The sequence below is a fragment of the Patagioenas fasciata genome, chromosome 1, assembly GCF_037038585.1.
Source record: "Patagioenas fasciata isolate bPatFas1 chromosome 1, bPatFas1.hap1, whole genome shotgun sequence".
Lineage (NCBI taxonomy): Eukaryota > Metazoa > Chordata > Aves > Columbiformes > Columbidae > Patagioenas > Patagioenas fasciata.
The window spans coordinates 76,987,203-77,101,832 of record NC_092520.1 but is presented as its reverse complement, the minus strand read 5'-3'; the positions used below and the strand labels follow the sequence as shown (position 1 = coordinate 77,101,832).

The 114,630-nt window shown below is 45.1% G+C and overlaps 2 protein-coding genes across 6 annotated transcripts; one reads left to right on the top strand and one right to left on the bottom strand.

The window, feature by feature from the left end:
* Positions 1-12,050: 12,050 nt before the first annotated feature.
* On the top strand, positions 12,051-73,481 carry ARHGAP31 (Rho GTPase activating protein 31). Of its 2 annotated transcripts, XM_065829226.2 has the most exons (12): positions 12,051-13,010; positions 48,859-48,961; positions 49,438-49,582; positions 54,197-54,279; positions 54,915-55,022; positions 56,758-56,903; positions 58,841-59,039; positions 60,811-60,935; positions 63,317-63,376; positions 64,032-64,655; positions 64,972-65,285; positions 66,175-73,481. In XM_065829226.2, exons 1-12 carry the CDS (start codon positions 12,911-12,913, stop codon positions 68,617-68,619), a joined length of 4,452 nt encoding a protein of 1,483 aa, XP_065685298.1. In that variant the 5' UTR covers positions 12,051-12,910; the 3' UTR covers positions 68,620-73,481. The 2 variants fall into 2 exon arrangements, with proteins under 2 accessions (XP_065685298.1, XP_071665424.1); XM_071809323.1 differs by lacking the exons at positions 12,051-13,010; positions 54,197-54,279; positions 54,915-55,022 and having other exon boundaries at positions 48,860-48,961.
* Positions 73,482-78,969: 5,488 nt separating this feature from the next.
* UPK1B (uroplakin 1B) lies at positions 78,970-91,004 on the bottom strand. 4 transcript variants are annotated; one of them, XM_065850558.2, is made up of 9 exons: positions 90,850-91,004; positions 86,499-86,553; positions 85,407-85,494; positions 84,684-84,884; positions 83,129-83,203; positions 82,311-82,433; positions 81,842-82,021; positions 80,915-80,998; positions 78,970-80,272 (listed from the first exon to the last, which is right to left on the bottom strand). In XM_065850558.2, the coding sequence occupies exons 3-9, from the start codon at positions 85,473-85,475 to the stop codon at positions 80,222-80,224; spliced, it is 783 nt and encodes a 260-aa protein (XP_065706630.1). In that variant the 5' UTR covers positions 85,476-85,494; positions 86,499-86,553; positions 90,850-91,004; the 3' UTR covers positions 78,970-80,221. The 4 variants fall into 4 exon arrangements, with proteins under 4 accessions (XP_065706630.1, XP_071665413.1, XP_065706621.1 ...); XM_071809312.1 differs by having other exon boundaries at positions 90,893-90,936; XM_065850549.2 differs by lacking the exon at positions 86,499-86,553 and having other exon boundaries at positions 90,850-91,003.
* Between the last annotated feature and the right edge of the window lie 23,626 nt (positions 91,005-114,630).

Here is a 114,630-nt window from a genome sequence, read left to right as displayed (position 1 = left end):
CTGAAGTACGGGAAGCATTGTACCAGGAAAGGGCAGAGCGAGAGGACTGATAGGGGTGACACAGACTCCAAGGTCTTTTGGAAACATCATGCCCAACAACCCCTGATGAAAGAGCTGTGCTCAGATGTGGTGGTACATCAAAGCTTAGGCAGCAAGTCTGAAACGTTTTTATAAGCCTCAGGTATTGGGTGACTGTGTGGCTTCACATGCCAGTGGGTAGTGTTAGACTGTAGTGAACAGAAAAGCTGTTGTTGTGTTATCTTTTTTTCTGCTGTTTGGAGGCTGCTAAGCACATACTAAGAGTTGGGAGTCTCCGCTGTGATCCCCTTCTGCTGTGGCCTTAAAGAATGAGCAAAACCAGCAAACACACGAGGAAATGTATTACTTTTTGCAAAAGTTAACTCAAAAAGCGGAGATGATCCAGCTCAAACTCATTTGTGGGTAGCCCACTTAGTTTAAAAGGGAGACAGTTGTGAGTTGGCATGGACTGGGATATCTTTGAAAAGCATTTGTAAAGTTTCCATAAGATTGGTGTGTGATAATGTCTGTTTAAGATGGTGTGATTTAAAAATATCAGATAGCAAAAAGGATGATTGGAGCAATCTATTTTAATTATGCTTCATATTTGTAGTTATTTCCAAAACCCCATAAAAATTATCAGAAAACAAAACTAAACTAAACTGAAAGGTTGCTTCCTGTTAGCTGGTAATTAAAACATCCTGATTTGAAATTAAATATAGCCCTTGCACTAAATTTGGTGACTTTTTGCTAGCCTGGGCTGTTTGCACATGTAAATAGAACAATCTAATCGCTCACATTTATTCAGATCCATAATTTGCATTTACTTATGTTAGAAAATAGTGAATGGCTTTACTTATTTACATGATAATTATTTTTTTACTTTGAGTTGTGTCAAGCTATTTTTGGATGAGAACTGGAATTCAATTAAGATGCAGAAATCCAGCATTTTAATTCTGCTTTTTATTAGATAATGAAACTACACAGTAGCTATGCAGGATGTACACGACAAGTTGATCAAAACTGATTAAGCAAGGAAAGGACATATTATCTCTAGGTGGTGAATTGAGTTGTTTCTTTTTGGTCAATGCATCTTACAAGGTTTTAGAGCTAATAGTTCTCAGCCTTTAAAATCTCATTTATACCGAGACCAAAAAACAAAATGCAGTCTTCCTTGTTTTTCCAACTTGCTGTGAATTTCTTAATGCTGATCAGAACATTAGCTATTGAATCTAAAAAAATAATAATAATAAATACATGCAATAAAACCTTGTAGAGCTTCCAGAAAAGGCTGAAAATTGTAGGGAAAGCTGCTTTTTGACTTAGCAAACTTCTCTTAGACTTTGCACTGGTGATTTGCCCCAGTTCTGTGGTGTGAGATTAGGCCTTTAATAGGCTGCATCAAAATTTCACATTCATTTTTCAGACAACTTCACTTTCTAAAAGGAAGATTCAGTTCTTTTAAAGGCTAAAAACACACTTAAAAAAAAAAAAAGGCAGCTATGATTCCTTCTCCAGCAGTTCGCCTAATCCATTTTGCATCTAAGCAAAGGCTTCTGCAAGAGGCTTCACGCAGAACAGTGTCCTGCATGCAGCCACCCAATGCAGGTTTTTCCCACTCATTCCTCAGAGAATTAGCACCACCTCAGCAGCCATTTTCTTGCCATCTCTGAGCTTCTCTGAGTGTCCTTAATCCAGCTTCTTCCCCCAGTCTTCTCCGCTGGTCAGCTTTGCTGTCTCCCATTAAGCTGGAGTTCAGGACATTCTCCGCCTGGCTGTGCTGCCACAACAGGTCACAAAAGGAGCCCAAGTGTAAAATCTCCTTGGCTGTTCATGCAGTCACCCAGTGGCTTCTGTATAGGTAAGGAGCTGCAGTGCTATCTTGGGGAGAGCCAGAAGAGGGAAGTGGCTGCAGGCCAAGCCCTCTCACATCTCCTAAGCAACCACTAAAATAGATGAACAAGTCTTTTCATAACAGCATCATGATAAAGTGATTTGGCAAAATGAGAATATAATTTCCTGTTGACTATTAAAGCTCCACAATTGATCTTTAGTCACTGAGCACAGTGGATCTGTGTTCTGCAATAAACAACAAGTAGGAAATAACCCCCTTTATTATTGCAACATGAACTAAGAGGATCCCCAATTTCACGACCAGTCTGTGTGCACCAAATCAGGAGCTGCTATGGAGACAAGCCTTTGTTTTCTAGGCCACCATCCAAATTTTCTGAGCTTTTAGGGTTTGTGTCTTTAAAATTTTCCTGTACATTAATGGAGGCTGTAGTTTTTTCAGTAGTTACTGGTTTATAATGAAAGCTGAGATTCTTACAAGAAATCTCCTGACTCCAGGAGCTAGGTCTTTAGGATATTTGTAACGTATGACAATATTACAATCCAGAGAACATGACACATATGAAACCACCTTACATCCTATGACAAGGACCATGACAAATTGACTCCTCCATTTTTATTAATGACATGTGAGGTATTCAAGTTGTCTTCTGTATTATGCTGAAGTGCAATGGCACAGAATCCTGCTTACTGTATCCTATAGACCCTGTATGCTAGGGGTCAATCTGAAATGCAGAATTTCCTTGCTGCATTAATTTCTCCCTTTTACCTGACTCACCTGCTATAACACTTGAATTGCTCCCTGTACCCTCCACTCATCTACACAGTTTTTGCCTGTGATTGTTGTCCTACAGTGCCTGTGAATCAGTGCTGTGTGCCCATGGTGTCAAAATATTATCTTCTTATTTCTCCTGCAGCTGCGTTTTTGCTGCCAGCATGTGTTCTCCTAAGCTGCTCCTAAAAGTTGGTTCCATTTTCAAGTTGCACATACTTGGTATTGTTACAGAAAAGATGCTATGTAACTGTAACTCACACCATTGGATTCGTCCCAGCACCTTTTCAGTTTGCCAGAGAACAGTGCATATGTGGTGATGAGTGGAGTGAGAGCATGACATTCTGGCACTCTCTGGCACTGAGGGCACATGCGCTCGTCTTGCTCCACACAGATTTACAAGCCTCTTCTCAGGGAGGACCAGCAGATGTCTGCATGATTTTGGGCAGATACCTTTGTATCTAATCTTGCCCTAAATTTTGCTAGGATTCTGGTACTCATCATCTTTCTTTCCCTGATGGAAATATTGGTATAATTTTTTTTTTTTTTTTTTTTTTTTTTTTCCCAAGCTCTGACCTCTCTAATGTTTATGGACCTAAAGGAAAACCCAAACCAGATCCAACTGAGGGATGTTCCTGGAATCTCCCTGAGGGATACACATGCCCTTTTCTGGCTAGAGAGGGTTTGGCTGAGTAGGCCAAAAGAAGCAATAAAGTTGGAACCTAAGATAATGGAACAGAATCCGTTTTGGATGCAAATCTGCAAATTTCAGGCTCTTGTCATTTAGGCTGCTATGAATCAGGGAGAACTCTCAGTCTTACAGAAATCTCTGTTCATTCTCTCTTCTCCCTGTCTGGCTTTTCTTTTTTCTCTCCTCCTTTGTTTTCTCCTTTGGTTCCATATTTTTAAATCAAGCAAAAGTAATCTTAATGTGGTTCCTGCTCTGCACACCAGTAGAGCTGGGGCTGCTTTTTCTCTCCCTCTACAGAGCTGAGGTTGTAGAAAGTGGTAGCCAAACACCACAAAAGCATAGAAAAGAAACACAGGGTGACTGAGAAGGACATCTGACCACACCTGTAACCCTATATGTACATGAGCAGCTTCCACTACAATCAGGCCAGATAGCAAAGGCTTTCCAGGAACAACTTGCTGCTAAAACACGCTCTGGCAGGAACACAGGATTAGAGGTGAGGGAGAACAGAGAGCAGATCTTACATTGCTCCTTGCCACCCTGATTTGTTGCCCTTCGGTATTCCCCCCACCATGTCTGACACCTCCTTAAAGACAGTCCCTGGGTCAGGGCCACACCACAGAGCTCTTAGCGTGAGGAAAAAGCCCATGCTGGAGGTTGCAGCAAGAAGGACAATCATTTCCCATTTCCCAGTACAGTACGTTACAAAGGACTGTTGCAAAGGTTGGCCGCCTGACAGTTTCGTTTGCAAGAGCACTGGCCCCTTTCCAAGCAATTCTTTCAGGTCTCATTGTTTGGTAGGAAACAAACAAGGGGAACAGCACTGGGTGGGCACACCAGAAGAGGGTCTAAATATAGCAGAGCAGCTTTAGGGAGACAGACTTCTTAGACAAAGCTTGCTCTAAAGGTAACAGAACCCCTCTGCTAGTCTACAGAAAAGACACCAGTTCTGCTATAGGCACCCCAGCTACACAGAGAGGGCTCCCTAGAGGTCCCAATCGCATTGGCCAGCTACAATGATGCTACACTATCCATAAAAGTTGAAAGCAGCCTTTTAAGCTGTATAAGTAATTGCAAAGCACAGGCAGAATATTATTGATTCCAGCCTGAAGTCTTCAGAGTACTTTCTGCTGTAATTCACACCCAGTATACCTTCAGCATGAGTCAGGAAGTAATCTGAACTATAGATTTAGGAAATGAGGTGTCAGAGTGAAGGCAAGCCAAGCCCTTTGGCCTATGATGGAAAGAAGATAACTTTGTGTCACCTTTGCCTGGAGGTGTTGATACTGAGTAGGATTCAAACTAAATGATGTTGCTGACAGCACGGCAGGGCTGGTGTCATTTCTGAAAGCAGAGGAAAAGAGAAGGCAAGTGTGCCAAAAAAGTTTAAAAACATCCTCCATAACCTGGCACATCCCCACAGAAAACACTGCTAGAACAACCAGGTAAGGAAATGGTAAAGGAGAAACGTGGCTTCCTTGAGCGGAGTATATGCAGAGCTTTAATATTATACATCCTGAGGGAGGCAGCACTCAAATCTCAGGCAGAAGGAATCTCCCCACATAGCTGGTTTCCATTCTCGGTACCTTCAGCATGTGAGAGCACCGTAGAAAGGCAAGTAGTTTTTCCACTTAAACTAGGCACATGCCTAACTGTGAAGAGGGATATGATGCAAGGCAGGAAGGGAAAGCCTAGAAGGGAGAGGGGATATGGTCAGCCTTGCAGAGAAGACAATAGGAGATCATTTGTGCAGACCCACCAGTGCTTTCCCCACGGGGACTTAGCTCAGCAAGTAGAAATAAGAAACAACAAATGCGTTGGAGCCTGCCACTTGCAAGAACACCTGGCCTTGCCTGCCACAGCTGCTAGCACTCTACCCATCACAGCTGACAGCTCTTGAGGTGTTTGCGAGGGGGACATGTGGCTTTTTCAAAATTACATTTCCTCTCTTCCCCCTTCCTGCCACTAAGTCATATTTTGCTTTGTTAGAGACAGAGAGAAGGGCTGAAGTAGCAGCCTGTCCTAGCTGGAGACCATCACCATAACTGGTAATTCTTCATAGGAACCCTTATTTGTTGTGCTGGAGATTCAGACGCAATAAAAGTAGTCTTAGTTGAAAGCTTGTGCTAAAGCGACGCATAACTCTCCCATAGAAAAGATGATTCTCAGAAGTGATCAAGAGAAGATCCCAGAATAAAAGAAATTGTATTTTAAGTGACTTGTAAAAATAGGACATAACAGACTAGCTTTTATCCTTAAAATAATGTACAGCCCCTAAGCTATTTTTTTTAAACAAATAATGTTACGACAAAGCAGCCCTTATCTTCTACAGAAAGTGATCAAAATAGATTATTGCTTGAGTGAACACCGAAGCTCATTCATTTCCTCCCTTCCAGCTTAGTCCTTATAATATTTCCTTTCTCCATCCTTACCCTTGCATCACCATTAAAATAATGCAAGTGCATTGGACTGCTGTTTTCATGCAGACAGGTTAACCCACAACTTCCTTCTGCCATGGCAACGTGATTAGCAGAATGGATGATAAAAAAGGGACATCTGAAGGTGGAAATACAGGCAGTGACTGAGCAAAGGGCATCTGAAGTGATAGATGGATCTCCTCGGGATTCTCTTTCCTGATTTAGTTTTCTCAGCTCCTAGAGATCTTGGCTGTGCTTGAGAATCTGGTTATTGCTTGTGTTCACAGGCTGGTAAGACATGAGAAGCAATGGTCTCAGGGCTAAGGCATTTCCCAAGTTCATAGGTCCTCTTGATTTAGCTTGTTGCTTTGCTATAGAGTCACAAAGCAGTTTTAAGCAAGCTGTTTAACTTCCATAGATCTGTTTGGTTACCTGATCAGGGGAAAGAAGGAGGCAAAAATTTTTTCTGGTTTGGTGGGAATCCTTATTGTTGTTATTTGCAGTGGGGCAATGTGTTGACGAAACCACCACTCTGTGACATGCTATCTTGCTTGTACTCAGCACCAGGCTGCCAGTTGCCTTTTCCATATTATCCAAAAAGCTGCTGGCAGGATGTTCTTGAAAAGGCCTGTGTGTGTTTGGAATGGCTCCATGGTGTGATGTTTGTGGCCTTCCTGCTTCACCAAATGGGTCATCTGGTTGGTAAGATGCTTGAAGAAGGTTCAGAACGTGCCTCTGAGATGAATGCAGCTTTTGCTAGCTCTGAGGCTTGTCTGGTAGGCTTTTTATCTGAATGCTTGTTTTATTATATCTTATATATTTTATCTATTAAATCTTATTGAGCTATCAATAAAGTTTTACATCGGGAGACATAAAGCCTTTCTATACTGGTCTTTATGTTGTTTAAGTAAAGAACAATTGGAGTTCTCAGTCAAGAATTAGAGTTCCTCTGTGCTAGATGCTATACAAACACAGGATTAAGCAACTGTCACTCTTCAGAGAAGTTTGTGGTCCAAGTAAGGGGAGGTATGTTCCTAATCTGTTTTTCTGCAAAACACCTCTGAAGTGACTATGAAGAGTGGGGAAGGGCAGTCTGGCTAGAAACATAGCTGCATGTTTTGTAGTCACCATGTGTATAGTCAAGAACTGAATATCATGTGATATTAGGCTACTCATATACTTCAGACTTCACGGCACTTGGGACAATATTCAAGGAGGAGGAAAGGGCAGGCATATATGTCTGGTCCTAATATGTCAGCGATTACACCTGATCCTCCAGCCATAGATCCTTGTCCTGTGTCCTAATCAGCAAAGTGGGAGCAAAGTACCTTCCTGGTAGAAGGGGTGTTTCATTTGCTCTCTTCTGGTTGCCCTCTATGACCTCACTGAGTTGACATCATGTCATCATGCAGGCTCACAACTAGAGCCTTCTGGGTGTATGTCTGCAGTGCCTCCTGGTTACACCATCGTGTCACTTTGTGGGGAGGCAGCCAGCAGTAAGGAGGGTTGGTAGTGTGCCTGTGAGGTGCTTCCATCATTTGTAGGTGAAGTGCTGGGGTCTGCAAAGCAACAAAAAAAAAGCTTGTATGGGGCAGACAGACACAAAGGAGAAGGTATGGGATGACATGGGGCCAGAGGGTCCCCTGGAAGGCGGGAAGGGAGGTGAGAGCTGGGAGAGTCAGGGCTTCTGGCTGTAAACAGGGTGAAATTCGGAACTGAGAGTGGTGGGTGACCTGTGACAAAGGAGGCTGAAGAGTAGCCCCATATTCTGCTGTCCAACGTGTACTCAGAAACAAAAGCTGCCACGCCAGGCTTCAGACTTCACAATACACTCCAGCCTTGGCCACGGAGATGGGAGTAGGCAGGAAACTTTGCGGGAGTGGGGCAGGAGAGGAAAGAGAATATGTTGAGGGGTGGGGAGGCAGGGTGCACCAGCGTGTCAGGGTCTAACAATGAACTGTCTGTGTCAGGAAAAGAGTCGTACTTGGCAGAGCTATTTTTAGGGGTTCAGACTCCCTCCCCTTCCCTGGGTCTTCCACTCCCTGGCCCCACCAGCTCTTTTGTGTTGAGTGGCGCCTGGCAGATTGGTGGAGATTTTAAAGCCACGGATAGAAAAGAGCTCAAACACAATGAAGGAAATGCAGCAGAGAGGGGGGAGATGGTTGCCCAGAAATAGCTGGTGTGACGCCTCTGCTGCAGCCCCCAGCTCTTTGAAAGGGAAGAAACACTTAGACCTCATGGCCAAAGCTGTTCCCCAGGCCCTCTGACTGCATCTGGGGTCACTGATACCTCATCTGTGAGAAAAGAGAGGGCTGTAAAGTCACTATCCATCCTATGTTCATTCACACACAAACACTGGCATGCCATATCCGCTCTCAAGCTGAAGGGCGAGGCATGGAAGATCAGCAGCAAAGTGGGATGGGAAGGTTCTACACCTTCTTGCATGAACCTGCGTCCCTCTCCAACAGGGAAACCTTTGTGACTAACTTCAAATCCTGACCTATTTTTACAGGTTCAAAGGGAAGGAATTAAAGTAAGTGTCGTGGGCTGTGACTTCCTGATTTGGGCTGCGGTACTGTGGGGCAGCTGGCCAGCACAGTGTTTTTATGATGGCAGGGGACTAGGAAGTAATCTCTACAGAGAGATTGCTTCTGTGAGAGCTCTGGCTTGGCTAGGTGTTGTTCTTATTCTGCAAACTCTTGTTTTTATTTTATCTTTTTTTTTTTTTTTTTAGGAGGAAGAGAAATTCCCCCTTCTTTTCCAACTGTTTCAGCTCTGAACTTCTTTTTGTTTCCCATACTTCTGGCCAGAGCTCTTTTCTGCTCCGGCTTTGCCTGTTCTTGTCTGTGAAAGCTTTTCCAGGAGGGACGCTGGCTGACTCCTTAGCCCTGCTGCTCACCCTAACTATTGCAGAGACCTCCCCTGCCTGTCAGTCTTCTCAAATCCAGATTTCTTATTTTTTTCCTCTGTGGAGGAGAACATCGGCCCTTTCCCTCAGAAAAATCCTCTGGCTCAGCACTGATTTCAGACTCTGATATGAAGCACTTTGTTTGTAAAGCCTCCCTTATTTGGTTCCTGCTCACCTTGCCTGACCTCCTCCTCCTCTTGGCCCTGGGTTCCCTGGGCAATCCTGCAGCGACCTGCCCTCTGTCCTCTTGCTGAACCTTGTCTTGGCATGGGGAAAGCCATCTCTGTAGCCCAGCCTGCCTGGCAAGAGCTCTCCTGGAGCTCCTCATGCCATAATTTGCTTGCCACAGGACATGACCCTTTCACCACGCTTGCCATGCCATCTTCTTTCTCAGGTTCCCTCTTCCCTTCATGAGGTATCCAGCCTGAGGCAGCAGGACAGCGAAGTGCAATGCCTGGAAGAGCCTTTATGAATAAAGTGAGAATCTTCCCTGTTTTGTTTCTAGTTTCTTTTCCTTGGATTTGTGCTGCAAATGTGTTTTTTTCTCGGCAGGGGGATGGCAGCCTCTTCCTGCCCTGTGGTGGCATCCCAGTGGCAACGGATGATGGTGGTTCTGTGGCCTGGCCCTGGGCAGCCGTTAGCCGCCTGCAGCCCAGCCGGGGTCATGGCAACACAGTACAGCCCCTAGATAACCAAAACCAGATGGCAATGCTTAATTTCTTCTGTGTTCATTGGCCAGCATGACCTACCACCATGGCTCCTAGAGATGGTACCTCCCTCAGCAGCTGCAGGGAACCACCAGCACTGACTCCATGAAATGATGCTTTCAACTGAAAATACCTACCAGCCTGTGAGAAATGCCAAGGGGCAACAGTGTTGGGCTGTCCCATGGGCCACTGAGGCCCCTCAGAGCAGGGCTGCACAAGGGAGGCAACGGGGCCTATGCTGCATGGTGGCCATGCCAGGGTGCTCTGCACCCTGCCTGAGGCCACAACTCCCTTGCTGGTGATATGAGGAAGCCATATGCATGCAGGGGTTGATTTTATTTAATGATTTATTTTTTAAAGAAGTCATCCTCTATTGAAACATCCTGTTTGGGTAGGCTTGCAACGGAGGAGAGGGGAAACTATCTAAGATGAGGGAAGGTATAGAGGTGAGTGCAAGAGTGTGGTGTGGTGGGTCACCAGGCAGAGGGGACAGTTGAGGGCTGTGAACACAGACCCTGTTAGTGATACTGTCTGGTGTAGGATGATGGAGGAGATCAGCACGACTGGTTCTGCTTGGTTCACGAAGGGACGGAGATGTCTACAGAGATGAGTTCAGGACTTTGCAGAAGATGATGTGGTTACCCACAGTGGTGAAGTGAGTCCCTCCTTGCTGGTCTGGAGGGGGCTGACATATGTGGAGGACATGCCTCCCCTCTGAGGGGGCAGGGAGAAGGCTTTCTCTTCCTACAGAAGGCAGCCAGCCACTCAGACAGTGAGAGGATGGCCTGGTGAGACATCAAGGTCTGAGCATCCTGGTGTCTGTCAGCCACGTTTGAAGTCTGCCCTTTGGCAGGCAGGCAGGATGCGCTGTGGCACGCGATGGGTTTGGCGGCATGCCGGTACAGGGAGGTATCCCGTGCGCTGACTCAACATCAAGGTGCTATGGGAAGCCCAGAATAAATTCAAGGAAGTGTAGAGTATTCTGTGAGCAGTGAAGGTCCCTGAGAACAACCATCCGTCTGGTGACAGGAGCTCAGTATTCCCCCTTAGACTGGGAGCAGGAAGCTGGTCGCCGACAGGCCGCACATCTCTCTAGTACCCTTCTGCAAATCATTTTCCCTTCAACCCTTCAGCCAGCAAGCTGTAAAACAGGGATAATGATGATAATTATGGTGATAAACTGCACAATAGGAGTTATAATTGCTCAAGGTCCTTCACTAGAGCTTTTGGTGATAACATGCAACAGTTTTGAGGACAAAAAAAAGAAGTCCTCACCATACCAACAGACAGAATCTGAATTGCTTTTGGCAGTGGTTGGATCAGTCAGAGGCTTGATTTCTCTGAAAAATGACTCTATCAAAATGAAGGGGTGAGGTGGTGAGTTTGTAGAGGTCTGTGGGAGGAGATGGGGTTTCTCTGCCATGTGAGGGTGGGGAGCCCGGAGTTAAGGAGGGAGGCAGTGCACTAGTTTCCCAGCCAGATTTCCTCCAAATCAAAACTACCCTCCTCTTCTTTGGCCTGATTTTTGGTGAAAAGCTGCAATTTCCTGTGTGGGTTTTTTTTTTTGTTGGTTTTTTTTTTTTTTTTTTTTCTAATTTGTTTGTTTGTTTGTTTTTCACAGAATCATAGAATGTTAGAGATTGGAAGGGACCTCAAAAGATCATCTAGTCCAATCCCCCTGCTGGAGCAGGAACACCTAGATGAGGTTACACGGGAACGTGTCCAGGCGGGTTTTGAATGTCTCCAGAGAAGGAGACTCCACAACCTCCCTGGGCAGCCTGTTCCAGTGCTCTGTCACTCTCACTGTGAAGAAGTTTCTTCTCATATTTAAGTGCAACCTCCTGTGTTCCAGTTTGTACCCACTGCCTCTTGTCCTATCATTGGTTGTCACTGAGAAGAGCCTGGCTCTCCATCCTTCTGACCCAGATGCGTACAGTTATATTTGGTAGGAAGCAAGAGGGGGCAGTGAAGCCTTAGCAGTTAAGTTTGTCTCCATAGGTGAAGCATGCAGCCTGCCTCTGTAAGGAGGTCTGAATTTCTGGGATAAAAAATGTGGGGAAAGTGCAAGTGCCTGCTCTTACGAGCAGAGATATGCATGTACTGAAGGTTAGACTAGAAAAATGTTGGGCGGGGGGAGCAAGACTCAGGGCCTGAGGCTAGACCCGTCCCATTTCCCTTTTTGCTGCTACTGGATGATTTCTGTTCCTTATCTATAAACCCCTTGGTGGTCAAGGGGAGCCTTTTTTGGTAGCTGACTCAAAAGTACATGAACTTGGATGCCCAGATGGCATCTGCTTCTGCTTGCCGGGGAGCTGGGGAGGAGGTAGCTGAAGGTTTCCCTCCTCCCCCCTCTCTTTAGTTTCCCAACTTTCTGCCCCCTTCTTGTACTTTGTGAGCTCCAGCCTGCGCCTCTGTGGAGGAAGGCAAATCCTGAAGTGATGGAGTCATGTTTGAGGGCAGGAAGGTGCCTTGCAATGAAGGACTCGATGAAGAGAGCCTGAGATTCACTGGAGAGGCTCCTGGTCTCTCTCCTCCTGGCTGGCCCCTCCTTGGGCCTTTTCAGAGCCAAGCGTTGGTAACGCAGGAAGCGTCTGTCCGCGACGTGGGCTGCGGCTGGGCTCGTCTGGGCTGGCAGTGATTTCCTCTCAGGCAGTCCGTTATCTGTCGACTGTCAGGACAGGCTTGCCCTCTTCCTCCCCTCGGCCCCAGCCCCATTCCCCAACTCCTCTCCCCGCCTTCCCTCAGCCTCTTGCACACACACGCGCGCGCACACACACGCATACACACACATACACACACACACACACACACGCACTTTACTGCCAAAAACCGTCCTCCGCCTCCCTCCTCAGCTAACTTCCTTTCAGCATTTTTTTTGAGCTGGATAATCCTAGGATTTGTAAAACGGGGGAAAGGAGAGAGCGAGCGAGCAGGAGTCAGGACAGGAAGCTGGTTTCTCATTCCTCTAACTGTCCGAAGGCAGGAGGAGGGGAAGGGGGGGAGCCAAAGAGAAGCCTTGTGCAGACTCTTCCCTGGTCCCTTTTCATTAGTCCGTTTGAACTTCCAGTCTCCTCCGAAAGCTAAGAGAAGGAAGACCAGACTGGGACAGTTTCTGCTGGAAGTGGCGACAGCGTGGCTGACAAAACCCAGAAGGTGGCTGTGGAGGGTCCCGGGACCGTGCTGAGGAAAAGACGTTTCTCCCCACCATCGCCTGACCCCCAACTTGCCAGCTCCAATGTGGGCACCCGTCCACCACCCACTTCCCTCTGATGAGAACCCTTCCGGGCTCAGGCTATGATCGCTGCTGCTGCCAGCTGGGGAGTCTCCTCTCAACCTGACCTTCTTCTGCCACAGGAGCAGCTCAGCATCTGGTGGGAATTAATGTTTACTTCTCCAGCTGGACGCTGTACAGGACCCCCGATGTCACCCCCCGGGAGCGGGACACGGGCGGTGGTCTGAGAAGAGCAAGATTTTTTGTTGCCTGGCGTGAGGCTGGGGGGAGGGGGGCAAGCAGGAGGGGAGCGAACCTCTTTTGGGACTAACCTCATGAAGAACAAGGGAGCCAAGCAGAAGCTCAAGAGGAAGGGAGCCGCGAGCGCATTCGGCTGTGACCTGACGGAGTATCTGGAGAGCTCTGGGCAGGATGGTAAATGCCTCTTTATTCTCACTCTGGTAGCGAAGGAGCAGAGCGCGCGTCTCCCTTTTTTTTTTTACTGGTAGGACTGCAAACTGGACCTTCCCAAGGCTGAGGGCTAGACAACCTGGAGCTGATTTATCCCCGGGAAGTGGAGTCACTGCCTGGTTACTCACAATGAATGAACAATCAGAAGATTGCTTTGTTGATGTGCCTGCATGACCCTTGCATGAGTAGAGCTGCATGTGGGGAAAAGACTGGGCTAGGGCTCTCAGGCTGCCTAAGCGTGGATGGAGGTGACCAGCTGTACATCATGGTGCTCTCTCCTATCTACCTGGCTGTGGAAGGGGATAGGCTTTTAGGGAGCTAGGTTCAGAAATTAGAACTGAACTTTGTGTTTGCCTCCTCCCAGACTTGGAAATCTTTCTGAAGTCCACAAGACTAGAGTGCTACAGGGCTGTAAGGAGGAACTGGGAGTGTTCCATCTGCCCCTTCTGGACTCCAGTACAGTTCCTATATTGTCCTTTTGCTGCTGGATGGAGGCAGAACAGACACTGGGGCGTGGGGTGGAGTACGGATGAGTGTGCAGTGTAGGGGGCAGCTGAGCTAATATTTTCACTACCTTACCTGTTATCTTTATCTCCTCTCCTCCTCCCCCTGACCTCCATGCCCCCAGATATCGGATGAGAACATGGTAGCTCAGACAAGAGGTAACTGCAATAAGATCAAAGGGTCCTGAGCTTGAAATGGTTAGTTCTGGATGAGAGAAGCAGCAGAATGATTTTTCTTAAAGAGGCTTGAATGACGAGAGAAGCAGTGGAGAGTTTGGCATACAGAAAGACCTGCAGTTTAGCAAAAGGAAAAACAAATAAATGCCTGTTACCATCCCTGATGCGAGAACAATGTTCCAGGTTTAGCATTATGTTCCAGTTTGAATTAACTAACTTTTAGCAATGTCAGGCTACTCTGAGCAAAAAAAGCTTCTAGTGGCAATGTCAGCTTTGTATGGGGAGGGCTGTGCAATCAGGTCTTCCATTTGCTGATGAGCTTGGCTGATGAAGTACGGTGTGGAACTGCACTGGCAGGCAGATAGACTATATAACAGTAGAACTTTCCGTTGCACAGTGAAGAGGGCAGTACATATATAATTAAGATAAAAATGTTATATATGTGGATTTATTTAGGCATGGGGGAAAACCAGACATTCAGTTTCATAGTGAGTTGCCCCTAACAATTACTGTATCTTTTAACTTACATAGCCCTTAATGGCAATTGAATTGAAATAGCAAAAATAACAGACTTAATGACTGCTACCGGTTTGTGAGCATGAGGTACAAACAGATAAATTCCATTCAGTGCTAATATGAGCTGCTGTGGTGGAGGAAAAAATTACAGCTGTTTACAGGAACACTGAAAAACAACACAGGGAAGGCAGTCACAGACAATATATTCAGTTGAAGCAGGAAGGCAGATTTTACAGGAAGAAAGATAGTTACTGCAGCTGAAATTAGGCCCGAACAGCAAAAGTATTAGCAGAAACCCCATGATTTTTTTTTAATAGTTTTTTGAGCTCCGGAAAGGAGGACATTGTCTCAAGTCTCATTTGTGGGATGGTTCACAGTTTCAACCCACTTATCCCTCCATGCTAAGAAACAGTGGGGGAGAGTATGAAGTTCCTTTCTCTTCATGCAGTAATGCTATTTGGTGAATGGCACATCGTGGGATCCAGAACTGAAAGACTCAATTGTTACAGGTTTATTGGAAAGGGTATAAGTTAGATTGGTACAATTCAATTCATCGGGACAGGGAGAGAAGAAGTGAGACTATTAGAGTTATGAGTTTTGTTGCTAGTAGGGCTCTCAGGATCAACAAGAATGTGACCAGGTATGCCAAAATGACATCTTGGAAGGAAACAAAGGTTTGGATGTCACCAGGACACCACAAACTTGCAACCTGTAACCATGAAACAAAATTAGAAGAGCATTTAGGGTATGAGACATGGTTGATTTTGTGACAGTTGTGTTGTCACACTAAGAGTTATTTCCAGTGCAAGCCAATGCTCCTGCAAGCAGGGGCTTTGGTACAGGCATAAAGAAATAATTTCATTTCTGCTTTAGGTAGTACTATGTGTTTAACTGGTGAGATGCAGGCTCCGATTGTTCCCTGCTTGGAAGCCATGAAGATGTAAGACTCTTTGTGGTATCTGGGAGTGATGAGGAGGGGGAGAACGCTTCGGCTGCTAACCACAAAACATTTTGCTGTGGGCCTTTGTGAAAGCGAGTTTTAAAATGCACCTAGAAGGGTTAACTGGAAAAGAAGAAGAGGCTATAGGAGTGGCAGGACACAAGTCAGATAGTTGTGCTTTCATGCTCAGATCTGCTTTACTGTGTCCTGTGCTGCTGTTTTGTGTGACGGGTCCTGCACAATTGCATAGGCGATGAGGAGCAGAGACCTGCTTTGCTGGTGCTGGGGATGGCAAAGGGAGCGCAGGAAATGGCCGAGGTAAGTGTAGGCAATTCAGTTTGGCTTTTTCCCTCGGGATTAGTACACAGCGATTACGGTTAGGGGGTGTTGCACTGCTTGTGTGATGCCTTGTGGAGGAGATGCACATCTTGAGTCTCTACATGCTTGTGGTTGTTGAAGAGTAGCTTGTGCTTTCAGCAGGGACCTTAGTCCCTGTGTCCTTGCCAAATTCCAGTGGAGAGAAAGATATTCTGCTTAAGGTATCAGCATTTCCTCTCTTGTCATTTAACTGTTTAATAACATGACAAGGTCTGCTTCAGAGATGGCTGCATTTCATTGAAGGGTGAAAAGATCCTGCTGTCTCCCTTACCAGACAGATGTACCTAAGTCTCTATTATAAAGAGCTTTATGTTAATACAATAAAAGCTGTGGCAGATCTACAAAGTATTTAAGAGAGGTGTGGATGGAAAGACTTTAGCAAGTACAATGGGGTAGCTCAGTAGACAAAAATGTGATACAAAAGCCTTTAACCCTAATTTGATTCTTCAGATTCTGACCCAGGTCAGTGGTGATTGACAGATGTTGCTGTCTGGTGGCTTGTTTGAAGCTCAGATGTGTCGAATTTGTTGTTATTCAAGTCAGTTCCTGTCAGTACCACATTTGATCCTGCTTGGCCTTTTCCTGCTGGCAGTCTCTACACAGAGACTGGTCATCCTCCTTATGGGGGCAGACTGCTATCAGCACTCCTAAGCATTTAAAATTATGACTCAGGCCACAAAAATAATGAGATAAATTCTGTTTTCTGAAACTTCAGTTTGCATCTGAATCATGTTTTCAAGTCTTTCAATGGGGAAGGGGGCTAGAAACTCAGGGAAGAATCAGTTTTTCTTCCTTCCCAATAAAATCCTCAAGCAATGACTTTAATAGCAGTAGATTTGAGGAAAAGCTCACATAAGACATAAAAGAATGATGACTGGCAATACCAATGAGTAAAAGTCATCTGATTTCACATACTGCCTCTTCTGCTGCTGCCAGCACTGAATCCACACATGGAGGTAAATGATCTTTTGAAGTGTCAGAGCTTCACTGGAAAGCAGTGTCAGGCTTTGGGCATGGATAGGCACCCATGCAGGAGAAGGTTAGTGCTTATTTCCTCTACTAAAACATTTTTCTGTGTCAAACTTTATTCAGGTGTTGTACGGGTGCAATGAAGCTAACAGATATTAGACCTGAGGATTAATATTAGGGCCATGTTTTGGCCTCTCGAGAACCAGCCTGGTTTCCAGAAGAGAAAAGCCCATAGTGCCTCTACTGAAGGCAGTGGGAGCTGCATGTCAGGCCCTCAGGTTCTGTAATAACACCAGTATAGTTTTCTAGTGACAAATGGGCTACAGAGAAGACAAGACTCAAGGTTGTGCACAAACCTTAGTTGGGGCAGGATAGTCTGAACTGCCTACAAAAAGTCACAAAGAGTAATCTTGCTTCTGGTTATATCACAGAAGTGTTCTAACAGAGGGCTGAAAAAGTCAAAGCTGTTGAAGTGAGCGGGACTAAGTAAAAATGGAGTTTAATATTCTCAGTACTTCTAACTGTGGGAGATTCAGGCTGGCATTTCAGGTACATAACCAGGTATGTACCCTTTCCATTTTTAAAAATGGAAAGCATCTATAAAAATTGGATTGTGCTGGTAAAAGATAATCCAGCCTTTTGCATAGGAACTGCTGCTGATTCAGACCTACCTTTGCTTCATTTGCTTAGAGACAGGTAGGACTTAGAGAAAGGTTGAATTGTTTCCCTCATATTTAGTATGATGGTGTCTAGATATTGGGATAGGAGGTGCTAACAGGACTGCAAAAAGTCAAATCTCAGATAAGATGCCTTGTTCTCAGATGCAGGTCAGCTCTGCATGTCCTAGCTTCCCCTATTGCTGGAGAGTTAATGCTGTTGGTGGTGTATGCTGCTGTGGTTTCTTGCACATCTGTTTCCTGCCTGGTGTTGTCTCGTTGGGATGCAATGAGCTCACTTTTTCCCCTTAGCCCCCTCCCCCACTCCTCACTGCTCCCTCAATGCCTCTCATCCTCAGTCTGTGGCACCCAAACAGCTTTCTGTCTCTGTTTAATGCTGGTTACTGGCTTTGTTTGTCATTTGCTGTAGAAATAGAGTTGCTTTGCTTGAGGAGCTTTGGAGCCACCAACCTGCTCATGCTTTCTGCTTGAGGCTCCTTGCCAGCAGAACTCCCTGAGGCTGGGGGGGTGGAAAGGGAGCTGTTGTCTGCAAATGTAGCATAGGAGGACAGGTGAGGAAACCCTTACATGCCCCTGGACTGTAATATGGGGGAGGAGACAACAATATGGGTAGCCCATATGATGTTCTTCTATGTGGTGTGGCTGCGCAGTGACTGGTTTCTGCCTTGTCACTACTACATTTGAATGAAAGAGTAAGGAAAGTTTTCATTTAGTGCTAGTGGTCTCCTAAAAACATGGTAGTTCTGGCTTGCACTGGCTCCTCAAGCAGGATCTTGACCACTTTTGAGAGCTGCAGTAGGTCAAGACCTTACTGTAGGTTAGGGAAGTATTTCTGAGGGAAAACAGCAATAGTAATTCAGCGGCGATACACTTTGTACAAAGAAAAGCTGGTCTTGGATACTCTTTGGCTGTTTTGGGAACAGTCCATTAGCATGCTGTCTGCTGCCTGATTTTGATGCTGTGTGTTTCATTGTGAAGCTGCCTCATCTGTGCCCAGGTGGATGAGGAGGCCTGTTACTCAGGAAGAAAGCAGTTTGCTTTGAGAGCAGTCTCTCTTTGGAGCCAATTGTTAAACCCCCTACTCAGATATGAAGCAGCTTTTCTGGATCATGTGGTTTCACTTTCTCACACGTGCAGCTGCATGCAGTGTGCAGGGATGTGCGTGAGGGTGCATGCAAGTCTGTAGTATATGTGTGTGCCACACAAAGATGCATTTGTGTCCACTTAGTACATTCTTCAAGCTGTTTTTCCTGTGTTGATGTTTCGAGGCGAATGCATGCCCATGCTTTTGGGTAGATGTTTTTGGTTAGTGATGCCTGCAGGAAGTCCTGGGAAAACTGCTGAAGGATCATTAATGGCAATATGGAGGAAAAAGACAAGGCCATTTTTTTTCTGAAGTCCCCTTGGAAAAATGAAAATGCCACAGGCCCATTTAATCTGCTGCAGAAGAATGAAGAGCTGCATTCATCTCACTCTCAAAATTAGAAACTGAGGCACTAGGGATTTCTGTCTCAAGAATGGATTGAGCTGAAAAGAAACCTTTTTCTGTCTTTGTGGCCAGGTTGCTTTCAATCCAGATCTCTTCCCTGACCTACCTCACTCTGGGGCTATGCAAACACTTGTCTTCCTGTAAGGAAGGAAGCAGCAGGAACCTCGAGAAGAAGGGGACAAGAACAGATTCCTGGCCTGGCTTGAAATGCATTAGTCCTTTTTTTTTTTTTTTTTCTTAATTTTAATCTGATGTTCTGCTGCAATCTGCTCTACGTTTTCACACTGCTGACATACTAAGAAGCCCCATGACCTGTGCTCTTTGGGAGTCTGTTCCTGGCTGTAGTCACGCAGCCTGTGTGGATAATTAAGGCTACATTCTCTCACCTTTGTGATGGGAGCAAAAGGGACAGTTGGGCTCTGAAGTCTGGGGGCAAAAGAAGCGGGAGAAGTGGGACTGTATTATTGTACAGCAGAAGAGAGCTGTGGCAAAACGGCCCTGAGGGCTGAGTACATGAATTGGCAGGTGGAAGAGCTGGGCTGGAGTTGGGGCAAAACAGCTCCTTGACCTTTTCAGAGTATGTCAAGGCATGTCCATGGGACAGAGGAGTGAGGAACTCTGCTGCCAATGTGTGTGTGGGGAAATTATTAATAATGTAAGAGTTGCTTTTTCTCCACCTACTTCAACAGGTGGAACATTGCATTGTAAGTCCCAGATATCAGCCTCTATGGCAACAAAATGAGAGCAAAAAGACACTTGGAACAACAGGAGCAAAAGCCATCTGTCTGCTTCTGTTACTTCAGTGTTCTTCCTTGTTTTGGACGATGTTTGTGTTACTTCCTCCATCTGTTTCTGGTTCCTGGGAGCTGGATTTTTGTGTCTCTGTGGCATAGTATTACTGCAGTTAAACAGCCATGTTGCGAGCTCAGCTCCTTGTTTTGTATTGACTTTCCATTGCAAGGGCTGTGTGATGAGTAAAGAGCCCTTCCATGCTGCCTTCTGCTTTACATTTCTCTTACCAAGCACTGCAGGAGGCACTCGTGTCGTTTGCATGCTATAAGCCCCACTTTGATCCTGCCTACTCCCCACCCCCGACAACAGCAGGAATTACATGTTTTACCTACAGATTAGAGATTAGAGAAGGTATTTTGATTCAGTAAATGTTTTCTCTTTGTTGGTGACGGCTGCTTTCATCTGGTCTTGGGAAATCAAGAAGTAGGGACTTCAGTTCTCATGATACCACAGCTCTCAAAGGCTCAAGGAAATAACTGCTGTGGATGAAATGCTGGCACTGCACAAGGCGGATGTGTGACATAGGCTGATGTAGACATGGTGAACAAGTAGTCTGGGAGATCCCCAGTTGTCTGCAGTGCTTGGATCCAAAGCTTTGGTGTAGGCCTTGTTCTAGTCTGGAGAGCTCGTGATGCAAACAAAATGCTAGAAAGCTTGCATCTGTAATTTGGGCTTTGCATATGTGACGCAGTTCTACAGCAGCAACATTTGCTGGCAGTCAGGGTTGTGCCAAAAATTTATGTTCTGGTGTTTCTACTTGAACAGTAATAGGGGAAATGAAAACAGCCTGTCAGTAATGGTATACCCAGCCCTGCTCTGAAGAGCATGGGGTGGGGTGGCTGTCAGACGGACTGCCCGCATCATGGCTTTGACTGGATCTCTGATCTGCACTGGGTACAGTTTTACTAAGCGTGAAATACAAAGGGAGGGTGATTAAAGGATGGAGAGTTACCAGTGTCTGCCTCCAGTCCTGAACCACCAATAGAGTGCCAGAGGCACTTAGGGCTTTGACACTTAAACCTATGGATACCTTATTACAATATAAAGGCTGCTAATTGGCTCCACTGCCAGTTGTTTAAGGGCAACTGGTGTTGCTAGTTGCCTACTAGTGTCTACTTTCTGTTCATTCCCAGAGCTCTAAGCCCCAGTTGTCCTTTGTTCATATGCCAGAGCCTTCAGCTTCTCTGCTGATAACTTCAGTGTGTTTTGCATTGTCAACAAAAGAAAAACCTGCACCATGTTTACAATGGACACAGAGAACAGTATAACATAAATTGAATTCAGTGTTAAATTAAATAACATGAGGCAACTGCAGTGACTGTATTATTAACATTTGCGCTTAATTCAATAATGTAATCCTCTGTTTTCTATATTTATCTGAAACCACAAGCAGACTTTCTGGTCTTCTGCACCAGTGTGATTGCAGATATGAAAGGATTTACCATGGGCTTTAGACCTAGCTTGTTGTCAAATGTCTAGGCCCTTGCATATAATAAAGTTATAGACGCCAATACTAAACCTCACCCTCACTCAAGTGCCAAATCAATGCTGTTATTGTGTGTGAGAGCAAGGAATTTAGTCCCTAACGCTACAAGTCTCTTGGCACAGCCCACTTAAGCAGACAGGGAAGTCCTAGTCCTCTTCTGTCCCACCCTCCTGCCTTGAACACAACCCTGCATCTGGATTAGATTCCCCTTTTTCATCCTGGTGAAGGCACTTTTGATCTTAACAGTGCACCAAAAGGGATAAAGCAAAGCCCATGCTGTTTGCACTTGCCTTCAGTTCCTCTGCCTCAGTTGCTGTCTTCCTGTTTGGGAGCAGCAGCCTGGACAAGGCTCAAACCAGGCCCCCTCCATCCTGCTGCCCACAGCTGATGCCATGTGTGACAGCTGCAGTTCCAAACAATGCTGGTTTGGCTGGATGGCCACTTTCATTTAAGTAATTTAGTGTCCATCTGGGTAAAGTTACCTTAACAGCAGCAGAAAATGTTACAGAATCACAGAATTATTGAGATGGGCAAGGACCTCTTCCGATTATCTAGACCAAACCTTCTGCTCAAGCAGGGTCACCTTGAGACATTTCCCCAGGACTATATCCAGCTGAGTTTTGAGTATCTCTACAGATGGAGACTCCACAACCTCTGTGGGCAACCCAATCCAGCCTTTGAGCACTGTCATAGTAAAAAAGTATTATATTCAGGTGGATTTTTTTGTTGTTTTAAATTTGTGACTCTTGTCCTATTAGCAGGCACCACTGAGAAGATCCTGCCTGCTTTTTCTTCATTCTATCTCATCAGGTATTTGTTCACATCGCTAAGATCCCTCCTGATTTTTCTGTTATCCAGGCTCAACAGTCCCAGCTCGCTCAGCCTCTCTTTATATGAGAGATGTTCCAGTCCCTTAATCATCTTTGTGGCCCTGAGCTGGGCTTGCTCCAGTAAGCCTTTCTTGTACTGGGGAGGCAAGAGCTGGACATGGGACTCCAGGTGTGGCCTCACCAGTGCTGAGCAGAGGAGAAGGAACACCTCCCACCACTTGCTGGCAACCTTCTTTCTGATTATTCTAACTTTCATGATAATTTATACAGTTTCCATCAGAAATTGGCCTTGGCCTCCCAGCCTAGGCTTGCAGCTCCACTCAATAACTAACATGCAATTGGGACAGCACTAAGGATCCTTTCTGCTCAGGTTAGTGCTGAAAATGAATTGTCTCCTCCTAAAGAGCCCCTGTTCTTTAAATGGTTTCTACAGTCTTGCTGCTGGCCAGCTCAAACAAGTTGATGCATGCTTTATATAATACTCTGATTGTATGAAAGCTGTGCATAGCCTTGGTTTAATAGAAATCCTACAAATAATACGGTGAAACAGCATACCTTTCTCAGGTGAGGGTTGTACAGCCCCCCAAAGGCACTATGCACAGAACCGGGGACTTGTGGCTGGATTTGTCTCTCTTGTGGTGGCTGTGTTACATGCCCTTCTCCAGCACGGGGACTGGGCAAGAGGAGGGGAAAGGTGCACCCTGTACAGGATTCTCAGCTGTGGCTGATGCTCTCAGAAATATGGCCTGAGCAGCTAAGCTGGGTTCATAGCCATTTATCTCCAGCTCCTCTCTCTGCCCTCTTCTACACCAAAGGCTTAGCTACCGAAACGCCTTTGGAAATGCTATTATCTCCTGTGCTCTCTGGGGCCAGGAGCAGCTTGAAGATTTATCATCTGGAACAGGGGGCTTTGCTTAGTTCTGTAAAGCACAGGACAGTTAAAGAAAGAAAAAAACCTAAACCTCAAACCAAATGCAAAACCAGTTTTACGTCCTTTGCTTTCTCCCATCAGGGAATGTGTCTACATTTGGTTTTGTATTGTGATTAAATACTGTCACATTGTGAAACAGTTAGAGGAGACATACCTGCATCTCTAAAATAGGGGCTGAACATCCAAAGGGCCAGGAGACCCTCCTGCTCTAACTAAGTTGTGTGACTTGTTTCCCACAGAGTATCAGATGAGAGACCATGTCAGGTCCTCCAGCACAAACTTCATTTAAAGGATACCTCTGTAGTTTTGGCCAAACACAACAGCATAGCTACTGCCTTTTCTTTTTTTTTTTTTCCTGTAAGGTTGTGACATGCTCACAAGCTTTCTCTATGTGTGGGATGCAGGGCTGAGGACCCAGGATAGATCTGTACCTGATCTCACTGTCTGCATGCACTGGCTCATCAAAAAATGCTGATGTAGCAAACCTGGAACACTGGGAGAACAGGAAAGGGGTTTGTTTATCTGGATCTGAATATTTCAATTGGGATATTTTAATACTGTAAGTATTCCGTATTTGCCACCTCTAGCAGTCAATGTAACTGTCAGTCCTGTTGCAGATAGGCAGTTTGGCAGTACAACAGGGCCAACCAGCCTGTGGAAAACGCTTTGCTCTATGTGCAGCTAGTGCTTGTTTTTCTATTAATCTCTTGTTATGGTGCTGCTGGTAGCAATGGCAGTCACGCCTCAGGAGGTTCAGAGGTGTGATCGGGCAGGGTGGGCCTCCTCCTGGCTCCCTGGCATCTGTGCTGCAACTTGTGTGAAATAATTAAGCTGTCAGCAGGACTGAACTGCTTTCTTTCCTTTTGCAAGATCGGAGAGGGGAACTGCTTCACCATTTGGCTCTTTCTCTTTTTATTTTCCTAGTGGGCATTCTCCTTACACTTGCTCCAATCAGGTAGTTTCAGATACACGAGAGGCAAAATGAGAACAAACTCTCTTGTGAGATTTATTGCATCTTCTGCTTCTAATCTAGACAGAAAAACAGAGCAAGAGGCTTCCTTCTGTAATCCAGTTCTCTCCTTTCCAGTCCCGGCTGGAAACCAGAAGTACAACGAGGTAGAGGAATGCAGCAAAAAATGTTAAAACAAATGTCTTGGAGCCTCTACAAGGAGCACAGGGTGTGGCTTGAGGTGACAGCTCAGGGTGACAGAGGGGATGTGAGGGATTTTCCCTTCTGTCAAGGGTTTTAAGTTCCACTTACTTAGTTGTGTTTTTGTTTTTTTTTTTTTTTTCCTGTATTTTTCCCCCCTGCATTTCAATAACTTTATTTCCAGTATGGCAGCATGCACATGTTGCCAAAGTCAATGTGTCAAGCATCAGCATCTAAGGCAGGCTTAAGAGCGGCAAATGGGAAGAACTAGTTTTGATCTATTGAGTCCATTATTCTTCCTTCCCGGCTCGATAGTGAGAGCCAGTCACACACTGCTGCCCAGGGTTTGCTGTGTAAAGCCACAAATGGGGTCTGAGTCAGGAAATTCAGTTCCAGATCCTAATAGCTTCAATTTGGGGTCCCCCTCTAGACATTGTCCTGCAGAGGATGCCTGTCCTTGGATCAGCCAGGTGCAAGTGACCCGTCCTCGGGGTGGCAGGCAGACCCTAGTGGTGGGGGCAACCCCTGGGCTCTGCTTGTACACTGGCTTCAGAGGCAGGGAAGGAACTAATGTAATAAAAACAAAGAAGGGCTAGGAGTCCTAATTAGTCCTCATTTCTAGCCTGCTAGAATACCCATCTGTCACTCTGCTGCAATAACAAGATTTGAGAAGATTAACTGGATACTACTTAGGCTCCAGACCATGGCAGCTCAATGAGTGTGCTGCTGTTCAGCCTTAAGCCGTACTTGCAGCAATTACACCCTAAGCAGGTTTATGTCTGGTTGGCATTTGCATGGGAGTTGCCCCAAAAAATCTGCTGCAGGAATGGTGATTCAGAAGATGTCAGGCATAGTATTGGTTCAGTCAAGTTGTTGACTTGTCATCATTTAGGAAAATGCTGCAATTTGGGCACAGTGTAAAACAAGGACCCAAATCCTTTTTTAAAAGTTCTGCTTTATCATTTGTTTCTACAGGATAGGGACTTTTTTTTTACACATGTATAGACTGTGCTATGTCTTTCCCTTTCCAGAAACAATTTCAGCTGGAACCGTGATTTGTTTTTTCACTCAGTGTCCAAAACTGTCACGTAGTGTTGCTCTGCCCAGCTCAACAGCTGCCCCCTCCCAGCCTAGAGCTGGGTGGAGTGAGTCTTGTTTTTGTGGTTTGTGACATATTTCAGGATGTAAAGCACTCATTAAATTATTGATGTTAGCTCTTGGGCATTAAAGACAGACGTGAAGTGCAGCTCTGGATCCTAAGGGCTTTGGAGACTTATCCCTGCTCTAATGATGGTTCCCTACTTGGGATTTTTCATGCATCTCTTACTAGTTTCGAACTCACTGCAGGATGGTGGAAGGATTTAGCAGACGGACAAAGGGTGACAGCAAGGCTTTTCTTTGCAACATTATATACCTATGAAGCAAATTTAAGTGGGCATTGGTAGAGAAAGGAGAAAGAGATGTTTGTTTTCTTTGAGAGAGAGGGAAAAATCAGAAAAATGTGTTCCTGCCTCTTGTCAGGGAATGTTTGTAGCATATGAAAAGATTTTGTATAGCTGTGATTCAGGGGACAATGCATGTGCACCTGACATCAATTCTTGCACTTAAGAAAAGATATTTTAGCTTTTAAAGTGCTGTATTTCTATCAATTCCTGCACTTCTACTTGGAAAGAGTCTAATAGCAATAGTGCAACTTGCTTTGCCTCATGGTGACACCACTGTGGAGGTTGGGACACTCAGTGCAGTCCTGTCTCTGCAGGAGCTTTTAGCTCTTTGTTTTGGCTGTGGTGGTAAGAAGAGGGAACTCACTCGATGTGGGATAAGGGAGAGAAGGCAGTAAGCATGGCACTGCCTGCGCTGAGATCTCCAGGCAGCTTTGTGTGTTTCTTGCAAGTTCACAGGGAACCGACTGCAAACAAAACCAAAATGACAGGAAAATACTTTCCCATGTCTGATGGGGGCTACCATATTGGAGTTTGAATGTGAAATAGTCAAGAAGCATCTCACTTCCTCACCTCTTCTCCCCTTCTTGTGTTGGGATGTTGTGGTTGCACACAAACCTCCTGTTTACGGTGGGGGTGAGAAAGGGGTGAGGGCCATAGCTGACCCTCTCCTTCCCTCGGCAGTTTGTGTGCTAATTAGCTTGTCTCTACAAGACAAGCCCACAGCCCGACAATGCGTTGATTCAGCTGCCGAACAATGTCCAATTATGCCAACCCCGGGAGCAAGAGGCTGGCCCCCAGCACATGGGCTCTGGCCAAATGGTTCTTCAAACTCGCTTGGCTAGGCCAGTAACATTGCTTGGGGGATTTGACATGTGTCAGCAGTTTCAGATGAGTTGCTTTTGCGAGCTACCAACAGCACAGTTATCTGAAATATTGGGAAGAGCTCCATGCGTACCCTCGGCAGTGCCATCCACTCCATGCTCCATGCCAAGGCAGTATTGGTGACTAAAAGGGAGCATGGATGTTCATGTGTGAAATGAGATTTTTGCACCCTCAGCTTGGCTTCCTTTATTATGTATCTGGTTTGGTGACCTGGCAGAGATCTCACAATTACAAAATCATAGAATGTTCTGAGTTGGAAGGGATCCACAAGGATCATCTAGTCCAACTCCTGTCCCTCCATATGACAACTCCATAGTTCACAGCATGTATCTGAGGACATTGTCCAGTCTCTTCTTGAACACTGTCAAGCTTGGGACCATGACACGTCCCTGGGGAGCCTGTTCCAATATGAGCAGCTTAGGACCACACCTTTTGCTTTTCTCTTTATGTTCCAGTGTTTGTACATGAGTGAAGACTGAGTTGCTCAGATTGGAGTTTGAATTGTGAAGAGCAAAGGAGGTGGCAGGACTCACACTGGTGGCACACCATAGGCTATGGCAAACTCTGCTTCTGCCACTGCTTGACTCAGTGAGATACCTTTGATCACTCCTTTTTCTACATCCTGCTCCCCTCAGTGGTTAAATGACACTGATGTCATCATCTTTTTGGTACGAAGTTTTCAGTATGATTATTGTTTTCATTATTATTATTAAATGTGAAGGGTCTCAGCTGTTTTCATCACCCAGTACTGAAAAGTGGACTCTTTGATCTCTGGGGAGTGCCACATTGGGCGACAGGGCAGAAAAGGATGGCACTCACCCAACTTGTCTTCCTCAGGCATACCAAGAGCCTGAGAGGGAGGTGTGAGGAACACCAGGGTGGCATTATGTACCTCGAGAGGAAGGTTGTTAGTGCTTTCTTCTGAGTTAGTGAGGCCTCTGCCCTGATACCTGATGTTTTGGCTTTGAAGAGAATGTGACAGCCATTTACCACCTAACCTTTGGGTCTAGGAAATGGAAAAACAATGCAGCATCTATCTGAAATAGCAGAAGAGATTACCCTAAACTGGAATTTGTCCAGGATGCTGTTTTTAGTTCTGCTAATCTTGAAAAAAAAGAAAAAAAAAAAAAAGAGAGAAAGCATGCTACAAAGACTTTCTGCAAGGCTGCAGTCTTTATTTTGTAGTCTCTGATTTAGAAGGGAGAATATGCAATAGCACAACTTTCTCTTTGTACACCATGTGGCATGGTTCATCGCTGGCTCATGGAAAGGACTGCCCCTTAAAAGTCACTGGCAGCAATTTCAGTTAATTCTGGTTTTGGGACCAGGCCCAACCTTAGGTTATTGATAGAAGCTAATGATAATGCATCCAAAGAAACAGCTGCGAGGGAAGAAGTGTGGCAGATAGATGAAGAAGGAGACCAGAGGGAACAAATGGGGAAAGGGAATAAGGGCAGAGGTGGAGTGGAGAAAGCATGTGAGTAAATCCCAACATGTTTGAAATAGAGGAGGGAGAGTTTGGAAAAACTACTCTGAGAGCAAAACAACTGGAGATTGCCAATGAATGTTAGAAGAGAGAGGGCTATAACTGGGAGGAAAATTCAAAATCCTGGCAGATTTGGTAGTAGGGACAGGACAGATGAAGAGATGCTTTTTTGGGTACAGAGAGATAGAGAATAGACAGGAATAGTGTACATCAGAAACAACAGAGAGTAAAGGGAGATGCTCACAGTGACAACAGCTCTTGTTATTCAAAACTCCTGTTCCGGGTTCTCACCTAAAACTGAGCCAGAGAAAGAGGTGAGGGAATTATTTCTGGCTCCTTTTGGCCCTTGAAACACACTTAGTTTTGGAAAGTGCAAAGAGATGCTGTTGAGTTACTGCATTGCGAGTGATGCATTTTTTCATCAGTTAACTATATTTTTTCATTCCCTCTTTGGTGCCTAACTGATTTTAGAATGAGCTTCGGTCACTGATCCATTCCAGAGTCCATGGGCGTGAGCAAGAGCGGCTTTGTCTTGCTTGGATAAGCTTGTTATACTTAATGTTTAAATGTGCTCAGCATCACTGCCTGCTGAGGGCACACCATGCCTCAGCTTGCTTTGCTTTGGAAGCCTGTGCTATGAATCAAAACTTATCTGATTTTATGGTGTCCAACAAGTTCCTGCTTTTAGATCATACAGTTCATCCCCCTTTGAGACAGACCTGTGCAAGGAGATTAATTTAGCCTGGTGGATTTTTTTATCCTCTGAAACCCATCAGCCATGTACAGGTCTTGGCCTGAAGTGTGTGGCTCAGCTGTGTTGGCTACAGAGAACTGCAAAGACAAAGAGATGATTGACATATACGGCAGTACTGCAGCTATCAAAATGTGAGGAAGTTTGATTAAGTATGATCTCAACGCCCTTTTCCTGCAACACCCCTTCTTGTGTTTGCTATGTGTTTGTTAGTGCCTCAAAGCCCTTAGTACAGCAAGATCCAGGAGTCAGAAAAACAAAAAAACCCACAGCCCAGAAACCCAACTCCTTGGCATTTGAATTTGAAGAAGCATAGTGCATTAAAGGATTTTTTTTTTTTTGCTTCCTCTTTCTTTGCTTCCCCCTATCTTTGTTATTCCCGGGAATGACCGTATTTACTTTTTTTGCCTCTTGCTAAACCACTGGACAGACGGGGGCTTCATCAGGGAGCGGTTTCACAGGACTGCTGGAGTGGGCAAAACAATGGGGCTTTAATCCGGGCGCCTCCAGCAGCCGCTGATGCCCAGAGGTTTCTCTGCGTTCCCAACATGGAACAGTTGCCTCTTTCATGAAGTGCCTGTGGGATGAGCACAGGATTGCTACACCCAAAGCAGTTCCATGCAGCAACAGCTCTCTGAAAGGAAACGCTGCTGAGGACGCCGCCTGCAACGCCCCAAGCTGCTGGGGTGTCCAGTATGAGAGCCTCTTTCTTCCAGGCCTGGGCTGTGTTTGCCTTCCACATGCAATCTTTGAATAGCTCAAGTCTGGAAAGCATTTAGGAAAACCTCTAACTTTTCTGCTGAAGGACAAAAAAAAAAAAGGAGGAAAAAACCCATCGGGGTAATGGAATAGTTTCCAATGACTTGATGCAGTGTGGCCAAACCATTTGTAATAATTTCCTTTAAATTCCTTTTATATAGAAAGAATTAAATATGAAATCATGAATCAGGAAGCAGTCATCCTGCCAGCCAGTGACATGTATAGAGAGATCAGAGCAAAGTGAGAAAGACACAGAACAGCAGGAGACTTGCAAAAACTTTTTTTAGCCCTCTCCTTTTCTTCCTCTTTTTGTTTAGTGTACACATCCATGTAGTACTAACAGTTCTTACCCAAAAGAAGCTGCGGGAATCTCCTGCTGTTCCTTGTCTCTCCGATGGCAGCCCTGAACCTTCCTGTCTTGATGTGTCTCATCTGTCTGTGTTTCCTGATGGATTTCGCAGTCCCCAGATGTTTGGATACCTGATTTATCTCAAAGAAGACTGTGAAATATTAAGTATTTTTAAATATCCAGCTTTATAATTGCTTTGTTTAACTTTGCAACATTCTGAACTCATATAAGGCAATAATAAAAATCACTGCTGTTTTCCTTCAAATGATATTGCTGTTGCTGCTTCTAAATTTGTGTGCGCACAAAGGTTTTGCCTTTTCGCTAGAAAGGTTCTAACATACCTGTTTCCTGAATTCCTATTTTTCTAATTCTCTTTTTCAAACCCTCTGTAAAGACTCCTGTCTAGAGTTCCCAGACTGTGGTGTAAAAAAGAACTGAGATTACCCAAGTGGTACCAGATCCAAGTTAAGAAATTTCCCCAACAAAACCAGAAATCAAAAGAAAAAGACCTTGTGCCTGTTGTCTACAAAGGTCTACAGATCTTACAAAGCTGTCTGCAAAGCTGACTTGAGTTGCACCTGAGTTTTGCATATCTCAAAAGCCTGTTTGTGTTATACTCTGGAGGTCTGGCACTGGCCTCTGCTGTTTCCTGCCCACAGTGGTAGGTGGACATGCCTATCTGGAGCCCAGCTCATTTTGAACTGGTTCTTCTCAGTTTGCTCTGATCAGTGTAGATGCCTGAGTCCAGTTTCCCTGAAATCCAGGCTGTTCAGCTGTAGGGTTTTTATCTGAGTTTGTCTCCAGCTTGGCTCCGAGGGAAGGGAGAGTAAATATTACAGGCCAGGAGACTACAGATGCAAAAAATTATAGGCTTTAAAATGTCACTAGCTGAGCACATAATGGATATTCTTTGGATTTTATGATTAGCTGTTATGTTCTGTTGGCCAATGCTGCCTTCCTGATGCGATTTATAAAGGAGTCTCAGGTTGCGGCCAGGCAAGCCAGAGTCAGAAGTGGATGCCTTGGGAATGCCACTATCTTTTGCAATGTTTTCTTTGTTTCTTCTGAGCAGGACAAGCTTGCTGGCATACAACTAACTCTGACTCCCACTCACTTTGCCATCTCCCCTTCCAGCCTGAGTCCAACAAGATATCATCCTCTTAAATGTCTGCTTGCATAGTGCAAAACCAAGGGGGTTATGAACCAGGCTATGCTCCTAACCATGCCATTATGCCCATCAGTTCAGATCAAGGCTAGTGCATTATGTGCAGGATTCATGCAACCAACACCCATCTCAACCCAGAGCCATCCTAAAACCTAGGATGGCCCGAACACTGTATGTGAAACCAGGCTTTAACTCTACATGGGACCATCTCTGCCCAGGGGAGCAGGCCATTGGTCTGTGCTCCATGACAGCTACTTCTGCACTTCAGGCATTTCTAGTGATGTGTCTCCTTGCAGCCTCTTTCCTACTCTTCTCAGGTGGGCCAGAGGGACAGCTGGCCTGACTGAATGTCCCCTGCCCAGCTGTCTTCTGGTGTAAGAAGCTGTGGAATAGAAGGGAACATGCAGGGCTGTGTGGCAAAGTTGGATGGACCAGGGCTGTACAAGCCAAGGGATTCCATAGCATGTGGCTCTGGGCACCCCACGTGTCCTTTCAAGGGCTCCAACACACGGGATCTCTCATGGTGAGACACAAGAAGTAAAAGGAACTCACATGCTGACAGAGAAAGGGCATCTTCATTTTACTACTGTGGTTCTGAAACGTTTTTCCAGCACCTTGCAGCCCTCTGACAACTTGCCTCCATTTCACCATACTGCATTTTACCACTGATCTCCAGAAGCACAGGCTGCATGGCATCGGGCCAGCTTCTGACCTCAGTGACACTAGTATAAATCTGGGACGCTGCAGCCAATTGGTGTGGAAGCACTTCAAATCTGCATATACCGCAAGTGTTCCCAGCTGTAGAAGGGGCTTATGATTTAGGTTGGTGAAACAGCAAAACAAAAGAAATGTCTACATGACGTGGGTACTTGCGTATCTCGCCTCTGACTAAGTGCTTCTTCAACATCCGCACTTTCCCTGTTACCACCAGAGTGAGCCATGAATTAGGTCCAGTATAGTCCAAAGAATGCACCAGGACATAACTGGTGTCAAGAGTGAAAAAAAGAACCAAATTTTAGGTGGATTTGTCAACAAGTAGCATTGTTGTAACTCACTGCAGTTGGTATTGAAGATGGTGGTAGCATCAACTCCAACAGAAGTAGATTGTGTTGGTCTAAATATCTTGAAGGACAGACTGCTGAGAAAGTATTGGTGAGGTTGGATAGGTATCAGAGGAACACTCAAGCTGAAAGCTTTAAGGACAGTGCCCAGATGGGAGGTTCTGGAGACAAGGCATTGTCTGTTTTGAGAATACTTGACCACAGAATGACCTTCCTTAAATGAAGGCAAGCTGCAGACAAATATGATCTTTCTTGAGACATGCTGCAAAATTCTTCTTTGGCCAGGGCCCTTTGCTGCTGTAACTGGAGAAAATGAATTAGTAATAAACAGTGGAAGAAAGCATTGTGGTAGGAAAAGGTTGACTGAACCTGAGAGGTGCAGAACAGAGAGCAGAAAGAGCCTCAGCTCCTTCCTAAAAATGATCACATCCTTATCATAATGGCTACTAGGGAAGTGCCATAGAGCAAGTGCTACTCGGGCCCTTCAGACAGAAGCCAAACATGTTATTTCAGAACAGCTGAGAAGCCGTGGCAGATATGTTGTAGTGTATTGGCAGGCAAATCAGAAAGAGTAGGACAAACATCCTAGAAACCCCGAGGATTCCCCTTGGTACAAACACTTCGGGTGAGTGGAGGAGTGTTGTAAGGCAATGCTTACCAGACAGTGCAGGCTGGAAGTGATGCCTGTGGTGGGGCAGAGAAATATGGCCTACGGCTGGAAGTTGACTCCTAACCTAGCTTTTACCCCATCCCTCCTGTGAACCGCTCTGTGACACTGTGACAGCTGGCAGACAACATTTTGTGGGTACTCCTCTGGTGGGCTCTGCACAGGCTCTCCTATAACCTTGCAGGGAACAACATGGGTCAGGATGGCCAGCAGTGCTGCCTGCCCCCGCCCTGCAGTGCAACCAGTGCTGAGCAAGGAACAGTAGCCAGGGAGGTCCCAGGTCATCTGAGAGCAGCCCCAGGGGTGTCTAGGGAGATGACAGGAGGTGCCCATGTCCCCTGGACTTGGGCTCAAGAGAAACCATTTCCACTTGGAAGACAGCAGAGAACTAGAACCACTGTGAGGGGTTCTGACACCCCTGCAGTCTGCCAGCTCTGGAGGCAGCAGTAACTTGTATATTTTGAGCCTTCCTCCATACAAAGTGGGCAATGTCTGAAAGGGTGGATATCCATCCTAATATCTGAGGAGAACCCTGAGTTGCCAGTGTGGTTTCCTGTCCTCCTGGACACATCGGCAGCTGCTGGTTTGGAAAAAACAGTCTGGGTGTCCCTGTGCGAGCCATGGCAGCTGGAGGTGGATTTGTTTTCTGTTGATTTCATGGCAGTGTTGCTGCTTCAGGCCACTGCCTTGGTGTGAAGAACAACAAGATCCTAGAGGAGACACCCAGTGAACTGCTGACTGCTCCACGGCTACCCAATCTGCATGCCCAGCGTGGGAAGCGGTCAGACCACCCTGATGGCATCAACAAAGCCATCATGTTTGCTGACATTTCAAGAGAACAGAGAAGGGAACAAAAGCTGAGGACAAAAGTTAGGAACAAAAGTCTTTGATCCAGTTTAAAGCTGCAGCTTGAAGATATGGGCCTGAATAGTAAATGCCAGATCCAAGGGCCTTCTTTCTGGAGAGAGATTTTAAAGCTTGGTCCCAGTCTCAAAGGTGGGGCTTGAATTTGCTCTCCACGGAAAGAAAGTTATGCTGAAAACCTTGTGAAATGAAAATGAACTGTAAAGAAAGGAACTAATGGAGAGTTGAGGAGATGAAAGAAGTCAGAAGACAGGGAAGGCAAGAAGTTTGGCATAACTGATTTGTGAACAGACAGGACATCTTTTCCAATGAATTCAGGCCTTCCCTCCCACCCTCCAGTAACCTCTCTTCCCTGAAATGATCAGAAATAATGCAGTTTCTCCCCAAATGGCCTCTGGGTATCTTCTTGCCATTATTGTGGTATTTAGTCATGAGAGAAACATTCAAGAGGAAAAAAAAGACAATAATTAGAAGTGATGCCACAAACCATGGATCCAGTTCCAGATATTCCCAGGCACAGGGGTACTGAAGTCCATTATTTTAGTACCAGGCTGACTTTTGTGACAACCAACCCATAAGGTTGCTCCAAGAGTCTGATCAGTACTCTCTGATGTAAATTTCTCCTGAGGTTTTAGTCTGTGTGTCCAGATTTTGGCTAGAAGTTTGAGTAGGGAGGGTCTCTCTGCTTTGGTAGCTGCCTGGGAAGAATTAAGTCTCTCCCAGAAAAACACATCTGTGTGATATTTTCAACTTGACTCTCTGGGTCAGTGATTCTGATAAGCCAGGTGCAATCTCTGCCTGCTTTAACAACTGCTGAACTTCTAAAAGTTGGTTTCTATTTACCAGGAGTTCAGATACAAGAAAACTACGTGTTTTAGTTACAGAGTGGGAATCAAAGCCGTGGGGTCTAACCTTAGCTCTTCCACTAACTCATTGCATGACTTCGGGCTGTCAACTCATTTCTGTTTCTCATTTTTTGCACCTTTGGGATGAGAATGATACTTAACCCCTGTTAATTCACAACTCCTTGCCAAGGGGTTATATTTTTGCTGATGGCAGCAAAGCGCATTCTATGAGACTGAGCTGGGGTTTTATCCTCACAAGGGGGGACGTGAGATACAAGCAAGATTTCAACTGAGGGTTTTTTGTATCCCAAGGGTTGAAAAGCAAACTCTAAAATGCTTGCCTCAATTTTCTCTCATTCATTGACAAGAAACACAACATCCTGGGCTTCAGCTTGCAAGGGATGGTGCTGCTGTGCTCAGAAGTGTATAGAGAGGAGCAAACACTAGCCAGTCATTGATGATATCACTTGATATCTGTTACAGCAGGTTCCTGTTTTACACTGTGCTCTATCTTTCCCTACTGCAAGGTTTTCTTCCATCTGGAATCAGAATAAAAAAATAGAAACTTCCCCTAAATAAAAATTCTCCAAAAGGTCATATTATATTGAAAATAATGTTAGGGAAGTGAACATATTTCACGTTCTAGAAACAATATATTTGATTGTTTATTTGGCTGAAAAATCCAACTGAATCCCTGCACTCCAGTGAAATATTTTTATTCTGTCAAATGCACACTTTCCCACTGGAAAATGATTTGGCTGGAAGATTTTCAAGTAGCCTTTCTTCCCGCATGCTTTAGTATTCACTTTAGACTCCAGCTGTTGGTTGCAGTTCTCCCTTGTTGTAGTGAGTACTAGAACTATATGCTCTTCTTTATAATTAACACAGCAATACTCTTCCAGGGGGTCTCACTGTGGCTTAAAAGGCATCACCTGATAATGAAATAGGAAGGCCAGCAAAGTTGTTTTGTCTTTGTCACAGTGGCCTCTGCAGGATCATTCCCTTCAGAATAATTCCCTGCCTAATTTTAAATATCCAGGCAGTGTGGCTCCCATCCACTCCCTTGAGAAGGCAATTGTACAACATGATGCTACGTCTCACTCTTAGGAGGTTTCTTCCTACCATTCAATTTAAACTTCCCCTCATCATTTCATTCAGTTCGTCCTCATTGCAATCCCCTGATCATCCAGAGCAAGCCCTTTCCCTTGGTGGTATTTGCAGCCCGTGCAGACCGCTATTGTGCGCGTTGGTTTCTCTCCTGGTAATGTGGGCCATCTGTGCCTATTTACTACCCCCACTTTGTTCTTCTTTGCAAGTGTATCCCTGTAGATCATTAGAGTTTCTGCTCTTTTTCTCTTCCTCCTCCCCACATGCAGCATGGTATCCTGTTTTCCTTGTAACTGTAACCATGCTGCAGGGCTAAAAGATTCAAGGATTTTTCCATTAATAATCCCCACGCCCTTTTCCTGGTCAACATGTTGCTTAAGAGGGATTGAGGTAGTTCATTCATGAACAGCAAGCCATACTAAAAGAGAGTGAGAGCACGACGGGGAAATGTGAGATCGGTGAGGCCTGTCTCTCTTGCATACTCTGTCAAAAAGTGTGGTGTTGCTCTGAGAGCAGCTTTAGAAATGGGGTCACATCCTGCAAAGCGCTCACAGGTTTTAGATGGTGCTACCAGCTGCCAAGCACCTTCCAGAAAAGATGCTGGCACCGTGTAGGCTGGAGTTCCCTAAAAAAAGCAAGGAAATCTCCTTTCCTGGTCCCCCATCCCACTCCTGTGTGCCAGCAGCCGTGCAGCCCCAGCTAAGTTTAGCCATGCAGGGCATGTCTTCTGCAGCCAGGAATCCTTGCCTAAATGTCAGCGCTGCAAATTTCAGTGGCCCTGGCCAACTTCTGCCATGTGAACATAGGTGGGATTTTTTCCTTTGCATCTTAACAGCCTCACCAGCCATCAAGATTTTGCAATTGCACCTTGAGTAAGAACTTCTGCTTGTGGGGAAAAACTAAGCCCCAGTTCACTGTCTTGCAACTCTGCTGGTTCTGCCAGGCTTGGGGCCACATCTGCTGCTGGCTATGGTTGCATAAAGCTGGAGTAATTTTGTCAGCCTCTGTGGCAATGTTCACTCGGAATTTGGAAGTGTAACCCTTTGCTTAGTTCCTACAGTGACACAGGAAGGAGGCCAGGAAATAGGCAGGAAAAGAAGGAGAAAATCACATTGTAACAATATTGAAATAAATGTGGAACTCATCCACAGAGGACCATTAGGAGCCGTAGCTGAAACTCAAAGGGACAAGTCCGGTTCTGGTTATTGCTAGGGGACCTAATAACCTGTTTGGTTGTTGCTAGAGGCCTCTTCGTAAAACCCTTCCCCACTACACACATTTTGGCTGTAGTTTTAGGCATGCTATAAAAAATGCTGAGGGACTCTATTTCTCTCGTTGTTCCCTGAGTAGGGGAAAGCTCTGCTTGCAGGGAACAAGTCCCAATACAGAAGGACATGGGGGGCGTGTGGCTGAAGCGCTATGGAGGGCAGGCAACGCTGCTGGCATGGCTGGCTGTGCTCACGCTCTTTCCTGTTGTGTGTCCCCACCACAATGGAGACTGTAATTGCACGTTCATGGGCTGTTCCTTACGCTGTACAGCACACTGATAACCTCCTGGTGGGAACTGGGACAAGCTCATCAGCTTCTCTAATGGGACAAGAGCAAACCTCTAATGCCATGGGCTGTGTGGAGGTGCAAAATGGTGTCTGGTTGTGTTTCCCCTTCTCTGCTGGGGCAGTGGCTCAGGCAATGGCAGTCTGCAGAGCTGAAGGGCTTCAGCTTGGTGTAAGCCATGTTCTGAAACTGTTATCCAGTTTCTGCACTGTTGCTGAAACAGTGCTGGCAGCGGTAGAGATTCCTCCGTTTGAAGGAATAAAACCAAAGGCAATGGTCTAGCGTAAAGGTCTTGGCATCTCCCACAGCTTATGACAACGCCACTGGAGCATGGGGGCCGTGGCTGTAGCTTTTCTTTTGTGAGCTTACATTCCTTAGCAGTGGGAAATCGGCAGCTGTAATTAGTCTCTGATGTTCTCTGCTAATAAGTGATTTCTCTGGTACTTGCAAATACCGTCAACCCTGAGACATAACTCTATTGTTTTCACCTCTTATCTCTTCTCTCTTCTCCTCAATGAGAGAGGGCCCAGATGTTCTTTAACACTACCAGGAAAAGACTCATCCGTGCCTGCTCCTCCCCATTGTATCCCTGTCTCCACTACCTTTTTTTTATTTTCTTTTTTTTTTTTTAATTCCCTTTGGCTGCTGTGTAGGAAAATGGCTCCTGCTAGTCCTCATGGAAAAGGACACGGATTCCGGCAGGAAGCCCCTTTGCTTTGGGAGGAAAAGGGGCCTGACATCAACAGGAAGCGCTGTGCGGCGGAGCTGCTGCTACCTCCGAGCGAGGGGGGCCTTGAAAACAATGTCGGCTGGTGGTTTAGGACTGGCCAGCAGGAAACACAGGCACGTTGGTGTTTGCAGTGCAGAGGAAATGATAAGCGCTACCTGGCCTGACTTTGAGCAGAGATAGCAGGGTGAAAAAAAAAAAAAAGATGGGAAAGAAAAAAAAAAGTTGTTTTTCTTCACACTGGTTTGGAGCCTGTCCTTTGCTAAATGGAAAACAAAATAAAGAGTAAAATATGGAATGTATCAGGAATCTGTTGGGGTGCTTGGAAACTGAGAAGCACAGTTGTGAAGTGACGAGATTTACTACTTTAGTAACAGCTGGATATAGCTTCTTTTTTTCCATTGTTAGCACTGAGAATGACCCTCAGCTTGATAACCACTAGCATGCATATTTATTGAGAGATGAAGGGAGGGGGAGGCTTGTGTCCCATGTGGAACTGGGGGGGGTTTTCTGTCTGGGAAAAAAGTCATGGGGACAACTGCTCCCACTTGGGTCAAAAGGGCCTTGGGAGTACAAAGAAGAGCAGCGTATAGATAGATATCTCTCCTGACTTGTGCCTACTAGGTGAGAGGATAGGGCATAGAAGCCTTTTTGAGGAAGAAGAAGATGGCATCATACTGTAATATTTTATTCAGTTCTGTTTCTTTTCCCCTTTTATTTGGGTCTGTAAAAGCCATATTATGCTTCCTTTCATTACTGAGCTTCTGACAGCAGAAGTTGCTGTTTCTGGTACCCTTGCCCTTCTGCCTGACAGCTGCAGAGGTACAGTCCTTGCAGGTCAGCCTTGGAGAAACCAGGCTGTACACTCTGGGTTCATCTCAGTAGTTATGTGCTGACATTGTGGGGTGGAGGTAGACACAAACAGTGTGGCAGGAAATATTTTCTTCTAGACAATCCCAGCCTCTAGAAGGCTGGAGGGCAGTGTGACACCATCTGCAAATGCTGTTCTGCCTCCTCTGCTGTCCTTGATGATTCTCACAGGCTTTGCAGAAGGAGCAAGCTGCCCTCTTGCAACATACGGGAAGTGCTGATCTGCTACAAGGCTGGCAGATGGAGTAGTGCTCTGTTCCCTGCTGTTTCTGAAAGAAGCCCTGAAGGTGCAGTGCCACATCCAGATGTTGAAGCCAGGCTGCTTAGCAGCTCCTTTTAGAGCTCTTTACCCTCCCTGGTGTACAGAACGAAAAATATGATCCCTACAATTAAGGCTGTAAGGTACACTTTAGAGGACCGCAGCTCCTGGAGATTAAAAGATGTAGCCAAGTGACCCGTATCCCATGGGCTAAGCTACTGAGTGAAACCAATTCATTGAGACTGGTTCTGGACTTGCTGATGTAGAAATCCATACATGCTTGAGTAATCCATCCCCGAAACGCCACCCTTCCTTAGCTGAGAGCAAGAACTTCACCCAGAAAGGTCTTCAGCACAGTAGCAACATGCAGAGCAATGCATGATCTAAATGCACTTTGTCTAAGAGAGGAGAGCATGGAAAATGTCTTTGACAATGGTCTCCTCTACTCTACCCTGGTGAGGCTGCATCTGTGTCCAGCTCTGGCCTCCCCAGTTTAAGAAGACAAGGAATTACCAGAGGGAGTCCAGCGGCAGACTACAAAGATGGTGGAGGGCCTAGAGCACTTTTCTTATGAGGAGGCACTGAGAGAGCTTGGTCTGTTCAGCCTGGAGAAGAGAAGGCTGAGAGGGGATCTCATCAATGTTGGGTGTCAAGAAGATGGGACCAGACTCCTTTCAGTGGCGCCCAACAATAGGATGAGGGGCAATGGGCACAAACTGAAGCACAGGAGGTTCCATCTGAATATGAGGAAAAACTTCTTCACTTTCAAGGTGCCAGAGCACTGGAACAGGCTGCCCAGAGAGGTTGTGGGGTCTCCTTCTCTGGAGACATTCAAAACCCACCTGGACACATTCCTGTGCGATCTGCTTTGGGTGAACCTGCTTTAGCAGGGGGGTTGGACTAGATGATCTCCAGAGGTCCCTTCTAACCCCAATCATTCTGTGATTCTGTATTCTCCAGCTGGCTGAGCAAGCTTCAACAAGCAAGAGCACCAACCTGTAGTCATGTGTCCCCCAGACCTATTACCTCAGCCTAGCAAGATTTTTGCAGATTTTTGGCTATTGTAAATACGACCTTCAGGCATCAGGCTTTGATTGACACCTTCTTAAAAAAAAAAAAAAAAAAAAAAAAAGGTGTTTATCTAAGAAGAATTTCCTGGTAATGCACAGGAAAACTCTCTCAGACACATATATACATACATGAATAAAATTGTGTATGTAAAAACACATGCATAGATGTATACATATGCACATACATATATATGTTGATATATACATAGATATACATTTATTTATGTATAGAGGTATATGTGTCTGACCAGGTGCTGCTTATGACGGAATTTTCTCCATGTTGCTTGGACACAGAAAGTGAGCTCCTGGACTGTGGCAATCGTATACCCTGGGCATTATTTAGGATGGGTAGAATAGCACCTTGTTTCACCAGACAAACATCAGCAATCCAAGTCACCCGTAGCTTAATCCTCTTCAAATAAAGACTGATTTGTTTTCAGCCTCCTCTGAGCAGGGCTGGGAGGAGCATTTCTAGGTGACCTTCCACTGCCAACAGCAGTCTTAATTCTCCACTCTGTGTTGAACCTCATACCATCATTTTATGCTCCTGTAAAGCTGGTGAAAATGCTTCTATCATTCCTATACCTTGTTTGCTAGTATTTGCATGCCATGGTTAGAGGTAAGAGAGAGAAGAACAAGCAGATATTTTTTTTCTGTCTTGTGGAAAATATTGCCAAATTCAATGGGATTTTTTTGTATGAGTGCAGTTCTTTGGGCCAGGCCCAGACAGCCTTTCAGTGAAAACAGTCTAAATATATGCTCAGCAACTGAGCAAAGATGGAGCGGATTTTGTGCTGCTTGGCTTCAGACTATAATGACTGATTATTGCTAGTGCCTTTGCATGTTTGTTTTCAGTCAGATTGACATCATAAAGCCTTATTTACTTTTTCTCAAAAGTCTGTTTTCATTTGCCTTTCACTTCTCATTTGCAGCCTTTATGGGTTTGTATTTAGACTCCTCATCTGTCTGTCTGTGATACATAATGATTCTCAGCAATTTTCTCCACTGTTTGCCCAAAGTTGTTGACTATCCATGAAACAGCCCATTTGGAATAACCTCTGGGAATTGCTGTATCCACTCTTCACTAGGAGAGCCCTAGAGGCAAGATCACTGAGAAGCCTGAGTGAAAGAACATTGCTGCATAATCTAGTGTCAGTCTGCATCAGTCCATCAGTCTGACAGAGGGCAAAATGAAAAGATAAAAATATGTGCTGCAAGATTCAGCCATGCAGTTTTTCATCCATAGAAATGCTTGGTCTAGACTAGCTTCTCAGTTACTTTGTACCTTGCTCCCAAGTGTTTACTTGAACTCTCAATGGGGTGTTTTGCCCCTGTTGCCCCCCTTTCACACACCTGAGCTCATTGGCACTGCCATTCTGCATTAACTGGCACGGTCGGATGTATGTGTTAAAGCTGGGAAATGGCTGTCATAAATGCTGGTAAATGACTTGCTGTGTAGCAAGTGTGGAAGGAGACCCATGAGTGCTGACAGATCTCCAGCCTACCCTTGCACATTCGAAAGGACAACAATAATTTCCTGGGAAAGAACCACAGAGGGAACTGCGGAAAAGCTCATCTTGCTGCAGCACCAGGGTTCATGAGACAATGGCCTGTCTCCTCACTTCACTCTCTCTTCACCAGGAGGATAACAACAGCATCGTCTTTCCAGAAGCCTCCTGAGAGTATCTATTTGGCAATCAGTTGCTTTGTCACCAGCATGCCATCACTATGAAAGTGGACTAAGGTTCTGTAAATGAGAGAACATGACAGAACAGCAGAGAAGCCACAAGTTCTGTATCCTATAGAGATTGCTACAGATCTCAGTCTATGCAGGTGGTGTTTGTGAAAGGCACAATACAAAGGACTTCAAAACTGTTAAACCAGTAGCTGGTATTTTTCAGGTTCACTTCAAAATCTAAGCACTCAGAATTTCTTTCTAACAGCCCCAAAGGCTTTCTTATAAAGAAAAAACTGGAATTCCAAAAGTCCAAATCAAAAAGAAATATGGCACAAACTAACACTTGTAGGGAGTATGAGTTGATCACCTTGAATTGCCCTCCTTCAGATTCTGGGATCCTAAGCATCGCATGTCAAGAGAGATGTTGATTTCTACACTCTTTTTTACAGTCAAGAAATGGGTGTAATCATTTACAAGTCACTTCTAGAGTAATTTTGGGACTGTAAGAAACTGAGCAAGTCTGTATCAGCTAGCAGGCTCAGGTAAAAGATAAGAGACTGTGCACTGTTTGTTTTCTAACTTTTTTCTGAAGCGCTTGTAAAAGAAAACATATAGGTCAAAATTGGTTGAGATGAGGAAACAACTTATGAATGAAGTCCATATATTTTCCTTGCTTTGTTGCCAGCAATCAAGTAGGTTAGCATGGCTTACATTGGTGTCCATTCTTAAGAAGGGAGTAGAGAAAGGAAGGAGAATGCAACACAGTGTGACACCTATAGTCCATAAGATTCTTTACTGATCTGGATGAAAGACAGCTGGCACTCAAGACACTTTGAATGGAACCTACCTCACCAGCTGTCCATCCCAGTGCTCAATACTCTTCCTTTGCAGGTTGGTTCTCCTGGCTCCCTTGAGCTGCAGTGTCGTCATTGCCCCTCTTACTCCTGTACTCCATCAGTGCTGACACAGCCTTTGGGCTTGGTAATGCTCTGAGTATACGTTTTCAAAAACAAGGTTAATGGCAGAATTCCTGTCTCATAGCCTGCTTACACCTCGTAGTATCTAGGCATTTACTGAGATGGAGGTCAATTCATTATATGCAGCTTCAAAACTATTTTAATATTTTCTATATTTATACCCAAATCCCTTTTCTGAGACAGCATAAATTCTCCCATTACTCCTACCTCCAGAATTAATTACCCTGATTGTTTGTGCTGTGATGAACAAAACGCTGTACAGTATCCACCCTCATCTGCTGTGGATCAGAGCTGTTAGGATTCAAATGGCTAGATGAGGGTGTGTACAGGCCATTGACATGCCCTGCAGAACCTAAGATGCTGTTTTTAGAGGTGGCTTTACCACAGAGTCATAAGAGTTAGGAGTGAAGATATCCTGTTCCGTTATCTGGTCTGTTTTGTTTTTTTTTTTTTTTCAGGAAACTTACAGCAGGATGTTTTCCTAACAAAACTATTCTAGTGTTTAGTACAACCTCTTTTCAAAAGTGCCTGCATCACAGAATTTGCCAGCTATGTCAAGGTACTAGTCACGTTTCAGGGGGGCATGGTGACCGCTGGGATTGTTGAGAGTCAGCATTCAATCCTGCTTGTGCAGTGCTTTCTCTAAGGCTTTCTTTGATGTGTGTTGTTGATGAACTGGCCAGGTCTGCCACAGGCTTCTTTCATTTCTGCCTGGAACATCATAACTGTCATATCTGCTCTGGAAAATCAGGTGTTCCTACACATCTTATTTAGATATATGAGATGTAAGCTGGGTATAATATCAATGGGAATAAAACCCCTTGATATTGGTGCCATTGACTTCATTCAAACTCAGACGGGGCCTGCAGGCTGTGCTGAAGTGCATTTGCTTGAAATCAACATGCCAAACAGCGCTCAGTGTCTCCACTTCCCACTCAGGCCATGGAGAGTGATGGCTCGCAGCATCTGTTAGATTTGAGATCTGTTTTTCCCACATCTTTGCCCACTCGAATCACAACTGCGTTCAGGATGGTGCGTTTATCGCAGGGAACAGCACGGTTGTGCTAACCTCCGTGACACTGCAGAGACATTTCCTGCAGAATTAGAGGGAAAAAAACATGGAGTGTGTGACTTATATGATGATTCAGTTGTGCTGTCCATGCAGAGAGGATCACCTCGGTGCCAGATATTTGTCTTTTTTTTAACTGTGTTTATGGCAGCTAAGGGGGAAGAGATGAGGAGGATTCTAACAAGGTGATTTGTTTTTAAGCCCGTTTGGTGTTGTTTAGCTATCTCACGCTGTTCAAACACAGGTGAGTGTGTGCATGGGGACATTGTGGTAGCTAAGTGCTAACAACCAAACTAAACACTGGAATCTGATGGTGAGACAGTTTATTTTTTCTTCTTCTGTAAAATGAAATTAGTGCTGGTGAAAAGTACGCATAGACATCCTGGAGACTGCAGCCCTTTGTTTGTCCTTGCAGTAGTTACAACCAGGCAGGGAAAACCCTCCCCACCCCCAGGTCTGCCAAGTTCATCTCGGAGCAGGAGAAATCCTCTGCAGCGATTTCAGATGCTATGGTCCCTTCCATTCCTGGCCCCTGCTGAAAAGGAGACCGTGGAAGGCAAAGGAGATGATACTTGGGGTCAAGACAGGATTTATCCTCAACTGCTGTGGGTCAGGGCTATATGTGGGTCAGGGCTATATGTTGGGAGACAAACTGGAATTGTGACTGCTGTGCTGGACCAGTGCTCATGTGAGCTTCAGGGAGGAGAGAACAGTTTGATCTCTGGAATTTGTTTTCTCAGCCAACCTTAAGCCTAGTAAAAATCAGAAATGATCAGCAAAAAAAAAAAATAAATCTGGTGAATCAGCATTAAAACTTGTGATTTAAAGTAGGAAGCATCAGGAAATGCAGAAAAATGTCACACCAAAGATACTGACTCTCAAGTATGTTGCCATTTATGCAATGCTGCTCCTTTCCTCTGATTAGGAGGCCAAGTTAATATATTAGTATGTTCTAGAATGTGTACTGTTTTGTTATTTTTGTACAAAATAACAACTCTTGCTTAGTATGGATTGAAACATTTATTTTTTAGCAGAAAATATTTCCTAATTTAGTCATTTAAATTGAAACAAGAGATTATTTTGACCTTTATTGTCATGCTATTGACATAGCAGGAAAGGAAGCATGTACTACTATTGAGGGCAATGGAAGACAATTAAAAAAAATACTAATATGTATCAAAACCAAAATGGTGAAATAGAAATAGCTACTATGTTTTTTATGGTGCAGGATTCATTTCTGGGAGAACTTAAAAAAACCCAAAAAACAACAAAAAACCCCACACGGAACTATTTCTTACAAGTCAAACATCAAAAATTTGGTGTTTCAGGTGAAATGAAAAGTCTGCATTTATCATCCTGTTATTTGAACTAAAATTAAAATAAAATTAGAGAGGACGTGAAACCTCCTCCATGTGGCATAAACCAGCCACTAAGGAGGACCCGAGTAGCTCTGTCACTGATTTTTATCCTTGCAAAGAGCCCTCTGAGTGAATAACAGAAGGATAAAGATAAAAATGAAGCCTGCTGCTACTCAGTCCAGTTCAGTACAATGTACTGTGAACACATGACCCAGTCTGGGTTAGCTAAATTTAAGCACAGTCTTACTGGACATTATTCACCATGACTGGTTAGGGTGGCTGACTTAGCAACCTCCTCCCTAGAGTCCACCTGGAGCCCATGGAGACTAAGAGCTTCTTCTGGAAGGTGGCACTGAAGGCCACAGGGCATTGCTTGAGTCTCCTGCTGGACTGGGGTCTTTCTCACTCATTGCTGGCTTTGGTGGGAAACCAGAAGGACATCCTCCCACCTCTTGTTAGATGGGGTGACTCTCTCTCTTCCTAGTGTCCCCTCCTGCTTGGACTGTTTGGTGATTTAGTTAGGCACATGCTTAAATGTCTCCCTGGCTTTGGTCCAAAATGCTCAGCCTTGTGCCAGATGAAGTTTTTGTCAGGCAGGCAAAGAGTGAGCACCTTGCTCGCTGGTGGGGAGGTTTGGTGGGTGGTAGCACCATGGCTGGGAAGGGACAGAAGAAGAGAGACCCCTCCTGTCACAGCAAGGTTGGGGGGTGAGATGCTCAGCACCCATCACTGTCTCTGGAAGCCAGAGAGATTGGAAGGGGAGGGAGGTGTGATACCTGAGCTACCAGGAGTAGCACACACATGTAAGGGAGGTGGCATGAGCTGCGGTCATGGAAAAGACCCTGTTGAAGGTGAATGTCTGCCTACACCGAGCTCAGAGGTGATATACAGTGAGAGTGGAACGAGTTACTGCGACTGCCCTTCTGGTTTATTTTTGTCTAGGGGAAGAGAAGTATTGTCTTTTGTATGCAGTGTGTTTATAACTCAATTTCCCTTCTGACTGATGCCCTTGCTCCATGCTCTCTTCTCCTCTCCTCCTCCATCTGGTTTCTATTGTAGTTTTAAATGAGGACAGTTTGGCTGTCTGGCAGAACAGGCAGAGTCTGTGTGACACCAGCTGCCTCTTCCAACTTCTAAGCCTCCAGCACAGTTTTAATTATAGAAGTGTCAAGATTGGACACCCCTCATCCCCCCCTTTTTGTGCCTGCACGCATACACACAGCCCCTTCTACAAATCCCTATCCACGTTCCATCTTCCTCTGGGAGAGATCCAGTTCTGTGATTTATGTGTGCCCTGTAACGTCGATAGAGTCCTGTTGTAAAGCACAGGTTAGGGTCTGTACCTCCTCGTATTCAGGGTTGATCAGAGCCTTTATTTTGGCTCATCAGGAGCCACATCTGAAATAATCAAACCACCTCAGAAATGCCTGGAAGTGGGAGGGAGCTACTCCTGGCTTCTCTAACCTCGCCTCCCCTGAGTGCCTGAAAGACTCAGCTTTGTAGGAGATCAGAGCTGCTTAGGAATTTCAGAGCTGCAGGTTCCACTCAAAGAAAACATTTATTGTGCTCCAGCTTCATGAAAGTGCTGCATTTAGGGGCTTGATTTGCAGAAAGCTGATGTAGTCCCTCCACCTCCAGGGATCTGAGGTCAAAATCTGTAATTTTTGGTTGCAAGTGAAATATGTCCTATATGGGATTTTTTTTTTTTTTTTTTTGACATCACAAAACCACAAGACATGTTGGCATAACTGACTGTTTCTCTTCATAAGAGCCGAAGATGTGGTATGGAAGGAAATGATGTACATGATAAGTGAAGGACACTGTCAGAGATATGTGAGAAGCCCGGGGCTGGAAAATCAGGGAAGACTGCAGGGCTGGAGTAAGAGATGCTGTCAGAGCTTGGTTCACATTGTCTGTCTGCAGTCTGTAGGTTGCTTCTACTCTGAAGTCTTCACCTGCTTTTGAAAATGGGTTGAATTGTGTACGTTTGCTACAGCTTATTGCCCTGAGGCCCCTCTTTTTGCTTACCAGTCCTCAACAGATGGATCTACCTTTCCCTGGCTGATAAGAGGTTTGCTTACCTGCCTGAGGCCTTTTGACCTAATTTATCCCAAGGAAACTTAAAACTCAGCAAAAAACCAGTGTGATTTAATAGGGTTTGCTTTCAAGAGGTCAAATTAGCCACAGCAAGCATTAGTATATGCATTTTTAGTTGGTGAGCCTATTCTTAAAACCAAGATGTTAAAAAGTATCTAATAAAGGGCACTGTGGGCCTGGACCCTATTTTTGTGGCAGCTAGGCACCATCATGTGAGGTTTGTCTATAAGAGAGACTGTTTGATTTTTAAACAAACCTTGTCATATGTCTGTCCTGATCAAATAGGTTTTCTGTTTGATTAATTCTACTTTTTCCAGGTAGCATGGAGAGGTCATAAAAATCATCCCAAGGGCTTTGAGTGTGACACAGCATGACTAATGTATCTGTATTATGAGTCCCTGCTCAAAAAACCCCATAAAGTCAGATTTTCCCTGTTGTTTTGGAGAGTGTCCTTTAACTGAGGAGAATTAGTCTGTTTGGCTCATTCAGGCTTCCAAGTAATCACTGGCACTTTGTGTATTCCTGTACTTGGGTTGGCCAGAAGAGAAGAGAAGGGACGCACAAGAAGGACCTCTTTACCTCCCTCAGTAATAGTTGGGAAGCAGAACATTAGCACTTCCTTGACCAATTGGGCTCACTAATAGTGTGTCACTGAGGAGGGCACCAGCTTGGAAGTCCTCCTCACCACAGCTTGTGCCCTGGGCCGCCTTGTAGGGGCAAGTCCACCACCCATGAGCTGGGTCTGGCCTCAGTGACACCCATGAGAAATACAATAAGGTACCAGCTGGTTTTTGTTCAGGCTGTCCTTGGAGTGCTGTCTTTGGATGCCACCTGATGAAGCACATGTTGATATATCATTGTGGTCTTGAACCTCAGGCAGAAGAACCCAGGGGAGGTCCAGCCAGAGGCATTATCTGTGTGGTGTTGCAAAGATGTAGTAATTCCTATGCCTGGTTTTCCAGTCAAATATATGGCTTAGTCCATTTTCTTTCCTACAGCTTTCTGAGTGCACAGTGCAGCAGAGTCAGCATTACAGCAGGGAACTTTAACTTCTGCATTTACTGACTTTTGTGCTTATGGCTGTGTGAAGCATTGCGTTAAATACACGGTAGTTTCTATCACCTAATAAGGAAGGACTCTCTTACTGTTATTGTTATAGCTAGGGTTGTTATAGTTCTGGGCAAAGGGAGCCTTAGTCTGGCAAAGAGGATGAGGGTTTCCTATATCTATACAATGGGGAAAAAATAAACATATACTTTGGGTCCGGGTCTGGATGTAAATGTTGTGCCTCAGGCTCCTCTCAGCTTTAAGGCTGGTTGAGCCTTTGGCTGGTTATGTTGATGGAGTCCTTTTGAAGCCAATGTCAGATTTTGTCAGTGTGCAGATCTAGTCAATATATGAACTTTATACCCCCTTTGTGGGAGTTTATGAGCACTAAACTGTGGGTATGTAGGCTTATATGGAAGTGTGAATGCTCCTCTGATTTTTATCCAAGCCAATTAGGCCTTTTGGCATGATTCAGTGGGGCTAGAACTCTATCCTGGGGAGTGGGGAGGTTCCCAGGATGTCATGCTATACCTCATGCTTTCAATTAGAATGAAAAGGATTTTTTTTCCTGAAAAGAAAAGAAAAAGGGAGAGAGGAAATCCCTACCTTTCTCCCCACAATGTTTCTGTGACTTCAAGGTCAGTCATTGTCATATGTCAATGAGCATGGCGTGGCACAGCCATAGCATAACCTCATTTTGCAAGTGTACTTCAACCACATTATGGGGTTTATTTTTGGTTTGCCCTGTATTTCTCTAATTACTGTACCCTTGCCTGCATCTGCAGAGAGCCTTTGCTGTTGTTTCATGAAACTGGCTCCTCTGTGGTGATTCATGGAAGTTCTTGGTGTATATTCATTGGGTATCTTGCCTTGCTTTCCTCTCCTAGTCCCGTACGTGCTGAAGAGCTGTGCAGAGTTCATTGAGACTCATGGCATTGTGGATGGGATCTACCGCCTCTCAGGAGTGACATCCAACATACAAAAGCTGAGGTAAGGGCAATCTGTCTGAGTGCCAGAGGGATTTGGTCACATTTCTTGCTACCTTTTTGTCGTTATGTTTTGCTGTTAGTCCCTCAGGCATAGACTGAGGCCAACAGAGCTCTACACTGGTGCAGAAGATAAACTGTCTCTGAAGCTGGTAACAGGGAAATACAACATTTCAAGGGTTAGTCCATGACAAAGAAAAAAAAACGTTCTCCCTCTGCATTTATTAAAGGAAAAGGCCTGGAGGGTCTCAGCACAGATGCTGAGTTATCTCACTTCAAGACAAAGTAATCTCTTTGTATCATTTTGGAGTCCACTCATGGGATTATGTTAGGAAAACCAGGGACTGGTTGAAACCTGGAGGCCTGATCCCAGGAGACAGTCTGAGCCAGGCTGCAGAGACATCTCTGCTTTCCAGTTTGTCTTCTACCTGGAAAAAAAATCTTATTCATCTACATTGTTATGTTTTCATATTGTTCCAGACAAGAGTTTGTTTCTGACCAATGCCCGGATCTGACGAGGGAAGTTTACCTCCAGGACATCCATTGTGTGGGGTCGCTCTGCAAGCTGTATTTCAGGGAGCTGCCCAACCCTCTCCTCACTTATGAGCTCTACAAGAAATTCACGGTGAGACACTTTGCTCATTCCTCTCCAGCAGTGTGGATGTGCTGCAGGATCTTCCATGACAGCTGTTTGGGATTCGGTCCAATATGCTGTCTTCTGGTGCATCTCTCTGTATAAACACTTCGCAGTGCTCTTCCCTTCTCGTCTTGCGCTGGCTCTCCCTGTCCTTGTTTCTTTCCCCCATTTCATTTTTTCTTTTCTCAGTTTCTCTGCTGTTTCCTCCCCTTCATCTTGCTCATTTTTTCACCACATTGCTTCCTTGCTGTTACTCTTTCTCCCCACTGTGTACCTCCTCCCAGAATTACTAATTCTCTTTCTTTTCCTCATTACTGTCCATCACTGAGTGTCTTCTGGATCACCTGGGGCTTGTGATCATAATCACAAGGCTGCAGTTTCCTCCTCCCTGTCTCTTCGGCAGTCCCTGACACCTGCACAAACTGATTGCTCAGCCCATGTGGAAAGCACCAACTTTTCTGCATCTGTAGCATTTTTCATACAGTTTGTCAGAGTGCAAATGATGACACAGGTTATACCAGCTATGGCATATCAGGTCCATCATCCTCATGTCATCAATACAAATGGCAGAGGAAAGTGGCAGCTGGCCAAGCAGAATTCCCTAACCTTGTTTAAAGAGATTGTAATTCAAAGAGTAGTTGCTTGATTCTGCAAAACAGCCATAGATTATACATGGATACAACTGGAGCCTAGGAGCAGACTGTGGGAGAGAAAAAAAATAAGACCACAAAGCCTGAATTTTTAAGAGAGTTGGCTAATTTTGATGACAGATAATATTTTATTAAAAGGTGGCACAGCAAGCTACACTTGTTGAGGTTGCTTGCTTCTTACCGCTCTAAATCCGCTTTCAGTTGTTTATGACACCAACAAATTTAAATTCAGTCATTCAGGCTGAAATTTTATGTGCCAGAGGTGTGAATTTTCAGCTAAAAGAATTCATCAACTTCTTAAAACAACTGGGATGGGGGGATGGGAAACGTTTTCTCAGTGCTAGAAACATCCGTCCTTTGTTAAGAATTTCTGTCATGCTACTCTTTCCCATTTGCTGGGAGGTGGAGAGGACAGACATCGCCAAAAATGCCAGATGTTGCAGAGAAGTAGTTTTGCAAAATCATGTCCGAGTGAAACGGGAAGCGACAAGCAACCTTAGCTGCAGGTATTGCCATCTGCGTTGCATTTATTCTGAATCAAGCACTTCCAAGTCATGTTGCTATGGCACGGGAGGCACTGAGGGAGACCAACGGGGTGCACACAAGAAGACGACTCTCTGTTGCCTGCTGAGGGAGGAGACAAGCACATCTGTGCAGGAGGGCTTGCTGTAGGGCAAAGTCAGATGGGACCAGCCAAGCAGCAACCTGGTAGAGGAAGTCTGGTAGCTGTGAGGGGCTACAGCTGAGCTGGGGAGCATTGGCTTGCTGTGCTGACTGACAGACATGCAACAGTGTTAGATGACTTGCTGTTGCGATGCCAAATTTTAAGTAAGATTGGTCTGTATTTCAAGGTGATGTATAGTAAAAGCTTCAGTCAAAATTCTGAGCAGATTTGAAAAACTGGCCTGTATCCACAGGATATGGGGATCCTGAGGATATAGGGTAAGATCTCTAAAATAGACACAGTCAGGATGAATAGGATCTTGAAAATACAGGGTGTTATTCAACTCTTCACAGTAACTGATGAGTCTCATTCTTGTTGAAGATATTTGGCTGGTGTCTTTTTGGCTATCAGCACTGATTTATGAAAGAAAAATGCTCTGAAGGAAACATGAAGATTTAGATGGAAACTTTTTTTAGGAAACAATGTTTGCTGAAAAGTGCACTTTTGGAATGATGACTTGCAGATTTTCAGTAGATATATTCGGTAAATAGTTTTATTCAAAAACAAAAGGGAAAACATTTGTGTAACTGTCTAAATGTTTCTTTCACAAATACTTTTTAAAGGAAATGTTTCAACATTAGATCAACATATCGAACTCTTAAATAAAATGCCTTTCAGAAAAGGGCTAAACAGCTCCGAATTTAAATGATAATTTCTTTCACTTATGATCCAGTATGATGCTTTGGTCAGCCTTGAACAATTGTTTTTTAAAATTTTGTGCTAGCTCCCCAAAATGTTATCACTTTGGATTGACCTTGAAAGGTTTTTTTTAATCTCCGGGTTTTTAGTTTGTTCTCAGCCACAAAATCCTTTATTCACCTAAGTCTACTCAGTAGGGATTTATAATGGGTAACCCAGCTGACAGGAAGCACAGTCAGATACCAGGAGGAAAGAAAGAAAAAAGACCCGTTCCCCAAGGAGCAGAAAACCGATTAGGAGTGTGTGTATGCGTGGGGCGTCGGAACAGGGAACGGTGGCAGCTGTGCCTCAGCAGAAGAGTGATGGTAGGAGTAAAGGATGCATGCTAATCCAGCCTGACTCAGTCAGAGCTGTCTCTGAGATGGGATAGGCTCCGCTTTGAGTCACCAGAGTGATTCAGACATTTGTGGCTAAGGAAAGTCAAATTCTTAATTACTAGGGAGGGGCTGGCCTTTTGGTCATCATTATGTCAAGTTCACAGATGTAACATCCCAGTCATGACCTCACTGGCTATCAACTTTTGACAAATGATGCCCTCTCATGCTCTCCACCTTGCCATCTTGTATTCTAATGACAGATCCTTGTTTCACAGGACAGATAAATTGACGCTGCTTGGCTTGTTCTAGACTGGGCACAGAGGGACTGAACACGCCCTCACAGCAAATGAGCTGTAGGAGGCCAAGCCTACCTTCTATGGACTCTGTTCCACTTGTTAACTGGTGCTTATGAATTGTTCACTCCCGGAATCACCAGTGGAATGAAAAAATCCTAAATGGCATAAATTTGTAGCAAGATTAACAAACATGTAATGAATTGAGTTGTTAGTTCTTCCTTGATTTCTGTATTCTGCTGCTGTAATCCTAGGTTTTGCAGGGGCCCTTAGATGTCAAAGGCACAACATGTATGGGTCAGAAGTGTGGCTCAGAGGTTCGAATGAGTCATGACCTCAGAGAAGCTGGTATTCACTTGCTATCTAAGCATTAGGTCTTTGAGACCTATAAGTTAAGTATTGGAATGAAAATCAGCGCTGGGGGAGAAAATTCTGTGTATAATCTAGTTGAAATCCGATGTTTTAGATGCACCAGTTAAAGTTTATGTTTCTCTCCATCTCCATCCTTGGACAAGGTCATTCAACTGGAAACCTCATGTAATGATCACGAGAGTTCTTATACTCAGGATTTCTGGGCTGATGGTAGTAGGCTTTAATTTGGGCAAAACAAGTGCATCCACATCTCATGTACATCAAACTAGTGAGCTCACTTGTTTTTCTTTGCCCTCACGTCAGTGAGAAGTTGAAACCAGAGAGCATAGATCTCGATTCCCAGTGTTAGGGAATAAAACATGATTCATATACATCTCTGGCCCTGAAACTGGCAATGTTTGGTTTGCTGGTGGTTGTGCATGAGAAGTGGTCTGCTGGGAAAAGGACAGTGACCAGAAAAGAGATGGCAGTGTCATCAGTGTGGATGTTGTAGTGACTGCTGCAAGAAGATGCTTCTCTAGTTGTGGCTGGTAATTTCAGGTTCATAATGCTTAAGCGACGGGTGGTTTGGGACGGGTTATTTCCTTCCTTTCCTTCCCTAGCAGTGCTGACGTCTGTCTGTAGGCAAAGCTTCTGCTGGCAGTGTGGGTCCCAGCATCTTTCTTTGAACTCACTCCAAACTCCAGTGGCAGCAGGGTAGGCAGGAGGTTCCCAGACAGTCACGCATTGTTTGAACTTGCTGGTGGTTTGTCCTCTCTCAACACAAATATTGAAAAGGAATAGCTGAACAGATGAATACCAATGCAGTAAGCTTCTAGGAATGCAGACAAAACTTATCGTAGCTCTCTAAGCTCTTAGACCATAGAGACTTGTTCAAGACCAAGATGTATAACCTTGATTCTGTCTAACCTAGTTTAACCCTGAGTATAAGGATTTATTAATCTATCTGGACAGTGGTTTTGCTAAAGCTTCTCCCATCATAAAAGATGCAAACTCACAGAAACAATCCCTATAGCTATCTTCATATGAGAGCCAAAAATTGCTTATTTTGAAGAATGTGTAACGTGTATATCCAAGCCATTTTCATAACACATGGTTTGAAAGGCCTGATTTATTTTTAACTTTTTTTTTGGGGGGGGGAGGGATTGCTATTTTTCATTTTTCCATTATTTTCCCTTCTTTCTTTCCCTGTCTTTCTATTCCACCCGTCACTGCCCAAGTCAAAAAAGGGAAAAATAACAGAAAAAAAAAAAAAAAGAAAAGAAACATAGCTCCTAATTGAAGGTCTCAGTCTTTAAATACCCCTGCCCCTAAAACAGTGACCACCATGTCTCAGCGTGTAGGAAGGATGTACTGAGACAAGAAATTATAGCACAGCAAATTTCTGCTATGCTGGGAACACAAAGCAACTTCTTCTACCAATAGCTGTGTAAGGTAACAAGAGAGCATTCCCTCTGAGACAGGCTGTCTCCTCTGACCCTCCTTATCCTTCTTCCTTTTTCCCTGAGCCCATTGCCAGGGCAGACTGTTTCCTTGTATCTCCACAGGAAGCAGTATCTCGCTTCCCTGAGGACGAGCAGTTGGCACGAATTCAAAATGTCATCCAGGAGCTCCCACCATCACATTACAGGTGAGACCATGTCCACCAAGGTGCTGAGGAACAGTTCAGTGACCCTCACTATCAGGGAATACTGCCTGAAACAGTGCTGGAGTTCATTTCCAGAAGTCAATACCCAAAAGCTGACTCACCATTTCCCAATCTGACGACAATTGATCTGGCGTTTAAATGTCACTGAACAAATTCTTGTTAGAGATTGAACAAGCTCTCCCTGCCACCATTTATCATCCTTCTTCCCTGGGTAGGAAACCCGTGGCACCCTTGGCCAGTGTCCTGCATGTGGGGAGGGGAAGATGATCTGCTGGAGGTGCTTGTGCAAGAGCTAAGCCCTCAGCCTTTGCAGCATCCCACTCCCTCTCCCATCCATCTGCTGTTTTCCTTGCATCCATCACATTAAGCATTGTTTGGTTCATGCCCCATCCTTGGCCACCCCAGAGCAGAGTTGTTCAGGTGTTCATTGCCATCCTGTATAAATGATGGTGCTGTAAATCCTCTGTCCTATGGGGCCTGTTGTGCTATTGCAGACCTTGCCTTACCTTGAGGAGGGGATATCTTGGAGGCCACAGCTAGGTCTGAGTCTTACTGTCCCAGTGGGCAAGCATCAGTCAATTGACACGTTTTTCTTTCTTCATGTGAAACCACTGCAGAACACTGGAATACCTGATCAAGCACTTGACTCATCTGGCCTCCTTCAGCAACATGACCAACATGCACACCAGAAACTTGGCCTTGGTGTGGGCTCCCAATCTCCTCAGGTACAGTAGAGAGTTCTCTCATCCAGAGCACCATGCTGAGCTCCAAGGGAAGTGCCAGCACTTGAGCCTGGAGACCCATTGCCTGAGGGAAATGCAATGACAGGGAAAAGCAGAACAATGCAATGGAACAGTGGAGGAGAGCAACTAGCTTTTAAAAGGAGAAAAAAAATCCTTCAGGTTGAATAATCTGAGGTTTTACTGCCAGCATCCAAGGAAACTTGTGGTTTTGTGTGTTTCTTATTAAAAAAAAAAAGCTGTTATTTGCAATTTGAGCACATTTATTTAAAAATGAGGAGTTAGCTCATCACTGTGGTATGGAAATGACATTTCTGACAGTGCCAGTGCTTCTGCAGTGGGATGGTGAGAGACAGAAAGGCTTGGATGGGAGGGCAACAGGGCAATAATGCTACAAACCTGTGCCCAGATCTGCTTGAGCAAAAGTGAGATGAACTTGGTGGGTTTAGGATGGCAGACAGTGAGAGATAGCAAGACCACCAGCTAGTTTATTATGTTTACTGTGCCTGACACTCTGCTGGGAAGAGGCCTGGATAAGATGCAAGCAGAGGTTTGGCTGATACATTGTAGAGCTAAGCAGAACAAGTGAAAATATAATGTGAAAAAAAAAATGAACTGTTTTACGTCTTGCTGAAATTCCCTTCCCTGTCCGTTCCATACCAGTGTACTGAGAAGAATGAACTACGTAGTGAGTGAGAGTCCAGGACTGCAGCTGGGCAGGAGAGGAGTGATTGCAGATATGGTGGAGGGAACTGTGGGCTGGCAGAGGACAGGAGGGAGGGACATTGGCCAGAGTGGTACAGGCCTGAAAAACATCCTCTAAAGAGTAATCTCACCCTTTTAAACCACATAATAGGCAGAGCAGGTTCTGAGAGTGAACCAAATGTTTCTTCTATTGAATATCACAAAGTGGACCTTTACTACTGAAACATTTTCATTCTAGCATCTATCTTTGTCAAAAAAAACCCTGAAGCCTGTTTCCTTTTGCAATCTTTTGTAAGTGCAAGACCCAGGGAGGAAAAGAATGGAGCAAGCAATTCAACTGCACTCTCTTTACAGGGTTATCCTCTTGGCAATGCCCCAAGCTATTATCTAACACACCAGTCTTTAACTTTACAAAGGATCCATTGCCCAGAGATAATTTCTTCAGCAACACTTTGGCATGTCAAGATAAGGAATGTTTCTTTGCTGAGAGCAAGAGTGAGAATGTGGGAGTGTAGCGGGGTAGAGAAGATACTACTGGGGCACACGGCAAAGCGTTGAAAAAATTGGCTCAAGGAAGACCTGTGCAGGGTTGTAAGGGATTTCACTGACAGATGACTGAAGCGTTGAGTAAGGATCTGGAAGCAGTATTTGAAGGCTCCTGTGCTGTCTTTCAGACCAAACCTTGAAATCACTAAAAGAGCAACAAACAGGGAGAAGAATGGAGTTTGAGAGTCACAGTTTTGTGTACTGCTGAAGAACATAAAAGCTAAGTAGGGAAAATAACACAGGCAAGAAAGAAAATAACAGAGGTGGCAGAGAAAACAGGGAAAATAATTTTAGAAAGACTGAAAAGGCAGAGAGAGAATGAGGGCTTGTGAGGGAAAGAGAGCAAGAGGTGCAGCAAGAGTAGGGAAAACATCCCTGTTCGAAGGCTTGCAGGAAGAAGGTTCGTCTTTCCTTCCCAGGGGCTGTGTGTGGCAATACTGGGTACTAATCTATTTCTTCCCTCATGCAGGTCAAAGGAGATTGAGGCAGTTGGCTGCAATGGGGATGCAGCTTTCCTGGAGGTGCGAGTGCAGCAGCTGGTGATCGAGTTCATCCTGAATCACGTGGATCAGATCTTCAACAACAACAGAAAAGCCAGCTCTGCAGAGAACATTGGTAACAACCTCCCCAAATCATTCCATGTGTCACTTGTCATGTACTCCAGCTCTAACTGTATCCCCTTCAACTAATATTTCAAGGACATCAGCCCTTACTGTCCTCATAGACTCCTTCAAAAACACCTTGAGCCTAATCCCTCATTATCCTTCTTCTCTTCATCCCTACCTCCAACATTTTCTTCTTGAATACTAGCATCCTTCAGCATGCTCCCAGAGTGCCATGTGGCTCATCTTTTGCATGATCCCACCTGGCTTAACCCTTTCCACAAAAGGAAGACCACCTGATTGCTTCTCAATCCCAGTCTAAGCTTTCTCTCTAAGACTATCAGCCACAGTCTCAATTCTTCTCTCAGGATGCCCCAGAGATAATTCCTCATACTGATGATACCTCCCCTGCAGCCACCATATCCACTCAAGTCAGAGGCCACACTCTGAAGATAAAACTCAAGCTTGTGTTCTAAAAGCTTATGTCTTATGCCTAGGGATATTTTATAAAGGAGATTTTTTTTTTTCTTTTCCTGGGACTTCAACAGTTTTCAGGGATGCTGGTTTTGTTATTTAGTGACAGGTTTGTTGTCAAAATGCTTTTAAGTCTGGGAAGTAAGAGGGCTTGGAACTATAGTGACCTCATGTAATTTCATAAATAATCTTTCTTTTTTACACACCAGGAAGACTCGTGATATCTTCAAAAGTGAGAGAGTAACCACCTTTCTGCTTTTCAGCCCTGTGCCAGCTCATCCTGTCCACCTTTCCCGTAACACATGGGATTCTCTGTTAGTCTGTCCCTGGAACCTGCATTTCCAGTGTGGTGCCCTGCTCAATCTGTAACACCCCTGCTTTGCTGGTGCAGGTGCCATGCTTATGCCCTTATTTATTGCCTGGCAGAATCATAGAATCATTTTGGTTGGAAAAGACCTTTAAGATGAGTCCAACTGTTAACCTAGCTCTGTCAAGTCCACCTCAAAACCATTTCCCTAGGAATCTCATCCATACGTCTTTAAAACATCCCCAGGGATCGTGGTTCAATCACTTCCCTGGGCACGGAGGAAGACATGGAGTGGGGAACTGCTTTAAGCATTGTAGTGAAACATTGGCTAGTAAATCCCAAGGCTTCTGGTTCTACTTCAGGTCACTGGCCCAAAACTGGTCGAACTTCTGTAAGTGATGAACACTGCTGGCTTTTAACAGCCTTATGGAGTCAAGAGAGGAACATGCTGATGGTCTCAGCTGATTTCTTGCCCCTTCACCCAGCCTCTCTGCACAGGCAGTAGCTTGCACCCTGCTTCAGCAGTAGGGCTAAGTACTGAGGGGAATCCAGAACCTGTGCTTCATTCATGCACCTTGGGGTGATCTGTTTAGGACAGGGTTGTTATTGGGGTGACATGTGGGAAGCTGGCTTTGGCACTGCTCATGTTAACAGAGACCTTGTGCTCCCGGGGCTATTGATCGCACTGCTTTCCATAGCCCTGAAATACAATAGGAAAGTAAAGAAATGCTGGTTTTTATAACAGTTCCCTTCCTGAAACAAGACAAGGAGAAAGATGTGGAAGTGAGAGAAAGAATTAGGTACCAGGTTTGGATCAGGGACTGAACTGCTCCGAAATCTGGGGAGGGAGGGAAGGAGAGAGGAGAAAGGAGAATGTGTGAATCCTGGTGTTTTTCAGAGACTTCTCTTTCACACCAAAGCATCTACAGCAGAGGCAGCAAATCTCTGCAACACAGCCTTTGGCTGGTGAGCATGGCCCCTGCTGGGAGTGCACTCAGAGGGATAAGGTTGCTGGGGAGATGGAAGACGTATCTGACAAAAAGTCTCTCTCCCTGCACGTGCCGCTCCTTTCCGCCCTCCGCAGGAGATGTTCCAGTCAAATAAAGACATGAAGCTCTTGCTTTCATCTCTCCTCACCCCAGGCTGGAATGTATTTTCTTGCTTTTCAGAGAGTGCATCGGTTCTGAAAAGCCTGACCCTCCCCTCGGCCTCCCTGCCAATGAAACTGGTGAGCCTGGAAGAAGCGCAGGCACGGAGTCTGTCTGCCTCCCACCCTGCTCGGAAGGAGAGGAGAGAGAACAGCTTGCCTGAAATTGTCCCTGTTACTGGGTCCCTCTTCCACACAGTTGTTGACCTCCCTGACAGCAAGTAAGTGCCAAGAAGAATGTAAAGTGCAAACAAAAAAGTGCAGATTCCCCAGTATGACTGGGAATGAGACTTCTGTTAGCGTGATACCCCTACACCTGCATGCGTGAATCTACAGGCACCATCGAGAGAAAATTCTGTGCCCTTCTCAACAGAGGCACGGCTACTCCTGAGAAGCCTTGCAGTTCCTGGGTTCATAGTTCTCGCTTGTCCTCATCCCTCCATCATGGCAGAACCTCACAGACCTCCTGCAGGAGGAATTAATTGTCTTTACATCCTTGTGTCAGCCAAGGATTTGGCTAAGCATGGGCTGAATGTGGAGCAGATCTGGACACAGGTCTCTTGTGAGTTCCACCTGCTGGTGGCTGGTCCACGGGACACCTGGTGACATTGACCTGCCCAGCTTCATTGTTCTTCAGGTTCCTCTGCACTGATAACCCCACAGTAAGGCAATTTTTCACTCCTAGCATGAAGAGATATTTACATAGTGGCACCTGTGCCACTTATACCTATGCCAAAAGAAGAGAATGATTTTGGCAAGTTGCTGCAGTTGTTGGCACTGTTGCCCAGCATAAGTATTTATCTATTAGTCTATCTACCTGTTAATATATGGCCACTGTACTGCCTGGTTTGAGAGATTATAGCCTCTGCAGTAGACGGCTCATTTATCTGCTGACCCATAAGGCAACAGAGCAAATATATTTCTTTGGACTTGATATATTAAAGCAGAAAGGAGCCATCTAACAGAGTACTGCCAAGAAGATAACCATCTTAAGGTAAAAAGGTGTATTGCCCCTCTAGAGTGCCTTTTCCTTCCTCACTTGAAGAGAGCAGTCCTATCCCCAAGATATGAATCCTCTTTGTAGGACTGATTTGTGCTCTTCTGAATACTGATCTGGAAGAAAAGCAGAACTATGAGGATAGAAAACCCATTATGGAGAGTAAGACAGGGAAATAACAGGGTTCTTACTCTGGAAGAGGGGAGATTTAAGGAAGAGTCAGAATGAGTATGTGAATCAACTGAAACAGAGCTTCTTGCAGTAATACACATAGGAAAAACCTGGATTCAGGAGTAGTAGCTTCTTTCTGTTTAAAGCTGAGATTTCCAAAGAGAAACAGAGAACTGGTGTCCCCCTTCCTCTGACAGTTAGGAGAAATTGATTTAATTCCCTTAAGCCTCCTCCTTTTTAGATAGTACATTATACTTGCGTATGCTCATGTAACACCTATGATTAAATTGTTAGCCTGAGAAGTATTAATAGCTAGTTTGTCTTAAGGGATCCTCTTATTTTCACAAATTCATAAAAACTATAAGACATGTGGAGTTTAAAGGATAGCTTTTTGCACCAAGTGATAGTACCAGTTCTATTGGTTCTCTGGAATTTATCTGTCATTAAAACCTATTAAAAAGGCAATATTTCTTTACTGTATTGCAAGATAGTTCTAGCCTCAGAAACCTCTCCTTTCTGGAGACAAGTGTGATTGATAGCTCAGTTAATCACAGTTGCTGTGTCATGATGCCAAAGCCAGCTGTCTAAAGAGTCAGCTTAGGTGTCTTTCCATCTATGACATGGTTAAGTCAGCAATATAGATATATCACAGAAAAGCAAGAGTTGGTTGTGCAACTACGCCTTGCATGCCTTAGAATTAATTAAAACAGGAGAAAGAAAAGAGGGACAGTGTTGAAAAGAGAAAGCTCAGAGGATTTTGTGGGATATTAAAAACGCAAAAGTCTTTAGGGTTTGGTAATGTCCTGAGCCTTTTTTCCTTCCAGGAGAAAATTATCTACCAAGTCCAAGAAATGGAAGTCGATATTTAACTTGGGTCGTTCTGGCTCAGAATCGAAGTCTAAACTGAGTCGAAATGGGAGTGTCTTCGTAAGGGCACAGAAGCTTTCTGGTAAGAACACTTTTCAGTTAGGTATTTCTCTCTGCAGCTTTCTCCTGTGATATTGATAGCATGGGGCAACCTGTATCCACATGACACTAGTACCATCAGACTTGAGATAGTCTAATGGGGTCATGTTTGTTGCCTGGTTTCATGGACATCTTATTTTCATGTGATGGCGAGAAGCACCTGTTTGGGAGGATATGCCAGAGAGCTACAGTAAATATTCCATTTTGGTATGTCATATCAAACATCCCACTGCTCAGCCGTCAAGCTTGGGGACTAGGAAATGCTGTGTAGTTTTGGATTAGTCTAGTCTTCCAGCTCAGCCATCCTCTGGCTCCTAATGTCCATTCACCCATGGCATTGGCTGAATGGCTGTCCTTCCACTAAAGGGTGTTAAAGAACCAACTGTGTTCAATGTCTTTGTGAAAAACAAGGCACCAGGAGTTCCTACGGCTCCTGGCTCTCAGCACTCTAAGGGAAGCTACTACTTCTGCAGAATTTACAAGAGAGAAGTTGTCTTTTCTTCTGGCTGTAATCCCAAGGTCTAGCCCCTCTTGAGTTGCAATTTCCTAAAGACTCTGCTTCCTGGAAAATCACATGGCAGTGCCAATTCCCAGTGTTCAGAAATGATGACTCAAATTCAAAAAATCATGAAGTTGACTTTAAAGTAACTACAATTTTCAAAAGAAAGCATATACTTTTTTTTTTTTCTTTACCTGAGTTCATAAAGAAGTGTTTTGGGTTCATATGTCCTAGATTTTTTTTAGCATCTCCAAGACAACAAATTTACTTTTTAAAAAGATGATGAAGGTGAGATTTTTTTTTTAGTTAATCTCATGACTTCAAGATCTGGTGTTTGGAGGACCACTACCAAACATTGAAAGACTTAAAATAAAACAGTTAATGTTGCCAACATTACCTACCACCACATATAAGAGAGACTGTATTTGGATCAGAAGTGATTGTGAAGCCAAATGCTGGATCCAGCTCGTTTTGGACCTCTGCCTTCCCCCATGTACAGATGGCCTTGCATAGGGTGCCCATGGAAGACCTCAGAATAGCTCTCCATCCTATTTTGATCACAGGATCACCTTCTCACTTTGACAAGGAATACTGTGTCCCAAAATAGTGTTTGCCCAAAGATGCCCAGGAATGGCTGGGGCCCGGTGATTGTGGGGCCAAGCCTTGTTCCAAGCACAGTATTGAGTGATAGGTGGCTGTACATTTTCACCAGCAGGGCATACAAATGCACAGCTGTGTGCAGAGGTTTAGGCACTGAAGTAGTGCTTTTGAGCAGTTGCCATGTTATATTTTTGTGTGCTCTCTGCTTACAGCCTAATGTGAGGAAACAGATGAACTTGCTGGTGAAACTCAGCACATGCTTTAACACAGTTTGTGTCCATGCACACAAGTCTGTAAGTCACATAAAAGGCGAGTTCCACAGCTTGAATTCTGTTCCTCTGGGAAAGAGGAGGCAGTGCTCAAGACATCATGCCATATGAATGTAAAAGGTAGCCAAGACTCCATATAAATGCAAAAAAGTAGCTGGAGTTTCTTCTATGCTCATGTGAAAGTCAGTCCCAGAAGCCTTAATTATGAAAACAAATGAAGTTCAAGAAGCCTGCTCACTTCCCGCCTTACCTACTTTTTGCAATGTTGTAAACAGCAAACTTTGCTCCCAGACATTTTCCAGAGCTGCACTGGCCCTTTTTGGGCTGCCAGAGACTAATATGTCTTCCTTGCCAGCTACATTCCCCCCATCTCCCCTTTTCAGAGCTGCAACAGCTACATACTTCCAAAACCTCTCAGGAACAGACCTGTAGAGTGTCTGGTGACAAATGGCATCTTGTTTCTGGACAAGCACATCCAGAGGGGATGACCAGGAAGACAGGTTGCTACTGCCCTCACAAATTTCCCGGCGTGCTTGCTGGAGTTGGGGGGTGCTCATGCCAGTAAGAGAGCCTTGGAGTGCAATGTGAAAATTAACCTAACATTTGCTGTCAGGAATGAGAGGTGAGAAGGCATTTATGTCAGTTTAGTTAAAAAGTCCCCACAACCAATAGAGTGACTTGATTGGGGAGGGCAGTGGCACAGAGCAGCTTTGGGGATGGTTAACTGCTTCACAGTAGAGATGATGTTGACTGGCTGGGTTAAGTATAGCTCTCCACATGTCTGGCAGGTGCAAAGCTGTTGTTAGTACTAGCAGATACCCAGCTGTGTGGACAAGTGTTGTGGGTAATAAGTCCTGTGGTGTGGTTACAGAGGGGGAATGCTTGGAAATAGAAAATAGCTCTGATGTCTGCCTGGCACACCCATCTATATGTAGCATTTGGTGTTTATGGCTGAAACCTGCAAAGCCACAGGGTCTGAAACCTCCTTTTCCACAGAAAAAGCAACTATTCGGCCTGCGAAGAGCATGGACTCGCTGTGTTCCCTGCCAGTGGAAGGTGAGACATCAATAGCCTATACTGTAAGAGTGAAGGACTGCACCGCTGGATCCTCAGCTTTCCCCCGCGTTTGTATGGATGCAGTGATCTGTTTCTTTGCCTATCTCATGGTGTTGTGTTTCTTTGTATGCTTATGCCATGGCTGCTGCCATATGCCACTACCTTTGTGCACATGTTTTTTTAACCCTTTTCTGTGTTTTTTTATGTTGGTGTATGTACCTGAGAATTGCCACTGTGCCTAGCTGCACCTTTATTAGCAATGGGATTGCTTTGATTTAATTTTTGGTTATTCTGGCACAAAATTCCCATTCATAAGTGAAAAGTGCTTGCAATAAGCTGACAAAGCCCAGAGCTGCGATCTTTGCGGGCAATGCACTCTAGCCCCAGACTTGGCTGCATCTGATTGAGAAGGGCCTCTAATAAAAGTCTTAGGTAATTTCCACTGGAAGGAACCCTATCCAGCCCTACCTGCTCAGCCTGATGGGCTGGAGCCTGGAAGGTCTTCAGTGCCTGCTGTCCCCATCTCTCCGGGGAAATATGGTGTTCACCAGGGCAGGACTCATCCCTGGAGGGATTGATACAGTCTCTTCCCAGAGGAAGGTTGTTTGCTACTTCTTTGCTTCTTGCTAACTTGTACCTGTCTTCCCATCTCTAGGGGAGGATGAGAAGAGCAGATTCAAACGGGCAGTGACTACTGGAGGGTTTTTTGTTCCTGTGATGAAGATACGGACGGGAGGTACAGGCAGCTCATACGACCTCAGCAAGGAGAATGAGTGGGAGCGGGAAGGATCTGCCATGGGGGCCAAAGGAAGCTCAGAGCTGGGTGGAGAGAAAGGTCCTCCCAGGACACCACAGGCAAAGTCACCCCCTGAGCAGCTGAAGGTCTTCCGGGCAGGAGAGGATGCTGAAAATGAGCAGACTTCCTCCAAAGGCAGCCGCATGTTTTACACCTCTGAAACAGCCAAGTCAGGCTTCCCAAGCAGCCTCTTCCCCTTGGAGGCCTCCCCTCGTCACCAGAGGAAAGCCCTGAACATCTCAGAGCCTTTTGCCGTCTCTGTCCCCCTGCGGGTATCTGCAGTCATTAGCACCAACAGCACTCCCTGCCGTGTGCCCGCCAAGGAGAAGCTTTCCCTCTCCAGCCTCGAAGAGCTCTCTTCCCTGGTGTCTGAGAGCACAAGCCCCTCTGCCCTGGAAGCCGGGACCCACACAAGGACAGAGCAGGCACCAGAGAGGAAGGAGAAACAGTCAGGGCCCACCCCACCAGCAGCAGCATCCAGAGGTAAAAGTGTGTTAAGGGGGGGGATATGGAGCCTCTGTTGGGCCAATGGAGGTGCCCTGCAGCTCATTGGCATGGAGATTGCTCCAATCTGTTCATGTGGCAGGAAAGAGACCAAGCTGTAGCAGGGCGGGTGTTGACAGTAGCAGGTCAGGTTGGTGCTCATTTCAGTAATCAGACTGGGGAGGTGGGCGGCCTCCTGGAAACAACCTGTTGGCCCAGAGGGAGCTCTTCAGCTTTGTTAGTTGACATTGGATTGAAACAGCACCATATTTTCAGTCATAAGTAGTTACATTGTACATTTGTGTTTCCGACCCAGGCTCTCACCCTGAGGAGCTGGTGGCAGCTGGGAAACCCGAGTCCTTAGAAACTCCACAGCCAGCAGTGGAAAATCAGGAGACATCATGTGCGCAAAGTAGCCACACAAGCAGCACCATCAGACTCCGGAAGTCGTCAGAGCAGAGTCCCACCTTGGAACAAACACCAGCCTCAGAGATTCATACAGGACCAATCCTTACAGACAAGGCAGAGAAAGTACAGCTCAAGACGAAGGATATCTCCTCAGAAGGCAGCTGTGGTCAACAGGAGATCAAGACAGCTAGGCCAGAAGAAGGATTGTGCTTAAGAGACGTGGTAAGAAAGAAGGCATGAGAAAAGAGATAGGGGACAATGTAATGGCAGTGACTGGTTGTTTAAAATTTCATTATGTGTCCATAGTCACAAAAACTCAGTCTATGACCTAGGCTAAGCAGGGTCAAGAATTGACCATGGGCTGATTTCATTTCTGTCCACATCAACATGTGGTGATTTACCTTTACATGACTACCTACTGTCCCCTTCTGGTCTTCTTTTCCTGCAACTATGCGATTACAGTCAGTGTAATCTGTCTGCTCTGAAACTCCCCAGATGTGAGACTGTCCGGATGTCTGAGCATTTTGACCCATAGCCTCTGAATTCTCCTTCTATTTTTGCTGTCCCATTTGTCCTGGACAGCCTGAGCAGTCCTTTTTTTCCTTCCATTCTCTACACACTTTTTTTTTTTTTTTTAATTATTAGTTTTATATCCTCTGTATCTCTAGCAAAGCTTTTTCACCAAGTTTCTTACAGCGATACTCATCTCTGGACAGCTATTTAAAGATCTGTTGGCATAGCTCATTGAATAGATTATTCATTCCAGTTCGTGTGCAATTAGGGAATGCAGATCCTCTGGCGAGGCCAAGTGAGTCTGAATGGGGAGAGCTGAGAAACAGGCTGAGACATTCCAGCTACTCATTCACTTCACTCTTTCAGTACATCTGTCCAGGACTCATTTTGGCTGCACCTTGGATCTTCTCTTCCATAAACCCACTTGTTTATAGAATTATTTCCTTCCTTGAACTTGTAGCAGTGTCTGTGTTTCTGTACTCATGAGCATGCTCATCCAGGAGCCTGTCTATTCTAAGAGGGCTGTTTGAGGAAAATGGAGAGGTATTTACTGTTAAGTTGTGAGTTGCCAGATCATGGCATTTCTTATGTTTTTCAGACTCAAGAGGACCCTACAAATACCCTTCTAGAACCGCTGTGGCCAGAGATACAGCAGGAACTGAAAATTATCGAACCTGAAGAGGAGCTCTTGCTCCCCAAGAGGGGCCTAATTTCTGAATCCTCTTCTTCAGTACAAACAGATAGTTCTTCCTCTGACAGAGGGCAGAATCCAACACTGTCTGAGCAGAAATCTGCAAGCAGAACATCACAAATGACAACCCAGGTGCCATTATTTTGTGCCACTGGCACGGAAAGACAAGACAGCCTCCACAATTGCCAGTCTGATGTGGTTGCAGAGCAGAACTGTGCTCCAGCCCTACCCAAACTGGGTACTCTTCCGACTGGCACAGCCACTCCAAAGAACCACCACCCTGTGGTTGACAGCAGGAGTGAATGTCTCACTCCTCCCCTGAACTGGAAGCTTCATAGTCAATCAGAATTTAATGAGGTTGCCCCAAGTGATGGATTTTCATGTTCCAAAGGAACATGTCTAGAGTTAGGGAGAGAAAAAGATAGCACTTTCCAGATGCAGAAGGAAAACGATGATCTTACTAGAGTCCAGACTCAGAGAGGGAAGCCTGAGATAATGACTGCTGATGAGAGGGACGCATTCTCCTCCAAGGTGCTGAGTGGAGCTGGAATCCAGGCACTGAAGGAGGGCAATGCTGTTAGCAGAACCCATGATGCTGCTGACCAGGAAGATGAGGATACCTGGACAGATAATGTGCAGAGCTTAGAACTCGTGGAGCCATGGGAGGATCACCAATGGGTTACAAGCCCACTCCACTCCCCTACTTTTAAGAATATACAGGAGAAGATGATAGAGGAGTTTCAGCCACAAAGCCAGAGAGCAGAGACAGGCCTTTCTCTTAGACCAAGATTCAGTCGCAGCCTCTCCCTGGACAGTAAAGACACAGTAATGAGTCTGTGGACTATCCCATTCTCTTTCATAGATGCCAGTGACCACCAGCAACCATGTAGTGACATTCTGCCAGTGACTTGTGAGCTGCCCAAAACACAATCCATTTCTCCCTCTAGTTTGGGCAATGCTAAGCAAGATGATAATGGCAGAAATCCTCCAGAAGAATCTTTAAAACTTGAGGACCTGAGGTACCCCCTCAGCAGGGACCAAGCACCAGCTGAAAAAGGACCCTCTAGAATCTCTTTTCCAGAGGAAAAGAAAGTGGATGTGAGCAAAGAAAACCCTTGGAACTCAAAGCTTGAGCTGTCTTTACCATACCAAAATAGCCCAGGCAGCTCTTCAAAGGTGAAGAACACAAAGGAGGAGTTATCCATGTCTCAGGACACTGCCCTGGGAGGAGAGACCATTATCAAAGCATCATGCTCAGCCACTGAGGCACAACTGAGTAATAAAAGTGAAGAAACACCTCGCAAAGTGAAGACCAGGCCTTCATCCCTCAACTTGGATTCACTCATTCCAGCCCCAGATTTCTTCACATTCGAGAGCCTGCCCATACCCTCTGCCCCCAGGAACCTCCTGTGTGGGCAGAAGGAAGTAAAAAGCAGCGATTCTGTCCCATCCCTACCGACTGCTTGCCCTGCTGCCAGTAAAGGCATCCCATGGGCGTCTCATTTCAATGCCCATGTGGATCTAGACTTGGATTACCTGGCAGTGGCCCATGCCACCACTGGCCGCCGTAACTCTGCCCCTGTCAGTGTGTCGGCAGTCAGGACCTCCTTCATGATTAAGATGTGCCAGGCAAGAGCAGTGCCTGTGATACCCCCCAAGATTCAGTACACCCAGATCCCCCAGCCCCTGCAGGCTCAGAACGCGGCTCCAACAGCTGAGAAGAAGGAAGCAGAAACTAAGCAGGCCACCAGGCAGACTCAAAGGGGGGCATGGAGCCACTTGGAGACCCCCAAGAGCCCACTGACAGAGAAAAAAGCCAAAGCAGAGAAAGAAAACAGTGACCCAGCTCAAAAGGACTCAGCTTGTCCTTGGCACAGCAGTCTTGGCTCTCCACTGGAGCAACCTCAGTCCAGTCATTATCCTGCTCTGGATGCCCCTGTTCTGCGCAGAAAGCGCACCTCTGAGGGGGAGACTGCTGGAGATAACCCACAGTCCTCAAAGATGGAGAGGCCATCGGGGTTCTCCAAGCCTTCCTATAGATCTAGGCCCGGGAGGCCCCAGAGTCTGATTCTCTTCAGTCCCCCTTTCCCCATTATGGACCACCCCTCTTCTTCAGCAGACTCCAGGGTGTTGTTATCACCCATTAGGAGCCCCACTCAGACCACCTCTTTGAGCCCCATTTGTGGTGATCTGTCTGAGACTTCGCGGACAACGCCCGAGGGGGTGACGCTGCGGAACAAAATGACCATCCCCAAGAATGGCCAGAGACTGGAGACCTCTACCAGCTGCTTTTACCAGCCCCAGAGGCGCTCTGTGATTCTGGATGGACGAAGTGGGAGGCAGATTGACTAGCAACTGCTTCTCATATTCCTTTTCCGTGGTGGATGTGATGGGAGTGTCAAAGACCAACTCTGTTGCCATTTTGCTGTTGTTATAACTATTTTGTGCAAGATGGACCTGAATCCTTCATGGTTTCTTGCAAAGCATTTTGCTATGGAGGGTCATAGTCTTTTTGTTTTGCTTTTCCTTCCTTTTCTCACCCCTGCCTAGTCCCTCACTGTCTGCTTTTTTTGATAAGCCAGTCCCAGGTAACTTACATTTCCTCATACATATTGTCTAACAAGCCCTGTGAAAGTCTCATCTTCCCTATGAAAAAAAAGCAAAAATAATTCTCAGTATAATTAGAAAACAGGGCTGGGAGGAAACACTGTTCCAAAGTGTTGCAGCTCAGGGTGCAGGGGTACATCTGCTAAGGAGGTAAGTCCAGATGTTTGGGACCTCCTTCCATTGTTTCCCAGCCACCAGTGAAGGATCGTGGTTGTCTGGTTTAGACAGTGTAAATAAACCGTGCACAAGGCTGGTGATAATTCAAGAGAAAGGTGAAGCTGGCATGAGCAAATCACACAGGGTGTGAGACACCCGAGGATGTTCCAGTGACAAACATACAACCTGAAGGCGCTGCCTCCAGCTCTGTCCTTGCATCAAAGATGTGCTCTTTCCAGCATGTGCTAGGGCTGGACTGAAAGCAGCTGGACAGGAAACGCCCAGTTGTTCTTTCAGTCTTCCAAGTCCTGCTCATGAGTTTTTTGCTCTCAGCCACACCTTCCTTGAGCAGACAAGATCTGTGTGGCTGGGGGATGAGTGTGCAGCTGGGTGTCCAGCGGTAGAGACTTCTCAGTCTGGTACCAATGAAAGCAAATATATGGTCATAACAAAGGCCGGTATCAACCATTTTCATCATTGCTTAAAGCCAGGTGACACCTCTGCAACTATCTCCAGCTGTCTTCCACACTGCCAACAGCAAAGAAAAGCAAGAGGAATTTCTGATCTGCATGTCCTTGGGCTATTGCCCCCTTGCACCCTGACTGACCTATCTTTGACCCTTGGTCTTCATTGCCACTGTGTGGCATGTCCCCAGGTGCTTCTTCTTCCTTTAAACTTGCTCTCCTTGTGATTTTATACTGTTTCTTTGAGAGCATGGCTGGTTGTCACCTCCCTGGCCCTCAGTGCTTTAAGATTGACTGAGAATATGATAAAAAGGATGATTTCTGGGACTGCAGAGTAGATCATGAACAGTATCCTGAGAGGGGGATTTGAAGTGAATTAAACTCTCTCCTGAAGGGCTGTTGTTATTACAGGCAAATACACGTTCATATAAGCAACAGCTGCCACAGGAATAGAATTAAAGCTTCCTTTATAAAACCTCTAACTCCGTGTTCAACACAGGCTCATCTATTGCCCATCTCAACGTGGGCAATCGCAAATTCAGGTACAGCCCATGCTGTCTCTGCAGTTTGTGTCACTAGTGACTATGGAGGAGACTGGAAACACAGGTGTTGCTACCAGAACTGAGATTGTCCCTGTAATAGTGTTCATGGAGATGTCTGAGTCTGTAGACCCTCAAATGAACGTTTTGGGCAGTAACTGTGTATCTGGTAGGAAGTGCTATAGCCGCCACAATGAGGGCCAATCAGAATTTCCCAATGGATGTATGTTTAGGGCTTTTTTTTTTTTTCTGAAGTACTGGTATTTTCAAATTGTTAGCAAACTCAACCCACGAGCTTCTGATCTGTACTGACTGTGTCACTTAATTAGTGTCATATTAAACCAGTTGAGAGCCTGGAGTTCTTGTTTGGGTCCATGTTCTCTCACAGATGCCAGACTATGCTTTACTTGGGCAAGCCGTGGACGGCGGGTCCAGAATACTCAGCTTCATGAAAATTGTATTATCCTCCTCCCAGACCATGAGATGCCTGTGCAGCCTCCCATTAAAACAAGGGAGTTGCCAGTCCTCCATTCTCCTCATGATCAGTGCGGCTCTGTGCTGCATTTACATGACACCCAAATGCTTTTTTTACTGCCTCATGGGAAAGCTTTTAACCACCATGGCTTGGTTAATGATGAATGACTTGGGAAGGTGCGATATGAGGTATTATGGTAAGGCTTTAGAGAAAGTAAAAGTTGTGGAAATGATGCCCAGGCCTTTTTGGTGTCAACAAAATAGTTTATTTTGGACAGGGATTTATATTCTCTCAGTTCCTAGAAGTTATGACTGCCAAAGCATCTGGAATGGAGCCAGCGAAGCTCACAAAGTAATGTATCAGAAGAAAAAGAAAATGTGATGAAACCTGGGCACCTTGAAACTATTTTTTTTTTCCCCTCCTTATTCTCATATAAGCTGATCTATGAACAAGAAATGAGGTCTGGCAATTTGTATATAATACACTGTCTCAGCTTGTAACAGCTTTCCTGTAAGTAATAGTGCTTTTGGCATAAGTGGTGAAACTCCTGCAAGAGAAAATTATTAGAAGTCTTTACTTAATATTAAAGAACAGCCTCCACTAAAATCTGTATCCAGACTGTACGTTTCAAGGGTGTTTCAGAATTCGAACTCAGATCCAGGTCCTGAATCTTAATTAAGCAGAGATTCTGTAATGACATCTCTCTTTCATAGCTCAATCTCATGTCTATCTGCAATTTAATCTCCAGCCTTCATCTGAGGCATCAAACTTCTGAGAGCCTCGTGAAGTGGGCTTAATGCAGTCATATCACTGTGGCTCTGTGGTCACAAGTGGGCTTGGATGAGGAGCGCTGAGATAAAGCCTCAGATTCTGCAGAGTTGAGAGAACTTGTTTAGTTTCATGGTGCACCACTGCACAGGTGTCACCATTCCCAACTCTAGACTCAGACTTCTGCAGAATCTCTAATGCTTGATGACGGATCCATGTTGATACTGACAGTTGCAGTCTCCTCAAGAATCAGAGCTTGATAGTTGATCAGAACCAGAAGACAGAAGCCATCTCCCATCGAATGGTGCTGGCTATGTGGTTGGCACTTCATGCGATGCAACTTTACTAAGCCATTCCTGAGGGCAGCTTCAGCGTCAGACCTGATGTCATCTTTGCTTCAGAGCCATTAGGTTGTCCTCTGCCACCCTGCAGTAGCAGATTTTTTTTCTGTGAAGCGCCGTGGAGAGTGGTAGATCAGATTAATGGGAGATGGGTTTGGCCCAGAATTTGAAGTTTCGTGTACAGGAGAGATAAGTCAGTTATTCTTGACATTATGGAAAGGACCTTTCTAAATAGACTGTCACATCATTTGCAGCTCTGCAAGGATCATCTCAGGGACCCTGCAGTACATTACGGTTCTCCTGAGACTGTGAAGAGTGTGAAGGCCATTGCCAAGTTTGCAGATTGCCCCAGTCTCAATCATGATGTGGTATCACCAGCATGTGTCCCTTGTGGACATTTACAAATGGGAAACAAGTGACTAAATTTCACTTATTCTTCCCATGTAGTCAGGATGTTTGTGCAGCTTCTGTTAAGCGTAGCTGAGAGTGAAATTGTTGGGCTGGCAAAAATGGGAATCCTCTGACAGAAAGGAGGGACATGGATAATGTTAGCTCATGTGGGAGCTGCCTTATTGATGGGAAAGTAAACAGAAATTAAGATTGTATTTTACCTAATAAACCACATTCATCTGGGCTGTCCATCCCATGCTATCACTTCAGAAAGACTGAAGCACTTCTTTTTTTAACCTTTGGAACTTCAAAGGAACTTAGGTCTGTATTAGAGAGCATCGATTAAGCTCTGTGACATTTTCCCTCCTCCAGAGTTCAAATGGTGCAATCAAAATCTTTTTTCTTTCTTTATGAATTCTGAAATGCCTGTAGTGGTGAATATTGTGTTAAATTTATACATATATATATATATATATATAAAAGAACTTTCTATATAAATATATTAAAAAGGAAATGTAATTAAAATGAAGGAATTGCCTAAATAGAATCCTGCATGTCTGTGAAACTTGGGCTGATGCATGGAACTGTTTTCTCCTGCAATGTTTGTAGTGCAAAGGGTGTGAGATCAACTGGCTTTTTGCCCGCAGAGGGGAAGCTACTGAATTCTGGCTAATCTATGGTGGCCAGAAGGCCTGAATCTGCCTTTCTAAGGCTGATCATGTCCTGGGAGAGGACATGTCCTCTGGGAGACCAGAGTGCAAGGACTGATTTAGCTTTCCACCACAAGCTTCTCCCCTCTGAAATCTTTGAAGATGCAAACAATTTACTGGAGCATATATTACCTTTCAGGCATGTCCACATTTTGCAGTTGTCACTTTTACTGTTCTCCATCTCTAGAAAAAGAAAAAATAAATCTCTAGGGGTGGGGGAGAAGCTGTATCTGATTCCAATTTGTTTCAGCTTTTGCTTGCTCCTGATCAATGTAAAGGCTTGGTGATAACTAATTCTGCTCCAAGCAAGGAATGGAAAGCTTACCACTGAGTTCAACTGGAGATGGAGCAGGACACTAACAGCCCAGCAAAGGAAGGATGGCAGGAGGCAAGTGTTTCCTGAGGGCTCCATGCAGCAGCCCAGATCTTAGATCTTGTTCTTGCAGGCACTGGTCCCCTTTGAAATACTTTTTGCTATCAGGTCAAAGGGAAGGGCCGGAAGTCAGAGACTGTGAAAAGAACTGTCCCCATCGCACTGGCCTTGGTTTGTGATTACTTCTCCTGCTAGATCTGATGGATTGTATTTTTGTTAAGCTTTGTTCTCTGTGTGGACTTGCCTGCTTTTGTGCCTTATAGCTTAAAAGAAAAAAAGAAAACAAAAACAAACCAAACAAAACAAAAGAAAAAACAAAACACACACATACACACACAAAAGTTTTGCCAGATCTCAGCCATGAGATTAAACTGGAGTTTTTATAAAAACAGACCTGTGCCCTAGTGATGTTTTAAAGCATTTTATTTTTCCTGGATTTGGTTTATGAATATGTTGAAAATGCATTTGTGTTCATCTGACGTGGAGTTTGAGCCTTTCTTTTACTGTGTAGGTGGACGGAGCACCACGCAGTGTTTGTCTGGGTTTTGACTATGGGGATGAAGTTCAGGGCCCGATCACACACTTTTCTGGTTGCAGGTTATGAGGGCTGCAGCTGCTCTGCAGCTCTGAAAATGAAGTGGGAATTGGAGACTTCTGTAGAATTACCATTATCTGAAATACTTTAAAATTTCCAAGGGAAATTGTAATTTCTTACAATTTTTAATTCTTCCAGGCTGAAGTTTCAGTGATGCACGACCACATCCTCCCATTTAGCATGTCTCCTGCAGATCTCCGCCTTGCCTGTGATGATGTAGAGCAATGCAGAGCAGAGTACAGAAATACTTTGGGATCCCAATGTTTGTAGAGAGGAAGCCAAGCTGGAACAAGAGAATTTATTATGAAGCTTTTGGTGCTATGTGCATGCACTTCTGTTGATTTGTAAAGGACAAGTAAGAACTTAAAAAATTATTAAGTTTCCTGGTTCTCTAGATTCTCGCAGTGCCCTCACTGATCTAATCTCTGAGCTGTAGCATGGAAATGAATATTATTAGCAGCTGTTTGTTATTCCATCCTTCGGGGGAAAAAAAGAGAGGGGGTTCTTGTGGTTGTAGCCTCGGTGGGCATACCTGCAGTTCAGCCTGCTCTTTGTTCTCCCTAAAAAACAGATGAATCATTAGGTTTTTCCTACTCAGCAGCTGAATTCAGAGCTTTACTCCCTTTCCTACCTCCTTCATGACTTCAATTTCCCTTTAGGAAAATGCCTGCGTTGTGCTTCCTGCACAACCATGGCAACCAGCACACAAAGTAGGAGAGAAAACCATGTCTGTTGACCTCTGTAATTGTTGTTAGTCATCGCCAATTATTAGTGCAGTATGAGAAAAGTATTTTTGTATTCTTTGTGCCATAGAGTGTAGCAGTGAGTTGGCCATAAGGCAAGAGGAAAATCTCACACTGTTCCCCAGCATTCCCATGGTTATGAAAATCAAGCAAAAGGCAGGCTGCAGACTTGGTTGTGCTCCACTCAGTACTGTGATCTAGATCAGGGTGCCTAAACACTTGGAAGTGCTTGAAGACAATTTCAGCCAATTCCTTTTGCCTGCTTTTCCCATCACTATGAGTTTGAAAGTCTGGCTGAGGACAAGGATCTGTGTAGGTTGTATTGGAAGCACCAGCTGTGACATCTTGGATACTTTCAGCAAAGCCAAAACCAGGATTAAGCAAGTTCCCAAACTAGCTGTTAACCAGGAAATAATTCAATCCAGCGCCAAAGAGCAGTTGATACCAGTATCTCATGCATCCTCCTTGTAACATAGAAGCCCAGCAACTGTGGGACACAGGACATGTCTAGTTGGCGTCCCACTGGATGGAGCTAAACGTCAACTGGCAGCAAAGGGAAGGCATGCAGTGCATGGAAGGAAATTTAGCCCGATGGGGGATATTTAGGCCAAACTGGCACAAGGCATTGACAGGAGCAAAAAGTACAGGATCATAATGGCCAAGATGGAGAAAGGCAGTAAGACCTCTGAGTTCATTTTCCATCTGAGCAGAATAAACTTTTCAGAGCACATGTCTCACTGCAACAGTAAAGGATGTTTCAGAGTTAAGGTTTAGAAATGACTCGGAGCTGCGAAGCTCAGACCTGGCCAAGTCCTGGTGCCCCTGTTAGCAAGCGCGTGAGTGTTAAAACGAGAACACTTGGTTCACTCTGTAATACAAAAGGTAGCTATTTTCTCATGTCTTGTTTTGCAAACTGCAGTGTGAGATGAACTGCCTTTTGCAAACAGAAAATTCATAGGAATCAAATCATGCGCTTTGAGTCCAGATCAATCTTAAAACTGGACGTGCTTTCTTCTATGGCACACCTGCTACAGGGAGCACATATCTGTCATTTAAATCCCTTATCTGAAAAGACCAGGAAAGATTTGAATTCAGTGAGAGGAAATGACTTCAAAGAAAACTTAGTAGCTGCTTAAAAATGAACTACAAGGAACAAGAACATGGGAACAACCAGCACTGGAGAAAGGAGAATAACACACAAGATGATTATTAAACACAGAAAGTTTCCAGATAAGCAAAACCTGAAAAGGAAAAAGACAAAACAGAAATGAAAACAAAACCAAACAAAACCCCAAACCAAATAAAAACAAGCAAAAAAACCCCAAACCAAACACCAAGCCAAGCAAAACACAACAAAACCCAGCCATAGTAACCAATCTGAAAAATATCAGGTAACTTCTTTCCCTCCTTCTTCATAAGAGTCAAGAAAAAGATCAGAAAAAAACAGGTGCTCACAAACTGCTTTACTCTTTTTTTCTTTTTCTTTTTTTGTTTTGTTTTGTTTTGTTTTGTTTGTATTGTGAGATAATTTGCTTTTAATTTGCTTTAAACACCAAGGGTCAGACAGTGGAGGCAGAAGAGAGATGTAAAAAGACTAAACTAGTTATTTGCAGGGATTATTTGAAGTGGCTTGGCTTTAACTTCTCCAGCCCTGTGCCAGCCACAGTAACCTGCTAAAGGTGAGCGTTACTTTGCGAAAAAATAGACAGTGAAGGTTTCCAGTCCTGTATTGACTTGCAGTCAGTAACAGCCTTGGGTGTCCAGAGCAGCTCACTGCCCGTCACTTGGCTCACTTGCAGAGTTTATCTGAACTAGTGAATGTGCCAGAACTGCAGATGACCTTGCCTATCCTGGAATTTCACCTTGCATGCAAGCTAACACAGTCAGACACACCCCCACCTTTTTTTTCCTGTTGAGGATAAACCCTCAGCAGTCATCCTCAACTCCTCATGCAGCCAGATCTCCTAAAGATAGATGCCTGAGATGGCAGGAAGAGTCCTTGCAGGAGGTTCCCAGCATACCACACGTTGCAGAGGCTTTCTCCAGTTGCCACAGAGGGCAGGGCTGCCAAAGGGTGGAAAAAGGAGGCTTCATTTATGAGCTAGTTTTAGGTCATACTTGGTCCCAATGAACATTTTATTGGCACGTGTCACTGTTGTAAGGAATGTGAAAAACTTAAGACGCCAGGGCAGTGAACAGGATGGGGAATAAATCTTCTGAGTCAGAGGACAGCAAACACCACCGACAGCCTGGTGCTGGTTTTCACAGTGAGGTGGGCAGTCAAATACAAGCACGGCACATAGTGGGCATTGTATGTGGTAGATGAACCAGCAAGGTAGGGAGAAATAGGAACTGAGAGAGTCTGGGCAAAGAGATCTCATGAGGAAGAACAACAACAAATGAGGGCAAAGGAGGAAGGGGTAGGAAAGTCTGCTGGAAAAATGGGAGTAAGGCACAAAATACACAAAGGCAGCTGCACATTGCCCCATTGCCTGAAGGAACAGAGATCTTCAGTACTGTCAGTCACAAACATTCAATGATGTGAAAGACATTAGGTTATGTTTGTGTGGATATGGGAGAGGAGCAGCTGAGGGTTTGAGATTCTTGTTGGCTTGGAGACTATGCTACTCTGTCAAGTATGAGCAGAGGATGTTTCTCAGCAAGACTCTGATTTCTCAGAGCTGGGAATTTTAAAATAAATTAATAATCTAAAAATGTAGTTGGCAACTCTGTGGGAGAATTGAAACATTATTTTTTTTAGCCAGGAGAGAGCTGTGAATAGTCACACCTACAGAGAAGAAATACACAGAGTAAATCTGCAAACAAACGACACAGTTTCTACCTGGAGAATTTTTTTCTTCATCCTGTCTTAGTCCAGCAGTTTCCATGCATCTGTGCATATACCCTGCTCTGAACGCCACATACATCCATACCCTTCAGCCAGTAATTCAAACAGCTGAGAATGACCAGGATTTCTTTAAAAGCCTCATCCAACACATAAACCCATTCACCAACATTCCTGTCCTGGTCTCCATCACTTCCTCACCCTCCTCTGGCATCCCAGGTAGGGAACTTGCAGAGATTGGAATCAACCTTCAGAAGCTGAAAAACCAGAAAAAGTTGTGCAGGATTTTTAATGAGCCTGCTCAACATCATTCTGCCCTCAGTCCAGTCTTCTTCCTCTTTAGTTCAGGTGGATAAAACTGGGTTTTTCTGGTTGCATTGTGACATGCTTGGCACTTCTGCATAGATGTACCATTGCCTGGATCACTTGTTCATTACAGATTTTATTTTTTTAAAACATAAACCATAAACTGCAATGTGAGAGACAGGCTTAAGAAGCTCAAAGAAAATTTGAAAAACCCAAGCTTAATTGGGTTCAGTTGCCATTTATGCATTAGGTCAATGTTATAATTTGCAACTGGTTGGAGCGGTTAATACTGCAATAGTCTCTTCAAAGCAGTCTCAGTTCCTCTACTTCTGCAAAATCCTGCAACTTTTTCCCTATATTGAGCACAGTGCTACAATCACACCACATTTAGATGCAGCAAGAAGGAAAAGACCTCTGTGTCTGAAGCAAAAGACCAGAGGAAGAAAATAATATTTGAAATTATTTACTTTTGTGGTCCTAAAGTTTTCTCCAGGCCACAACTCCAGCCACATCCATATACAGAAGGCCTTGCTAGTCTCTGGAAAGTCCCATAGCCAGTTGTTTCAGAAATGACTTGAGCAAGAGACCTTTCTGAAGGGGTGCAGCTATCCGTGAAGGCTGCCTTGACAGCGGAGTTTTTGGAGGGGCTTGGCCAGGCAGGGACAGAGGCTGTGTGCCTGCACTGTCTTTTCTCCCCCATTTCTCTCCTGTCTGCTGTTACTGTTGGCAGGGATTTGCAAGCAGCAAGCAGCATGGCAAGCAGCAGGGCACCCAGTCTTTGCTATTGCTGCCTAACGTAGGCAGACACTGATTCTCTTTAGATTTCTTTAGATCTAGGTATTACTGTAGCTTTGAGCAACATAGACACACACAAAAGCCCTACCATCAAACTCCCCCTCCCTCATTTCAAAACCAAATCAATAACACTGACACACACAGTCTGCATAGTCTATCCATGCCTTGAGTCTCACAAAAAAGTTCTGAAGACTAATTTAGGTATGAAAATTGCTGAGAGTCCAGGGTCTCCAAGAGAGTCACCATCCCACTGAACCAGAGGAGTGGCTGATCTATGGGGATTTTCCTTTCTGAAGGCACACTCATACAGAAAAGCCCTTCTGCGTTGCAGGGACCCGTTTCTTCCCCAAGCTATTCACCCTCATAGCTGCCTCTTTCTGTCTTCCAGCACTTTGACAAGGGACTGTTCAGCTACAGAGTTTCTGTAGCACCATACATAATAGTGCTTTGCACTCTGAACTTCAGGACAGGGTTCCAGGACTTTAAACCCTGCCTTTGTACTGCCACAGGTGGCCCAGGTACAAACCTTTGTCAATTTCCCTTCCCAAATACAAAATTTCATCACAAAAAAAAAAAAAAAAAAAAAAAAAAAAAATCACTTCCACTTCTTTTTAATTAGTATTTTGGTGAATATACAAAAACAAAGAATCAGAGTAGCTGGCAAGTGTTGGGACCTGAACCAGTATGCCTTAGGAGGGAGGCTTTGCCTTAAAATACTCTATACAGGAGCATATTTCACATGACACATGAAACTGCTGGAGCGTTGACTAGGAAAGACACCAGATCAGTCTTGGCCAAAGTAAATAGCCTCTATTGAACTGAGTAAGAACTGTAACTGCTGATGCAAGGTCTGGATTTGGTTCAGTTAGCTCCTTGCTTGCATTTTTCACAAGAGTTACTCATTGGCATTACTGGCTGTTCGTCCCACCTGATGTGATGATTTGGAAGAGGAGTACACAGGGGATGTGATCATATACATGCAAGTAACAGAAGCAAGAAGTATGGTAATCTAAGGGTATGGGGCAGGCACTATTGCAAAGCCAACTGCAGCACAGGACCCCTTGTATTCTGCACAAATTCTAGTCTGTAGATGTGTGAAATCTTGTGTGAAGTATGTAACAGCTTTTTGAAGGAGTCGTATGTTAGCAAGAGGAGTTTTTTCTGGACTGGCACTTCTGAAGGTAGGAGTACATGCAGTATTTTCATCAGTGACAGGAGGTAGGCTTGAATATAGGCAGCATATTGCTCAGGAATGAGCTAGCCTTTTGTTGGGCTTGACTAGCAACAGGCTTTTTATCTGTGACATATCTTTACTGCTGACACACGTAAACTCTTAGAGAATCTGCCTTATTCTAAGGCAAGGCATGACAGACACCAGGAACAGAATCGAACAATAAAATATATTAGAGAGGTCTGTAGTCTTCTCCCTTTCAGCATCTGTCTTTATTGGTCACAGGAGGTTACAGTTTTGCTCACATAGCCCTTGCTGGATCCTATAGTGTTAGGATTTTCATTCAACCCAGTTTTAGAGAGAAATTTTTCTGAAGCAAGCATATATGGACATCTTCTTTTCTGATGTCATCACAGAACAAATCAGATCACATCTTATGCTCCAAGGATTGCTTGCACAGTGATAGGATTGTGCCTCATCCAGGACGCATGAAGGCTTCAGAATGAGGGGCAAAGAAGATTCTTTCCGGTAGTCATCAGCTGTGTGTGTCAAGTTTTTGAAGGGGCGAGGTAGTGGGAAAACTTGAAATCCTCCATGGCACCAGGAGAATGGAACAGGAGATGAACAAATGCAGTTTCACATGGTGCTTCACGACAGCACTGAGGACACTGGGCCATCAGTATTCAATTCTGCTCCAGTAGAACATGGTACCAAGGAGAACGCAGAACTGAAACAACAAGACTATTAGGTTTCTCTGCTCCCCATTTCCTCCTCCCCACTTCTCCCCCAGCATTATTTAGTCCTACTGGTAGGAAAGAGCAACAAAAATTGCTGATAATTGAAGTCCGTTCAGGCAGAGGAAGCTTAAAGCTTTTTATCTGCACAGAAACTTCACAGTGAATAAAGAAAATGTGTGCAGCCATAACTATTTGACTGGATCACTCAGCTCGCTGGGGATTATCTGTCATGAAGCTGCTGAACCCTGAATACTTAAAATACTCATACAAAGTCTTCAAACTAAAAACTGAACTACTTGTCATGATTACTACTTAGATGATCCAATACCCTTCACAAACAACCATCTGCAAGCTGTGTTTGCTGTGTTGTTTTGCTGAGATGGCAGCAGGCCATGGCAGGCTGGAAGGCCATCCAGCTCCTCACCTGTGGAAATCAGAATGGAATGGAAGGGAACTTGTAAATGCAGCTCTGTTAGTGCAACAGGCTACAGGCAGATTGGTGATGAGTGAATAACTATAATGTGCAGACATTTTAAATTAAATGTGTCAGTCCCATCATCCACCTCCACCCAGCTGGGTGTGGAGTAGCAAAAAAAGAGAAGAGGAAATAAAGGCAAATATTTAGTACTCACAGTCCAGCAGAGGATGGCAAAACCAAACCAGGCAACACCCCAGGCATGTGTGTTCATTGGCCCAGAAATAACATCATAACAACCCTGTAAGACAACCATGAGTTAATCAACACTAGCTTTGAGCTTGTACCCCTAGGCTACAAGCTTAACTATCTCAGAGAGAGACTGAGGTGGCATTGCAATTTAGGTACTTCAGAGGGTCTCAAGAAGACAAGCCAGAGCTACACTGCTTATTGACAACTTGCAGATAGCCTACCTGTTTCTAGCTCCAAATACAAAGTAGACCCACCTCCGACATTTCAAGAACAACTTCTTGTGCCATCTACTTGCCAAATATTTCTGTTTCTAGCTCCAAATACAAAGTGGACCCATCTAGGACACTTCAAGGACAACTTCCTATGCCATCCGCTTGCTAAGTGTGTGTATATAACCAAACACAGCAAACAGAGTCGACCTCCAGAAGCAAGAAGCTGCAGGCAAATTTGGAAGATTGGACACCTAGAAATGCTTGCTAGTGAGGCAGCTGATTCTCATGACCCAGTAATCTGTTGGAACAGGACAAACTGGTCTCTCGCAAAGCTCTACCTTGAGAAGGGAAACTGTCAACTTGCTTACTCATATTATATGCGCTCATCTTTGGGCTAAGTTTGATTTAACTTCTATCCATCTACATGTTGGAGACGCCACATCTTACAAATGATGGCGTTGGGAGAGTTTTCTTAACAGTGGTCTTTCCTAAACCTTATCACAACCCATCCTGTGTTCACCAACATGACCAGGACTCTATAGAGATCGCTTCTCCTCCAGGAAGTTTTTGAACACCTGCAGCTTATAGTGGGGGATGAAAGCTATTCACTGTTTACTTCCCTTCCAGAAAGGCGCTTTTGACCAACATATGTTAATTAGAAAAAACAGAGAGGATCTTACGTTGCTGTTATAGTAGCCTTGGACTCCCAGCTTGCAGCCATCGAGGTTGACAGGAGACCCTCGGGCATCCTGGACACAGCAATTGTGCGGCCAAGGGAAGTCGGCATCACTGTGCGTGGTGCGGAAGGCGGACGTGTACTCCTGCCAGTCGGAGGGGCCCCGCACCCCACAGCACTGGTTCTGCAAGGCGAGAGAAAGGAATGGTCTTTATGGGTGCAGGTCATGGCCGTACACATGACTGGACCCTGCACATGGCTGGTTAGGCATTAACCAAAGATTTATGGAAGAGATTTTTCGAGTGCCTGCCTTTGACAGTCTGCCATCTGATAAATGAACAAAACAGGGAGTGTGGCAGGACTTTCTCTAAGGTTCAAGGCAGATGCTGTCCTCTTTATTACCAAAGGGGACTTGAAATTCCAGGGCTGCAGAGCATTTAGTAATTAGTGAGAGTTTTCAGTGTTGTTATTACCTGAAGCATGAGTTTATCCCATGTCTCTGTAACCCTTTTAGTCATCCAACTGTCATTGTTATTGTCTGTCTCTGACTTCTGATACCTCTCCAACATTTGCTTTAGGAAGAGATTTGGAGTGAGCTACAGAAAAAAAAAAAAAAAAGAACAGAGAAGAATGTGGGAACTATGGTAGTAAGTGGTCCTGTAAAACAAATAAAAGGTTATTTGGGATGGGTTTGTTTGCTTGTTTCACTGTCCTGCAGGAGAACAGGAATGCTGCCTCTCCCCCAGTTTTACGCATGGGAGAATAAAGAGCAGGATTTGAGGAGCAGGAGAAAAAAGATATCTTGAGCATGACTCTTAAGCAGGATCTACCAGATGTCAGTTCACAGGAGATGTGCAGAAGCTATGGGTTAGGTTTGATATGCTGCTTGGAACTAAAGCACCACAAGTCATTTCCCATCCTACCAATATCTCCAGTAACTCATGTAACCTCTCCCTCACTAGTAACACTGCCTGGGGCAATGCTGAAGATTTGTCTTCTGCATCCATGATAGATTAATCAGTCTGTAGTTGAAAGACTAAGCACTGTATTAATGACTCAGCTAACCTACGCTACTATTTGCTTGACTACAAGGTTGTAAACATTTTAAAATGTTGAAAAACTATGTTAAAAAGAACATGTGGGGTTTTATTCTAACTAAGTAGTACTTGTTTGAGTTTATACTGTACCACCACACAGGCAACTTACTACACTGAACAGGACTGCTGTATGCCTCAGAACTGCAGTGTTTCCCAGCACTGTTGCATGAATATACAAGGAAAGAAATACTCACAAAGTCTCGGTGAGTTGCTGCTGTGATGCAAGAAGCCATTTCAAATGCATAAGTGATCAGCATCAGAATAATATACTGTGGGTGACAGACAGCAGAGTTAGCTCTTGGAGAAACAGGCAATTTTTTTCAAGATTAAGCCTGAAACCCTGCTCAAGCCAAAGAAGGTCAGGCTGTCCCAGTCTCTCCATGCCCCTGAAAATTCATGTAGCCCTTCCCTGTGCTTGTTTCAGTTTGCAATCTGCTTTCTTGAAGGTGACTGGAATTGTTCTCACAGACAAGAGTTCATCAAAACCTCATGGCATTGATAGCACCCCGCCTCTATGGAAAACACTTTGCCTGGTATGTCCTAGAGTAACATCTGCCCTTTTCTTTCTTGCATCGCATTGGCAACTTATGCTTGTGCCATGCCTCCCTCTTCCACTTACCAGCTAAGAGTATTGCAGCAAGTAACTGTTCATTCCTAGCAGGAAAGCTTGCACTTTGGGGAAACAAAAGGTGCAGTTTAGGATGTAATTCAGATCCTCCCAATTTTGCATCGTCAGATTTCCTCAGCACTCCTACTTTGTGAGCAGAGATCCTTCATGAAAACAGATCCTGAAGATCATCTCTCATAGCCTGTCTCACTGTTTTTCTTCCCTTCTCAGCACAATCCCTTTAACTTTTCCCATAATTCCTTCGGAGTTCTCATGTCTCTATTTCTCCTCCCACTTTTTGTAATGTTCTGCTTAGATTCAAGGCATTTGTTTCCTCCTTACTCCAGCTTTTGCCCCTTACACCCTCTCTTATCCCCTGTACTACAGACTTGGGTTTCAGCCAAGGCACCAAAATTCAGAGTTAAGGAATTCTCTTCCCTCAGCTGTTTGCTGGCAAATTCCCTGGCACAAGAGTTCAAATCTCTAAGCGACTCTTGTTTAAAAATATACCCTGCCCTCCCACATTAATCCAAGAGAGAGATGATTCCAAAGCTTTCAACTCTACCCTTCTTTAATGCAAGCACCAATTAAGTTTTGTCACTGCCAACCCAAAGGACTGAGTAAGAAATTGTACAGAGATTTGTTCACATCTTAACATTGTCCTTGGTTAATCCAAAGCTCTCTGTCCCCACCCTTGTAATTTCTGCCTGCCTGCTGATGTCTAATGTTCTTGATTGCACTCATATTTGGTATACTAACATATGCTAGTGCCTTGTACAGAAATCATTGCATATCAGCTCCTAAACTGAATGGTATATGACAGCTGAAAGGCAGTAAGGGATGAGGAGGAACAAGGATTTAAACCACATCCCAGTTATATCTGATTGCACAAGTGTTTCTACATTGCTTCAGGGCAAGGTCAGGGTCAAGTCAGTCAGCTTAAACCTCCGTTGTGGCTATCACCATTAATTCCCTCACCTTGTGGGACACTACAGCCATGAACAAGAACAGCCTTTGGCTCCTTGTCACTAATAAAAGCTGTATTTGCTCAGGGGGTGACTGTCAAAGTGAGCAGAGAAGCTAAGGCAGCATTTTTTTTCTCAGTTTCACAGCAATAGGTGGGCAAACTTTGCTACACTTACCACAAGCAGCAAGGTCCTATTGGACTTAATGACTCCAATGATACCAAGGATAGACAGAGCAAAGAGTGCAAAGCCAACAAAGATGCCAATCCAGGCAGCAGCGTAGATGTCATCATTTTCTGTGGCTTCCAACAGAGGGTAGAGACCATGGGGATCGGTCACAAAGAAGATGCACTCTGCTGTCAGGGCAATGCCGCACATCTGAGAAGCACAAGTTCGGGAAATCCATTAGATGAAGATTCCACAAAGGAAAAACAGAGACAGAAAAAGATGGAGAGTGCTTTCATTTCGTTAAATTCAGTTTACTGCCAAACAGGAACTACTCAACTCCTCCTCTGCCCAACTCTGCAAGCCCTTGTGTTATATCTTCGCAGAACTCACCCAGCCTAGACCTATTTCGGTCAGGCTTAGAAACTGACAATGTTACGGAAGAATTAACACAACCTTTCCCTTCAGTATATGGAGGGAGGCAGCTGGAAATATATCGGTCAGCAGCAAGGGCTGTTCCTTTAGAATTCATGTCGGTCTTACGGATCAGCCCTTGCTGTTCCTTGCTGTCCTCTCCCCACTCAAGCTAGCACAGGTCTCCTTTACCTCTCTTCTCACACTTTATTTATATGTAGACTTCACACACGAAGAGAGATTTCATGGCTAGGAACTGCTGTTTTAAGGAGCGTCATACGGGAAGGAAGCCTTCATCCACACTTGTCCCACTTCACTTACCCCAATGACCACATTGCCAAAGACTAATAGACCCTGCAAGATGCGTATACCATCATCACTTTTTGCCATCTTTAATTCTTCATGCAACCTGGGAAAAATCAAAGACAGTCTTCAGTTAGATCAGTACAGTAGGCTTCACTCAGAAACAGAGATTATGCCTGAGGAGAAGGACAGACAGAACCTACCAGCCTGTCTGTACATCTCCCACCCCATGCTTCATAGTAGTTTCAGAGAAGAAACTTCCTTAGGTGTGAAACTGGTAACTCAAACTCTTCCTGACACTTGAACTACAGAAGATTGAGAGCACTCTGGGGGCAGCCAGTGTCTTTGGTTCCCTTTTGGCTGGGGTTTCCATCATCTCAACAGCACCCATGCAAACCTCATCTCATGGCACTGCATTCCCACCTGGCTAGAAACACCAGCTACACCCAGATGGACAGGGGACAAGTTCAGTGCTCTCACTTTGTTCCTCTGCCAAAGGAACCAGCTTCACCCAAGGGTCTGCTATCCATTCCACTGGCTGTTTCATTTTGGCCAGCGCTACCATGGGACCAAATTGGTAACTATGGTGCTTTAGCAGTATCCCACACACATACCTATGGTGCATGGCTTAGCACCACCTTGCTAAGGATAGTCCCACCTCCCACCCATGCTGAGAACTGGAGATGGGCCCCCCATTCCCAGTCAAGTGCGAGAGAGGAAGGGAGCAGCTCAGGTTGCAGCTGGCTCATGGGAGCTGGGCCAAGTAGCATTCCCCCCAAATTCCTGAGAGCGCTATATCCTGCAGGCTGAGGCCAGGTGCCCAGTGTCGAATTCGTCCCTTTCCAGAGGGAGCGGCATAAAGGCACTAGTCAGAGGTGTGAGACCTCTTGGAGAAACAAGCCCAGATGCCAGCACCAACGGGCTCCTTCTTTCAAAGGGATGGAGTGAGTGTGTGCATGGAGAGGGGGAGGGAAAAAATACCCAATCCCGGGACAGCTGCATTTGCTGGATGGTTAAGGAAATACAAGCTGCAAAAGAGAGGCTGAAGTGGGCTCAGCTTGAGCAGACAAGAGGAAAAGCAGCTTGAACATCCCTCTTCTGCCAGAGTACCTGCACTAGTGCCTTCTCTTGCTGGGGTTACTGACTTTGGGATTCTTCAAAGATGCTGTTGGAAAATAAGATGAGACATAGGTGTCAATTAAGTGAAGTTTCTTGAGGAAGAGATCATTGTGCAAGCTCTCTAAAAAAGCCACCTTCAGCCTCCTCAGCAGCTGCCCTTTTAGGACAGGCAGGACTTTCAACAGTGACAGAGGGGAAACCAGAATTTCTTACTACCCTTTCTGCAGTAGTGTGAGGGTTGGGCATGGAGAGATATCTGGTGGTCTCACCATTATACCAGCATCAGAGTGCTTAAGTATTTATACATGATAGTGTGAGTGGGGATGGCCATTATTTCCATGGTAAGAAAACATTCTTGTTCTTAGTCATTTGGTTGGAGGCCAGCCCAATACACCTGAAGCTGTATGGCTCTGTACATGAAAATGGCAGGCTCATGAGGTCAACGTGAATCTCAGTCCCTACCAACTTGTTGATCAACCAGCATGCCCAGGGGCCACATAAAACTGCCTCACAGGTCAGATCTGGATCTGAGCAATGTTTGGCCACATATGGTCTGCAATACAATACTGCAGAGTCTGTCAAACTTGAGATGGACACTGGTCCTCTATTCATCTGAAAGTTGTAGAGACCACTGCCTGGCTCATGGATCTTCATGCTGCAAACTCCTGAGATTCTAGAAAAGCCTTTTATTATCATCAGCTAAGAGACATGACAAGTCAGAGAGCAGTTCAAAAAGCAAGGAAAGCTCCCCTGCCCAAATGCAGGCATGTGAACTCAGACTACTACATGGAAAAGCAGGTCTGCTCCAGGTGCCAGGTAGATAGCTGGGCTGAGTGTGCCATGTGGGTAGTAAGACAGGTCACATCAAGCATGAATTAAGGAGTCACAACCCTTTCTTTAACATCGCAGGAATCTCTTTCTCCCTCCTTTTGTCTCCTCCCTGCAGTGAAATGACAGAACTCACATCTTGTACATAGGCTGTCCACCCAGCCCATGTGCTTGCCTCCCCACAAGCTGGCTTTCTTGTCCTCCCTGGCAGGCAGAGCCTGACTTGGTCTTGCCTCTACTTGTGCAGGTATTACTGCAGGCATGCAAGTCTCTTCTCCTGGGGCAAGCCCATCTCCTAGGCTACTGTAGCTGTAAGAAAGCTGGACACAGTCACCACCACACAGATATCAGCTGGAGAGTGGCAAGCTTCTAGAGGACCTAAGGCTCTCCAGTACCTTACCTAAGACCAATGGGGGAATTGGAGAGACTGGGAAGAGGAAAAGGGAAGGAAAAGCCTTTACCATAGACCTGTAAATTAAGAAGTGCTGTGATGTTGCCACATTATATGAATTCTCCCACTGCCTCCAAGTGATCAGCACTGAGGGAGTCCGTTTCTCAGTGTCCACTTCATTCCCCTATGCCACATGTGGCAACCTCTTGTCTGGGCCCTTCTCCGTCATGAAGGGCCTAGTATTGGCATCATGGATGGGAGACTGAGAAGGTGCTTCAAGGCCATGAAAACATCCAGGCAGCTGGAGAGCTGACCCTCCAACAAGCCCCAGAGGAGAAGCTGTGGGAGATCCAGGGCTTTCCACCTGCTGCCTGCTCCTCACACCTCAGAGGTAAGCTGTGTTAAGCAAGATCAATTTGCACAGCAGTTGACACAGGTGCATTGAATAGAGAGGCATGAGGCCAGCTTGCCTGAGGCAAGCTACATGCAGGTATGACTCACAGCCACCCTTGGTATGTGACACTGGCAGGCAGTCCTCCTCCCAGCTCCTAGAGAGACAGCTGCCAGCAGCTCCTGCCTGCAGACATGAATCAATTTGGAGGCAGAGGAGCCTTCTTTGTGGGCTGGCTAAGAATAGCTTTACAACCCAAATACTGTTTCCTGGGACTCCTAACCTGAGGAAACTGGAGCTTCAGCTGTGGTTTTCCAAAATCTCCATACGAACAGGTGGCCAGGTCCTGGGATTTCAGCCTTGAGCTTTCATGGACCTAGTGTTCCTCAGCAAGGTTCCCAGGCACCTTAAAATTTAGCCAGAACCCACCTAGGAATTCAATTATTATTACCACAGACTTTGCGCCACGCTCCAAGCAGCTTTGGAAAGGCCTTTGTTGCTCCCATTGTACCACAGAAAGCTACACCCCCCTGCAGCATGTCCTTTTTCCTCTTCCTTACACCCTGGTCACAACCCAGACTGCAACCTCTCCCCTCACACTCCCAAAACACTCCTGACACTCATGGTTGTACAGCTGAGCCTGTCAAAGCCCAGGGGCAGTGGTAGCCCTGCCTTTACCTGTTGCTTCACAAGTTGCGGACAGACTCATTGTTTCCATGACCTTGTAGATTTCTTGACCTCTCCTCCCTTACTCTACTCATAGTGGCCCTGTGAGACCTGAAGCATGACTCTGGGAGCCAAAAAGGAAGATCCTTTCTGCAGAGGCTGGCTTCTGCCCTTGTATTTTAGGTGACAACCACATGCAGGCTTTCAAAAGAAGCCCTGCTCACAACAATCCCTGGATTCAAGCAGATTTCAGTATCTGTTGTGCATCCGTCACTCACATTGGGCTGGTTGATCTTCTGAAGCCTCCACACCCTCCTTGGGACAAGATTTCAGTAGCCTTACAGATGAAAGTCCCCTGCTTTGTCTAGTCCTACTCTATCCCTAGCCAAAAAAAGCTAATGGGTAAGAACTAGTTTGGTATTGCCCCATGTGGAAGAGAGTCATACTTTGATTGCCTTGCATTTTGTGCCTATTGTCATGGTGCGGTCATGGCACTGTGACCAAGGGGTGTCCAAAAACAGTTCTGTGGGCATCATTTGTTTCTATACCCTGCTCCTGGAGGTCTCTCAGTATGGTGGTGGCACTTGCAGGGGCTTCACCTCACCCCTTGCTATCCTGCTTTACTTCAATGTCCCTGCACAGAGTGTTGAATTCTCATCCCCTGGTGTAAGGTGACAAAGACAAGAGATGCATTTGTTTTATTACTCACAGACTCTGCAGCCTTCAGACGCCTTGGCTGGTGGTGTCCAAGCCACTCAAGCACAACTAAGCAAACCAAGAGCAGAAACCTGCCCTTTGCTAGTACACCCCTCTGGCGCAGAAGCCTGGTCACCATAGCTCCTGCCCCTTGCCCTCACCTGGCCCCAAATGAAGAGTGTCTCTCTACAGGCAGGAATGAGATGCCTGGGCTGGGGCCGGGGTGCTGATGGAGGGAAGCCAGCAGGTTGGAACGGCTGCTGGAGGTACTGTGCCAACACCGGTGCCAGTGCCGGTGCCACGGGAAGCCTCTGAAAGCCACGGACCTGCCCACACCCTGAACTACTGTAGGTTCTGATGCATCAAGGCTTGATGGGCCAGACAGCAATAAACATACTTTTTTTTTTTTTTAATTTGTTTTAGTGGAAAATTTAGCCCCTTAGGGGCTTAAAAAAAAGGTATTTTTCAAGTGCTTTGGACACTTTCAGAGTTATAGAGTTTTTAAGAAGATGCAATTAAGTATGTTATTGATGAATTGTTTGGACTCTACTGTAAGAAGCCAAATGCTTTGCAAGTGTCAATTCACTTTTGTTTACTTATTTTAAAGCAAATGCGTTCAGTGCACACACAAAACCACACACTCCTCCCTCCCTGCCGGACTTTCCCCATCCCTCCGCATGACCCGGAATGTAGCCGCATCTGAGAGAGAACAGCTTGTGCACCAGGAGTCAACCACACTCAGAAAAGGAAGAGCCAGCCAGTTATTTTGTGCTACCATGGGAGAAAAATGAAGCAAAAACAAAACTCAGCATCAAGCGAGGGTCAGAGACTAATTAAGTTTCCTTTTGAAAGAGATTGCTATGAAATGAAGCCTGTGTGAACAGTGGAGTGGCTGGTAAATCATCCTCAGGCATAATTACCTCGGAAATAGAGCTGGGAGGTAAGTTTTTCCTCTCTCCCTCATTAGTTCAGCACAACCAAAACAAGAGGAATTTTTTTTGGCCGTTCCTATTTTCACAAGTGAGGGGAAATTACAGGATTCATCTTTCTCTATAACTATTTTTTTTTGAATAACACTCAGATATATTTGCAACAAATTTAATTTTCCAGTTCCCTCCTCCCCAGTCTTTAGAAGAAAAATTATGAAACAAATTAAAACAGCCATAGAGAAGGTGCAGCCTGAGGTATGAAAAATGAAATACTTAATCTTTTGCAGTTAACCTTATCCAGGTACCAGACTCCCACATACTAAACACAGCCCAGAGACTAAAATAAACCATCAAACATAAAAGCTTCCTTTTCTCCTAACAGACAGTTATCGCTCATGTGCCTTATTAGGAGGAAGATGATGGCCAAAGCAAAGCACTCACCCCTCCCTTCTCGTGGTGCTTTCCAGCAGAAATCCTGACCCACCTGCAAAGCTGAAAAAGCTCCTTTCTCCCACCTCTGCTGGGCTTTAAAGAGCCCAGGTTGCTTGAGGAAAGTGCTATGTGATTGGTAGGGTGCCCATCACATGAGGAAAACTTTTTTCTAGCCAAACCTGTTCCCCAGTCCTCGTGGGACTGGAGGGTGTCTCTGATTCTTAGATCGTATCGGAATGCCGTCGTGCCGAAAACAAATAGCTTTAAAGAATTTCTATTATTATACTCTCGAAAGGGTGGACAAATGACTCACTCATACGAGATACTTGAACTTTAAAGAGGATGGGCGAGTTGGAAGGACATAATTATAAATATTAGGTTTGCTGGACTGATGTTTGAGCATGGGTATAAGAAGAATGTACTGACTAGAAAAAGAGAGTAAACGAATTTTAATGTTTTCATTTAATTATGTTGCATGGGGAAAATCCAGTGGTTTGGGTTGGATCCATTTTCATTTTATTTAGCTTGGGATTTTCTTTGGAAACAGAAGCGTAGGTGTTGGCTGCTCTGTAAGACACTGTGGATAAAACGAAAAGTGGCAAGACTATTGCATTTTCTTGGCCCCTCTGGATTTTTAACACATTCAGTCTTATTAAGACTGAGCACAGTCAAGCACAGACATATATCTTAATTGGCCTGTGATAAACTGAGAGGGGCTGAGGCTGAGTGGCACAGCAGAAAAGGAACATCTCTCACCTTTCTCTCCCTCACTCATTCCTGTACAAGTCTGCCAAAAGCCTTGATTCCCGTTACTGGAGCCTTCAGCAAGTCTCTGGCAAAAGCACAAGTGCTTCTGTTTGGTGTTCCTCATCTACTGGTGCAAAAAAACATCCAAATGAATAATGGGCCTGGGAGTTTTGTGTTTTTAGAGCCCTTTGCAAGTCAAAAGCAAACATGAAAAGAATATTTATATATAGCTCCTTGGTAGCCATGCTTGCACATATCTTGTCAGAAATTAGTGAGAACTGCAACAGCTTTAATGTTTTATGGATCTCCTTGGTACTTGGAGACAACTGAAGAGACATCCAGCTCTCCCATGAGATCCCCATGAGATCTCACCCTCAGGAGAAGACAGTGCTTTTGGGATTTTATATCTCCAAGAGGTATCACAGCAATAAGCCAAAGGAGACTCAGCCTTTGCAGACAGCCTGATCTAGTAGACAGCTATAAGGAATTTATCACTTGAGTGCTCAATGGCAGGGATGCAGATTTATCTAGACTTAACTCAGACCTCCTTGCCCATTATTTGTGCTCCCTACAACATATGAAGTCTGGCTGGGTGCAGACACCACCCCATTTTTTGGCAGTGCTGGGGGGAACGTGTGTTTCACACTGACTGGTGTGCTGGGGTCTAGGAAGGCAGGTTCCCAGCATGACTGCCAGACATGGAGATCAGCCAGTGAGAGAATAAGCAGGGCATCTTCTGAGTGTCACAGCTTCACAAGACATGGGTCTGTGGTTAGGCACAAGCCCTGCTCATGCTAGCACACTCTGCCACATCTCACATGGGAGGAGAGAAGCAGCAGCAAGCATACAAATGCTAATTTGGAAGAAGAAGACGAGAAAAGAGGAGAGAGAGGAGGGGAAGCTGATAGTGAAGTCCACGGTCTTTCCAATCACCAACACAGTGAATGGCTGTTGGGAAGAGAGCCCTGGTGCAGCTGAGCCCTTGCTGCCTCATAGTCCTGTCCGGGAAGCTGCTGAAGGATGTTGGTGAGTCCTCATTTGGGCTGGATGAGTGGATAAGGCTGGGGAAGGTTGTGTTCAGTCCTGAACTGCCATCACCATTTGGCTGCTAACAGCTTGTTATTTGGCTAGATAAGACTATTTTTTAGTGATATCCAGAGAGGAATTTGGTACTGGGATGCAAATAATTGGGATAGGGTTTTTGTTTTGCACTTTTGTGTGTGTGTGTTTGTGTGTGTGTGTTACTAATGGCAGACTGTGAGTTTGCCTGAATTTGTGTGCGGAGCAGAGGGTCAGAGAGTGGCCTTGCCTGAGCAATGAAGTGCAGTGGGGCTAACAAACCATGTGGTAGGAAGCCCAGGTGCCACCATGGGTACTTCCAGTGGGTCACCTATAGCTGCTTTAGGTCTGTATCTGCACTGGCACATTCAGATGAGAATGTGCCAGCACTTCTCTACAGCCAGACCCATGTGTTTGTGCAAGCTCTTGCACTTGTGAATGATACAGTCTCATGAGTGCACACACCTCCTCATAGAGCCATACATATGCTCACATGTATATGTACATATGCAAATCCACTCAGGTATGTACTTTCCTCACATGTATATAGACATAGCTCCACATATGTGCATACCTCCATTGTGTGTGGGCTAAAGGCAAAGTGCTGTCTTGGGAGTGAATACACACTGAAATTTGGGGTTTCATCTGGAGGGACAGTCAGATGCTGATGCCAGAGCCTGGCTCAATTTCAGATAGAGGTGGAAAATTAAATTTCTCAGGAGATCCGTCACCAAACTATGGCAACGTGCTCTATAGGTGACAGGACAATGTGACAACATGCCTGTCACTAAGTGTGCCATGCCTTTTCAAAACTGACATAGGAGGAATTCTGGGGGATGCCTTAAGAGAGAACAAAGATTCTGAAAAGGGTTGATTAGACGCTGTAGGTAATTCCAGTGGCCTGGCCTTGCTCCTAACCTCTGAGAACACTCTTTCGTATTCCTGCATTCTTTGAATTTCCTTTCTTCATAGCATGAAAACCATGATTTAAGACAGAGAGTGTGAGAGGAAGAAATTTGGCGGGGAGGAGGGAATAGAGGGAGAGAGCATACAAGAAGGAAAAGGAGGTTATGGCCAAAGCAGCAGGATCCCAAGTGACATTTCTATGGCCACCTCATTCCAGAATCACAAAGGAACCAGTCCCATCCATGAGCAGGAGGCTCCTAAATGCATTTGCAATATTGTATGGGAAGATAAGATCTCATGGTAAAGGGAGAGAGCTCACACATCCCTAGCAGTGTGGCTGCAGCGTTGGCCAAGCCCGTGCGCTTGTGCACAGACTCAGGTTGACATACACTCTCCGTTTGTCCCCAGGAGGGCTTTTTTGATGGTTGTCCCTCCAGCACACAGCAGCACTGCTGGGAGCAATGCCGAGCATCCCTGCTGCAGCGTGCTGCAAAGGTTCTGCACATGAATGGGAGGGCTGCCCCTTTCCCAGCGGAGTCCCCAGCTCACTGGCTGGGTCAGCAACATCCCTCTGAGGGCACTGCTGCCAGTGGCCTCAGCCCCAGTTCCTGCCACCCGGCTTTGCTCCTGCGTTCCTGGGAGGAATGCGAACAGCTGCTTCCCGGTCCACAATTCAACCTTCCTTCCCTCAGCCAGATTTGGAGTTGAGGCTTGCGCCTGATGCTCAAGCCCTCCATGTGCCATGGCCAGGAGCCAGCTCCTCCCCGGAGGAGAAGGGAATTCCTCACGGCCGCCTCCTCATATCTGCATGGGGGGTAAGGACAAGGGCTGTAGGGGACAGATGTCCACCGTGCCCCTTGGGTTTGCAGCTGGCCTGGCCTCACGCCAGCCTTACCTCCTGCCTCCTCAGCCGGGTCATGGCTTTTACTACAGCTGCCTCTCTCTTTCGGTAATGTTTTTACCCCTTTTTTGCAACTTCTTTACCTCTCGACCTTAAGAGAGAGGAAGAACTGTGGGGTGTGGAGAACAAATAAGTGAGCACCACCTAGGGAGATGAGGGGAGAGCAAGTCTGTCCCTGAAATTGTTTACCAAACAGTGCTGAGTGTGGGGAGACAAATGGCATACCGTTAGCAACAACCATGGGCTAATTATAGTGGGTTAGGATAAACCACTGGGTCTCTGGGCTAGCCACTCCAGCTAAGCCTGCAAACATATAGACTGAAAAGCAGAACTGTATGTATATATTTAGTATGATGTGGAATGTAGTAAGTAACTTCTTTGTAAAACCTCAGATACCTTGGTGAAGAGCGTTACAGAAAACCTAGATACAGACATCTTTGTGATGCCAGTAATCCTGGTATTTTTCATTTGGCAATGCATAATCCACTCATGAATATGGCATTGCACTCTTCATTCCAAAGAAGAGTGGTATACAGTATGTTCTCAAGGTTTGGAGTTTCTTAATATTTTGTGGAAGGAGGGGGATACACCTTATTTTTCTAATTTTATTCGTGAGCTTATAGTCATGACTATTTTGGTGATGCTAAGACTTGTGATTTTGGGTGTTTGCATATAGCCCAAGCTACCAGAATCATGTGATTGCATGAAAATCTGTACTTTCAGCCTTTCAGAACAGACTGTTGCTTCTCTTTCTGACAAATGTGCAAGCAGAAAGGACAAACAACTTGGAAGAAGCTGCTTTGTCTGGTAAAAGAACTGGGTTCAGGCTGGGAACTCCTTCTCCAGGGAGTTTTGGACTAGTGCTCATAGTGAAATTTGCACATGTGGGTAAAGGCAGGAACAAATTAAATCTTGGTATCCTACTGCTAACAATTAGATCATCTGCTGTGGCTCCCTTCCTCAGTGGTCTCAACCCAAAAACTTAGAGAAATAGTGGATGTTTATAAAGGCTAATCTCCCTTGGCTACCACTACAGTTCATAAAGAAGACCCTTCAGGGTGCCTTGTTGCACACCTTGAGAGAGATTTTGGCTATAAATCTCTCCCTGAGGATTTCACTTTTACTCTACTGACTACAAAGAAACCTCATAGGAGAGGCTCATCACAGGCCTGAGGCTAGTTTCTGCAAAGGAAAACCCAGGACAAAATACCTGCATCTTAGATCTGCTGATCTCACCTAGGTCTTCCAGCACCCTACAGGTCATGTTTAGTACATGGAGAAATCAGAAGATAAAATAAGTATGGAAGGAGCCTGGGGGAGCCCTGAGGTCAAGCCCTGCCCTGGTTCCCCTCCCACCAGCAAGAGTTTCTCTGATGGGGAAGGGAAGCCAAGCCCTGCAAGAGTGGCGCTCCCCAGCCAACACCCTTGATGGCGTAAAAGGGTCAATGAAGGGGACATGGCTTCCTCTTGAATCTCATCTTCAGATGTGGGCAGGCCAGCTCACTTTGAAGAGGAGCCTGACCACATACAGGCTACAAATCTCACCGTGCCTGGGCAAAGGATTGCCTGGGATCTTGCAAAATACATAGCAGCAGAAAAGACTTTTGAGAAGACAGAAATTTTCTGCTTGTGTTTTAGATAGCACCTGTAGAAGGCTGACAATATCCAGAGAAGTTCTGCTAGAAGGTGTCTCCATATTTACTGCTCTTGGTTGTGAATTCGAGGGCTTTCTGGCCTCTGAAAGACTCTATATGTCAGTGTCAATATATCTATTAGGATGTGATCCCACCTCCCAAATGGCCTTGTCACTGTGGTGGTCCTTTGTTGCTGGTGGTTCAGCTGAATTTCATCTAACAGATTGGGAACAAGCTGTTCTGTCTGGATCCAGTTACTGCATTGCCCTTAAAACCCTCTTCTCCAAAATCATGTGTGTCAGTTTCAAATCACAACATGGTAGAAAGATGAGATCTTGTTTGGGGACCTTTATGGCTTGTTTGCAAGGGGCCAAACAAATTTGTTTGCATTAATTGTTCCAGCTCATTGAAGGCTGTTAGAGAGTAGCTCATGTCTCCTAAATCCATCCAGCTTGCGTCCTCTGCATTAGCTGCTTCTGATCTGAGAGGCTGAAAGAGGCTGGCAGCGGAGCACTGCCATCTACATATGGTTGCCTGTCACTGTCCAGTTTCCAACATACTTGCTGTAAGCCAGGTGTTGCAAGCATATGTTTGATGTATCTCAGCATCTCCACCACCCACCTTGCCAGAGGGCTTCAGTACCCAAGAGAAATAAGAAGGACCGTCATGTTAAAGCTGCATCACAAGAGTCTTGGCAGCAGGAGGAAAGGGCAATAGCAGAAGGGTGTTGGCTGGTGTGGTGCTTAGGGGCACTGGGATGGAAATAAATAGCATGCATGCCTCGAGCAAGTGTGTAGTGCTCCTGGGATGACAGCCTCTGCCTTGGCAAGGGTGTGGTTGATGTCTCATGCCGACTCATTGCTTTGACACAACTGCAGGCACTGTACAATGTTCTTCCTCTGAAAGTCTCTCTTAAGGTTTCAGTAACTAAGTGGAAACTTCCCTGAGAAGTCTGTGAGACTCAGACCCTGTCATGCACCTGAGGTTTGACTCAGTCAACCCTGTACCCAGCTCTAACTGGGTTTTAGTTTCAGGTGGGTGATGGATAATGGAGCTGGGCTTTGGGCTATCCAGCCTTTTAACATGGACCTTCTCTCCTCTACTGTAGCTACTCCGCGGCCGGACATAGCTGCTGAGTTAGTCTCCCTGCCTATTAATAGCCTTCAGCGAAGGCTCAGCCGGTCTGTGCTGCCCTCTCATGGGCACACAGAGGAAAGGTTAAATTTCATCCTTTATATTCAAAACGCTTTATTAACCTACTGCTGAAGCGCCGGTTTTCAACACATGATTTCTGAAGAGCCAGGAAGATGTACGAACAACTTCTAAGAAGTCTATGAAAGGTAACTATGAAGTGCCCTTCTATTGATAGTTGTGCCAGACTCCAGCCTAAAGAGGAGTCCTTTCTAAAGAGCTTTGCTCTTCATTTGGAAACATTTAGAAATCTAACAGGGCAAAAAGTAGTGAGCTGTTGCTCCAGAGAACAGGCTGAGTTTCTCCCATATGCACTCCCATCCATAATACCAAACATAGGATCAACATCATGGCATCATACTATGGTCAAGGAGTTTCTCAGGATAGCTTTGTTATGCTACCAGGGATTAAAATAACAGGGCCAAAAGCTGGGTTCTCCAACACACAGCACTTGCTTTTGGTACTGTGGTGTTTCAGCAGAATGGCAACACTGCCTTTCCCTGAATTTCCTAGCAAAGAGGCGGGCTATTCTGGTAGACCCAAGGGGATGCTTAAACAATAGTGGGACAGAGCAGGCATCACTCTGCTCTTCAAAAGGACCCCTGTGGTGTTCATGGTATTTATGGCACTTTGAGTCACTGCTAAAAATCTCTGGATCTCTGACCACTTGCCTGGGTTTTAGCATAGCCTTCTCCCTAATGTCTACTGATCTGTCCAAATACCAACAGCTCCTCAAGGTAGGAATTGTTTTTCTTCAAGAGCTGGTATGACATGCATTTTTCCCATTAACATAAAATTGTGCTATTCCACATGTTTTTATTCACTTCTGTTTCCTGTTTTATTCTAACAGATAAGCTGAGGGACGGAAAGAAGGAAGAACAGAGTCATCTCTTGTTCTTAGAAACTCCCTGAGCCTAATATGGATCCTGGCTCCTAGGTAATAAGAAGAATTTTAAAGTGTTGGACCAGGTGATTCCAGGTAAGACGTTTGTCTTCAAGGCTTGTAAGTTTATGGTGAAGTTTTCATAGCCAAGGTAAGCTGTGTGTTGCACTCTCTGAGATACATTTGCTACCTTTTTATTTTGCAAACTGTACTAGATAGCTCTGCACCTTCATAAATCTGGTTCTGTGCAGCCCCATGTTCCTCTATCTCTTGCCACTTTAATGAGTGACAATGAACAAGAAGTCCATTTTGATCTCAAACTGAGTTGCAACACAAAAAGCAGTAAGTCCATCTCATAGTTTGTTTCTTTGCTGGTATTACTTCATTGCAGCTTATGAAATGACACCAGCAGTTTCTCCTGTTTTCTGCAATAGAAGATAGAAAGTTTACCCCAGGCTCCTGGATGAATATGTCATGGACATGGCCTTCCTAGTGCCCAAAGACAGTGAGATCTGTGACAGAGAAGAGTGACCTCTTCCCACATGAGAGAGGAGTTGCATAGGGAATTGAGATGATGGCCTTGAGGGAGAAAGGGAGAGCCACTGCATTAATTCATACCGGGTATTTCTAATACAGACCAAGTACTGTAGTGTCTGCAGTCAGTTTCCAGTCTTGAACTACGTGTACAGAAATCTCTTGGGATTGCTTTGCCTAACTTGGACTGTTCTGCAACGACATTCCAGCTCACCACTTCTCTCCAGGAGAAGATGGCAAGTGACTGTTCATCCAACCCATGTCATGTCAACAATTCAAATTTCTCTTTTTCATTTGTGTGTGTTGAGGCATGGCCATGAACTTTTGGTGATGCTGCTACGTCAATGTTGTCCATAAAGACAGTCTCAAAAAAGGAATGCAGCCATGGATATTGATGCCTGACCTTAACAGAATGTTTCTTCTTTTTCTTCTACATTTCATCTGGTTGAAAGAGAAGCTTTTCCTTGAAGGCATGTCAGACAGGGTTTGATCAATTTTCCCTGGTGTATTTTCTAGTATATTCCCTATTCCCTTTCCAAGCACTCCTATATTGCCCAGTCTTTAGCTTGAGCTCCCTCTTGAACTAAGAGCTTTATTGGGCTTTACCCAGAGGTTAATTTCTTCCATTTCAGATATACAAGCCCTGAATAGTTGCTGCTGCCTACTTAGAGTTTTACATGATGGTGAAACTTTGAAATCAACGGCATTAAAGTAGCTTACAATTGGTGTTATGTAGCAATGATTCATGTCCAGTGAGTCACAATGAAATGTCTCATGCTATAAGTGGCTGGCCATTGAACAGCTATCCTGCTTGTGCCTAGCTAAGAAGCAGGGCAGAGTCTGTGTGAACTTTTCAAAGGGTCTTTAATCAGCAGTTACAACATTATTTATTTCTTTTAAAATTGGCTAGAGGCAACAGACATGCAACTTTAGTATTGCTTGAGGCATCTGAGTCATTTTAAGTTCCGTACAGATTTGGCAGAAAAAGAATCTGATATTTTGATCCAAGACACCTATTTCACGGTGAGAACATTTTCCTTCTGGTTGGCCCATCTGCATCTTGCTTCTGGGGGACTACAAGGTTCACAACAGAAATGGTCTGCTTACCGTAAGACTATGCTATTTGGCAGTTGAACTGGATGTCATGCTTCTGTGACAGTCCACGGATCAACAGCAAATCTTGTCTGTGAAAATACTGCACTTTCTCAGTGCCCGGCTCAAACTACAGAAGAAACACCCCTGGGAACGACAAGCTGTCTCCAGCCTCCCCACCTTCCACTCTATGACCTATCCCTATCCATTTGAAGCACACAGCAATATACAGGTGTGGGTAAAAAAAACAAAAACCCTTTTGAAAAGAATGCACTTCAGTGCACAGACATCTCCCTCATGGAGAGGAGAAAGAACAAACAACAGATGTTAGTCACGTTGCTTAGCACACTACTGGAGGGCATTCAAATATACTGTGACTAGTGTGCTATAAGGACTTATATGGAATAGTTTCGGTTACACACAATGAACTGTTAATTCCTTCAGAGCACCCACAGCAAGAAATTTAATGACAGCTTAATGACAAGTTGATAAATGTCCACTTAGGAAGAAACAAGGATCCAATGGTTTGGGAAAGAAATTATGGAAAAGGGACAGTCACTCTGGAATTAAGACTACAATAAATGTTTCGATTTTAAATCAAAGTTTTCTCATTGTCTTCACCACAGAAAAACCTTCATACACACAAACAGCAGTGGTGCATTAGTGCCATAATATGAGGTAGATTTTTTTCTGGAGCCAAGGTGTATTTTTCAGCAAAACTCTGAAGTAAATCGAAACAGGACAGCTATGTGGCAAAAGAATAAACATAATAATCTGCACACCCTCTGGACTACGCTTGTTTGTTTTCATAAAACTAAATTAATGGATTTTTTTCTCTTGAAAAAATCCAGTTCAAAATACAATCCAATCATCTCAGAGGCTTGAGGAGAAGAAGTGACATTTCTCCTCAGCTCATGAGTCCTTTCCCAAGATTCTAGTCAAAGCCCTTGCTTGGAGCTAGTCAACTTCCTACCCAAGTCTGCGAAAGCTGAAGGATTGTCCTTGGCCTCCTGCCTTCCACCATCTCTTGCCATCTACACATGCCAACTCCAGGCCCACACAGCTGTGCCAAGTACAGCCTCATTCATTTCTATACAACTGCAGCACCTCAAGGGAGAGAGACCTCAGTCCTGAGGAACAGAAAAGACAGCTGTTCTCTCTTATGTGCACTGGGGAGGACTTCTTGCTACCACGCCACAGCTTTGTTAGCATGAGACGAGGTGGCCAGGCCACCAAAGGAAAATTTCAGCCTCCAAATTGCTAAGGAACACTGGGTAGAGCCTCTCTTGCAAAGCTTCTGTCATCTGTAAGAAGACAACTTTCCAGCTCGCTTCAAGGTATCTGAAAGAGAAATTAAGGATCTTTCCTTGCATAACTCCCTTAATTTCGACATGAAGTTGAGGGCATATACCTATAGTCCAAGAACATATTGCAAGTCACAAGTTTTTCACAAGACAACAAGAAAATGTAATGCACAAATGATAGAAGCAGGAGATTCCCAGCTAAGGCTGTACCAAAAAGCATCCTAATCCTCTTCAACAGAATTCAAAGACATGACAGCTTCTCCATCTCTTGGGAAAACATGCTGACAAGTGACTATACAGACAAAAAGGCTTCAGCCACTATCTTCAGCTTCCATGCATTTCCTGTTTCACAGAGGTGCATTACAACTTCTCTCACATCCACATTCACAGAGCACACATGCACAGGGCTGCTGATAAATTCTTGATCAAAAATATATGAGGCTGAAAAAAGTCAGTCTCTCTGTTTCAAAAAGTGTCCAGTTCTTCTAGCTGCTGAAGTAGGGCTTTCAACAGTATCTCACTGCTTCAGTGGACCTAGATACCTAAGTCTACATCAAAACTCTTATGATGTCCATGAAGATTTTATTTGAATCTTTAGTCATCTTTAGGCTCACAATAAACTTGAAAACCTTCCTGCCCTATGAATGACAGGGGTGCTTACTTGCTTTTAACCTGGAAACATGAGTTAACTGGTCTTTTTTGAGAACCTTAGATAGAAAGTCAACTCTTCTGAGACACAGAATTTGTATGACAAATACTTGCCTCTGTTGTTCCCAAACTTTTGGGGCCCAAGCTCTGTTGTGGAGTATCACAAAACCTAATAATCAGACTTCTAGCTGAAAATAGATAGATGAAAGATAAGTTTCTATGGTGTTCTCTTCATAGCCATAGAGACAGTCATTTGCAAATACTTTACTGTCCATCATGAAATTAGAGCACTTGCCTAAAAAAGAGAAAAGTCTGTAGTGACAGAAATCCTTCTGGCATCTACTGTACATACACATTAAATTAAGCCAAAATAACAATATGCTCTGTTGCACATTTTCGATAATCTTCAGGCAAGAGACAAGTAAAAGAAAGGCAAAGTTTCTTTACAGGGTAGAAACAGATACTTGCATAGTATGAAAATGAGGATTTTAAGTGTTTTCAGAAGCCAAAGCAGTTCAAATAATGTGTTTGCAAAGTGTACCGTGACTCTGAATTTCCTGGGCTACACGTGCTTGGTTTTGCTTTGTTTAGTTTTATTCACCTCCTACATTCCTGAGTGACAATGTCTTCTGAAGCCACAGAGGGTTCATGCAACTGTTGCTTTCCTGTTCTTTTTTTAAAATATACACTGTACTTGCAATGATACAAGCAGGAGAACCCCAAAAAGCAGAGTGATTTGAACCCCGCAGGGATGGTTAATGGTGAGACAGCTGCGGCCAGTGTGTGGAGGAGGCAGAGGAGCTCTGGGGGCAGTGGAGAAGCCACAGACTCAGCCTCTCAAGATATTAGATGGGCATGGGTGCTGCTGCAAAGCTGCAGACACTGAGCCGTCAATGCAGTGTGAAAAAAAGAGGCTGTGGGTCATCCATGGCAGCTTTTTAATGCTACTTCGTTTTGTGCTTGCATTGACTGAACTGTGAGGTTTCCCTTCATGGAAAAGCAGAGTCTAGGGGTGGCCTAAATGTAGGATTTATGCATTTGTATGCACAGATCACATAGGAGTTTAGCAGACCTGCCCCTTCAAAATGTGCTGTATGTGCATGCAGGTCCATGCCCACTTTAAGAATTGAGTTTGTGCATCCAAACCAATACTTGTTTGTAGGATTTAAACTCAAGGGAAAACACAAGTATACAAACCAGGAAAATCAGGAAACAGAGATACAAGCAGACCTGTTCAATGTTACTGTCAATGACTACAAAAGAATGATGCTGTGAAAGCCCCATGCAATACCACAATAGCAAGGTCACTAGGGGACAAAAGGAGTGCTCAGGGTCCCTTCCAGGAACATATCTTCATCTTCATCCTCCTCCAGTATTCCCTCCTTTTCTGCCTGCCTGGCATTTATCATAGACTGCACCTAGGCAAGAGGAAAAGGGTTATTTGGGAGCCTATTTCCCTACCACTGGTGCCCAGAACTGATCTTGCCATTCCTTTGCAGGTTCTGCATTCAGTATGGCATGAACCCAGCAGCAAAGCACAAAGGTGGTGTTTCCCCTGACTGACCAGAGAACAATAAAGGAAAATACTCTCTCTTTTTGTTTGCTTTATTTCCTCTAACCTCCTCATTTCCCCAAGGAACTCCCCACACTTCCAACTCAATCCCATTTAATTTCCTGTATTTTAATACCCAGCAGGATCAGCAGACAGCTCTCCTGAACAGGGGTGCGTGGGCAGGAAAAGTGTTTTCTCACAGTGTGCGATAGAAGGAGCTGGAGAAGGCTCACAAGGTCACAGAGAGGCCATATTTCTGTCCCTAAGCTTCCCTCACCTCTCAGATAACTGTCCTTCAGGGAACAACTACCCCATTCTCCCACACCCAGCTCTTCCACACACACACCCTTCCCATACCTCTGTTCCCACTCCTGTTAGAACACTTGTGGTCCCTTGCACCCCAGGCACTCTGCTCCTGCCCTGTGCTTCTCCTCCTCCCAGGTGAGCAGACACACAGTGGGAGAAATAGCCATGGTTTGACCATGTTTCTGACATGCTCAGCAAAGCTGGCTTTCTATTGTGGCCCTAGCAGACTGTCCCCACTAAGCCCCAGAAAGACACTGTACCTGCAGCAACATGAACTGCAATGGGTCATCAGGCTTCTGGTACACCAGTTTTTCTGTGATGTCCTGAGACAGAGGGAAGGAAAGAAGTATTGATCCTAGGGCAGATGGGTGTCTGCACTTGCTGCTCCAATACTAGCTGCACTTTAAAAAGCAAGCATTTCTTTCAGTCCTCAATGATGATTAAGGGTCCTTTTCTAATGCTTTTCTTAAGTTTATGCTTACCAAAGCACAGGACAAAGAGAGACCCAGGGAGGGGTTAATTTAGTCCAAGCTAACTTTAGGCCAGGCTTCTCCAGCAAGCCTCTGGAGGGAGAAGGGAAAGAGAAACTTCACCTGAAATATCTGCAGAATATTGTGTTTCTCCATGTACTTAACAGAGACTTCAAAGGGGTCTTCGTACACCATTGGCTGCTCCGATATTTCACATATAGTCTCTGTTGGCTTGACTACAGTTGCTGATGACTGAGCCCCAGGTAAGTCATGCAGTGATGGTGGGAATTCAACTATAGGTGTCTGGTACTCAGAGGATACAGCAGCTGGTGGTGTGCTAGATTCTTCCACTTCAAATTCTGAAGGATCATTTGGCTCTTGCTAAAATATTTAACAAATAAAGAAAAAAAAGGTTCTAAATAGGCCCCACAGACCAGGTACATCACATTACTTCATCCTTCTACAAGTATGTTGCAGCTGCTCTTAGAATGAGCACTAACAGGCTTTAATTTCTGTGACTGTTCCCACTCACACCCTCTGACTGTGAGCCTGGGAACTCCCTTTAAGCTCAGGATCAAGCCTTCAGACCTGGTCTGAGCTATGCAGTAAGTGTAGCCAGGCCTGATCCTCGCTTGCTGACTGGTTTTCTTAGGAGGACTGTAAGTGTATATTGTGCACTCCCTGGGGCACAGGAGGCAGGAGCCACATCAGCCACTCGCTGGTTTTGGGGTTCCCTGGCTGTAGCTGTGTTACCTGAAACAGAGTGTCACGGAGGGAGGCTGGAGGGGGTGTATGACCCCCGCCCTTCCCTGTGATTAGGAAGGGGGTGTTATGCCTGGGGACCAGGGGGTGAGGGGCGGGGCAGGGCAGGGCGTTTCATTGGGTGCTGCGGGGGTTATGGTGCCTGGGCGCGCAGGCGGCCGCAGACACGGTGACCCCCGGGGCTGGGTGTGCGCGGGAGAAGAGGTCTCCGGACCCGGGACCGCCGCCGCTACCACCGCCCGCCCTCACCCGTCCCCGACTCTCCATGGCAGGACCGGGTTGTGCTTCGCTTTTCCCCGGCGCCGGCTTTTTCTGCCGCTCGTCGCTCGCCGTAGGCGGGAGAGGAGGCGGAAGACGCTGGAGCGGTTGCCGGGGAAACTGCAGTCCCGAGTCTCGGGTAGGCGGTGCCGCCGGGGTCACGTGGGCACTGAGTGCCGTGCGGCCATCATGGGTTAGGGCGGAAGTGGTGGGTATCGAATGAGGAGATGTTTGGGGCTGTGGTGGTGCGTGGTTCTGGTCCCGGTTCTGGTCCCGGTTCTGGTCCGGCCGGCCGCCGGCTCCCCCGCGGCAGTTAGGGAGAAACATGTCAGTAGTTAGCGAGCTCCCTGCCGGGGTCTCTGGCTTCCTGTGGACTGGTGGAAGTGAGGGGTCGCTTGGCAGAGGGAGGGGTGTGGGGATGGCCCCGTAGCCCAGCTTGCCACCGGCCCTGTGTCTTGCAGGAAGCTGAGTAATTTTGCTGAATTCCAGGCCCTTTTGACCTCACTGTGCTCCTGTTAAGAGATGCAAGAAAAGCCAGGGTAGCTGTTTGTTCTTGTTGACCCTGGTAGTAATACAAGGGTAGTGAGGAGACCTGGAGGAGAAAGGCAGAGACAAGCTGTACATGGAGGGAAGGATGGAAAACGGCCTGTAAAATAGCTTGTAAAGAGAAGCATGGAAGAAAGAGGTAGGGTGGTAGAATGCTGAGAGAAATTATTGCACATTCATATGAGAGGTGGTGTCTCCTTAGTTTTACACAGATCCTGATGGTGTGCTGCATGATGAACTTCGTCAGAAAAAGCAAATAAGCAGATTGCCAGTTTCCCCCAAAGAGGAGATGAAAGGAATGAAGATAAAAGCTGTGCTGGGTTGCCACAGTAACCATCTTCTGAAATACTCTGTTTTGTGCTCCAGTGTGACAGGAGCTGGGATTGAAACATGAGTGGCTGAAACTGCCATGGGGGTTGATGGAGGGTGAGAGGGAAGGAGATACAGGACTTCAAAACTTGTGCTAAACTAACAGATGTCACTTCCATTCAGAGCATCTCAGTTGGTGTGTGTTTTTCAGGTTACGTTGTTGACCTTTTAAGAGAAACAGCTTCCCCACTGCTCCAGTACTGGGCTCGTGTTAGCATTGTCTGTATCTTCAGCCATGCTGACCACTCGAATCATCTTGCACTGGAGCACTGCTGTCATGGGATGCCAGGTTGTTACTCAACTCCTCTGAGCCCATCTTGCCTCTCCCACCTTCCCATGGACAGCATGGGACTGCTGGGGTTTTGAGTGTGGGGGGTTTTGGGTCTGTATTGACTTGGAAGGGACTCGAAAGATGGTGGGTAAAATATGTAAAATTGTTGAGGGGTCTTAGACAGTTGATTGGGTGGACTCTCAGGGAGATTTCAAGATCTGAATTCTTCAAACTCCACTGATTAACCCATCCTCACATGATGGGAGAGGGTACATTATACTGCCTAGTGCTTGGGATTGTCAGTCTTTGATTTGTGGACCTAGACATATTTCCTCTAGAAGCTGTGGAGCAGGCTTAAGTTTGTAGGCAGAATATTCACTGGTTTGTCTTGTATACCCCTTGGAAATACTGTGTTTGTTCGTCAGTGATCTGTACACGTTTAAACTCACATTTGCAACCTTTGTAACTGTGAAGAAGTTTTTGCTTGATGAGGTCTTGCTGCCAGTCAGTCTGGAAACCAAGACAGAAACATCCAGACACAGTTGAGGTGTGAGTTAGGAGATACTCCCGGCCCTGCAGCTAGATATTTCTGCACAGCTGTAATGCTCACACAGCTAGTTTATTGAGGGCTTGAAAGGAAAGCTGTAAACTATTACATCCCTGTCATACTCCAGGGTGATGGTGTTTGCTAGTAACTGCAGTTACCATTTTAACTGAAGTAGGCATGTGCATTCAGTTGTGCACGTATGGGTAGTTGTGTGCTGAGCCATCCTAGGGCTGTTTTCTCCACAACAGGAGTCCCTGCAGAACATCTCCCCTGGGTTTCTCCTCTCCACCCTTTACTGGATGGGACTAAGCAGTTCTCGGCTGCCTGCTGGCTTCAAATAGCATCCTGCTGTGGGTAAATCTCAAGCCCCATGTCTTCCTTTTATCTGTGCCTCATTGGTAAACAGCAGATCTCTCCATTTCCAACCCTACTGCTTACTGCAGGGATCTGGCTGCTGGGGCTGGAAAGCTAGGATTTTGTACAAGGAAGCAAGATGAATGACTCTATTAAATAAACATCACTGCTCTGTTTATTCTTTCAAAAGAACAGATTACAAAAAGCAGAAGATGCATTTTAAATGCATTAAAAATTCTGAGCAAAATAATGCCTTAAATACAATGCTCATGTAACATAAATCACATGGCTTTTTTTTTTTTCTATCCAGGCACATGGAAAGCAAAAACATATTATTATATCATTATTTATATGGCACCATATGCTAAGTCTGGAACTTAAAGACTTTGAAATAAATAAGAAAACACCAGCTGCAGATCAGCAATATGCTCCTTTATTGGAAGTCACTGTGTAACTGTGGCTATCATTCCTGCTGTTAAGTTAAAACTTAAATAAATTGTCAGAGAAATAAGATAGCCATTAGAGATTCAGTGTCTGTCTCCTGGGGACACTTTTTCTAACAGCTGTAACAAAGATCTGCTGCTGGTTTTGTCCTATCTGTGTAGTAACTCATTGCATTTGTCCCTGCAGTATCACACAGTTGTTCAGTAGAGGTGGTTGAGCTGTTCACTATAAATAATGTTGGTTAACAATGCGGCCCCTCTTGGGTTAATAAATTACGCTCAAACCACTCCTGAGCCTCTTTGATTGGTTTCTTGCAAGTCTGCAGTGAAGAATTGGAAGAAATAATTTTCCACAGTCTGTTCACTTTGAATATTTCTTTTTACTTTATTGAGCTGTAAATATATGTATAAAACAGACAAATTCTGAAAATGCCCATCTGAAACTCCTGTCACCTCATCTGGTACTTGAAAATAATAATGAGATGCATGAGATGGAACACATTGGAAAATTGAACGTCATTGCTTAAAGCGGCAGAGGGCCCCTGTCAACACCAGGCTGGGGAATTTGTCCCCCCAATTTGTGCCAGAGCTGCTGGTGGGGCTCGGGCTTTCTCCCAGACCAAGGTTGCTGGCTGGAGTGGCAAGCTCACGTGCTACATGATCCATGAGGCTGCCACAGACCAGCAGGTACCTGAGGCTGTGGCCTCACGATTCCCTGTACGCTGTGTCTCTGAGGCTCTCTGACCTGTGGTTTTGCACAGTTGCAGCCAGATGTAGTTAAACCCTTCCTGAGGTGGGGAGAGCAAAGGCCGCCTTTGTGGCATGGAGAAACGATCCCAAAAACAGGCTGTGAGGAGGTAGCTGGGGTCCTTGGAGAGAGATCTCTGTGTGTCCATGTGCTGACCTGTGACTTGGGGTGGGTTGTGTGGTTGCTCAGCATGTTGGTTCCTTACCTGTATGGTGGGGTAAGTGCGCTGCCCTCTGTCCGGAAGGTTGTTGAGAAAGCATTGCAGGCTGGGAGAAGAGCAGGTGGAAGTGCAACAGAGCCTTGTGGAGAAGGCCAGCTCCTGCATGAGGTGGAGAGGGCTGGGACGTGAGGGCAAGAGAAGCAGGCTGGGGCTGCTCATGTGCGCCCAGATGGCTCCTACACCAGCTGCCTTTGATTTGAGCCTGCTTCCAACAGTGACATTGAGGAGTAGACTGCACCAAGGTGTCTGCTTTCAGCCTATACCAAAGTTTCTGCTTTCTTACAGGTGGTTCTTGAAGTGTAGAGATCAAGCCAGAGCACACTGGCAAATTCAGCTTTTCCTCCAGTACAGGCTCTTGCCTGGCCTCTGCCTGCATTTCCCAGCAGAGAGCAGTAGAGCCTTGTAGCTGCTCACAGGGTCTCCGAGTGCATCCTCCAAGACTTTCTTGGAGCGCTTGCCTCCGCAAAACACAGCAGTAAACCTTCACTGGGCTCACAGGTGCATGTCAGACTTGTCAAGAGCATTGGTGTGGGCAAAAAGAAAATGCATGTTCGCAATCCCAAAGATTCACTGCTTTCCTGAAAACAGAGGTTGTTCGTGGAGAACGAGAGACCTTTCGTGAGGGGATGCTCTCCAGGTTGTCTTTGTGCTTAGTGCTAGAAGGTAGAGCCTCGAGTATGGCTTCAGAAAGTGGGGAGACAGATACTCTAGCAGATTAAGCAAACCTCTTTCACAGATGACTGACGTGGATTAGGTGACCCTTGAGGTCTCCTTCAAGTGCATCTTTGGCAGTGCAGGAAAGAAATGTTATTAGCTTCTGCATTTGCTTTGGAAACCTGTTTAACCTACTTTAGATTTAACCCTTTCTATTAAAAATAAAGTTTTATCTGTCTCTTTCTTGTTCCCTCCTCGCTTTATAATGTTATTGTGAATGTTACTGGAGATAAAAATGAATGAAAATGTGAGACACTGCTTCTTTGCTGAGGTGTCAAAACCAATCTGTGTCTAATTTAGAGAACATTCTCAAGGAAAATGAGGTTTTATCCCCCATTTGGAAACTTACCTGCTCATCCTCAGAGGTTTAAAGAAACCAAATCTGGAATTTCACTGGAAGACCCTCAGTAATATTAACTGGGGCAGTTTCTATCATTCCTTGACTGTCCCACTCTAATTACTGAAGCTATCATGGTTTTATATTTTCCCTTGGGAAGTAATCATAGACCTTCCAGGTCAAACCCTTGTAAGGGAGGAGGCTTCTATTTTGTTTCACCATCACATGGCACCAGAGGGAAGGAATGCTCTGTCCTGACTGAAATCCACAGTGAACCTTTGTCCCATCCTCTCCCTGTCAGCTGTGAAATCCCTGGAGGAAGGGAAAGTTCAGGTGTGATGTTCGTCTGCAGGAGTGGTGCCTATGGAGGGTGCTGGGGATGAGGATCGCAGCAGGGTGGGATGTGCATGGGAAGGCACAGGTTTGCCTCTTCACTCCACCCTGTGAACGCTGCCTCATTGCTCTGCTCCCCTCTGCTGTGAACCCATCCCTCGCCATGAGATGGGGAGGCAGGCATGGCATGGGACATTGCTTTTGGAAGGCAAATGTGTCACACAGTGACAGTAAGACCCTGGATAACTCTGTCAGGAGGTCCCTCTTAAAGAGACAGTAATCCCTGGACAGTGGTGAGTGGCTTTCTGCTTTCCTCAAAGCCTTGTGGCCAGAGCACCCCTCTGTCCTTGCTTCTCCATACCCCCTCATTTGGCCCGGGTGCCAAGCTAATTTCAAATATGATGCAAACCCCCTCATCCCTGGGGTCAATGAGCTGGTCTCCACAGCCTCCCACCACTCCTACCACGTAGGATTTGTCCTTCGTTAGTGATGCAAATGATGCTTCATCTCTGAATCGTAGCTGTACATGGGAAAGGTGCAATTAGCTGCTGCATGGAGCTGGGCCCGTCTGCCTTGCCTTGTTTAACAGAGGCTTTAATTAAAGACCCCCTGATGCTAGAAAGCCACATTAATTATTCATCTGAAAACATTTACATAGAGTCCCCCGTTTCTCTTCTTCAATAAATTATCAACTTCACGTCTCCATAATTCATTGAAATGACTAAAAATACATTGTCTCAGCCTCCATCACCTCCCTCCTCACTCTGGCTTTGTCTGTTCCAACTGTGATGGGTTCAGTATCTTAATGTGAAGGTCTCCTACTGCTTTTAAGTAAAAAGGGGGATGGAGGAAAAGGGGGCAAGGGAAAGATTGTCCCTGCATGGGAGTCATGCAGATGGCAGTAATTTTTCTTTGTTTCTTTCCCACACAACTGGCATGATCCTGAGGTTTGAAGAAGCTCATAAACTATTTCTAATGAGGAAAAATCCACTGAGGGGAGAAGAAAAGACATTTCCAGGGGCAAAGAGGCCTGAATTTAGACAATTTCTGGGCTCATCTGCAGATATTCCATGTGACCCAGAGCCCAGCAGTTAATCTCCTTGTATCACCTCCATACCCCGCCTGTAGACCAGACCAACAGTTCCCTTTCTGTCTGGTAGAAGATTGCTGTTTTACTAATTATAAACTGTTTTAAAGAGGAAAAACAACAGAGAAGCTTAGGCGGAGGGATAAGTTCTGCAGCAATTCACAATAAAGTTGTCACTGCAGGCACAACTGAGGGAAAATTCACTGCAAATAGTTTTCTCCAACACATTTCACTATGTGATAAAGTGAACTGTCACATGAGAGAGGAAAAAAATCAGTCCTCTGAGGGCTTGTTTACATGGGGAGTTAAGACAAATTAGTGTGAGGTGTGAGTTAATGCACAGAAGTCGAAGTGCATTAAACCTCTTTGTGAATGCTCTGATACAGAAGGAAAATGGCCTTAGTTCACTATGGTGACGATTAAACAAAAGCAAAGCAAGGTCATTTTATCCCCGAATGTCCATGCAGGGCTTAATATGCTTTAATTAATGTGCATTCATTTCACATATTTGGTTAATTTACGTTAAGTTTCATGAATGTCTGAACCTGCAGGGCTTGGACAAGTGTGTGTTCTACCTGATTCTGAATAACTGCTGTTCTCTGCAGAACCGGGAGGGGTCTGGTAGCTGTAGAAATCAGACCTGATGTGCTTTCTTGGGAGCAGAGGGAGCCAGTGGCTAGGAAGGAGTCATCTTTTAAGATGGTGGGTGGTAAGGTACGGGATGTAATCAAAGAGAGCATTACAGAGAGTACAGAGGAGTTTGCCCACTGACCTTTGAAGACATGTGCTCAGTGTTTTCAGAAGGAAATAAAGAAGTTTCTGTGTTTGGATCTGAGCACATACAGAGTCTGGGTCTAAGACTGGGGTTGAATTGATTATGAAGAGAGTGATACACTTATCTGAAGCATCACTAGTTAACTCCTGTCTTCTTTTTTTCCCCCTTCCCTTCCCTTCCCTTCCCTTCCCTTCCCTTCCCTTCCCTTCCCTTCCCTTCCCTTCCCTTCCCTTCCCTTCCCTTCCCTTCCCTTCCCTTCCCTTCCCTTCCCTTCCCTTCCCTTCCCTTCCCTTCCCTTCCCTTCCCTTCCCTTCCCTTCCCTTCCCTTCCCTTCCGTTACTGTTTTAGATGGGCTGTCTTGGCTCAGCAGTGACTGACATGGTGACCAAACCTTCCTCTGGCCATGAGCATGTGCCTGAACCTTGGGCACTGCTCTCTTGGAACTGAGACTAGAAACTCTTCCCACATCAATTCTGGGAAGGCAATTCCTGGAGGTCTTTTTAAACATGAATATGCTAGCTCTGGTTCAAGCTGTTTCTCACAAATTGGTGGAGGCTGAGGGGCATAGGAGGGAAGTACAGCCATATTCTACTCTTCAGTAAATACATGTTCCTGAAACGTGAAAATTCCACAGTCCTCTCTGTAGAATTACTGTCATGGGGAGGAATGGGATGGCGTTGGCAGGGGAAGTGGAATGTATGAAATACACAAATTTAGATACACAGGAACAGTACCTGTGGCATAGAGGACAGAGAAGGAGAAATAGGACTGTCAGCTGTGGGAGATGATGTCTTTTCAGAGGCTGACTTTTGGAAATGGGTCACTGTTTGGAAGATCTCATCTGCTTCACCATGGATGGCATGTAGTAGTACACTCTGGTTTGTTAGCCCCAGCCCAGGTCTTGAATTAGAATGAGATTTTAGCTTGGTATGCTGTTACCTCTGGGAGTAACCTCTTCCCACTCACCTTTTCCTTGGAGCCTGGAGGTACCATTTCATCAGATGTGCTGGAAAAGAACATAAACAGAAGTCATTCTGCTGCTCAAGATATTGCTGGAGGATGCTAGGTAGCACTGAACTCAAAGCTTTCTTGCATTCAAATGAGGTCAGATACTTAGGATTAACTTTACTAAGATATAAATGTAATCTATTGCTTACCAATGGAATAATAATCCAGACTGTATTATTAAGGGATCTGAATTAACATTCTTCTGGATGTAAGAAAGAAAAAAAATCTGTATTCTCTTCCTTTTAAGCAAATTGGATTAAAATTTTCCACAGTGAAGATTTTTAGCTCTTTAAACTGTCTATGGAGACCCCTTAAAAATTGTCCAGGCTGTGGCTTCTGTCCAGATGTATGTAAGTATCAGTCTTTAGATACTTCACTCACAGCCCAGTGTTTACCATTAGATTTGTATTGGCCTTAAAATGTTTTGAAGTAATAGTCAGTGCTGTGTCTCCTGGAGGATAGGACAATATGTAACTGGCTTAAATAGAAGGGAGATTTGGTTAGACATTAAGAGGACTTTACTAATGCTAAAGTAGGAAAGCACAGGAATAAATGGCTCGGGGCCTTCTGCCTGTAGAGAAGTTTGGATGAATGTGCTGAAATGATCTTGTCTTCTCTCGGAAGGAAAGCAGAAATCATTCTTTGTGGTTTCTTTCAATTTTATTTTCTATGATTCTGCATATGCCCACGAAGTTTTCTGGCCAAAAGTGGCAACATCAGCATTTACATTGCCACTGCATTGTCATTGAAAATGCTACCTTACTAGTGCCCAAAAGGAAGAACAGACTGAAATAACAGGATGCAAATGAGAGCATCCTTTCTTTCCAAGCTGGCAGGAACAAGCCATTTTGGAAGGTGATGTACATCTCCCATAACCCATGCTCCAGCTTCCTTGGTTGAGCCAAATTGTCTTGCTGGCTTGTTGAAAGGGAGAAGTGTTACCACTGTAATTAGAAACATTAAAGCAATCAAAATGAGCATACAAGCATAATTAAGGCACTATTGGTTTATGTCCCCTGCAGGCATTCTTTTAGAATAAATGACTTTCTGGTTTAATTTAAGCGTCTTCCAAACCATCACTAAAACAAAAGGAGAGAGGAATTTCTACTCATATATTTTCATCAGTAAAGCTACTTAGTTTTCAGTCTCATAACCTACTTTATACTGGTAAAATTTCCCCACACAGATGAAATTTAGAGGGCATTGCTGAATAAAGAGTGCAGCTTCAAAATAGTAAGTTGAATCTGGACCACAAGAAACAAAGAAGAGCAAGAGGGACATCCCCAAATCTGGATCAAGCTCTTCATAAAAGAGGAATCAGCTCTACTGTGCCAGTGTTGGACATGATATTATGAAAGTATCCTCTTTTTCTGGGAAGGAAAGGTACCCAGAATAATTAACAAGGCTGGAAGAGAGATTGCAACCTAGGTGGGTGGAAAAAGATGAGAAGAAAATCAGGAACATCAAGTTAGTATTGGGGAACTGCAACTCTTCTGCCCCTCTGTAAGACTGGAGTAGGGTTACACTGTGGAAGAGCTTGAGCTCCACTCATAGAACTCACTGAGTTAAGCCTTGGAGAAGTAGGTGTTCAGCTCTGATCTTCTGAGGCTGAGCTGTCTGCAGGTAAGTAGCCACAGCCTGTCTGCCTTGGGGAAGATGGCTCAGTGCTGTGTGCGCGTATGTGTGTAGGGTGGTACGGGTGGTGACAAAGCAGCACACTTGCCACCCATTAGAAAAGTGCTGCTGCTTGGCTCCTCATTCTGCCAGAGGAATACTTTTGCTTGTGAGCCT

Bases quoted from the DNA above. Each gene is read 5' to 3' on its own strand.
- ARHGAP31 (XM_065829226.2), top strand. From the start codon at position 12,911: ATGAAGAACAAGGGAGCCAAGCAGAAGCTCAAGAGGAAGGGAGCCGCG. The intron at 48,962-49,437 runs GTAAGGGCAATC...ATATTGTTCCAG, and splicing joins TCCAACATACAAAAGCTGAG to ACAAGAGTTTGTTTCTGACC. The intron at 63,377-64,031 runs GTGAGACATCAA...TCCCATCTCTAG, and splicing joins GTGTTCCCTGCCAGTGGAAG to GGGAGGATGAGAAGAGCAGA.
- UPK1B (XM_065850558.2), bottom strand. From the start codon at position 85,475: ATGGCAAAAAGTGATGATGGTATACGCATCTTGCAGGGTCTATTAGTC. The intron at 84,885-85,406 runs GTAAGTGAAGTG...TGTGCTTCTCAG, and splicing joins TTGGCAATGTGGTCATTGGG to ATGTGCGGCATTGCCCTGAC. The intron at 83,204-84,683 runs GTAAGTGTAGCA...TGTCACCCACAG, and splicing joins ATAGGACCTTGCTGCTTGTG to TATATTATTCTGATGCTGAT.